Here is a 144,179-nt window from a genome sequence, read left to right as displayed (position 1 = left end):
GAGTGTTCAACGTCATATCCAGAGGTTGCCTTTGGGAAATAGACATGCTGCCAGTGCTGCCAGCATTGCTGCAGAGGTTGAAGGGGTGGGTGGTCAGCCTGTCAGTGATCAGACCATATGCAACACACTGCATTAAATTGGTCTGCATTGTCTCAGAAGGAAGCCTTCTAAAGATGATGCACAAGAAAGCCCAGAAAACAGTTTGCTGAAGACAAGCAGACTAAGGACATGGATTACTGGAACCATGCCCTGTGGTTTGATAAGAACAAGATAAACATATTTGGTTCAGATGGTGTCAAGCGTGTGTAGCAGCAACTAGGTGAGGAGTACAAAGACAAGCGTGTCTGCCTATAGTCAAGCATGGTGGTGGGAGTGTCTTGGTCTGGGGCTGCACAAGTGTTTCTGGCACTGGGGAGCAGTACTGTGTACTGTGACATACTGAAGCAGAGCATGATCTCCTCCCTTCGTAGACTGGGCCGCAGGGCAGTATTCCAACATGATAATGACCCAATTCACACCTCCAAGATGACCACTGCCTTGCTAAAGAAGCTGAGGGTAAAGGTGATAGTCTGGCCAAGCATGTGTCCAGATCTAACCCCTATTGAGCATCTGTGGGGCATCCTCAAATGGAAGGTGGAGGAGCACAAGGTCTATAATATATACCAGCTCCGTGATGTTGTCATGGAGGAGTGGAAGAGGACAGTGGCAACCTGTGAAGCTCTGGTGAACTCCAAGAGGTTTAAGGCAGTGCTGGAAAAGAATGGTGGCCACACAAAATATTGACATTTTGGGCCTAATTTGGAGATTTTCAAATAAGGGAGTACTCACTTTTGTTGCCAGCGCTTTAGACATTAATGTCTGTGCGTTGGGTTATAGTTACAGAAAAAAAAAGGACTGTGTCCTCTGGTGTTATTCTAATGCTGTTTCCCACTCTTTAGAAACAAGCCAGGTCTCTTGCACACAGGATGCTGAGACCATTATGTGTAATTGTAGTTGAATTTCCTCCATTCAGGCAGCCCAGGTGCAGTGTACAGCCTGTCATTGACATGAATGATTGTATGCTGCTGTATTCCTTTATAGAGTGGTCCCATCATAAACATTAATACAGCAGCATACAATCATACATGTCAATGACATGCTGTACGCTGCACCTGGGCTGCCTGGATGGAGGAAATTCAACTGCAATTACACAGAATGGGCTCAGCCACATGTGTGCAAGAGATACGAATCTCAATACAAGTAATGTGAAATTTCCCTCTGTACTATCTCTCCCTCCTCATGTCATGCATTTTATTCAAGAGAATCAGCCAATTTTCAACTGTGCACTCCATGTAGCACACTCCTGAACTCTGAACCCTGAACATAGCATCCTCCTGAGCCCTGCACTTTGTACGTAGTACACTCCCGAGTCCTGCACTCTGTACATAGTACACTCCTGAGTCCTACACTCTGTACATAGTACACTCCTGAACCCTGCACATAGCATACTCCTGAGCCCTGCACTCCGTACATAGCATTCTCCTGAGCCCTGCACCCTGTATGTAGCATCCTCCTGAGCCCTGCACCCTGTACGCAGTATCCTTATGAATCCTGCACTCTGTACATAGAATTCTCCTGAATCCTGCAATCTGTATGTAGCATCCTCCTGAACCATGCACCCTGCACGTAGCATCCTCCTGAACCCTGCACCCTGCATGTAGAATCCTACTGCACCCTACACGTAGCAGCAGCATACAGGGGCACACTGATCACCAGCACACAGGGGCACACTGACCAAAAGCATACAGGTGCACACTGACTACCAGTATGCAGCGCCAGTGGTTACCAGTATACAGAGGACATAACAAATCAAGTAAAACAACCATGCAACTAAAAAAATCTCAAAAGCAATAAGCAATAAGAGAGGTTCCCTCGTCGAATTCAAATCAATAAAAAATGAAGCACTGCCCTACACTTCATTCATAAAATTGTACAAATGGACTTATAAGTGCAATGGTAAAACCTATAAATGAAATCAACCAATATAGTAGTGATGGTGTCACCCCCTCTATGAACCCACAGCAGGAGGAGGGAGAGGTGAGATGGCATTCACTTGTATTTTCGGCAGGACCTTTCCCCCCTGCTTAACCCGCAGCTGGAGGAGGGAGAGGTGAGATGGCACTCACTCGCACTTTCAGCAGCCCCCGCTTCTCAACCCGCGGCTGGAGGAGGGAGAGGTGAGGAGATGGTATTCACTTGTATTTTCGGCATCACCCAACCCCCCCACCCTCGGTTCCATGCATGATATGCTTATAAAATAGTTCACCATTTGCCAATAAACAATATATATGTCCCCGGAATTTATTTAAAAAATCTGGTCATCTTAAGCTAGATGGGGGTTTGTACAGCTAACAAATAATACAGCGGTATGTCTGGAAGCTACCTTCCTGGGATACCTTCCAGACAACTTGGTCTTTAGGGGCCTTTAGAACATATCCCTGACTCCTAGGACTTACCAAAACTACCCTTGGGTGTGGGTCCAACCTAGATTGCTTAAACCTAACCTAAAACCTAACCACTGGTCTCCCGAAGGTGGCATCCTCGTACCCTCTCACATCTACAAATAATAAATACAATTTGTATTTTTTTCCCCATAAATAGAGCTTTCTTTTGGTTGTATTTGGTCACCTTTTTTGTGCTGTTAAAAAAAAAGGCCGCCGTTCTGCCGTACTTGACGGTTGGCTCCCACTGTGTGTGATAACAGCAGGAGAAACCCACCAGCGGCACGCACGCATTCCCCCTACCTAGAGGAGCCGGATCATGTGTATATATGAGATCTGCTGCAGAGGTGCCGCCCTGTAGCAGTAAAAGTGGTTAAATTTATAACATTAGTTATGCTATCAACTTTAGGTGATTGGACACCAGCAAAAGAGCAAAGACAGGAAGTCCCCTCCTAGATATAACCTCTTCCCATTAGGCCAGGCTCCATTTATATTTGCTAGTGTCCAAGGTGATAGCCATGTCGGTGCAGCTTTCTGCACAAAAATAGCTAGCTTCTCAAAGGTTTCATCTGGTTTTAGGAGACTGATGTTATCCAGATCCATGTTCTATAGCTTTTGAGGAGTGGTACCCAGATCAGTGGTAGCCAGACCAGTGGTACCCAAGCCATCTGCCATCCTCCCCATCGGTCAGTTGGTTGGTCCCCCCAACCCCCTCTGTTGCTTGCTCCTCAGTCCGCCCACCAGTCCCGCACTTACCCCATCTAGGTCGCGGGCAGCTTCCGATCCTTTCTGCGTCTCCTTCTCCTTGGTGACCAATACAGTCGCTTCTCCTCTCAGCCAATCAGGTCTCAGGACCTGCTCCCTAATTGGCCGGGAAGAAAATCAGGAAGACAATAGGGAATATTAATTCGCTATTGTCACACAAGTGGGTGGGCATATCATTTTTGAAGCCAAATTTAATCATGTGCTTAAAGATTCCGGTGTTTTGCATGTAGATTAGGGCCCGGACGCATGTATTAAGGGGCATCGCCTCGTATGGAAGGGCCGCCACTGACCCAGACCCTGCCCTGGACATGCAGGGACAGCATGTAATGTTGCTGATCGGCGACCTTGTGAAATTATATATTGCCTTGTGGACCAGAAGGGTGCTATATAGGGCAGTGGTCTCCTACAGGTCAGTCCAGTCCCTGGAGGCCCTTGTGGTGAAGACATATACTACTGAAACAAGTTTTTGAATACTGCTAATGGGTGATGCATTCTAAACTTCAAGGAATAAGCAAATGTAGGTTAGTTAATAGCATTTAAAAAGCACAAAGCAGGAGTTTAAAAGAACAACAACAAATAATTATGTTACTTATGAAAATAATTACACATGGTTGGTCTTTTTAGTCAAATATTGGAAAGCTGCATTATTAATGAGATATATTAAGTTAATAAAAGCAAAAATGACGTTGAATTATTTCTCTATGTCTATGATCTCTTTGACCCTTCAGTCTATCTATAGTTTGCTTGTGGTAATATGTTACTGTTGTAATTAAAGAAGAAAAGGCACTGCATTGAAGGCTTTGTTTGCTGAATTATTTTCTCCAACAAATTAAGTAGAGAAAAAAAAGGAAAAATCCTTTTAATGTTTGTACCTCATTCTTAACCATATATTCACGCATAAGAGCTTTTCGGTGTTTGAAATGGAGCATTGTTGGATGAACATGATAGCTTTTTGATGAGTTTAGGCAAGATATAATAAAAAAGGAAATGAATTCTTAATTCTTGCCTTGATGCAATTAGTCTAGGCATTATAATTACAGTTTTTTCACTGTTACTAATGAATCTTGTGATTATAAGAACATTTCAGTTTTCATTAATCAAGAAAAATTGAGTTTAAATTATCCAGTTATACTGCATAACCATATTATGGTTATACATCTGCTTATAGTTGAGTGCTATAAATATATATGTTATGCAATTAAGGTAGCTCTACAATTTACTTTGTTTGAAAAATGGGAAGCGACCTTCTCTGATGTGAACCTCAACAGCTTTCATTATAATAAACATATACAAGTAGATTATACACTAACCTAGTATTATATTGTACAAGACAACAATCACCATAAAAGTTGCATTCAGGGTGTAATTTTTGGAACCTTCTCATATCCAAGAAAAAAACACTACATCAGATACATGAACATAGGTGTGTATATAAAAAACACAAACAATAAAAAGATTACATATGATTATGCAAAGTTTCCAATAGTGCAGGAAAACAAAAGTTCATAATGAATAAAAAACGTGTAAATTAATACGGTCCGTACACATATGGTGGTGAATAATTAAAAAATCGAAAGAGTGCAAAAATCCAATGTGAATCGCCAATACAATATTCAAGATGTGACATCCAAAATAATCCAAACGATCTATCCACCAAAAAACACCCAAGTGATGAAGTGTTGTAGTCTGCTTACCGAAGCTATTGACCACTACAGCGGTCAGTATGGGCACAGGATATTTTTATAGTCTCCCAACGAGACTGAGGGGTATCCGGTTCCTAGATCCTAGGTGGTGCCTTCAAAATTGTCTCAGAAGGGAGAAAAAAATAGAATCCCCATAGCGTGATATTGCTTAATATAGTATTTATTTAAAAAGTAATGCACTTACATTTAAGCTGATAATGCATGCACGTGTAAAATAAGGCGTCCGCCTATACGGACGACTGATCTCGGCGTCTTCTCCTCGAATTCTCCCGCTGTCCCTGCTTACTATGTGAGACGTGATGGCGTCGGGACGCAAGCCATACCTACGCGTTTCGTCACAGGATAACATCTTCGGGTATTGGCTGCTGCGTCACCGACGTCACGTCTGCCCTTAAATGCCAACGGTCCACCATTTTGGAAGTGGGAAAAGACGGCTAAACCGAGGCTGCCCTTCTCCTCGCAAAAACGACAGATGGACAAAAGAGAGGCTATAGTACAATTAGCAGGCCTTGCCTAAAGCAGGTAAATGCTAAATAAAGGGAAAAAGAGGCGGCGGGAAACGGTGCTGCCATCATGTGGCCAAGTAGGAGAAGACGACAAATAAAGAATACATACTGAACTCACAGTTAAACTTGACAGCTTAGGGAGAACGGGAGGAAACGCCAAGATGCACAATGGCCTTTAATGTATAAAAAACATATATAACATATATTTTTTATTGTTTGTGTTTTTTTTATACACACCTATGTTCATAGCGTAGGTATCACTATCAATCACCATTAGTTTTGCGCTGTACCTACTCTTTTTCACTATTTTTTTTATTTGTATCTACAATTTTTGGTACTTGGCAGCATTTACACTTATATTGTTTCTGCGCAGTGTTTTTTTCTGTTAGAAATCCAATTTCTTTGAAAATAAGTCATTAAATAGAAAAAAAGTTTTTCTCGACGTGATTCCTCTTAAGCCTGCCTTGCATACACATGGTCGTGAAAAAAATGCTTGAGCAAAGCGTGGTGACGTACGACGGCACTATAAAGGGGAAGTTCCATTCGAATGGCGCCACCCTTTGGGCTGCTTATGCTAATTTCCCCGTTTCATAACTTGCTTCTGAGCATGCACGTTTTTCCTCCCTCGTTAAAGCATACACACGTTCATTTTTCACGACTTGAAAAACAACGAGAAAAAATAGAGCAGGTTTTAAATTTTTAACAGACATTTTTATCATAGAGAAAAATGCTCTGGAGTATACACACGACTGTTTTTCACGACCAATTTAAAAAATTTAATTTTTCTCGTCATGAAAAACGGTCGTGTGTACGCGACATTAGACTGTCCATTGTCCTTGAATATAAGTATTTTACTGATTAAATACTTAATCTTATCTTTTTCCTTCAGTAACCTAATTACTCTATTGCCTTGTCGTTTAAATGTTCCCAGGACATTTGTGGATTTTAATGTTACAGTATGTTGTGTCCTCCATACAAATAGACCATTCCAGGCAAATCTGAATAATATAAAGGACATAGTTATTTTTGTCTTGAACCCACAAATACCAGAAAATTACTGAGCTATGCATTCATGATGGTTCCAAATGGAACATTATGGAACATTTTCCTTCCAATTGGTGCATGCAAAAACACAACCTTACACATTTGTAGCCAACTCTTGTAATTTTTTCTGGAGTCCTACTCCAAAGAATCTTAATGCACATGAATAAATTGCATAGGTCTTACCTAATCCTTTTCACAGTCCTCTTTTACATGCGCGTACTACAGTATACAGGGCCATAGTTACAAAGGTCCGATGGTGCAGATGTGTGGTCACAATTCAGACCATGCACCTGCACTGCTATAAACTGAGAGCAGAGTTTGTATCTGTGCAATCGCTGCATCCCAACTGACATAAATGGGACTACCTGCACGGGAATGCATGAAATACATTAAGGCTGGGTTCACACCTCCGACGGATGCGGCTCGCAGCAGGGGGTTTGTTACCTTCCTGTTCTCCATTTCACTGAATAATCAGGGGCGAAATTTTGCCTGAATTCGGCCCTGAAATGGAGCCAAAGACGCACAACACTCCTGTGCAAGTCACTCCAAAGCCGCAATGGAGAAATGTGAAACGGCTCCATAGAGAGCCGGTCACAATCTCCTGTAATCAGGGCTGGTGCAAGGATTTTTGACACCCTAGGTCAGGGGTGTCAAACTGGCGGCCCTCCAGATGTTCCGAAACTACAAGTCCCATCATGCCTCTGCCTGTGAGTGGCATGCTTGTAACTGTTAGCCTTGCAATGCCTTATGGGACTTGTAGTTTTGCAACAGCTGGAGGGCCGCCAGTTTGACACCCCTGCCCTAGGTGAAACCTCATTTTGCCCCCCCAGCTCCACCCCTGACTCCACCCTGTTTGCCCTGCCCAACACCTTTGTAATGAAGTGCCCATCAAATGCAGCCTCACCAGAGCCCATCAAATGCAGTCTCACTAGCGCCCATCAATGCAGCCTACCAAAGCCCATTAATGCAGCATACCAGCACCCAGCAATGCAGCCAACCAGTGCTCATCAATGAATGTTTACTTGCTTCCATTTATTCAGGAGTCGGGACACAGACACAGTCCTCCTCCTGCTTGTTGATGCTGAGACTTAGTTGCTTACTGCAAAGACAAGAGAGTAGGAACACCGGTGGCCAGGTGCCCTAGGCAGCAGTGCACCCTAGGCGGCTGCCTAGTTTGCCTGGTAGTAGCACCGGCCCTGCCTGTAATGCAAATTGGATGGGGGGAAAACCTTGCATGGATGCATGCTGTACTACACCTGTGTGAATGAGGTCCTTATAAAAAAAAAAGTGAATTGACCAGTAGTACCTGCTTGTCTACAGCCCTTTATCCTCTACAGTCTTCTGAAACACACATTTTACACAGCATTTGTCAGCTGTCAAATGCAAGGGGTGGGGATCTAAAGTCTCACACTCAGTGAGGGGAGCTCTGAGCCCTAAATGGAGTGAAGGGACACACCAACTTCACAGTACACGAGCTGTGACTGTCAATCACAAATTGTCTACTGGAGCTCTCCTACACTGTCACCAATTATCTCTTGGAGTCAAAAAGAGCTATCAGAAGTGACTCATGCAGATAACTGAGGGATGTGGCAACAGAGACAAATCACATTCAGTACTTTGGATTGAGACAAGTACACAGTACAGAAGCATGTGCTTTGTTCAGATTTCATGATCAGTGGATCCAGAGAACTAAGGGGCTGTGACAGCCACTCATCAAATGTGCTCAACTATGTATGCCCTTTCTGCCTAGCTGCTCCATTTATAGAAACTGTAAGTACAGCTTGATCTATGCGTGGAGGGGCAGACCTATCAATCATTCACTCATCCTCAATTCATAGAAACTGTAACTACAGCTTCTATGAGTGAATCTCGATCTATGAGTGGAGGAGGCAGACCTATCAATCATTCACTCATCCTCCATTCACAGAAGTTTTAGTAATGGTTTCTATAAATGGAGGAGCTTGGTGAAAAGGGTGAGCTTGGTTTGTCACTCTTGATGAGTGGCTGCCACAACCCCCTAGTTCTATTAGGCCCCCTCCCCCCTCCATCTGAAGTTTACAGCAGTGGAGTAAAGGAGCATTGGGTCAGGAAGATTTTGGTAAAAGGGGGAGATGACCACACAAGGAAGAAATCTGATTAAAGGTATGTAATATATTGAAATATTATATCTATAAAATATTTTTATACACAGTAGATAAATATATATTTTATAAAGAGAGAGAGAAAGGTAAACTTATGCTTTTACAAGAAAAGTCAAGATTTCTAAATAACTTTAGTTGTCTCTTTCTCTGAATCTACTGATCATCTTATCATGCTGTTTTTACTGAAGGTAACAGTTGCTTATGATATTTTTCCATTACATTTTCTGTTTGTGACTTTTCATCCATGCATCTTCTTAGCCTCTTATTACTGTAATTCATACTAGTCATGCATAAGTAATGTCATTGTAATCTTGATACAATGCTTTCACTTGTTCATATGTTTAATGTATCCAATTATGAAATAAGGGTTGCCTTTTTCCTCTTTAGTATGCCATATGTAAATGATGGATTGTTGAAGTGTAGCATAAGTGCAAAATTCTGTTTGATTTTTATAAAACTCGCCAGAAAAATTACTGTTGTACAAACATTTCAGAGAATACCGAGTGATTTGTTTCTGGAGTGAGAGGAGCAGCAGATGTACTGATATTATTATATTACGGTTTTCTTTCCAGGGGGAGATGGGGAAGAAGGAGAGCAAGCATCCTCAGCCTTGTCTGCATTTTATAATAAATATGCACATTTTAGATAAGAGAATTAAGTTTGCCAATTCAAATGAAAATTGTCATGGTTCTGTGTCAATGTATTTTTTTTTTTTTAAGTTCATAGGATCAAACTGAGGTTTAATTTCCATGTATTAACAACATTTACCAATCTTTGTTTTCCAAATAAATAACGCAAAAGGATTCTCAGTGCACTTTAGGTTATCTAAGCAGATAGCACAGCAGAAGCTCCCTGCCTTCAGATTTGTTTTGTCTGACTGGACATCAGACTAAGCCATCCAATGAGGAGTGAGTCACTTCTATCACTTGTGTATGTAAATTTCATCTTGAGCTATTGTGGTATGCAAACAGGCTGTTAGCAACAGATCATTAGTGGTACTGAAAAGAAACACATGTAAAAAGAAGCCTCAAGCTTTACATTTTGGCCAGAAAGCAGACTTTATATTATTAATTTTGAATATTTTATATTTTCCTTATTAAAAAAGTTAATGTTTTTATTTTTTTTAATTTCTGTCCATAATTAAATATATATAATTAAAGTGGTTGTTAACCCACGTATTGTTGTTACTACATAATAAATGCTGTGCTGCACTGTGTGACTTTTCAAAAATATCCACCGAAAAATACCTTTTTTTATAGCGCCGATCAGCGGTCACATGACCGCCATCTCTCTTCCTCTTCAGATCTGACAGCAAAGCGGGCGGGGCCAAGAAACCCAGGAGGAGGTGAGAGATGGCCGGTCATGTGATTGTCCAAGCGGTGCAATAAAATAAGGTATTTATTGGTGTATTTTTTAGAAAACACACACAGTGGGGTATAGCATTTATTATAACAGAGGGGATTGTAATAGCAACAAAAAGTTGGAAGGGGGGCAGGCACTGGCACTAGCTGACAGGCAGGGAGGAGAGGTGGGAGGAGGACACAGGAACACAGAGAAGAGCAGTGCTGCGGATGACAGAGGCACATAAACTGACCACGGTGTCAGGGCTCAGCAGCCATGATAAACTGTGGTCAGTTTACAGAGGGGAGGGCAGAACCAGGCAGGATCAGCCAGATATTTCAGGTGATACAATGGGCAAAATTATACAGCACAAGCACTGTGCTGTATAACATGCTTTAACGGAACAGGATCCATTTTTTTTTAAACAAACACTTTAAAGCACAGCACCACAAAGATTTATCTGCAGTGAATGTTTGTTGAATGCCACATTCACTGCTCTATAAATATGCCCCTACTGTAAAATTAATACCCTAAGCCAGGAATTATGTTAGGATTTTTTACACCACCCTCCTCATCTGCATAACATAAGGGGCGGGTCTTCTGTAATTCACAGAAGCAATCTCTGTAAGGTTAAAAATGGCAAGACTGCTTAAAGTTGAACTTTACCCAAAAGGGGAAGTTTTTGTTTCCCTCATCCCTTACCATATTTGGAATTGGGTTTTTTTTTTGGGGGGGGGGGGCAGCTACCTGATTTTGACTATCCAAGCAGGATCCCCTTCCCCCAAAGCCTCTTGGGGTATGTCACAGGTCCCAGGAGACTGCAGGACTATTCACGGGGCACAGCATGGCTTGTGCATGCACAGTGGGCAGCCGGCTGTGAATCTGCAAGGAGTCACAATCACCTAAACCAGAAGACTGACAAAAAAACTTGGTCGGATGAGGATATCGCTGGATCCTGGGACAGGAAAGTGTGTGTTTTTTAAAGTCAGAGGCTACAGTATTTTTAGCTGCTAACTTTGAATTTTTTTGTTTACAGGGTGGAGAGCCTTTTTAGGTTAACATAGGAAGTGTGTACAGGACATCTATGACATTTCTGGCAAGATCAAGAAGTAGTTGCATGTTTGCACTTCTCAAACAAGTAAAGCAAAATACATTTAATGGTGCATTTAATTCATCAAAAATAACAAAAAAGAGGTATATTTAGGGTTTAAATACATGTTAAAGGTGCTTAGCAGTTCTTTTAAAATAACAGATTGCTGGAGGTCTGACAAAGTTATCCACTTTGTGCTTCAAAGTGGAAAGCCTCTTTAACAATTTTTAATATTTTACTGCATAAAAAGTTATATCATTACTAAAAAGGCTGAAAAAACACACAGAATAATGTCAAGCCCAAGTATCTACAATCTTCTTTTTCATTGATTGAGAAATTATAAAAAAGTGTGTTCCCAAAGGTGACTTTATTGTTGCAGTCATTAAACAGAAGAGCAAATAAGATAAAGTTTTTCTTAATAAAGCCACACAAATTTCAATTATCTATTATTTACATATAATAGGCTTCTTAAGTTGCAAATGTTGAATCATAATTGCATTTTCTTTAATTACTTAATTATAATTAAATCAAAGGACATTGGGTTAGCATTATTATCATGGCAAGCTTTTGATCCTTTAAATGTACACAATTAAGCAAAGGTATCAAATGTAACTATGGGGACCAATGCTTTGAAGTTAAACAGGATAAAGGGTGAATACAAAATTAACAGATATGTGCAATAATTTAACTGTGCATGGGGAAGCAAGTATTGTGATATTTTGAAACAGCAATAATCTTTTTTTCACAAAAAGTCAAGGCAAAGAGTAAAGCAACATGCAGGCATCATTACATGGTAAGATAGTGACCTCAAGTGGCCAAAAAGTATACAGAACATTTTATCAGAATTACTTTTTATTTGGTATTTTTATGTTGTTATTTCTTTTTTTATATATTTCCTTATCCCACAACCTTTGCTTTTCTCTTTGTATTATAGAAAACAGTCAGTTGATAAAAAAAAGCATATCATTTAATATATGTATACAACTGTTTACTCTTTTTTTTAAATCTGCTTATTTACAGGTGTCTTCCAGAATGTTCTCCTGTAAAATGTTTTATGTGACCCGCTTCCTTCTGCAGCTTGAAAAGCTGCAATAGAAGAACATCTTGATCCTTGGAGAATGGTGGTTTTAAATGGGTATCACAAATATGTATAACAATATACTACATACAATAAGTGTTGTTTCTCAAAGGAATATTAAAAAGCAAACTTCAATATTAACCCTAACATTCTTTGCCTTTTTTTTTGTTATATAATTATTGATTGATGTATACTGTACTGTAATGAAGTATTATCTGTTATCTCTGTAGTCTGCAGTTTTCCTTTGCAAAAGGGCCTTAAGGATTAAATAAGAACTGAATCTACCCTGATGCCCTGAGACCTGTTTAACCACTTGACCACTGGGCCCCTTAAACCCCCTTCCTAACCAGATCAATTTTCAGCTTTCGGTGCTCTCACAATTTGAATGACAATTACAATGTCATACAACATTGTGCCCATCTGAAATTTTTGTCCTTTTTTTCCCACAAATAGAACTTTCTTTTGGTGGTATTTGATCACCTCTGGGTTTTTTATTTTTTGCGCTATAAAAGAAAAAACACTGAAAATTCTGTAAAAAAAAAAAATCTCGTCTTTGTCATATTAGCAGGTATTGCGGGGTATTGCAGAGTAATTAGGGGTAATGCAGAGTATTGGGGGGTTATTGCAGAGTATGGGGGGTTATTGCAGAGTATGGGGGGGTTATTGCAGAGTATGGGGGGGTTATTGCAGAGTATGGGTGTTATTGCAGAGTATTGCACTGGGAGGGATGGATGGCTGGATCTGTGACTGCCACATGACGCTGGTTTGTCTACAAGTGATCGCTCCGTCATTTGACCGAGCGATCACGTGGTAAACGGCCGCTATCCGCTCACGGATTATTCGGGGAGCGCGCCAGAGGAGGATTCTGGGGCGCGCGAGAGGAGGATTCTGGGAGGACGTCCCAGGGACGTCCTCCCAGAACAACTCCACCGCGCTGTAGACGTGTTTTGTCTATAGCGCGGTGGTAAAGAGGTTAAGATATCCCAAAGTAACAGTTGGAGGAGGAGGAAACGACTGTGATGTCAGCTACTTCAACTGTGAATCAATGACTGGTTAAAGCTGAAGTGGGAACCTGATCTGTAAAACTAGCTAAACTTAAAATGTAAAACCTATGAAATGGGAGAGAACAACGCCATGGTCGTATGGGAGAAAATCTGGGTCCTACCTAATCAATAACTGTGTTGGCATTGTTATTACTGTATTTATTGGCATATAACACTCACTTTTTCACCCTGCAAATCGGTTATAAATAGTGTGTGCGTGTTATACACCGATACTGCAATTTGGGCTGCCTCAGAGAGAACGGGGACGGGACAAGTGCCATCAGATTACATACAGCGAGAATTTTATGTTTACTCAGCGGCCTCTGTAATAGGAAGTCCCATCTTCTGGGCATTGGATCAGTGTTCTGTTTATCATAGAAGCCAGTCCAGGAGGCAGGACTTTGTATTAAAGAGGACTCCGAATAAACAGAAGATTCTTGCTGTATGTAATGTGACAGCGCTCATCACGCCCCCCTCCCTGAGATGTGCATTAATCAGGATGCATTCATGGCAATGGGGAGGCTGCAGATGGGCATTAATCAAGCTGCATTGATGGGCAATTGTGAGGCTACAGATGGGCATTAATCAAGCTGCATTGATGGGCAATTGTGAAGCTACAGATGGGCATTGATCAAGCTGTATTGATGGGAAATGGTGAGGCTGTAGATGGGCATTGATCAAGCTGCATTGATGGGCAATTGTGAAGCTACAGATGGGCATTAATCAAGCTGCATTGATGTGCAATGATGAGGCTGCAGATGGGCATTAATCAAGCTGCATTGATGGGCAATTGTGAAGCTGCATATGGGCATTAATCAAACTGCATTGATGGTCAATTGTGAAGCTGCATATGGGCATTAATCAAGCTGCATTGATGGGCAATGGTGAGGCTGTAGATGGGCATTGATCAAGCTGCATTGATGGGCAATTGTGAAGCTGCAGATGGGCATTGATCAAGCTGCATTGATTGGCAATTGTGAAGCTGCAGATGAGCATTGATCAAGCTGCATTGACCCTTTTTTTGCTTCAAAGTTCTTTATTTAAAATTTACGTTTTTTTCCTGAAACTCACCTCTTAAAATGAAGGTGCGTGTTATACGCCTGTGTGTGTTATATGCCGATAAATATGGTAATTAAGTAGTTGGTTAGGACATTTTAGGCAATCACCCTCAAAAAAGTAGTCGTGGTCGTCTTGGAGGTGTGTTTGGGGTCCACAAATAATAGATTGCATTGCCAGTGAAATGAGGAAAAAGCTTTGCAAGGCAATTGTTGAAAAGACTCCAAAAATGTCTGTATACAGTATATTGATTAATCTACTACAGTTTCTTCACATTCAGTGTTATTTATATTCATGCCTCTGTTAACTGAAAAGACCCAGTCACTTTCTTTTTCGATTTGCTTGATTTGCCTAAAGCAAATGCACAGTCTATTGAAGTCACTCTTCTAGTTGTCTTTCCAAACATGGTTTCAGTAATGACTTAATTGTTAAAAACTTAATTGGGGTTTGTAGTGATGGTGCAAGTTTAATGCTTGGAAGAAAGTCAAGTGTTCTGGAACGACTTAGTGAAAAATATCCACAGCTCGAAATGGCACTGCTTGTGTCATAGGCTTGAATTGTGTATTTCAGATACAATTGATTCTATTCCTGGTCTTCATCATGTAACATCTTTTTTTGAGAAGTTGTATGCTGTGTATCATCAGTCACCAAAAAAACTGTCAGAGCTCTCTGAATGTGCAAATGTATTAGAAGTACAAATTGCCTGCTTGGAGGCTGGGTCAGAAAGCCAGGGACACAACCATAAGGCCTGCTTGGCCATGACCAAAGATAACATAGATCTAGCCAGCAGGCGAATGAGGTCAATTGATACCTCCCCCAAAAAGGCAACTGCCAATTTAAGTTCTTGCACTGCTGAACCTTGTGCTAGTTCCTCTGAAACTCCTTTCAGAGCAGAATCCACATTTTCTACCCAGGCCCCCATAGCTTTAGAGGTAACTGCAAGAGCTATGGCTGGTTTGCAGACCATTCCGGCCAAGCTATAGATCCTTTTGAGATCTTGGTCAATATTGCGTTCCAGGCCATCTTTAAAAGATACTGTATTCTCTAGCGGAAGGGTAACATGCTTCGCTAGGCGCATTACTGCTGCATTAATGAGGGGAGCATTTTCCAAATGCGTTACATCCTCGGCTTTAAAGGGATATAGTCTGGAGGTTTTGTTTAACATAGAAACCTTCTTATCTCCCTTGCTCCATTCTTTCACAAAAACGTCCTTCAGCTCAGAAGGAGAGTTCCTTCCCCAATTGTTTGAAAAGTTTCCTCTGTTTTTCGAAAACGAAAAAGAAGGTGATCAAGATAACAGTTAGCACCCACCAACTGTAAAACACATTATAACACCATCCCCCTACCCCCTCCGCACATGCCTTGTGCGGGAGGGCTGGCCACACCGCGGTGAAGATGAGTCCATGATGAGGAACAAACAGTGACAGGATCCGAGGACACTACAGACCACTTAGGGCTAAGGATAAGCAATTACAGAAATGTTTTTTTTTAAATACACACTTTTTTGTACTTTCCCTTTAAGAGAAAAAAATACAAATAGTGCAAATGATAGGGCTTACCTTGCCCAAGTAGTGCCGAGGTTCCGGGATGCTGTCGCTATTGCCCACAGGTTATCCCACCTGTAAAGCGCTCTTCAGCGGTTTAAAATTCCCCCTGGAATGACATCACAGCAGGTCTCCGTCGCTAGCCTGTGCCGAGGAGACCAGCCCTACTGCGCCTGTGCGGCCTCTGACCCCTCCTTCGTACTGCGCATGCACGGAGCCAAACCTCGGTTTCACCGCGGCTTCACGCATCCGCGGATGTACGGCAGACGGGGACCAGGAAGAGAAGTGGCATCCTGGAACGCAGAAGCGTTCCACACTTGCCGGGGAAAAAAGCAAACAAGACTGGGGATCAATGGAATATATATAACCGACGGATATACAAAAACAGTCTGCCATAATAGTAATGAGGAAATCTTCACACCTTGCCAGCCAGTCCTGCGTCCATCCTGGTACACTGGGCCACATCCCTTCCACCATAGGGGTATTAACTGCCTGAAGACCACTCGCCCGCTCTTAGCTGGGCCCTGGGTGCACAGCACAACTGGTACCAATCCAACGGACATCCTGGATTTTGTACAGAACAATGTGATGTAGGGTCCACATGAGGAGGATAGAAAAGGAACACAGTCCATGGAGGTGAGCTCAAATTTATGGGTAGGGGGTCCTATAGCAGTGGAGAGGAGGCGGGGTTAACCCCACAAGTAGTCTGCCATGGAGTCTGTCAGGAAAGGGAATTTTAAAGGTGTGTCAATCATTCCAGAGAGTACAAAAGGCCAAGTGAGGATAAATCACCCTCAATTTTATCAATGTTTGGTGGATAATTTAAGCTGCAGGCTCTGTGAAGGTTTCAGAGATTTCATTGAGAATTGTGGTGCAGAGGTTCCTGAAATTCTGTAACCAGTTGTAACAGCAGTTAACAGTCTTCCAATGACATCCGGTGATCGTGAGAGAGGCTTCAGTACAATGAATTTGGTAATGTAACCCATTATTTGTCAGTCTCATTAGCCTTCTTGTGCATTTATGGAATCCTATACCATATGTCTCAAAATGGCTGACCACACATCGCAGTGCAGATGATACTAAATCTGTAAAAGTTGATCATCTTGAACAGCAAGGGCAATGTTATTCCAGTTTGTAAACTGGCACTTTAGAATAAATGTTGCACTTTATTTGTTAAAAAAGGCGTATGTATTACATTTGTATAAATATAAATATATATATATATGAGTACACCCCTCAAATTTCTGTAAATATTTTATTATATCTTTACGTGACAACACTGAAGAAATTACACTTTGCTACAATGTAAAGTAGTGAGTGTACAGCTTGTATAACAGTGTATTTGCTGTCCCCTCAAAATAACTCAACACACAGCCATTAATGTTTAACGCTCTCACTCTCTCATACTGGTCACTGGAATTTCAACATGGCACCTCGTGGCAAAGAACTCTCTGAGGATCTGGAAAAAAAGAATTGTTGCTCTACATAAAGATAGACTAAGCTTGAAGACCCTGATACTTAGCTGTAGCACGGTGGCCAAGACCATACAGTGGTTCAACATAGCACCTCATGGCAAAGAACTATTTTTTTTGCTCTACATAATGATGGCCTAGGCTATAAGAAGATTGCCAAGACCCTGAAACTGAGCCGCAGCACGGTGGCCAAGACCATATAGCGGTTTAACAGGACAGGTTCCACTGGGAACAGGCCTCACCATGGCCGACCAAAGAAGCTGAGTGCACATGCTCAGCGTCATATCCAGAGGTTGTCTTTGGGAAATAGACATATGAATGCTGCCAGCATTGTTGCAGAGGTTGAAGGGTTAGCCTGTCAGTGCTCAGACCATACACCGCACACTGCATCAAATTGGTAAACATGGCTGTTGCCCCTGAAGGAAGCCTCTTCTATAGATGATGCACAAGAAAGCCCACAAACAGTTTTCTGAAGACAAGTAGACTAAGGGCATGGATTACTGGAACCATGTCCTGCAGTCTAATGAGACCATGATAAACTTATTTGGTTCAGATGGTGTCAAGCGTATGTGTGGTGACAACCAGGTGAGAAGTACAAAGACAAGTGTGTCTTGCCTACTGTCAAGCATGGCTCTGTGATGTCATCATGGAGGAGTAGAAGAGGACTCCAGTGGCAACCTGTGAAGTTCTGGTGAACTGCATGCCCAAGAGGGTTAAGGCAGTGCTGGAAAATAATGGTGGCCACACAGAACATTGACACTTTGGGCCCAATTTGGACATGTTCACTTAGTAGTGTACTCACTTTTGCTGCCAGTAGTTTAGACATTAATGGCTGTGCGCTGAGGTATTTTGAGAGGACAGCAAATTTACACTGGTATACAAGCTGTACACTCACGTATTTACATTGTAAACAAGTTTAATTCCTAGTGTTGTCACATGAAAAGATATAACATAATATTTACAAAAAGTGAGGAGTGTACTCACTTTTGTGAGATACTGTATATATACATACACACACACTTTTTTACTTTTGAGGTGGGGGGAAATCTTGGGTGAGTTCCCACACTTTTTTCCCAGGACCTGACCACTGCTAATACTGCTTTAAGTGGTGCCTCAAAAATTGAGCTTCTCAATATATTTTGGTGCCTCCATATCCATGTAGGTCAACTGGATTGTATCTACCTGCGACTGTTCTTCTATCTAGGCAGGCAATTAGAGGAGCTGAACACCGTGGGCACGTTGATGCTACATTTGTTTTAGAAATTCCTTGTGAGGGAACCATTATCACACACTGTGGTGTTTTTTCTTTGTTTGTTTTTTTTGTTAGTATAGCATACAGGTTAAATTATTTTGTTGTTACATCTGTTCTATATTTATTTGTTTAATGCATGTGAATTTTGGAGGTGTCCTCGGAAACTGGCACTTTACAATAAATGTTGCACCCACACTTTCTTTCCCAGGACTTGACCCCTGCTAATATTGCTTTAAGTAGTGCCCCAAAAATGGAGCTTATTAAAATATTTTGGTGCCTCCATATCCATGTGGATCAACTGGATTGAATCTAGCTGAGACTGTTCTATCTGGTAAGGCTGCTAGTGGAGCTGAACACTGTGGGCACGTTGATGCTGCATGAAGGAGAAGAAAGCAGAAAACATTACCTCCCCTCTTCCCACCTCTTCTATCAAAGCTCAAAGGGGAAACTTTATCTGCACCTGGCATACCTCCGCATAAACTGTTCTGCTTCTAGGCAACAATAGAGCAAAGTGAAAAAATGTGCACCGTACCATGGAGAAGGCAAAGAACCAAGTACCACTTAAATAGAGCCAAAGGGCTCTATTTAAGTGATATTGGTTCTATATCAGTGGCGGTCTGTCTATAGGGGGAGCTGGAGCGCCGCCCCCTCTGGCTCCGCACCACCACTGAAAGTTACATACATTCATGCATTGCATGAATGTATGTTATTGTTGCCAGCTGCCGCTGGTCTATTCAGGTGGCCGGACATTGAGCGCCGACCACCTGAATAACGGCAGCTGGTTGGCTGTGCGGAAGTGCCTATCAGAGCCAGCGGCTCTGATGGGCTTTCCGAGTACAGCCCTCGTCTCCCGGATGCTTTATCCAGGGAACGTACCGGGTGCGTTCCTTGGATAAGACTGACGGCCGTCTCAGCCAATCAGGTTCGCCGATTCTGGTTATTGGTAACCTGATTGGCTGAAGCGTCACCAAGGTGGGATAAGAAATCGAGGGCCGTGGAAGGATTAAGGTAAGTGCATTTTACAGGACACAGCGGTGACAATGGGCATCAATGGGCACAGTGGCATCAAGGGCACAGTGGTGACAATGGGCATCAATGGGCACAGTGGCATCAAGGGCACAGCAGTGACAATGGGCATCAATGCGCACAGTGGCATCAAGGGCACAGTGGTGACAATGGGCACAGTGGCAGCAATTAAAGGGCACAGTGACATGCACAGTGGCAACAATGGGCACAGTGGCAACAGTTAAAGGGCACAGTGGTGACAATTGGCACAGTGGCGACAATTGAGGGGCACAGTGGCTGCGTTTGATGGCATGGCACAGTGGTGACAATTGATGGCACAGTGGCTGCGTTTGATGGCATGGCACAGTGGCTGCGTTTGATGGCATGGCACAGTGACTGCGTTTAATGGCATGGCACAGTGGTGACAATTGATGGCACAGCGACTGTGTTTGATGGCATGGCACAGTAGTGACAATTGATGGCACAGTGACTGTGTTTGATGGCATAGCACAGTGACTGCGTTTGATGGCATGGCACAGCAGCTGCGTTTGATGGCATGGCACAGCGACTGCGTTTGATGGCATGGCACAGTGGTGATAATTGATGCCACAGTGGCTGCATTTGATGGGCACAGTGAGGCTGCAATTTATTTTTTTTATTTTTTTTCGTTTTGCCCCCCCCCCCTAAAAAATTTCAGCACCAGTCGCCACTGTTCTGTATCTTCTCTTTGGTACAGTGCACATTTTTTCATATTTTTTATGGCCACTAAGACCCACTATTGAGTGAATAAATATCCGGTGGTGCAGTTGTGTACTTTCCTTTTGTTGTGTTCCCTCCCCTTTTTGTTTGTTATAACACTAAAATACCTGGTTTGAGTACAGATTTGGGTGAGAATTTGTATTTATTTATTTTTAAAGAGAATTTTCATTTTAATTGTTCGGAAATATAGGTAAAATTTGAATTGTCTCTGAAACCTTGCTTCTGAACTGAACTGAACGTTTGGAGTGATAATTATTCTGTTAATTTTATGTGTCTTAACAAAGTCTGTTTGCAGTTCCTGCTTTTACCAATGCTATAGCTACTACTGTTACTTGAATCTTATGTTAGTTCATTACTTACAGAAGTTTCACCTACTACTGTAAATCTATCCCTCTATCTAATATTTCACCTGATTTGGTTACTCCTTCTAGCTTCTCTCAGTTGTCCAATACCCCTTTAGGGTTATCTCAGTTTAGTTTACCTTCAACTAATTTGACTATTAAATAAAATAAAAATTCAAAGGGGAATTGGAACTTTATATGAGGCAGGTGGCGAATAGAAAAAAATGTGACTATTATGCCCCCAATAGCCATACCGTTAAATTTCTAAATCTAAAACTTTGGATATTCTGAGGATGTTTCGGGAAGGTTTATTGGTTATGGAAGGGGATTGTAACATTACCTTGGACTCTAGTCTAGACACCTCTTCAGGGAAAACATGTGTGTCTCATAAGGCATCAAGATATTATTAAACAGCACCTTCGCTTTCTGCATTTGGTGGACAGTTGGAGGGTACTGCATAAGCGAGACAGGGATTTTAGTTATTACTCCAAAGTACACAATGTATATTCAAGGATCGTTATGTTGTTGGTCGATCAATATTATCTGAATTATGTAAATTCATCAACTATTGAGTCAATCACCAAATCAGACCATGCTCCAATGAGTTTAACAATAAGTCCGGCATCGATTGGGAGCCATGGCGATTGAATGAATCTATTTTGGATGATAAACAGAATGTGGAATTTTTGTCCTGCACATTAGCATTATAATAAAATATAAAGTGTAGCGCTGTGAATGTGGATGAATGGAACAAACCATCAATAAAACATTTGTGACATAGGTGAAACCTTAGGAAATATGGCTATTCCCAATATGCACAAAAAAATACTAGGCCCTATTCATATATGAGCAATACGTATACTCAAAAAAGAGGGTATAATAAAGTGTGACACAATGTATGTCAGGAAATATGTGAAGAAAAATCAACACAAATGCAGTAGAAATATGTTCAAAACGCAAACAGCACCAAAATGAGTGTGTCTAAACATGTGTAAATAACATAAAGCAACTATGAAAGGTGATTTAAAGCAATCTTCATAGAATAAGTTGCCAGAGTCCAAAGCTATAAGCACTAGACAGTTCAACAATAGATATCCAAGTGGGGGGAGACTTGTCCAAAGTCGCACTGTACTCAGTACTTCAAGCGATCTATATACTTGGTGTGCTATATAGAGTGTCACCCAGGAGTGCCTTCACCTTTGGGCAGGGGGAGAGAAATAAATACTCTTACCCTCCAGGGGTGGACCCAGCTTAACGTACGGTGAGCTGTTCACACCAAGGACTTGTAGGAACTGGATCTACAGAACACCTCCTTCTCTCCACTGGAAACAGACCTCTGTATCGGATTAGCTGTTATGCCGTCAGGATCTGGAATGCCGCAACCAAGTGTGCCAAGCTAGGACTCCGCCAAAGTGTCGATCCTAAAGGCTGTGCCGTTGCCTCTTCGAATATGAGCCTGAAGTTTGAGACCAATATATCAGAGGAGGTGTCTGACCAAGTGGTATGGGAAGCCCATAAGGCGGTCATCAGAGGGGAATTGATTTCAATGGGTTTGCATATTAAAAAAGAGAGACAGAAGGAAATGGTTGTGCTCTTGGAGGAAATACATAAACTTGAAATTAAACATAAGGCCCATTTAAAACCTGGAGACACGCAGAGACTGTGTCATGACCTTGTAGTAATACTTTCATGACCCGTCTGTCTCTTACCTTGTCTGTGTATCAGCCTTAGGGCTTGCTTTCTCACACCTGCATGGTTAAGTAATCTTCCTTCAGTGTGGCTTCACCCTAGCCTCAACAAGAACCACTATTTAACACTGTGTTCTCCAAGCCTGCCTTGTCGTGCAATATTGTGTGTTTGGTTTCCTGTTTTCTGCTTGCCATGTGCTCTACCTTTGTCTCTGTTACCGATCTTGGCGTGTTCCTGACCATCCCTGCTTGCTTGTGACCCTTGACCTTTGGCTTGTTCACCGTTTATCCTTGTCGGCTTGTCGCCTCGACCTTTAGCTTATCCTCCTATAGCCTACCGTGAGCGTGAGCTGGGAGACCCTAGGGGCCGCGACCTGGAGTCAGCTGCAGCGAAGTCTATCCTCACCACTCGAGGCTCTGGTGAACACCTGCTGGCTCTTAGACTTCACGCCCTGGGCAATCTCACATTCTAGCTCCCTGTGGGATCCATCTTGGTGCCCCAGTGCACCTGCCTTCCTGCACCATCCAGGGTTCCAACTGCAGCAGTCAGCTTTAGGGTCCACTATAATAGCGATGCACTCCTGACCCAACGGTGTGCATCTGTCACCTGGCCTCAGGTGACCTGACAGACTGGAGAAACTGTGGGCAGATTTAAAACAGCTTCTTGCTCGAAAAATTAAAAATAAACATAGATATTTTTCCCACCGTTTCGGATTCACTTCCTGGTTCCCTACTGCGCATGCGCTGCACATCCTCACTGGTGTATAAACAAAAAGAGAAAATGCGCCAAACTAAGTGCAGTAAGTGGGTATTTAATTCAAGTAATTTTTACACAATAAGAATGGCTACTCACAAAACCAGGGATAACACAGGCATGTTAAGGAAGAAGCGGCTGGTCTGGTGTCACAACATGCCATCAACAGTTACAACAGGCTGGTCTCATATCCTGGTCCCCTGGGCAATGGAAATGAAGGTCCAAGATGTTCAGGAGCCTTTGGGGAACCCCAGAGAGTACAGGAGCCGTGGATGCTGTTTCAAAAGCGGCGTGCGTTCCAGCGTGGAACGCAACGTATCGCCGTACGACCGGAAGTGACGTTGGGACTTCGGGCAGCCAATGGGATGACGCGTTTCTCAGCCTCCGCTGGTTCATCAGATCCATGGCGTCCAATAAGAGCGGATGTAGATAAATAAGCAGGAAAGTGCCGTGATTGGTCAGCGGCGCCAATGGGCAAATGCGCACAATGAAAAAAATATATATAGGAAATGACTGGGAAAGATACAAAATATAAGTGGAATGGGGAATTAAAGCAAAAAATTAATTAAAAGGACCATTTTAAAAGAGGACCATTTTAAAAACAGACTACTTTAAAAACACACATTTTTAAAAAACATTTTAAAAAACGAACAGCAACATATCATATCAATTGAACAAGCATGTCTAAACAAGTATTTTGGATAGAAAGAGAACACAAATGAGGGACTGAGAGGAATACAATCAGAAATTTTACATCAGGAATTTTACATAAGCATGTGAACATCCCTAGATGGGTAACATAGCACACATATATGCTAAGAAAAATTTAAAATAACAAAAATAGAAATGGAGATAAAAATAAAAATAAAAATAAATATAAATATCAGAAAATTAATATTATTATCTGATCCATAAAGGATCGTAGATTCACCATACATGTACATGTATGTAAGATAGAAACTATGTACAAATAGGAAATGGAACCGACACATCCAGGACTAATCATAAATGGATGTATGTATATTTCATGAAACTGATGGCAATTCAGAATGTCAAAATAAACTAGTGCATATAATGCACAGTGTATCTATAGATGGTGACACAATATACATAGATAACAAGAAAAACTAATACACAAGGCAATCCTGTAATACCCTGTGTATATGTCAAATACGTATCAGAAAAAGGTTTATATGTATATATGTGTAAATATGAAAAAGTACCAAAAAACTATCATCAACCAAAGGACAGAGTATATTTAAAAGGTGAAAAAACCTGCATACATTAAATAATATTATTCGTCTCTATTTCCTCATTGAGGCCATGAGGCGACATCGTGTTTAAAGAATAAATCCAGAAAGTTTCCTGTCTACATAATCGCTGAAATCTCTCAACTGCAGTGGGGGTTTCGGGAATGGCCTCAATGACCCACACCTGCAGGAGAGAGATATCCTTATGATGGTAAATGGCAAAATGACGTGCAATACTAGACTTGGGGTCCCCAGCATGAACAGCACGTCGATGTTCCCCAAATCTGGTACGAAGGGCTCTAATGGTTCTACCCACATAAAAAAGTCCACAAGGACAAGAGATACAATAAATGACATAAGACGTCGAGCAGTTATAAAAATAATTCAAATTATAAGTTTTGTCATGGATGACAAAACTTTTTTGTCCATGCTTAACATGGTAACAAGTCAAACATTTGGCCTTTTTACATTGAAACATTCCGACAAGAGGAATGAGCGTGAGTTGTTTGAGCCTATTAAGTTTAGTATTACCAGAGGATTTTATTTTGCTGGGAGCAATCTTACAATTGATGCTGGGAGCCCTACGATAGGCACATTTTGGCTGAACTGTAATGGATGAAGAAAGATGGGGATCCTGAATAAGAATGGGCCAATGTTTTTTAATGATATTTTCCATTTTTTTTGTATTTTGCGTGATACTGGGTAATAAAACGGGTGGTAGGGGCCTGGTCTATTTTCCTGGATGAAGGTAGGGAATCAGAATCATAATTATTACAAGCGGTTTCCACAAGGTTAGGAGGATAGCCTTTAACAATGAATTTGTCTTTAAGATTGACACTCAAAGATTTATAGTCCTCCAATCTGGTACAATTGCGTCTAAGCAAGGCACAGCCATGGGTGCAAATTTTGCACCAAGCTATGCCAATCTGACCATGGGTCGATGGGAGGCTAGCTATATAGATAAAAATAACCCCTTTTCGGCACATGTCGTGTTCTATGGTCGCTATATAGACGACATCATAATGATCTGGGATGGGTCTACTGACTCTATTACCAACTTTTTGGCATACTGTAACAACAACTCCTTTGGCCCGACCTTTACTTCGGCTAGTGACCCCGAATCGTTATGTTATCTGGATCTTGAACTTTTTCACGACCATGATACTATTGGTGCTAGGAATTTCACTAAACCGACCGCTGTGAACTCTTATCTCCACTATTCTAGCTGCCACCACCCCAAATGGATCAATAATGTTCCCAAAAGCCAATTTAATCTTAGACGCAATTGTACCAGATTGGAGGACTATAAATCTTTGAGTGTCAATCTTAAAGACAAATTCATTGTTAAAGGCTATCCTCCTAACCTTGTGGAAACCGCTTGTAATAATTATGATTCTGATTCCCTACCTTCATCCAGGAAAACAGACCAGGCCCCTACCACCCATTTTATTACCCAGTATCACGCAAAATACAAAAAAATGGAAAATATCATTAAAAAACATTGGCCCATTCTTATTCAGGATCCCCATCTTTCTTCATCCATTACAGTTCAGCCAAAATTTGCCTATCGTAGGGCTCCCAGCATCAAGAGTAAGATTGCTCCCAGCAAAATAAAATCCTCTGGTAATACTAAACTTAATAGGCTCAAACAACTCACGCTCATTCCTCTTGTCGGAATGTTTCAATGTAAAAAGGCCAAATGTTTGACTTGTTCCCATGTTAAGCATGGACAAAAAAGTTTTGTCATCCATGACAAAACTTATAATTTGAATTATTTTTATAACTGCTCGACGACTTATGTCATTTATTGTATCTCTTGTCCTTGTGGACTTTTTTATGTGGGTAGAACCATTAGAGCCCTTCGTACCAGATTTGGGGAACATCGACGTGCTGTTCATGCTGGGGACCCCAAGTCTAGTATTGCACGTCATTTTGCCATTTACCATCATAAGGATATCTCTCTCCTGCAGGTGTGGGTCATTGAGGCCATTCCCGAAACCCCCACTGCAGTCGAGAGATTTCAGCGATTATGTAGACAGGAAACTTTCTGGATTTATTCTTTAAACACGATGTCGCCTCATGGCCTCAATGAGAAAATAGAGACGAATAATATTATTTAATGTATGCAGGTTTTTTCACCTTTTAAATATACTCTGTCCTTTGGTTGATGATAGTTTTTTGGTACTTTTTCATATTTACACATATATACATACAAACCTTTTTCTGATACGTATTTGACATATACACAGGGTATTACAGGATTGCCTTGTGTATTAGTCTTTCTTGTTATCTATGTATATTGTGTCACCATCTATAGATACACTGTGCATTATATGCACTAGTTTATTTTGACATTCTGAATTGCCATCAGTTTCATGAAATATACATACATCCATTTATGATTAGTCCTGGATGTGTCGGTTCCATTTCCTATTTATACATAGTTTCTATCTTACATACATGTACATGTATGGTGAATCTACGATCCTTTATGGATCAGATAATAATATTAATTTTCTGATATTTATATTTATTTTTATTTTTATCTCCATTTCTATTTTTATTATTTTTAATTTTTCTTAGCATATATGTGTGCTATGTTACCCATCTAGGGATGTTCACATGCTTATGTAAAATTCCTGATGTAAAATTTCTGATTGTATTCCTCTCAGTCCCTCATTTGTGTTCTCTTTCTATCCAAAATACTTGTTTAGACATGCTTGTTCTATTGATATGATATGTTGCTGTTCGTTTTTTAAAATGTTTTTTAAAAATGTTTGTTTTTAAAGTAGTCTGTTTTTAAAATGGTCCTCTTTTAAAATGGTCATTTTAATTAATTTTTTGCTTTAATTCCCCATTCCACTTATATTTTGTATCTTTCCCAGTCATTTCCTATATATATTTTTTTCATTGTGTGCATTTGCCCATTGGCGCCGCTGACCAATCACGGCACTTTCCTGCTTATTTATTACGTCCGCTCTTATTGGACGCCATGGATCTGATGAACCAGCGGAGGCTGAGAAACGCGTCATCCCATTGGCTGCCCGAAGTCCCAACGTCACTTCCGGTCGTACGGCGATACGTTGCGTTCCACGCTGGAACGCACGCCGCTTTTGAAACAGCATCTACAGCTCCTGTACTCTCTGGGGTTCCCCAAAGGCTCCTGAACATCTTGGACCTTCATTTTCATCGCCCAGGGGACCAGGATATAAGACCAGCCTGTTGTAACTGTTGATGGCATGTTGTGACAACGGACCAGCCGCTTCTTCCTTAACATGCCTGTGTTATCACTGGTTTTGTGAGTAGCCATTCTTATTGTGTAAAAATTACTTGAATTAAATACCCACTTACTGCACTTAGTTTGGCGCATTTTCTCTTTTTGTTTATACATATCTTTCAGAGTTTGCTTCTGCTTCAGGATTTTGCTGCCACTAAAGTGCTATTGGACTTATATTGGACTATTGATTTATTCATTTTTAAGTTATTGACATGGACCTTATGATACGTGTACTTTTCAATTATTGACTGTGCTCTCCTGGTTATGCGCCATCTACCTATATGTATTATACATCCTCACTGGTCACTGCTGTCTTCTGGGACCTGTGTGTCTTCCAAGAAGACAGCGGGGGAGGACAGAGTAGGCGCCAGAGGTGGCGTAGGTCACCGCTGTGATCTATCCTAGAAAGTGGAAGCAAATACCTGTATTACACAGGTATCTGCTCCCTCCTCCCCCTGAAAGGTGCCAAATGTGACACAGGAGGGGGGAGGATTCCAAAAAGTTGATATTCCATTTTTGGGTGGAACTCCACTTTAACTCTGACACTAAGCTCCTGGCAAAAATTCTGGCCCTAAGGGTACAATAACATGTAGTTAAATTGACTCACCCAGATCAAACAGGGTTTATGAAGGGTCGAGAGGCATTGGATGCATAATGGACCGAACCAGACCCGAGGACAATCAATGGATGATGAAAAAGCATTCGCTAGGGTGGGGTGGGGTGGGAGTTTATGGTCGGAGTTTTGAGGGAGATGGTCTGAGAGATCGGATGATGGGGGTAGGTGATGGCACTGTATGCAGACCTTAGACCAAGGGTTAAAGTTAATGACAAACTATCAGATTATTTTGAGATACGGAATGGCACTAGGCAGGGATGTCCCCAATTGTTATTTGCTATGGTGCTGGAGCCCTTTATGCGCACGATTAGGGGAAATAGGAGGATTAGGCGGATTTATATTGGATCAACGGAACATAAGATCTCAGCTTAAACAGATGATCTACTGTTGTACCTCTCTTCTCCTCAAGATTCCTTGACCAAATAGATGTTGAAAATAGACAGGTTTGGCCTTATATCTCATTTTAAAATAAATATTGAGAAATCAGTATTGTTGCCGAGCCATGTGCCTTTGAGGATGAGGACCACTGGAGATAGTGGGAGCAGTCGAAAACAAAAATATTATTCGCAAGGATGAAGAGCAAAAGGTCTGTTACAAATTTGTTATAGGCCTTTGATTGGAGTCCTCGCTCAGATAGGAAGCCATCGACAACTCGAAACCCCCAACTTGTGGGGGATCAAGTTGTAGAGGGCCTCCACATCTATTGCGACCAACCACGCTCCTTCTGGAATGGATAATCCATCCAAAAGATCTGCAGTATCTTGAATGTAGGAAGTTTATGACTTTACAATACAGGTAGGTATTCATCAACTAACTGGCTAGATGGTTCAGTTAAGCAGCCGTTACCAGATACTATAGGACCTCCTGGAGGAAACTGGGCGTTCTTATGTATCTTCGGCAAGGCATATAAGGCTGGCAACCTCTGAGTTTTGACAAATAAAATTCACAAGTTTTTTTAATCAATTAAAGGGGTTGTAAAGGTAAAAAAAAATCCCCTTAATAGCTTCCTTTACCTTAGTGCAGTCCTCCTTCACTTACCTCATTCTTCGATTTTGCTTTTAAATGTCCTTATTTCTTCTGAGAAATCCTCACTTTCTGTTCTTCTGTCTGTAAAGCCCCAAAAATCCATACCAGACCTGATTTTAAGGGGAACCCCGCACCAAAATAAAAAAAATGGCGTAGGGTTCCCTCCAAAGATCCATACCAGACCCTTATCCAAGCACACAACCTGGCAGGCCACAGGAAAAAAGGGGGGGACAAGAGAGTGCCTCCCCTCCTGAACCATACCAGGCCACATGCCCTCAATATGGGGAGGATGTCCCCATGTTGATGGGGACAAGGGCCTCATCCTCACGACCCTTGCCCGGTGATTGTGGGGGTCTGCGGGCAGGGGGCTTATCGGAAATCTGGAAGCCCCCTTTAACAAAGAAGACCCGCAGATTTCACCCCCCCCCCCATGTGAATTGGTAACAGGGTACATTGTAACCCTACCATTTCGCAAAGAAAAAGTGTGAACATTTTAAAAATCACAGGAGATGGTTGAAGACAAGTCCTTTATTAAAAATAAAAAAATATAAAATAAAAAAAACATTCCAGCGATGTAATCCAGTCTGTCCAGCGTTGCCGGGGGTTACCCAATGACATGGACAGGTGACCCCGCCCCCTCTTACGCGTCATGGGGGTTTCATGTGGAGTGGACACTGGAGCATCGCTGGAGAATGGATCACCGCGGGATATCCAGAATGGATTACAACGCTGGACAGACTGGATTACATTGCTGGAATTTTTTTTTTAATAAAGAACTTGTCTTAAACTGTCTCTTGTGATTTTTAACATTTTCACACTTTTTCTTTTTAAAATGGTATTATTCGCAAGGATGAAGAGCAAAAGGTCTGTTACAAATTTGTTATAGGCTTTTGATTGGAGTCCTCGCTCAGATAGGAAGCTGTCGACAACTCGAAACCCCCAACTTGTGGGGGATCAAGTTGTAGAGGGCCTCCACATCTATTGCGACCAACCACGCTCCTTCTGGAATGGATAATCCATCCAAAAGATCTGCAGTATCTTAAATGTAGGAAGTTAATGACTTTACAATACAGGTAGGTATTCATCAACTAACTGGCTAGCTGGTTCAGTTAAGCAGCCATTACCAGATACTATAGGACATCCTGGAGGAAACTGGGCGTTCTTATGTATCTTCGGCGAGGCATATAAGGTCGGCAACCTCTGAGTTTTGACAGATAAAATTCACACTTTTTTTAATCAATTAAAGGGGTTGTAAAGGTAAAAATTCCCCTAAATAGCTTCCTTTACCTTAGTGCAGTCCTCCTTCACTTACCTCATCTTTCGATTTTGCTTTTAAATGTCCTTATTTCTTCTGAGAAATCCTCACTTCCTGTTCTTCTGTCTGTAAAGCCCCAAAAATCCATACCAGACCTGATTTTAAGGGGAACCCTGCACCAAAAAAAAATGGCGTAGGGTTCCCCCCAAAGATCCATACCAGACCCTTATCCAAGCACGCAACCTGGCAGGCCGCAGGAAAAGAGGGGGGAACAAGAGAGCGCCTCCCCTCCTAAACCATACCAGGCCACATGCCCTCAATATGGGGAGGATGTACCCATGTTGATGGGGACAAGGGCCTCATCCTCACAACCCTTGCCCGGTGGTTGTGGGGGTCTGCGGGCAGGGGGCTTATCGGAAATCTGGAAGCCCCCTTTAACAAAGGAGACACCCAGATCTCGCCCCCCATGTGAATTGGTAACAGGGTACATTGTACCCCTACCATTTCGCAAAGAAAAGGGTGAAAATGTTAAAAATCACAGGAGATGGTTGAAGACAAGTCCTTTATTAAAAATAAAAAATATAAAATAAAAAAAACATTCCAGCGATGTAATCCAGTCTGTCCAGCGTTGCCGTGGGTTACCCAATGACATGGACAGGTGACCCCGCCCCCTCTTAAGGGTCATGGGGGTTTCATGTGAAGTGGACACTGGAGCATCGCTGGAGAATGGATCACTGCGGGATATCCAGAATGTATTACAACGCTGGACAGACTGGATTACATTGCTGGAATTTTTTTATTTTATTTTTAATAAAGAACTTGTCTTAAACTGTCTCTTGTGATTTTTAACATTTTCACACTTTTTCTTTGTGAAATGGTAGGGGTACAAAGTACCCTGTTACCAATCCACATAGGGGGGTCGGGATCTGGGGGTCCCCTTTATTAAAGGGGGCTTCCAGATTCCGATAAGCCCCCTGCTCGCAGACCCCCACAACCCTTGTCCCCATGTTGAGGGCATGTGGCCTGGTATGGTTCAGGAGGGGGGCTCTCTCTCATCCCCCCTCTTTTCCTGCGGCCTGCCAGGTTGTGTGCTCGGATAAGGGTCTGGTATGGATTTTTGGGGTGAACCCCATGCCATTTTTTTTAACTTTGGTGCAGGGTTCCCCTTAAAATCCATACCAGACCTGAAGGGTCTGGTATGGATTTTTGGGGGGAACCCAACGGCAATTAAAAAAAATGGCGCGGGGTTCCCCTTAATCTCCATACCAGACCTGAAGGGCCTGAAGTGGAATTTGGGGGGACCGCCAAGCTTTTTTTTTGGTTCGGGGGTTCCCCTTAATATTCATACCAGACCCAATGGACTGGGGGGAACACCTGCCGTGTGTTTTAATGGCTTTGATCTGTATTGCTGGGACCCGACAATTCATGAATAGCCGCGAGTAGTTTTAAATGACTTTTTTTCTTTTAGAAATTACATTTTGCAGGGACAGTTCTAAACACGGGAAACATGCGCTACTTTACAGGCATACTATAGACCGCCCCCAGGTACGAAATTTAAAGGAATATTTCACTTTTATTGTTTCACTTTAAGCATTATTAAAATCACTGCTCCCGAAAAAACTAACGTTTTTAAAACTTTTTTTTTTGCATTGATACATGTCCCCTGGGGCAGGACCCAGGTCCCAAACACATTTTATGACAATAACTTGCATATTAACCTTTAAAATGAACATTTTCATGTTCTTGTCCCATAGACTTTAATGGTGTTCGCGTGTTTGAACAAACTTTTTGCCTGTTCGCATGTTCTAGAGTGAACCGAACCGGGGGGGGGGGGTGTTCGGCTCATCCCTACTGGAGGGGATGTAACTAAAGGGGTTCATTTCTGCATTTAAGGGGGCATTGCGTAAGATTAAAGCAGATAGCAGATAGCTACTTGGTTTAAGAAAATTACACTTTGACCTATAGAATTCACCCCATTACATTTTCATTTTTCATGGAATGCCATCATCTGCTAGGTTTTATAAGAGAAGCGTTACTCCTCATTTGCTAAATGCAGCTAAAATACTGATACCTAAATTTTGGAAACAGTCTGGATGTCCCACTATAATGGATTGGAAAAGGGAGGTAGAAAAAATAATGGAAGCTGAGAGATGGATACATCTGGTCAAAGACCAACAGAATAAATTTAAAAGATACATGGGCAGAATGGCTGTATTCAGAGCTGTTTTTCTCAGAAAATAGGTGCAGGAACTCAACCACGACCCGTTCAGATTTCACAAACAGTAGAAAGGTCTTAAAGGGGCATTAAATACCAGAATTGCATTACACATAGTGTGCAGAGTTCAGTGGGTTACAAAGCTGTCACTTGTAAACACAAAAAACAGACTTCTGTGTTTACAAGTGATTGTGGTGAGCAGGCACCAAAGGGTCTGAGCCAGAGGTGGTGGAACTCAGTTCCCCCAAGTTCCCCCTGAAAAAAAGCCCTGGCTGTATTGCTCCTCAGAAATAGGGGTGGATTAAACCTTTTTGGGGGTAATGCTGCATTATGGATCGGATAGTCTGTGGGATGTATCTGGTGAGGGGAAATTGGGAGGAGGAGTTTTTTTTTTCTCTCTCTCTTTTCCTTTCCTGGGAAGCACAGTGGGGAGATGTCATTAAAGGAAGAGGATAATTTATAATAGTAAATTAGGCATGGGATCGGTAACACGTAATGGAATCGCATAAAGAGGGGTAGATTTAAATGAAAGGTGGAGAGGTATACGGTAAAAATGAAATAGTAGGGGGAGGTTATATTGGATTAAAACACTAAATATAATAGGACACAACATAGTAATTTGAAATTATACACCTTTTTTTTCTTTTTGTACTATTGGTTTCCTTGAGACACGTAATAGGGCACTGCAAAGTGCCCTTCCAAATTATATTTTAAATAATTTATTGCACAAATTTGAGTTTTGGTTATGGGTAGCCATGTGGATGTGGATGGGCCCTTTTTTTGTCTTCTGAAGAGGACATGATCAAGGACCCGGTGTGTCTTCTCGGGTGGGGGGGTTTATGTTGTGTATGTCAATGACAGGATTTACAGTAAAACCTTGGTTTGAGAGCGTTTTGCAGGATAAGCTAATTTTTTTAATAAAAAAAGCGATGTCTTGATATACAAGTAGCGTCATGTCAAAACTTTGTATAAAAGATAAGAAAGGCGCCTCTAAGTGTAGCAATATGGTTACATTTAATGAAGGTACAACATTTAGCAAATCACATTGTTAATGTTTAAAACAGGCACATCTAAATAGGCAGGCATCTGGGGTAAAGCTGTCCACAAAGGCCATCCTCTGCACCGCCATCAACATCATCCCTTCCACACTGCGCTCCATGAGCACTTCAAGCCAAACTTTACTTAAATGTGCCTGTTTTAATCATCAACCATGTAAATTGCTAAATGCTGTACCTTCATTAAATGTAACCATATTGCTACACTTGGGGCTCTTTCACTGATCCGCCCCGTGAACCTCCGCTTGCTCAGCTGGGATTGCTACACTGATCCCCGCTGAGCCGGCGGATGACAGGGCGGTACCCGCGCACTGTGCAGGGACCGCCCTATCTTTTCTCCTCTCTCCTCTATGGGGGGGTCAGATGAACATGGACCGTCTTGGGTCAAAGCACCCTTTTGGGTCAAATAAATGATTTGGGCTACCAGAGTGGAATAACCAGGAACGAACTAGTGATAGAAATTGGTGAACCCCAAAAAGCGCTAGTTGTAGATATCCTGAAGTTTAGCTGGATCCATAAGCAGCCCTTTATCCATGACTAGGCATTTATCCAACTTTGTCTACATGCAGTGGTCCTGAAGATGCTTGAGAGCATACATACATGCTGACGATGAATGTTCAGATCTGGAGAGAAAACAAGTATGTCGTTCAGATATACAACGACACAAATGTATGAAAAAAATAACTGAAAATCTCATTAACAAGGTTCTGAAAGATGACTGGGGCAATACATAAGCCAAACAGTATCACATGGTACCAGGGCCGGCGCTACCACTAGGCGGATTAGGCAGCCGCCTAGAGCGCACTGCCACCTAGAGCGCAAATGTGGCTGTTCTGTTTACACAGCTCTCTGTTGTGGAGATGACACAGCCTCGAGCCGGGTGTCAGCATAACAGGACAGATGAGCGTGAGGAGGAGGGGAGGAGTGCGGTGACGGCGCTGTTCAGTGACTTAGGAAAAGAGAAGAATTTTGGTGGAGCCGCTCTGCAGTACAAGTGTATGGAGCGATCTGCGCTCCCCTCCTATTAACAGTGTACAGAGCAGAGCAGCCTGAAAGTGTCTTCCACCAGCTCCTCATCCTCGGCACACACACACTAAAGTCCTAGCTGGGGGAGGGGGGGGCGCCCACAGATCCAGTGTATAGGTAAACACACAAGTGGAGGAAAATGCAGAGACTGGTGTTTACAAATGCCGTCCTATTACACTCCACCGAGCCCCCCCCCCCCCTGAACCTTTACATTGCATTTGCAGCACATGCACATCCACCCCACAGACTGCTCTGCACACACTCAGCCCGCCAATTACATGGCACAGTAAATAGTTCCTTCGATTACTGCAACTTTTTAGGACAGGATGATTTGATTGATATCAGCCCAGCGTTTAGTTCAGTTCTTCAAGATAAACAACCGAGCTCCCTGGAATGTCCCCCTCCCCTGGTCACAGCGCGGCAGGTTGAAAGCAGAGGATGTGGGTGAGTGTCCAGCTAAGCAATGTTATTACTGATATCAGTGCTGTACAGGGCGGTCAGTGTGTCTGTTCTCTTTATGTTTCCTTTTTCTGCTGTTGATCAGGCTGCTGCTCACTACTAGTTCATATGGATTCTTCTGGTTACTGCTGATACTAGTGCAGTATTTGCTACTGTAGAACTGGGCTGTATTTTCCTCCACTTGCAGCATCTGAAAACAGTATTTTTCTCCTCTCCCTTCTACCAGCAGTCCGCAGCTGCAGAAAGAAAATATAACCAATCAGTTCTAGTAAATCCTGCCCCCCTCCAGAGGTCTGTACACCCGCTGTGCCCATTATGAGGGGTTCCCACCATCCCTGTGCTGAGTTCCCGGGTCTGTACACCCGCTGTGCCCATTATGAGGGGTTCCCACCATCCCTGTGCTGAGTTCCTGGCTCTGTACACCCGCTGTGCCCATTATGAGGGGTCCCACCATCCCTGTGCTGAGTTCCCGGGTCTGTACACCCGCTGTGCCCATTATGAGGGGTTCCCACCATCCCTGTGCTGAGTTCCCGGGTCTGTACACCCGCTGTGCCCATTATAAGGGGTCCCACCATCCCTATGCTGAGTTCCCGGGTCTGTACACCCGCTGTGCCCATTATGAGGGGTCCCACCATCCCTGTGCTGAGTTCCCAGGTCTGTACACCTGATGTGCCCATTATGAGGGGTTCCCACCATCCCTGTGCTGAGTTCCCTGGTCTGTACACCCGCTGTGCCCATTATGAGGAGTTCCCACCATCCCTGTGCTGAGTTCCCTGGTCTGTACACCTGCTGTGCCCATTATGAGGGGTTCCCACCATCCCTGTACTGAGTTCCTGGGTCTGTACACCCGCTGTGCCCATTATGAGGGGTTCCCACCATCCCTGTACTGAGTTCCTGGGTCTGTACACCTCCTGTTACCATTATGAGGGGTTCCCACTGATAGGCTGCACTGATGAAGGTGGCACTCCATATAGGTGTCACTCAGTGCCCATGGGCACTTATAGGTGGCACTGTTGGGCCTGCACTGATCATCAGTGCCTTAAATTAACTGTGTATATATCCCCTGTACAGGGCCAGCGGTACCTATAGACAAGGTAGGCGCTGGCCTAGAACACATATCAATCCGGGGGGGGGGGGGGGGGCGGGCGGCAAAATGAGGTTTCGCCTAGGGTGTCAAAAATTCTTGCACCAGCCCTGCATGGTACTCATAATGCCGATCTCTGGTGTTGAAAGCGGTCTTCCACTCATCACCCTCTTGGATCCTAATCAAATTGTATGCTCCAAGGAGGTCTATCAAAAAGTTTGGAAATTAAAACTAGCGGTTTCCGATTCTTAAGGCCTCATGTACACTGCTGCTGCTAAACGGATGTTTAGAAGCAGTTGGGCATTTTTTTCAACTGCTTCTGAACTCTCCTCTATGTCATCTTATCAGTACATGTACACAGGGTAGTTTACAGTAGTTTCTAGGCAGTTGAGTTTAGAGGCTTTTTGTGGAACACAAAAAAATGGGTTCAGAAGCTGAGTTTAGAGGAATTTCATGCGCCAAACCCTTCTAAACGCGGTAACTTGAGTTTAACTGCATTTCATTTACAGTCCTTTTTCATTTTTGCCTATTTAAAAAAAAAACACACAGAGGAGAGAGAAGGAGGCTGCACAGCACCAGGGCTCCGCACACCAGGCATGGTTGGATTACTAAGGGGTCTCTGTCAACTACCAAAGAGGTTCAGGTTTAGCCGCTTGTTATGCTCTTGGGCTTTATATGAAGATTGTCCTTTTGCATGATGCCGGCTTGAGCATTCACTGACCACTCTTATTAAGGGGTCACAGGGACTCTGGTAAGCCTTGCATGAGAGAGAATAGTGTCACCTTGGCTATCTTAGAAGTCCTTCTACTTCCATCACAGCTTGTGGGACTGAAATTTTTGACTGTTTACGTCAGTCATCTTATTTAATTTTGTTTGGATAAGTTAAAGGGTCACTAAAGGAATTTTTTTTTTTAGCTAAATAGCTTCCTTTACCTTGCTGCAGTCCTGGTTTCATGTGCTCATTGTTCGTTTTTGCTTTCATGTTGCTGTAAATCCTCTCTGTTCTGGACACTTCCTGGTTGCCTTTTTCCTGATAACCACAGTACTGGGAGATTTCTCACGGTGGTCACTAATCAAGGAGCTGTGTGTAAAACGAAACTGGATTGGTGCTGAGGAGTTTTAGACAAAGTATCACTGCTCTCTATTGGCTGACTGCCCTCTAGTGGCTCTCTGTACATCAGAGAACCAGCAAACAACAGCAAAAACGAAACTACACTGCAGGCACATTATATGATTGTTTTTTTATCTATTTTTAATCATTTTTAAAAGGAATCAGTTAACTATTATGTCTCTATGCCCTGTAAACAGTCATTTCAGCTAAAAAAAAAATTTCCTTTAGTGACCGGACATGTTTATATTTATAGTTACCATTTCACTGTATGAAGTTTTATTGGTCACCATTGATCATTATGTGTTATTTATGACACTAGAGTAATAACGTTTTTTTTAATCTGTACCAGTTTTATTATTCTAGCGGGTGCCACTCAGCCTGCCCGTGGCCTCGCACCTCCCTGGCGGAACACAGGAACTGACAGGCTCTATGGAGGGACACAGACAGAGCGGCAGCTGCGGGGGAATTCTCCCCCTTCCCTTTTCACTTCACTCTACTGGATGCTAACAGCGCTCGCAGAAGCAGCCGCCCGATCTGTTCCCTCCCCTGCTTCCTCATTGGCAAGGGGAGGGAGCCAATCACCAAAGCCAGAGCTGCAGGAGCAGCAAAGGATCATGGCACATGTAGTCCCCAGCGCCAGTGGCCCCATTGTGATCCCTGAGGCCGCGTACACCCGGTCGGACAAAACCGATGAGAATGGATCGAGGTTCAGTTTCATCGGTCCAAACCGACCGTGTGTATAGCCCATCGGTCTGTTTTCCTTCGGTCCAAAATTTTAAAACATGCTTCAAAATCGAACCGATGGACCGCTGCCCGATCGGTCCAAACCGATGGTAAGTACAGAAAAGCATCGGTTCAATACCCGCGCATGCTCAGAATCAAGTCGACGCATGCTTGGAAGCATTGAACTTTGTTTTATTCAGCACGTCGTGTGTTTGATGTTACCGCGTTCTGACCCGATCGGTTTTTGGAACGATGGTGTGTACGCACATCAGACCATCAGGCCACTTCAGTGGTGAACCGATGGAAATGGCCCGTCGGACCATTCTCATCGGTTTGGAACGACCGTGTGTACGCGGCCTGAGGGGTAGAAATAAACACACCAGAATGCCCTGGAGAGAGAAAAGGACTGAGACACCATGGGGCTGCCTAGGAGAGGGAAGAGACCAGGAGGCGAGGTAGAAGACTGGACCCAGGGGAGAGGTGTTGCCTTCCTGGGTCAGTGTGCCATTTCCTCCCACAGATCCACGGCCGGTCAGGGACATCTTGCCTGAAGCATGAAGCGTTCCGGTTGTGAGGTAGCCAGTGGGGCTACCTGAAGAGCCTGCCTGCCAGGACATCTCCCTTGGGTCTTGGTCGCAGGATTGGTGAGTGGGCACTTGCCCATCTTACAGAGACACTGCACTTGCCTATTTTTCCCTACACCAGTAAACCACTGTGCTGCACTAATCCTTTGCCAGGCAGTAAAAGTGTTCTTTCTGCTTCAGGAGTTCCACAATACACTGTACACCACAGGACACCTAAGTGCACCAATTAAAGTAGCTAGCTGAAGAATCAAGGCCTTCTTATTCCAAGGGACTACAATCCATTTCCCATCAAGGGATTGAAGTCACTAGTGCCATACAGGCAAGCACATACACCCAGGGCTCATGATATGTAGTGAATGAATGGGGTACGGTGTTTGCCGCTCTTTGGGACTGTGGTGTCAGGGGACAGAAGGGAGAGGTCTGACATAAGAAAGGGTAATTCCTCTGCCCTCTTCCTGCCTGGACCCATAGAGCTCAATTTAAGAAAAGTGGTGGTCAATCTGTTAAAGTGTTTGTCATTTTGTGATCTGTCATTTGTGTGTGGTTACTTCTACTTTTGGGGTTATTCACCTTGAGAAAATCGCCTGAAAGCAGCCACATAACATTGTTGCGCTTTATTGCTCTTAACCTTCAGTCATTATCATACAGTTGATTTACTTGAGGCTCCATTCACATCTAGGCGGACGAAATCGCGGCGTTTTGTCCCGCGAATAGCGGCGGCAAATAGCGGTGTTTTGTACCGCGATTTGCGGCGACAAAACGCCGCGATTGTCCGCCTAGATGTGCCCCTCTATGGAGATGGTTCCCGAACGCCGAAAGCCGCCTGAAAAAAAGGTCCGGGACCTTTTTTCAGGCGGCAGGCAGCAGGCGTACGGCGTTCGGCGTGGAGATGTGAACCATCTCCATAGAGGACAATGTGTTTCCAGCCCTCTGGCGGCAGCGGCGTCACACTACAGGCGACAAAACGCCTAGGTGTGAATGGGGACTAAGATATATTTGTCTATTAATCAGTTATACTGCTACGGTCTGTTCTATTTGTAAGAAATTTCACAGTAAAGATAATTTTTGTTTACTACAATTTGCATCCTTTTACTGTTGTGCTCACACTTACATTATTGCCAGGTGTGCCAGAGGGGCTAACACTGTTCTTGGGGTTCAGAGGCAGAGTACAGAACCAAATATACTCAAGCGGCTCCTTCGTGTTAGAAGGAGAAAAACACGATAGAATTTATCCGCGAATACGGTCCACGGGACCGTTTCCGCGGATAAATCCTCTCGTGGATTTCGGCGGATTTTCATGCGATGGTGTGTACACACCATCGCATTGAAATCCGCGCCGAAATCCTCTGGCGATGACGTGTCGCGCCGTCGCCGCGATTATGACGCGGCGACGTGCGCGACGCTGTCATATAAGGAATTCCACGCATGCGTCAAATCATTACGACGCATGCGGGGGATCCCTTCGGACGGATGGATTCGGTGAGTCTGTACAGACCAGCGGATCCATCCGTTGGGATGGACTCCAGCAGATGGATATGTTGTGCATGTCAGCAAATATCCAATCTGCTGGAATCCATCCCAGGGGAGATATATCCGCGGAAAAAGATCCGCTGGCGTGTACACACCATAGGATCTATCCGCTGAAACCCATTTGCTGGGATTTATCTGCGGATGGATTCTATGGTGTGTACGGGGCCGTAGTCTTACATTATATTGAGTTTTTTATGGCTACATACACACCAGCTATTAGGGGCAGTGCGAATAGTAGCTGCAGGAATCAGAAATTCCTGCTGCGGCTTTCAGCAGTCAGCGCAGCTATTTACAGCTCTCTGCACAGCCCAGCCAGCGATTACCTGAAGTGATCCACACAAAGCAGCAAATTGTTGGCTGTGCGGATAGCAGTAAATAGATGCGGCGGCTGGTGACCTGTCATTGTAGAGGCCGCACCATGAATCTGATCCCTGCCGTAACTATTCTCACAGGCCCTAATTGCCAGTGTGAATCGAACAAAACAAACAAGTTTGGGGAACAGACAAGATTTGTTTTTTTAAACACTACATTTTTATAAAATGTTGTAATCAAACCAAAAATACAAATGATATAAATCAATCCATTGCCAGTAACCAACAGATTTAGAGAGATAAGCATATGAAGTAAAAATATATACCCATTACCCCACTTGGGCTCAGACTGTAACAGGTACCTTTTCTATTGAGAAAAGGTATAGAAATACAAAGAGTAATATTTCAAATACAAAGAATATCCAGTAGAAGAGCTACACTTAAGGAGTATGTCCTAATAGAAGATTACTTCACTTTTAATAACAAACAGTAGTGAATGCTCTTTAAATTGTTTTGATGCCTTATGCCGCGTACACACGATCACTTTTTGTGATGAAAAAAAATGAATTTTTTTATCATGAAAAAAAATGAAATTTTTCCAACTTCATCATTAAAAATGATTTTGCCCACACACCATCGTTTTTTAAAAATGATGAACAAAGTGACGGCACTCTAAAGGGGAAGTTCTATTGGCCTTGAGGCTGCTTTTAGCTGGTTACTTGTTAGTAAAAGACGATTCGTACTTTTTGTCTGTTACAGCGTGATGAATGTGCTTACTCCATTATGAATGGTAGTTTTACCTCCCGTCTTATAACTTGCTTCTGGGCATGTGCGGGTTTAAAACGTCGTTTTTGCCCACACACGATATTTTTTTACGACACAAAAAAATGACATATTTAAAAAATGACATAAAATTTGAAGCATGTTCGAATTTTTTTTTGGTCGTTTTTCAGAAGACAAAAAATGATGTTTAGCCCACACACGATCATTTTAAATTAAGTTTTTAAAAATGTCAATTTTTTTCATCAGAAAAAGTGATCGTGTGTACGGGGCATTAGGGTTAGAAAGCCATGTTTTTTTTTTTTTAAAGGTACATTTTTTTTTTTTACGTACAAAACAAACAGTACAACAAACACATATACTGAGCGAACATCACCCGTTACATTATTTTACAAAACTCTGGTAGCTGGTACACATTGAGCACATTCATAGAACATACAGAGAATAGAATAGGGGGAGGGAACCAATAAATCATCAATTTACTCACTCAGGTCTACTCAACGGGTATAGGTATCAGTCAAAGTTCAAGGAGCAGGTGGTATGGTGCTCTCGGAATCAACCCAAGAGCCCCAAACCTTCAAGAATTTTTTTGGGCACCCTCTGGCCTCATATGTCAACTTATACAGTGGTATAGCATGATTGATTGTGGTGAGCCAGAAGGCAATGGTAGGTAAGGATGCAGACTTCCAATGGAAGGTTGTAGACTTCTTAGCATAGAACAATACTATCTGCAGGAAGGTTTGCATGCTCTTGGATATACTTTCATCATCAATATATCCCAGTAAACACCTCAGGGGATTACATATATTGGGTATCTGCGTCAGCGAGCTAATGAAGGCCGTGACCTCCGACCAGAACTTTCTAATCGGAGCAGAACTCCTACATTAAATGAAAAAACGTGCCATCAGCTGCGCCGCATCGGGAGCATAGCGCTGATGGAATTCTGTTCAGTTTAAACAATAAGCATGGTGTGAAATAGGATCTGTACAACAGAGCTGGCCAATCACTGTTGTTTCCCAGGCAAAGGCTGTGTCAGGTGAGTTGTGCTGGGTCCTAAAGTGATCCTAGTACTGACAGACACATAGAGCTGTGGCTTGGCATCGCCTCCACTCTCTACTCATTGGCTCACTGCCTGTGATTGACAGCAGTGGGAGCCAATGGCTGCTGTCTTAGCCAATGAGGAGAGGAAGTCCCGGGACAACCAAGGCTTTTGTGCACTTCGTTCCATCAAGAGGGGGCTCAGGTGAGTTTTGTCCGGGTGTGGGGAGCAGCACACAGAAGGTTTTCTACCTTCATGTTTAGAATGCATTAAGGCAAAAACATTCAGCCTTTACAACCACTTTAACAGCCTATAGATCTAGGTGGAGCCCTTGTCATCCATGGTTTGTTTGCCATTAAGGGGAGATTCTTCCGGGTGTATGTTTTTCAAGAGTGTCACTGTTATTATTTGGTAGAATCCCCCATGATTTTAAAAGTTGCAATCCTTCTTCCAGGGACTAGATAGTATGGGAAACGTTGGGGTTGATTTACTAAAGGCAAATACAATTTTCACTAAAAGTGAACTGCAAGTACAGTCACTGTAGATCTGAGGGGAAGATATGAAATGAGGGAAAGCTCTGCTGATTTCAATCATCTAATCATGTACAAACATAAATGCTGTTTTTTTTCCTTGCATGCCCCCCCCCCCCCTCAGATCTATTGCATTTGTAGTGCAAAGTGGATTTTCCTTTAGTAATTAAACCCCCCAGTCTTGATCAACAAAGTGTTTTGTGGAAAAACCCCATTTATTAATGATATTGTGGTTTGCGGAGGATTTTTGTTAAGGTGTTTAAATTTTTGCAAGCCAGCATTGTAGCTTGGGAGAGGTCAGAGAACAGAATTAATCCAGCATAAGGATCTGGTAATGGTGATTGTTTACTGCACGTATAGCATTAATTGGTCTTTCACATGGATTTTTTTTTATTTTAGCCAGAACATGGTAATCTTTCTGGAATATTCTGAGGTTTTGGCAACCTGTGTGCTTTGACAATGACAATTCCTTGAGGAGCAATTGAGGGAAACAATTCTGCTATCATGCAATTTAAGCTCAGTGGGTTTAACTGACTGCAATTCCTCATAATTGCATGTTATTTCTACATGATATGTCTTCCAGATCAACTACTTTAACCACTTGACCACCGCCCCATGTCAAAAAGACGTCCTGTTTTTAAAGTTGAATATCTCGATAACGGCAGCAGCTGCTGCCACAACCGAGATATTCATCTTTTCAGGGGGCGGTGGTGTACACGATAACGGCGGTCTCCGCGGCGGATTCGCCGCGAGATCGCCGTTATTGGTGGCGGGAGAGGGGCCCCCCCCCCCTCCCGCCGCTCTCCCGCGCTCTCCGCCGCTTACCGGAGCCGTCGGTAGTGGCGGAGGGGATCGGATGTGCCCGGCAGCTGAGCGGGGACGGGACTGAAGGAGAAATCTCCTTCACCCGTCCTCACAGCTCTGCTGGGCGGAAGTGACGTCAAAACGTCAGTCCCGCCCAGCCTCTTAAAGAAACATTTTTTTTTTGTCATTTGAAAAAATGACATTTTTTTTTTTTTTTGCATTTAAGTCTAAATATGAGATCTGAGGTCTTTTTGACCCCAGATCTCATATTTAAGAGGACCTGTCATGCTTTTTTCTATTACAAGGGATGTTTACATTCCTTGTAATAGGAATAAAAGTGATCAATTTTTTTTTTTTATTTCAGTGTAAAAAATTATAAAACTAAATAAAACTAAATAAGAAAACCAAAAAATTTTTTTTTAAAGCGCCCCATCCCGACGAGCTTGCGCGCAGAAGCAAACGCATACGCGAGTAGCGCCCACATATGAAAACGGTATTCAAACCACACAAGTGAGGTATCGCCGCGATCGTTAGAGTGAGAGCAATAATTCTAGCCCTAGACCTACTCTGCAACTCAAAAAATGCAACCTGTAGAATTTTTTAAACGTCGCCTATCGAGATTTTTAAGGGTAAAAGTTTGACGCCATGCCACGAGCGGGCGCAATTTTTAAGCGTGACATGTTGGGTATCATTTTACTCGGCGTAACATTATCTTTCACAATATATAAAAAAAATGGGCAAAATGTATTGTTGTCTTATTTTTTAATTCAAAAAAGTGATTTTTATCCAAAAAAAGTGCGCTTGTAAGACCGCTGCGCAAATACGGTGTGACAAAAAGTATTGCAATGACTGCCATTTTATTCCCTAGGATGTCTGCTAAAAAAAAATATATAATGTTTGGGGGTTCTGATTAATTTTCTAGCAAAAAAATTGTGATTTTCACATGAAGGAGAGAAGTGCCAGAATAGGCCTGGTGGTCAAGTGGTTAAGTTTTAGGTGAGCTCATCCTCCAGATCCACATGAGCATCTGCTAGATTCTTCAATCTAATGCTCAATATAGTCCACTCCTTATCCCATGATTTATGTTTCTTGTTTTGTATGATGCTTGAAAGCTATCATATTATGTTGCAGTGCTCCTCTGAGTGAAACTAACATCCCATTTAACCACTTTAAGACCAGGTCTTTTTCTGAAACTTGTTGCTTACAATTTAAAATCAGCATTTTTTGTTAGAAAATTAAATTGCAATTATTGATTTAAAGGACATTTGAGGAGCTGTATTTTATGTTTATAATTTACATTAATTTTTCATGTTGTATCACCACAAAATTGTATACAGTTTACAGGACATCACGGTATATATAATATCATTGTTTTGAGGATTATTAGGAATTTTCTGTCACTGTATTATTTATGCATGGTATGGCATTATGAATAGCACACAACAATGAGGGTATAGGGGCAACAACACATATATAACTTTGATAAATACCTTGGCCTGTCTGCTTTCCAAAAAGCGGTAATTTGGGGGATATTTGTACTCTCCTGACATTTTTGGGCCTGAAGAAATGAGATAGCCCGCCAGTATATCAGGATTGATCCATTTTCAGATATATACCATTGTTTGTGGACTCTATAAATTTCCTACAGATTAAATAATATACACTCATTTGGGGTTTTTTCACCAAAGAAATGTAAGGCCCCTTTCACACTGGGGCGGGAGCAGTGTCGGCGGTAAGAGATTTTTCTCACCGCTCCAGGTGAGCCCCGTGAGCAATCAAGGGCGGTTGAACTACCAAGGTGCTGGCGGTGCTTGGAATGATAGCAAAAATGGGGAACAAAAACTGGATAGCCGCACTCCACAATGACTTAAAAAAGTTGTCTTTAATTTTCAACTGTACACACACAGTCACTGCAACCAACAGAAAACAGGATAGCCGACGCGTTTCGCACTTACACTTCATGCCATGATTAAGCACTAATTGTAAGTGCGAAACGTGTCGGCTATCCTGTTTTCTGTTGGTTGCAGTGACTGTGTGTGTACAGTTGAAAATTAAAGACAACTTTTTTAAGTCATTGTGGAGTGCGGCTATCCAGTTTTTGTTCCCCATTTTTGCTAAGTGTCGGCGGTAAAGCGCCGCTATTTTTAGAGGCGCTTTACCGTAAATTTCACGGCGCTATTTGGCTGCTAGCGGCCGAGAAAAGGTTAAAAACTGCCGCAAAGCGTCTTGCCAGAGGCACATTACCGGCGGTATAGCCGCGGTGTCCCATTGATTTCAATGGGGAGGAGTGGTATACACACCGCTCCAAAGATGTGGCTATCAGGACTTTTTTACTGTCCTGCTAGCGCCCTCAGGCTTTTACACTGGAGACACAGCAGCAGCTGTTTAGGGTCGGTTTGCAGACGTTATTTTTAGCACAATAGTGCCTGAAAACCGCTCCAGTGTGAAAGGGGTCTAACAAAATACATGTTGTCTTAAATTCATGAAGAAAAAAATATTTTATATACAATATTTATAACAGAAACAAAGAAAACATGTTTTTTTGGTCTTTTTTCATTTATTTAGCAAAAAATTAAAAAAAACAGTGGTGTTTAAATACCACCAAAATAAAGCTCTATTTGTGTAAACACAATGATAAAAATATAGTTTAAGTACAGTGTTGCATGACCGTGTAATTGTCATTCAAATGTGACAGCGCTGAAAGCTGAAAATTGGCCTGGGCAGGAAAGGGGTAAAAGTGCCAGGTATTGAAGTGGTTAATGTAGTATCCATAACAGGCTGCCCTGAAGTGGGGAAAACATAAAATTTTCTCCATATTCATTATACACTAATAATGTTTTACATACAACTGTAAAATCACTTACATGTCCATCTGTCTCTAGAATCCTTCTCCTTTGCTTTGGTGGACTTTGGTTGATTTACTAAAACTGCAGAGTTCACAATCTGGTGCGACTCTGCATAGAAAACCAATCAGCTTCTTTTTTTTTTTTGCCTGACAGCTCCGGTCGAAGCCCCATGTACTAACAATTCAATGTTAGTAAAGCGATCTCCCCTGCTCGCTGGCCACCCTGCCAGAACACGCCAGTCAGTGCTCTCAGCCATTGGCTGAGAGCGCTGATCGGAAGCCAGTTGGCTGCTGCTGGACTGGCTGACATACACATGGGCCGAATGTTGGCTGTTTGTAATTATTGAACTGGCCGACCTCTCCCAACATTTGGCCAGTGTGTACTAGGCATTACAGCCCACTCTGTGAGAACCAGCACAGTGCTTCTCTCCCCTGCTCCTTGCTGCAGCTGTGCCTGTGTGAGGAGAAGCCGGCGCTATATTGTTTCTTTGGGGTCCCGGCCAGCTTGATGAATTCCCCCAATTTGCGGGGGTCCCTCCTTCGACTTTCGCTTCTCCATTGCTGGCACTACTAAAGTGCTGCGGTAGCAACCTTACTGGGCACTCAGGAACTCTTTGTGGTGCTTTATGTCACCTCAGGGAGTCTCGCTACACTTGAGCCATCTCCTCCAGCTGCTACATACTCCGTTTTTTAACCCAGAACTTTGTCTCTTCTGCATTAAAAATGACTTACCTACCGGTCTGCCCCTGTACATGGAGCTGCTCATTGTACAATTTTGTCAATACCATGATAAGTGAACTCCTATACATGCATGGTAGGGATGTTATCTCAGCCTGGTCAATGAAAGTAGCTGACGATGGGTAATTGGAAGCTGGCTTCTCTAAGAGGTCAGCAGTTAGCTGGGAGCTCCAGGATGATGCATTGCCGGAGTATAGCTCCACTTTAATGTACATTGTACAGAGCGCTGTGAACAGGCAGGTTGGTTTATTTTAATGCAGAAGAGACAGAACGGTTGATTTAACAAAGGAAAATAGACTGTGCATTTTGAAAGTGCAGCTGCAATCATAGTTCCCAGGAATTGATAAATGTGGTAAAGATATGCTGATTTCTATCATACAATCATGTGCAAGCAAAATGCTGTTTTTTTTCCTCGCACCCGATTGGGGATTCTTTACAAAGTCAAGCCTCACCACATTCACTAAGCTCTGGGGAAAATTAGAAAAACTGCACTAGCAAAATTCACAGTCTATTTGACTTTAGTAAATCAACCCTATAGCACAGGCATCACTAAATGGTGGACCACAGTTCGGATCTGGATGGAGTCACTGTTCCATCCGGACCGTGGTAGTCGCTGGCTCTTTCCCATAGTCTTGTCATTTTCACAGCAGAGCAGAGGGTGAGAGGCACAGCAGCACTGAATGAAAAAGGCAGGAGTCAGAGCTACCCAAGTTACCTTTTCAAGTTACCCAATAGACGATTGGTTGTTAGACAAACAATCACCAGCTTGTTAATATAAAAAGTTAACCCCAGCAGCTTCCGCTCCCGCCCTCCGCCAAGTGATGTTGTGCCTTTTGACTCCTGCTCTGCTTCGTGCCCCTGTGAGGTAGGAGAGCTAAGACACTACTATCAAGAGGAGGGTGTGCAAAGGAAGACACTACTATGGGGGGGTGGAGGGCAGAGAAGGATACTGATGTGTGGGGGGGCAGAGGAGAACACGGATAGGGGGGTCAGGGGAGGACACCATTGTGAAGGGGGCAGAGGACACCATTGTGTAGGGTGAGGGGGGGCAGAGGACGACACTGATGTGGAGGGTGAAGGGGGCAGAGGAGCACACCAAAGTGGAGGGGGCAGAGGAGCACACCAATATGGTGGGTGAAAAAGGGGGGCAGAGGAGCACAGCACTGTGGAGGGTGAAGAAGGGGGGCAAAGGAGCACACTGTAGTGAAGGGTGAAGGAGGGGGGCAGAGGAGCACACCAATGTGAAGAACGGGGAGCAGAGGAGCACACTGATGTGTAGAGTGAAGAGGGGGGCAGAGGAGCACAATACTGTGGAGGGTGAAGGGGCAAAAGAGGACAATACTGTGGCGGGTGAAGGGGCAGAAGAGGACAATACTGTGGAGGGTAAAGGGGGGGGCAGAGGAGAGCAATACTGTGGAGGGTGAAGGGGGGAAGAGGACAATGTTGTGGAGGATGAAGGGGGGCAGAGAAGGACAATACTGTGAAGGGTGAAAGGGGGGGCAGAGGAGGACAAATCTCTGAAGGGGCGGGGCAGAGGACAATCCCGTGGAGGGTGAAAGGGGGGGCAGAGAAGGACAATACTGTGAAGCGTGAAGGAGGGGCAGAGGACGACAATACTGTGAAGGGACGGGGCAGAGGAGGACAATACTACTGTGGAAGGTGAAAGGGGGGACAGAGGAGGACAATAATGTGGAGGGTGAAAGGGGGGACAGAGGAAGACAATACTGTGGAGGGTGAAAGGGGGGCAGAGGAGTACAATACTTTGGAGGGTGAAAGGGGGGCAGAGGAGTACAATACTGTGGAGGTGAAAGGAGGGCAGAGGAGTACAATACTGTGGAGGGTGAAAGGGGGCAGAGGAGGACAATACTGTGGAGGGTGAAAGGGGGCAGAGGAGGACAATACTGTGGAGGGTGAAAGGGGGGACAGAGGAGGGCAATACTGTGGAGGGTGAAAGGGGGGGGCAGAGGAGGACAATACTGTGGAGGGTGAAAGGAGGGCAGAGGAGGACAATACTGTGGAGGGTGAAGGGGGTAGAGGAGGACAATACTGTGGAGGGTGAAAGGGGGGGCAGAGGAGGACAATACTGTGGAGGGTGAAAGGGGGCAGAGGCGGACAATACTGTGGAGGGTGAATGGGGGGCAGAGGAGGACAATACTATGGGGGGGTGGAGGGCAGAGAAGGATACTGATGTGTGTTGGGCAGAGGAGAACACGGATGGAGGGGCAGGGGAGGACACCATTGTGGAGGGGGGCAGAGGACGACAAAGTTGTGGAGGGTGAGGGGGGCAGAGTACAACACTGATGTGGAGGGTGAAGGGGGGCAGAGGAGCACACCAATATGGAGGGTAAAAAATGGGGGGCAGAGGAGCACAGCACTGTGCAGGGTGAAGAAGGGGGGCAGAGGAGCACATCAATGTGAATGGTGAAGAAGCGGGCAGAGGAGCACACTAAGTGAATGGTGAAGAAGGGGGAGCAGAGGAGCACACTGATGTGAAGGGTGAAGAAGGGGGGCACAGCAGCACATTAATGTGAAGGGGGGCAGAGGAGCACACTAATGTGTAGAGTGAAGAGGAGGGCAGAGGAGGACAATACTGTGGAGGGTGAAAGGGGGGCAGAGGCAGAAAACACTGTGGAGGGTGAAGGGGGCAGAGGAGGACAATGTTGTGGAGGGTGAAAGGTGGGGCAGAAAAGGGCAATCCCGTGGAAGGTGAAGGGGCAGAAGAGGACAATACTGCGGAGGGTAAAGGGGGGCAGAGAAGGGCAATACTGTGAAGGGTAAAGGGGGGCAGAGGAGGAAAATAATGTGGAGGGTGAAGGGGGGAAGAGGACAATGCTGTGGAGGGTGAAGGGGGCAGAGCAGGACAACTGCTGTGGAGGGTGAAGGGGGGCAGAGAAGGACAAAACTGTGGATGGTGAAGGGGGGCAGAGGAGGACAATACTGTGGATGGTGAAGGGGGCAGAGGAGGACAATACTGTGGAGGGTAATGTAAAGGGGGCAGAGGACACTACTGTTGGTAGGAAAGCCATCGATGTGAAGGGCAGTTGAGGATACTGTTGTGGGGGGGGGGGGGTGATGTGAAGAGGCATTCTGAAGACTACTGTAAAGAGGGAACTGCAATATGAAGTGTGGGGCTGTGATGTAGGGGGCTAAAAACACAGACCTAAGAATAAGATTGATATATAAGGAGGGGTTTGTAATGTGAAAGATCTGAGTGATCACACAAACATGCAATTTGGACCACTTGCTTGCAGAAAATGTTTCTGACCAGACCTCTGTGATTTTTAATTTGATAGCCCTGCCACAGCATGTATCCCTGGTTATAAATATCCTGCTTGCTGCTAAGCTGTTTCATTTTGACCTTAGCTTCACACTTACACACTAGGGATGAGCTTTGAGTTCGAGTCAAACTCATGTTCGTCTCGAACCTTGCCTGTTCGGCAAACAGCGAACAATTTGGGGTGTCAATGCAAAAAAAAAAGTTTTAAAAACGTCTGTTTGTTCGGGAGCAGTGATTTTATTAATGCTTAAAGTGAAACAATAAAAGTGAAATATTCCTTTAAATTTCGTACCTAGGGGGGGTGTATAGTATTCCTGTGAAACAGTGCATGTTTCCCGTGCTTAGAACTGTCTCTGCACAAAGGCACCATGTCCCCATGTTGATGGGGACAAGGGCCTCATCCCCACAACCCTTGCCCGGTGGTTGTGGGGGTCTGCGGGTGGGGGGCTTATCAGAATCTGGAAGACCCCTTTAACAAAGGAGATGCCTAGATCCCGCCCCCCCCCCCCCATGTGAATTGGTAATGGGGTACATTGTACCCCTACCATTTCACTAAGAAAGTGTAAAGAATTGTAAAAATAAAAACGCACACACTGTGGAAAAAAAGTCCTTTATTAAGAAGAGAAAAAAAAATGCAGCGGTAGTATCCATTCTCGGCCCCCGCTCCAACGTTGTCGGTATCCTGCGATGGGTGATCTCCTCTGTGTCGGGGTCCAGCGGTGAGAAGATCTCTTCATCCAGGTCCGGAATCCAGAGCGCACGCATCGCCGGCCGCCTGTCTCCACCGGAGACAGCCCGGGCGAATGACGCGGCTTGAGCCAGTGACAGCTCTTATATAGGTGAGGCGGGGCCACCCGTCGAGGGACCCCAGAAGACAGGGTTAGGGGACACTCTGTGCAAAACAAGCTGCACAGTGGAGGTAAGTATAACATGTTTGTTATTTAAAAAAAAAAAAACGTTGCCTTTAGTGTTCCTTTAAAATCACTGCTCCCGAAAAAACTTCAGTTATTAAACCTTTTTTTGTATTGATACATGTCCGCTGGGGCAAGACCCAGGTCCCCAAACACTTTTTAGGACAATAACTTGCATATAAGCCTTTAAAATTAGCACTTTAAATTTCAAACGTTCCACAAAGAATTACAGGAAGAGCAGGTTCTAAGGGTACTAACTAAAAAGAGAGAAGAGCTTTGTGACCTCTTGGAACAGGAAACAAAATGGATATTTAACAACATGAATAACACATTCTATGCCCTGGGTAATAAACCGGGGAGACTGCTAGCAAGGACCATAAAACCAAGAAACACACAGAACTCTATCCTGAAAATAAAAGATATAAATGGGGATGTGAGACACTCCACTAGTGAAATAACCAAAATATTCTATGAATATTACCAAAATTTATATAATGTTAACAAAGGGCAAGGGGCCACAGAAGCTCAGAATAAAAGGGAAAAAATTAAATAATACTTAGAAAAGGTTAAGATCCCAGACTTAGCAGAGGAAGTAATAAGTAATCTAGAGAAAGAAATAACAAAAGAGGAAATAAGCCAAACGATCAGGAGCATCAAAATGGGAAAGAGTCCTGGCCCAGATGGGTATACGTCACTATATTATAAAAGATTTGGGGAGATATTAGTTCCATTCTTTCAGAAATACATGAATTCTATAGGGGAGGGCATGGCAATACGTAAGGAGGCTCTAAATGTGCACATAACTTTGATAGGGAAGGAGGATAAGGATCCCTCCCTATGTGCCAGTTATAGGCCCATATCTCTGATAAATGTGGACATAAAAATCTATTCAAAAATCCTTGCCGAGAGAATAAGACCGCTCCTGGCAGGTTTGATAGACAATGACCAGGCAGGGTTCATACCCGGGAAAGAAACGAGAGAAAATATCCTAAGAGTAATATTTCTGATACAGAAAGTTAAAAAGAATAAAGAACCAGTAGTATTCCTGTCCTTAGATGCCGAAAAGGCGTTTGACAGGCTGGACTGGCAATTCATGTTAGCGAATCTATCCCATATAGGATTTGGCCCAAGCATGCTGAGGTGGATAGGGGCCCTGTATTCACAACCCTCGGCCCAGGTGAGGGTGAATGGCACCCTGTCAGACAGCTTCCCACTTTTTAATGGGACCCGGCAAGGATGTCCGCTATTGCCTCTCTCATTCGTCCTATCATTGGAGCCATTATTGGAAACAATACGGATGAATCAGGAAATAGAAGGGATAAAACTGGAGAGAAGGGAGCATAAGATATCTGCATTTGCGGACGACATGATGCTATTTGTATCTAATCCTAGGAAGACACTGCCCAGGATAATGTCGGAATATGAACAATATGGTGAGATCTCGAACCTTAAAATTAATAAAGAAAAAACTGAGATATTGAGCATATCACTAAGCCCACAAGATCGCAGGGAACTTGAGGTCCTCTATCCATTTAAATGGAAGCAGAGGAGGTGTCATGAATATGCATCATGTCTGTCTGCCTACCTGATCTCCATGTGTTCATTAGAGGCAGATCCTGTTCTGGTTTCCCTTCTTATCACTTCCTCTTCCTGTATGGCTCCACCCTAGTCCATCCCAGGAAGCCTATATTAACCTTTGCTCAACAGGTCTGCAGTGCTGTTCAACAGTGTTCCAATGCTCAGTTCCTGTCTGCAGTGTATTGCTAGTTCCTGGTTGCAGAGTGCTACGATCATCTTCCGTGTACCGTTTTGGCTTGTCCCCGACTTCCCTGTCTGCCTGTGCCCCTGACTATTTGCATGTTCCACGGTTATCCTTGTCTGCCTGTTGCCCTGACCTCGGCCTGTCCATCACCTCTGTTTGTTCTGCTGGCTGCTTCCCCCTTCTCCCTGCGGAGTGTGACCTGAGGAATCCCGGGAACGCGACCTGGACCCAGTTGCGGCCAAGACCATCCCTACCACCAAGGGCTCTGGTGAATACAAAACTGGGTCTTAGACTCCGCGCCCTGGGTGATCTTGGGTCACGCTTCCTCCCTGCCAGCAGTAGTCGGCTATAGGGTTCACTTCCCTGCGGTGCATCCCTGACCCCTACAGGGTGCACTTGTCACCTGGCTACAGGTGACCTGACAGTTTGAACAGCCATGAACCCGGTCGACGTGCCGCTTCCTGCAGATGACCCATTACAGGGCGTTGTTCACAGACTCGAGACGCATGAAGCTAATCAGGCTCAGGTGATGCGTTTCCTTCAGGATCTGGCTTCTCGCTTTGATCAGCTTCAGACCTCGTTGGGAGCCCCGAATCTACAACCCCAAGTACAACCAGCGGTAGCGGCTGTGCCCGTCGCACCAGTCGCAGAGTCGCATTCACTGAAGCTACCACCTCCAGTCCGTTTTTCTGGAGACTCCAAGGCCTGCAGGGGGTTTCTTAGCCAGTGCACCATCCATTTTGAACTACAGCCTCAAAACTTCTTGTCTGATCGGGCAAAGGTAGCCTATATTATTTCCCTCCTTTCCGGTGAAGCTTTAGCCTGGGCTGCCCCTATGTGGGAGAGGAATGATCCGGTAGTTTCCAGCCTGTTCAACTTCCTAAAGCTCTTTCGGAACATCTTTGAAGAGCCGGCTCGGGCCTCTTCAGCAGCCAGTGCTCTGCTACGTCTCCGCCAAGAATCTCGTTCAGTGGGTCAATATGCTCTTCAGTTCCGTATACTCTCAGCTGAATTGAGCTGGAACAATGAGGCCCTGGTCGCTACCTTTTTACATGGCCTCTCTGACCGAGTGAAGGACGAGTTAGCGGGAAGAACCATCCCCGTCGGTCTGGACGATGTCATCTCCCTGTGCAATCAGATCGATATTCGTTTTCAGGAGAGGTCCATTGAGAAAAGACACCAGCACTCCCTAGGTCGTAGTCAGTCTGTGCTTCCCTCACTTCGTCCCGTAGACCACCCCCTGCCTGCTGAGGAACCTATGCAGTTGGGCCGGACCAGACTAACACCCGAAGAACGTGCTAGACGCAGAACTCTGGGCTTGTGCCTCTATTGTGGAGGCAAGGGCCATCTTCGTGCCTCCTGCCCGCTTCGCCCGGGAAACGCTCAGGTCTAATACATTTAGAAGGTGGAGTATTGGACCCAGAAACATCACCTTCCCGTCTGCTCCTTCCGGTGTCCCTTCATGTAGGCACTTCTCCCCTATCGATCTCTGCATATCTGGATTCCGGGGCTGCCGGCAACTTTATGGACTGGAGAACTGCTTCTTCTATGAAGCTTACCCTTTCACCCCTCACTACGCCGCTGGTAGTCTCGGCAATTGATGGCACTATTCTCCCAGGGGGTCCTATTCGCTTCCAGACACTACCCATTAGGATGTCGATAGGATATCCACTCCTGGTGGAGAATCCCTTTCTCATCCTACCTAAAGCCTCCACTCCCATTGTATTGGGCCTTCCTTGGCTACAGCTCCACTCTCCCCATGTGGACTGGGCTTCTGGGCAGATTCTGGCTTGGGGTCCTTCATGTTTCTCGTCATGTCTTTCCAAGGTGACTCCTAAGGGGGAACTTCCGGTTGCTACCACATCAGTATCTTCGGATCTTCCCACTGCTTACAGCGATTACCGGGATGTGTTCTGTAAGAAATCAGCCGAGGTGCTTCCTCCCCACAGATCTTTTGACTGTGCCATTGACCTTGTTCCTGGAGCAATTCTGCCCAGGGGTCGCACATACCCTTTGTCCATCCCAGAGACCCAGGCCATGTCTGAGTATGTCGCAGAAAACCTTGACAGAGGTTTCATTCGGAAATCGTCATCGCCTGCAGGAGCAGGGTTCTTTTTTGTTGCCAAGAAGGATGGTACCTTGAGACCCTGTATTGATTATCGAGGATTAAACGCTGTTACTATTAAGAATCGTTACCCCTTACCCTTGATATCTGAATTGTTCGATAGGTTGAGGGGTGCCTCCATTTTCACTAAGTTGGATCTCAGGGGGGCGTACAACCTCATTCGAATACGAGAAGGCGATGAGTGGAAGACTGCGTTTAACACTCGAGACGGCCATTATGAGTATCTGGTCATGCCTTTCGGGTTATGTAATGCCCCAGCCGTGTTTCAAAACTTTGTCAACGAAATCTTCAGGGACCTGCTGTACCAGTTTGTTGTCATCTATCTGGATGACATTCTAATCTTTTCGGAAAATCTGCATGTCCACAGGAACCATGTTCGCACTGTACTCCAGCGCCTCAGAGAGAATAATCTCTATGCCAAACTGGAGAAATGCTCCTTTGAATGTTCTGAGGTCCTGTTTCTAGGATGCTTTGTTTCAAGCTTGGGCCTTCGTATGGATCCTGGGAAGGTCTTAGCCATTACCAATTGGCCTCTTCCTGCTAGCCTCAAGGCCACACAGCGCTTTCTTGGTTTCACAAATTATTATAGGCAGTTCATCAGGAATTATTCTTCCATTGCCGCGCCTATTATCGCTTTGACCAAGAAGGGTGCTAATGCCAAAGACTGGCCTCCCGAAGCTGTCTCTGCGTTTCACGATCTGAAACAGGCCTTCGTCTCTGGACCTCTTTTGAGGAGACCAAACCCTGAGGAGGCATTCTTTATTGAAGTGGACGCTTCTTCTGTGGGAGTGGGAGCGGTGCTTCTTCAACTTTTTGAGAAGAGACGTCAACCATGTGCGTTCTTTTCCAAAAAATTTTCTCAGGCAGAGAGAAATTATGCCATCGGTGACCGGGAACTTCTCGCAATTAAATTGGCGCTAGAAGAGTGGCGTCATCTTTTGGAGGGTTCTCCTCACTCCATAACGATCTTCACCGATCACAAGAATCTACAGTACTTACAGAATGCTAAACGTCTGAATCCCAGAGAGGCCAGGTGGAGTCTCTTCTTTTCCCGTTTCAGTTTCACGATTACATACAAACCTGGTTCCTGCAACGGTCGGGCTGATGCGCTTTCTAGATCCTTTGACACCTTGGACGAAGATCTCACTCTTGAACCTGAGCCGATCATTCCAACTTCATGCATTGTTGCCCATTCTACCACCCTGGACTCAAAAATTCCTCCTGGGAAGACCTTTGTCCCCACTGAGCTAAGAGCCAAGATCCTTCGTTGGGGACATGATTCCAAGGTGGCGGGCCATGCTGGTTTCCTCCGGTCCTTCCTACTCATTAGTCGTCACTATTGGTGGCCAAATCTCCGCTCAGAGGTTAAAGACTATGTCAAGGCTTGTCATGTCTGTGCTCAGTTCAAATCCTCCACACAAGCTCCTGCTGGTCTCCTCATGCCCTTGCCCATTCCCAAGGAGCCCTGGGCTCACATTGCCATGGATTTTATCACCGATCTTCCACTGTCTGACGGTAATACGGTCATTTGGGTGGTAGTCGATCGGTTCTCCAAAATGGCACATTTTGTTCCCCTTCCTGGTCTGCCTTCTGCTCCTGCTTTGGTCCCCATTTTTGTTCGAGAGATTTTCCGTCTTCATGGGGTTCCTTCTCATATTGTTTCGGACAGGGGTGTTCAATTCACGTCTCGTTTTTGGAGAGCCTTTTGCAAATCCCTCAATATTGCTTTGGATTTTTCCTCTTCTTACCATCCTCAATCCAATGGGCAGACGGAGAGGGTTAATCAGGAGTTAGAGGTTTTTCTTCGTACCTTAGTCTCCGCTCATCATGACGATTGGTCCTCTCTACTTCCATGGGCGGAATTTTCCCATAACAATCATGTGAATACCAGTTCGCAGAGAACACCCTTTTTCTCAGTTTATGGAAGACATCCTCAACTTCCACTTCCCATGACCTGTTCTCTGGATATCCCAGCTTTGGCTTCAGCTCAAGAGTCATTCAATTCCATCTGGAGCGACGTCCATGATTCCCTCCGGGCAGCTGCCGACAAATTCAAAGGCTTTGCTGACCGCCGCAGGCGTAAACCGCCTTCTCTTCAACCAGGGGACAAAGTCTGGCTCTCCACCAGAAACATCAAGCTCCGAGTTCCTTCTCTGAAGTTTGCTCCAAGATTCATTGGTCCATACACCATAATGGCTAAGCTGAATCCAGTTTGTTTCAAGCTTCAGATTCCCAAAAACCTCAAAATCTCTAACTCCTTCCATGTTTCCCTTCTGAAGCCTTTAGTCCTTAATAGGTTCTCTCGTCCTCTCCCCACCACGGCACCAGTCTCTGAGGAGAATCAGGAATATGAGGTCAGTCAAGTACTGCATTCCCGACTCTGTAGAGGCGCTCTTCAGTACCTTGTTCATTGGAAAGGCTTTGGTCCTGAGGAGAGGTCTTGGGTTCCTGCATCAGAGGTCTTTGCACCTCGTCTATTGAAGAATTTTCATCTGAAGTTTCCCTCTAAACCCGGACCCAGGCAGGGAAGGGGGAGGCCTCGTAAGAGGGAGGGTACTGTCATGAATATGCATCATGTCTGTCTGCCTACCTGATCTCCATGTGTTCATTAGAGGCAGATCCTGTTCTGGTTTCCCTTCTTATCACTTCCTCTTCCTGTATGGCTCCACCCTAGTCCATCCCAGGAAGCCTATATTAACCTTTGCTCAACAGGTCTGCAGTGCTGTTCAACAGTGTTCCAATGCTCAGTTCCTGTCTGCAGTGTATTGCTAGTTCCTGGTTGCAGAGTGCTACGATCATCTTCCGTGTACCGTTTTGGCTTGTCCCCGACTTCCCTGTCTGCCTGTGCCCCTGACTATTTGCATGTTCCACGGTTATCCTTGTCTGCCTGTTGCCCTGACCTCGGCCTGTCCATCACCTCTGTTTGTTCTGCTGGCTGCTTCCCCCTTCTCCCTGCGGAGTGTGACCTGAGGAATCCCGGGAACGCGACCTGGACCCAGTTGCGGCCAAGACCATCCCTACCACCAAGGGCTCTGGTGAATACAAAACTGGGTCTTAGACTCCGCGCCCTGGGTGATCTTGGGTCACGCTTCCTCCCTGCCAGCAGTAGTCGGCTATAGGGTTCACTTCCCTGCGGTGCATCCCTGACCCCTACAGGGTGCACTTGTCACCTGGCTACAGGTGACCTGACAGGAGGATGAAATATCTAGGTATTTTCTTGTCCAGCACAGAAAGATACTTCTATAAAGACAACTATATATTATTATTGAATAAAGTAAAATCAGAATTAAAAGGATATAGTATAGATAGAGTATCATGGTGGGGAAGGATTAATACTATAAAGATGATGATTTTGCCTAAAGTTCTATATATTTTTCAAACACTTCCGATAAAAATACCAGAAATGTACTTTAAAGTCCTAGAAAGGATAATAAGGGGTTTTATATGGAGGGGGAAAAAGCCCCGTATAGCAGCAGAGACCATGATTAGACCTAAAGAGGAAGGAGGAGTACAGTTGCCGGATTTTAAAAGGTATTATGAGGCGGCGGTATTAAGGAGGATTATAGACTGGGCTCAGGGTGAGGGTGGAAGTAAAAAAAAGTGGGTGGAAGTTGAAGAAAGTTTAAGTAAAAAAGAGCTTGGAGATACAATATGGGTACCGAGGCAATTCAGAGGATTGCCTCAGGATATTCCTGTAATAACAAAAGAAACTTTTAGAATTTGGGATAAGGTCTGTAGGACAAAAAAATGGCTTTATAATAGTCCGTTGTTGTCGCTTACGGGTACAGACTTCTTCCCACCGGGCAAGGGAGGGGGGATGTACCTGAGGTGGGCAACCTCGGACACTTTAAAACTGAAGGATGTATTGAAGGGTAATGTACTGTGCTCGGTGGCAGAACTCCAAGAGAAATACGGTCTGTCCCCAGGTGACAGGTGGAGGCACAGACAAGTCCAACATTTTGTAAGCACTCTGCCGAAACCCCTGCGAGCTATGAATGAATTAAATCAATAGGAAAAAGATATGATCCAAGGAGAACTGGGAAGACAGGGAATATCAAGTATTTACAAAATGCTGACAACCAAGATAGAATCAGGGAGACTGAAAATAATAGAAAGCTGGGAAATAGAACTTAATCAAACTATATCTAATGAAAAGAGGAGACAGGTATTAGATTATGTCCAGGCTACATCGATTGATGCAAAAGTAAAAGAAACCAACTATAAGTTACTTACTAAATGGTATTACGTCCCAATGAAATTACACAGAATGAATAGTGAGGTCTCCCCCTTATGATGGAGGGAGTGTGGGATGGAGGGAACCCATGCCCACATATGGTGGCAGTGCCCCCTCATACAGGTATATTGGAGGGAGATACTGGCGTTGGTTAAAAAAAATAAGTGGATATGAGATAAGATATGATCCATGGGAATGTTTGTTTCATACTACGAGTCTGTCCAGGAAAAAGTATAGAGGTTCCTTGGTCCCGTTCTTATTGAATGGAGCCAAGGCACTAATTCCTAGGAACTGGAGGAAAAAAGAAGTACCCTCGATTGGAGAGTGGTTTCAAGAAATTGATAAAATGAAATTGATGGAGGAATTGTGGTCCTTTCATGTGGATTCAAGACCAAGATGTGAAGTGGTTTGGAGGAGATGGAGGGAATACAGGGCCGGGGTGGGTGATGGGGAGGGCGGGAGTGGAGGGGAATAGAGGAGGTGGGTAGGAGAGAGGTAGATTGGCTTCCTTCTCGGGTCCCCCTCCCCTTTTTTTTTTTTCTCTTTTTCTCTTCCCTCTCTTTTCTCCCTTCTTTTCTCCTTTACTAGAATATACACAATAAGGGGAATATCTCCCATATAATAATTTTTTCTCTTTACCTCTCACAATATAGGGGAATCGTTCGTTTTTTTTATTCCCCTTCTTATTATATAGTGTTTTTTTTTTTTTTTTTGTCCCTATATGTGTGTTTGCATTTTAATAATATCGATGATATTCACAATAAGGAATATTATATCATTTACAATGGATTGGTCCCTTCCCCCACTCCCCCCCCCCCCTTTACACAATAGGTGGAAATTTTCCCCCCTATGAATAATTTTTTTTTCTCTCACTTCTCACAACGCAGGGGAAAATGGCTTCCCCTATAAAAAAAAAGAATTTTGTCTTTTTTTTTTTTCTTTTTACTTTTCCCTCTTAGTAGAATATACACAATTAAGGGGAACTATCCCCCATATGTTAATTTTGTCTTGCACAATATAGGGGAATTGCCTCTTTTTGTACTCCCCTTCTTATTAGATATACTTTTTTTTTTTTGTTTCTCTTTCACATTTAAGTATATGCACAATAAGGGGAATTATTACCCTAGAATAATCTTTTTGTGTCTTCACTTTTCATGACGTAGGGGAGGGGGGAATGGAAGGGGAAGAAATTAAAATATATATATTTTTTTCTTTCATGTCTCTTCACCTCTTGCCCCCATCCATCCCCCCCCCCCTCCACTAGGGGCATTAGAGCCCTCTCCCCCGGTGTTCCCCATAGAGAATACAATGGGAAAATTAGACCTGGAGGCAAAATGGGAAAGAATATTCTAGAAGTACTGTCTGAAGATGTCTCCTCTTTTATCTCTCTTAGTTTAAGGGGTACTTATTGAGACCATGTTTGTTGTTAGTTTATATGTTGATTTTATGTTGTATTTATTGTACTGTCTGGAAAAAAAAAAGAATTTTTGGAAAAAAGATTTCAAACGTTCGAGTCCCATAGACTTTAACGGGGTTCTAAAGTTCACACAAACTTTTGGTGTGTTCGCAGGTTCTGGTGCGAACCGAACAGGGGGGGGGGGGGGGAATGTTCGGCTCATCCCTATTACACACCAGTCTTGTAACACTCTGGCTTCATTTATACAGCCATGTAAAAAAAAAAGGAGTATGGAAAGTGATGGTGAAGCGCTGTGAACTAATAATAGAAGGGGGATCTCAATACCTAACAAGTAGGTAACCCTAAAGTGAAATACATACATAAATAAATACTAGGTGACTATCCCCTGAAGAAGTCATGTGATGTGACGAATACGCGTCGGGAATAGGAGTTACAGAGCCGACACAGACCGACGGCGATGAGACGAGCTCGCCGCTCGTAGGTGTTTTGCTTCTGCCCCAATTTTAAATGTGAGTTTTTACTTTGCTGCTACTTGTACTCTAATAAATTTCATAAGATACTGCACCATGGGCCTTCCTCTCTTTTCTTCCATCTTGTACCCCCTGAGCACTGGCTGATACAATGGACAGGAGGTGGAAGATACAGAGAAGGTGGAAGTGAGAGTTGTTTTGTCTGTCAGTGATCCTCCAGCATACCAGTTCCGGATACGAACGCGGTGTTTGTGGAGATAGGTCCACTATCCACAGCCTCAATGTGAGTGCATGTATATGCGATATATCATTTCCAAGGTTTCCCACAGGATTATGCTATTATCCATTTATTTTTGCTTCCATGTTTGTATGAATATTTGATGAGCAGCCACCTTCATCTCAACCTCAATCCGTGTGACTGCACCCCTAGGGAGACATTGTTTGGTACTTTGAGCCATCCGTGCTATGACTCTGAGGTGAGCATCTAGTACAGGGGTCTCAAACTCAAATTACCTGAGGGCCACAAGACAAGTTTTCATATGCCATGGGGGGCCGCATGCAAACTTTCAAACTTCAAAAACAACAGTACTGGTGTCAGCGAACACATTATTAACCCCCAGCACTGGTGTCAGCGAGCGCATTATTACCACCAGCACTGGTGTAAGTCAGGGTTTGACAAATTTGCTTGGCATCTAGGAGCCAGCTAAAAAAGTTAGGAGTCAGAAAACGCACCCCGTCCCGACGAGCTTGCGTGCAGAAGCAAACACATACGCGAGCAGCGCCCGCATATGTAAACGGTGTTCAAACCACACATGTGAGGTATCGCCGCGATTGGTAGAGCGAGAGCAATAATTCTAGCACTAGACCTCCTCTGTAACTTAAAACATGCAACCTGTAGATTTTTTTAAACATCGCCTATGAAGATTTTAAAGGGTAAAAAAGCTTGTCGGCATTCCATAAGCGGACGCAATTTTGAAGCGTGACATGTTGGGTATGAATTTACTTGGCGTAACATTATCTTTCATAATATTAAAAAAAATGGGGATAACTTTACTGTTGTCTTTTTTTTTTTATTAAAAAAAGTGTAATTTTTTCCCAAAAAAGTGCGCTTGTAAGATCGCTGCGCAAATACGGCGTAACAGAAAGTATTGCAACGATCGCCATTTTATTCTCTAGGGTGTTAGGATAAAAAATATATATATAATGTTTGGGGGTTCTAATTAGAGGGAAGAAGATGGCAGTGAAAATAGTGTAAAATTACATTAGAATTGCTGTTTAACTTGTAATACCAACGGCCACCACCAGATGGCGTCAACTCACATCTGGTGGTAATAACTTGTAATACCAACGGCTCACCACCAGATAGCAGATAGCCTGTGCGCAGGCGCCGTGAAGAGCCGAGACCTACTCCGGCTGTCTTCGGGGAGCGTGACGTGCCAGAGCCGGCCGTCAATCATCCTCCCTCTCCATAGGCACGCCCATTCCCCGCGGGAGTCGGAAACTTCAATGATCGATAGCACAGTGAGTACGGGGATTAAAAATTTAAGACCGGCATACCGTAGCTCGCGCTACGATGCCGAATGTAATGGTATAATGATGTGAAGGAGGGTGAACCACCGCTTTAAATAGACTTTTTTCACGCATTTTTGTTTTGTTATTGCGATTTTATTTTTAGTACCAAAAATATGTAGAAGAATACGTATCGGCCTAAACTGAGATAAAAAAAAAATGGGATATTTATTATAGCAAAAAGTAAAAAATATTGTGTTTTTTTTTTTCAACATTTCCGTTTTTTTTTTGTTTATAGCCCAACAAATAAAAACCGCACAGGCGATCAAATACCACCAAAAGAAAGCTATATTTGTGGGGAAAAAAGGACGTCAATTTTGTTTGGGAACAACGTTGCACGACCGCGCAAATGTCAGTTAAAGCGACGCAGTGCCGGAAGCTCAAATTTCGTCTGGGCAGGAAGGGTGTATATGTGCACAGTAGGCAAGTGGTTATTTAGGATCTGCTGCACAAAGCTGCATTATTTTCAATGCGACCCTTCACACAGATACGTAAACATACATTGCATTCAGATCTATAATACAGAATACAACATTCTGCATCTTACGTGTAGAAACACACATACATTTGTAAGTGCATAAATTAAATGTAAACGAAGGGGAATAAAGTAGAAGTATGCATGTTTACACATATAAACACATGCAGGTATTTTGCTGAGCATTACACAGGGACTTTTCTCGTAGAAAACAGACGTGTGGTAACATTGTGAGGAGAGTCCTGGGTGAGAAGTGTATGGTGTGTACTACAATATGTCCTGCCCCCAGTGTATGTCCTTACTACGTTGTTACACAGCGTGTACACACCCTCAGGACAGACACATCCCCACACAAAGGCGTGACCCCCTCCACGCGCTCTCAGCCGGTGCATTGCCATGAAATGTGATTTGCCATGAAATGTGATGGTCCGCCTCCATCACATCCCATTGGCTCACTCCTGTCACGTGACATATTTAAACGTCATCAGTCTCAGCTAGGCTATCATAGGGAGAGGATCTCCTCTCCCTATTATAGTTGAAGCTGCACGGAGCTGGTATATACTGTTAGGAAGGAGAAGCCAGTGTGATATGCACAGCTCTCCCCTCCTCCTGCTCTCGGGCTGTGTGGCCAGCAGCACACACACACACCATGGGCAGCCTGTATAATGGAGCAGCCTCCCATCTGCCTTCCCCCTCTCCTCTCTCTTAGCCCTTTGAAGAGATGTACGGGGGTTGACCTCCCTGGGTGCGCGAGTAAGCAAAATTTACTACTACAGCTCCGTGCAGCTATTACAGGGGGAGGAGATCCTCTCCCTATGATAGCCAATAGCCTAGCTGAGACTGATGACGTGTCTATATGTCACATGACAGGAGTGAGCCAATGGGATGTGATGGAGGCGGACCATCACATTTCATGGCAAATCGCATTTCATGGCAATGCACCGGCGTCTCTCCTGGAAAGGCCGCGTTCTATGTGTGATGTCGCTTTATTTTTTAAAGACAACCAGCAGCCAATGAACGAACGCCTTGCTTTCCTCGGCAGCCAATCGTCGCGCGTGTTATTGTTTGGCGTCCCGCTCCTCCGTCGAAATACAGCACGGCCGTTATTACAACGCAGCCTGTTTCCTTTTCCACTCTCAGAAGAATTGGCGCCTTCCTGCCTAGCTCTATTCGCCTCGCAGTGAGCATCCCCCGGGCGCCCCGTGTCTGTATCTCCGCGCCATGCCCGAGTTTCTGCAAGACCCGTCCGTCCTCACCAAAGAAAAGCTGAAAAGTGAGCTGGTGGCCAACAGCGTGTCTCTGCCGACCGGGGAGCAGCGCAAAGAGGTCTACGTGAAGCTCTATCTGCAGCACCTGACCGCCCGCAACCGCGGCACCCCCGACTTCTCCAGCGACGAGGAGAGGGAGGCCACCCCGGTGCGGGGCAGAGGGCGCCCGCCTGGACGGGTGAGTAACATGGAGGAAAGCTTTATACTGACTTCTATAGGTCCTCCGAGACAGCTGTAACCCATAGTAACCAGGCTGGGGCACTGTCACCAATCATTCTGGAGACTGAGCTAAACGCGGGCCGCTATTGGTTGCCGCTGGCTGTCTGTGCTGACGGGCCATTGCTTTGTTTACTAACTCTGTGTGTACTAAGCTCCTTACTGATCGCAGGCCTGGGTGAGGGGAATGAATGAAGAAATGAATGGGATTGTGGTGTTCGCTCCTGATTACTCCTATAGACACTCTCTTCTACCAATCCAGGCCTCCAGTGCTTTCCCTCTATCAGCCCATGTCAGTGAAGAGTCCTCATTGTTTCATCACTCTTCCATTGTCCTCCTGTATTGTTCATGTACTCAAGTTCGCTTTACCAAGTTGGATCAGAAATGCTGTGTTGGGATCTACTCCATAACATCCACCAATAATCACTGATCAATATCTAAACAAGCCCCACTCTCGCTTGTGTTGTACTATATGAAATTCCATAAACAAACCCTAAACTGTCTGAGGCCGTTGTTGGAAGATCCAAAAGTACTCTCTTTTAGAGCATTAGCGTTCAGGATGTATACTGCAGGGACAATCACATGGAGGGGAGGTGCAGTCAGCTGTGTGAGTCAGGTTAAGGTCAGTAAAGGGATAGGTATGTTACTTGTCTGCTGCTATTGTGAACCCCAGCTGTATGCCCCGAGGGCGGCGTTCTGTATCTGGTACTGTACGTCTGCTAGTGTAATAGATCTCCATCTGTAGGAATTGGCCAGAAAGTTCCCGCCTTTCTTCTTTGGATGCTGTAATCTGATAATTTGAGCATGTCTGCTAATTATGCCAGTGTTTTAGGAGACCAAACACTTCCAGGCTTTGTTTTTTCCTGACTCGATTAAGCTTTATACTTTGCAGTACTAAAGCCATGCAAATTATATATTCTCTCTATCAGATGGCAATGAACATATAACAAGTCATTTGCAAGCATAGGAGTTTACTGGAAGTTGTTTACACAGTTTAATATTGTAAAAAATTTGTTTTTATTGCACATGTACTTCTCGATTGTAAGCTCTAATGAGCAGGGACCCCTGATTCCTCCTCCCGGAAACCACAGTGTGTGTTGCAGGACTGGGAACCGCCTATCACTTTGTGGTTTTCCTACAGCTGTGATTTTGGAAAAAAGTGCAGGGACCCTTTTCCTGCATTTTAGGCCCAGTGCACACTGACAGCTCTCGGAGCCACTGTGCACCAGCCAACATTAGTACAGCGGTCTCTCTTCTGAGCTGTTGTGTTCTGACACGGGGACGCATGCCCCTTCCCCAGAACGCTCTGATCAGATCAGGAGTCGGTCAGCTACTGGTGTTCTTGCATGCTTGACCAACAGAAGTTGGCTGTACTGACTTGCGCACAGGCTGAATGTCCAAACTTTTTTTTTTTTTTTAACTGACCAATGTCTCTACATTCGGCCCATGTGTACACAGCTTTACGTAGGCCCAATGAATGGGCTGCTGTGTCAACATTATAATCTTAAAGCAGTGAACAAATGGGCGCAACAAAACATAAACCCAACAGGATGTTGGTGTGAAACTACTACTAATAATACACCAACACCATAATCTAAATTTCAAAAAACAGTCCAGCATGAATGTGCATAGACAATAAAAAATTGATGATGAGGTTCTTCAATCATCTCCAACACCGTGCCTCATATAGTGCATTATGCTTATATCAAAGTGCTTCACCCAAAGTGAAATATTTATGTGTTCACCAGATGTCGCTGGCCACAGAGTGACCACCAGGCATATAAAATAGGGATTCCTTCCTCATTAGGCTCAATCCTTCCAAATCGCATGTGATTCCAATCAGCAATCTCCCAAATCAATCGGATTCCCGCTTGATCGTAAATTAAACTTTTCCAAGTATTTCACTCAAGTGCATATCCACAGTTCATTTCAAGTAATCCGTAAAGTCAGGCTCCTCAAAAACAAGCCACAGAAAGGCAATATAGTGTAGTATTGTCTTTATTAAAAGCACTTGCATGCATATAAAAGACACCATATAGATAGCAGCACAGCTGTGTAATGAGGCAGGTGCCGGTCTGACACTCCATGGGTGATACAGGAAGCGCAGCGTGCATCTTCTCCCTAAATTTTTATTTTTTTTCCTAGCATGTCATTCAGCATAGTAGCGTGAGCTACAGTATGCCTTTATATTATTTTTTTGGCGCCGTACTCACTGTTTAATTGCGTAGTAAAGTTTCAGGGGAATGGGCGTTCCTATGCAGAGGGCTTGTGATTGACGGCCGGCTATGGCGCGTCACGCTTGACGGAAATAGCCAAAATAGGAGTTTGCTCTTCACGGCGCCTGCGCAGTCAGCTCCGATGTCTGTGCGCAGGCGCCGTGAAGAGCCAAGACCTACTCCGGCTATTTTCGTGACGCGCCATAGCCGGCCGTCAATCACGAGCCCTCTGCATAGGAACGCCCATTCCCCGCGGGGAGTCTGAAACTTTACTACGCGATTAAACAGTGAGTACGGCGCCAACAAAAAAATATAAAGGCATACTGTAGCTCGCGCTACTATGCTGAATGACATGCTAGAAAGTTGTTTTTTAGGGTGAAACACCGCTTTAACAAAGAGGAAAGCTTCAAGTTCTATGCATTTCATGCTCTAGCACACGTCTTCAGAAAAATTGATCTAGAAAAATGGGTATATCCAAGATGGTGGATAAAAAGGCAGGTAAGTGCGTCCAGGAGATGTCCCAGTCTGTGATGGTAAAGCTTCCAGGGAAGTCCACGAGATAACAGCCGACTTGTGCTGTGAATGTTCAGAGGACACAGTAATGCTGGAGCCTGGGGATGACGTCAGAGGAAGCGAGACAGAAACTAGCATGGTCCACAAACAGGAAGTGTGTCATAGAGCCGCCTTGTTTGTCTTTCTGCTTCAGGAAAATTGAGGCTGCCACCATGATACTGGAGCCTAAATACTAGATACAGCGCTGTCAGTGGCAATCATGTGTCAAACCCAGGGAAAAAAACAAATGGAAGTAGCTTCTCCCGGGCTACAGAGAAGCACAAAAAAATAATTTCAATTCTCTCCCTCTCGCTCCATCAAACCCTTTAAGGAGGGAATGGAAGGATCTGGAGAGGAAGGTTCTTAAAGCGAGAGTTCACCCGAAAACATTTTTTTAACATTTAGATTGATGCTCATTTTGTCAAGGGGGATCGGGTACTTTTTTTAAAAACGAAGCAGTACTTACCGTTTTAGAGAGCGATCTTGTCTGCCGCTTCCGGGTATGGTCTTCGGGACTGGGCGTTCCTATTTGATTGACAGGCTTCCGACGGTCGCATACATCGCGTCACGAGTAGCCAAAAGAAGCCGAACGTCGGTGCGGCTCTATACGGCGCCTGCGCTCCGACGTTCGGCTACTTTCGGAAAATCGTGACGCAATAGATGCGACCGTCGGAAGCCTGTCAATCAAATGGGGACGCCCAGTACCGCAGCCCATACCCGGAAGCGGCGGAGAAGATCGCTCTCTAAAACGGTAAGTACTGCTTCGTTTTTAATAAAACTACCCGATTCCCCTTGACAAAATGAGCATGAATCTAATGTTAAAAATTAACATTTCCGGGTGAACCTCCACTTTAAGCTAAAAACCTGGAAGAGAAGGTTTTATTTGGGGTGGAAGAAGAGAAGTTTTTCCAGACCCCCGAATTAGATGCAAACCTTTCTCGGGTCTCTAAAAAAAAAAAAAAAGATTTGTCCTTTTGAAGACTCAGGTAGCATTAAAGACCAAATGGATAGAAGGGCTGAAACGCTTCTGCACAGAGCATGGGATGCCAATGCGGCAGCCATGGCTCCTGCTTTGGCATTTGTCTGCTTAGCCAGGCTCTCTGGCCATGTTTCTAGAGGGAATAATTCGGAGGAAGTTATAGGCTCTCTAGAAATAATAACCAAGGCGATAGCATATTTAGCAGATGCATCAGTGGAGTCCTGGAGCAGCTTTTGGGCGCTGAAAAAAACGCTCCAAAAACGCCCCTCCATTGAAATGAATTAAAAGCGCCGTACCCTTTCACACTGAGGCACTGCAAAAACACCCTAAAACGTTAGGGTCTTAGCAATGCTTTACCAGCACATTGGGATTGTAGATGTGGCTTCGCTCGAATAACGCCCCAGTGTGAAAGGGGCTTTATAGTGATTGAGACCCTCCTGGGTAGTCGGAAACCAGTCACTAGGAGGATTTATTCAAAGATTTGGAATACTTTTTTCTCACTGGTGTCGGGGTAGAGAAGTGTCTAGACCTTTGGTACCAGTGATACTCGAATTTCTTCAGGCAGGGGTGGACAAAGAAATTGCCAAGAACACCCTGAAGGTACAGATAGCTGCCCTATCTATTTTGCACCAGAGGCTCATGTTGGAGCCCCTGATTAGGAGATTTCTAGTAGCTAGGGAGAGGTTAATTCCCATAAAGGTTAAGAGATTACCTCCATGGAATCTAAGGCTCGATTCACACTAATGCTTTTTTGTTGCATTTTGCAGAAAAGCAGGGAATTTTTTTTTATGGAACATGTTCACATCAATGCTTTTTTGTGCCTCTGCGTTTTTGGAAAGGGTCGGGGACTTTTTTTCCTGCAAAAAGCAGCGTTTTGCATGTAATAGAATTCAATGGACCCGCATCCAAAACGCAAGTACCTCGTTTTTACCATGTTTTTACTGCGATTTTTTTTTTTTTTTTTTTTTTTTTTTTTTTTTTTTTTTTTTGTTAACCTGTTTATAGCTGGTTGTTAAATGAAATGTAAAAAAATGTAAAATTGATGTAAAAAAATAAATAAACCGGAAATCGCGGTAAAAACGCAAGTCAAAAAAACGCAGCAAGCACCGCAAAAACGCTCAAAAGCAACATGCATAGGTGTGAATCGAGCCTTACGCTGGTCCTGGAGGCGTTGACAAAAGGTGCCTTTCGAACCAACTCAGGAGTTCTCCATAACATTTTTGACACTTAAGTTTAGCCTTTTTTACTGGCCATCACAACAGCCAGAAAGGTAAGTGACCTGCAGGCCTTGTCAAGTAAAGAGCCTTTTCTGTTGATACGGAAAGATAGAGTGGTGCTGAGGCAAGACCCACTTTTTTTTTCTTCCCAAGGTCACATCAGTTTCATAGGTCTCAGGAGATAATTTTGTGTTTATGAAAACCCAAAGAACAAGGGAGAGGAAAAAATTAAGTTATTAGATGTCCGGAGGTGTTTGCTCATATACTTGGATAGAGTGAAGGACTTCAGGAAGTCGACTCGCCTTTTGGTTCTATTTAGCAGCCCTAGGAAGGAAGGCAGGCTTCTATATCTACAGTGGCTAGGTTGATTAGGCAGACCATAGGTATGACTTATGAGCAGTCAGGTTCCCAGTACCAGTTAACATTAAAGCTCATTCAACAAGATCTTTAGTGGCCTTTGGGCAGAAAAAGCATTGGCCTCAATAGAACAGATCTGCCGAGCAGCCACATGCATGGAAGAAGCAGGACACCACCTTAAAGCACTATAGAGTGGAACTGCTATCGCCTCAGGATCTGACGTTTGGAAGGAAGGTCTTGCAAGTGGTGGTCCCACACTAATGGCCCGTACACACGATCCGAATATCGTACGACGGATCGTACGATATTTTCCGCTTAATAGTCACAAGTAAAATGAAATGGGTTATTAACCATTTCCCGCCCTATGGCCGATTTACGTCCGGGAAGTGGTTCTGAAATCCTGACAGGACGTCCATGGACGTCCTGCAGGATTTCATGCCGCGCGCGCCCGTGGGGGCGCGCAGCGCGGTGATGCGGGGTGTCAGCCTGACACCCTGCATCTCCGATCTCGGTAAAGAGCCTCCGGCGGAGACTCTTTACCACGTGATCAGCCGTGTCCAATCACGGCTGATCACGATGTAAACAGGAAGAGCCGTTGATGGCTCTTCCTCACTCGCGTCTGACAGACGCGAGTATAGGAGAGCCGATCGGCGGCTCTGACAGGAGGGGTTCACGCTGATTGTTTATCAGCGTAGCCCCCCCTCGGATCGCCACACTGGACCACCAGGGTGGGCCAAACAAAACAAAAAAAGCATTGGGAAAAAAAAAGCTTTTTTTAAAAAAAAAAAGCTTTTTTTTTAAAAAAAAAAAAAGATGCCAATCAGTGCCCACAAATGGGCACTGACTGGCAACATGGGTAGATCAGTGCCACCCCACAGTGCCCATCCATGCCCAGTGCCCACCTATCAGTGCCCATCTGTGCCACCCATAAGTATCCATCAGTGCCGCCCATGAGTGCCCATCTGTGCCGCCCATGAGTGCCCATCTGTGCCGCATACCAACGCCGCCAATCAGTGCCACCTCATCTGTGCCCGTCAGTACTACCTCATCAATGTCCATGAGTGCCATCTCATCAGTGCCCGTAATTGAAAGAGAAAACGTACTTATTTACAAAAAAATTAACAGAAAAAAATAAAAACGTAATTTTTTTAAAAAAAATTTCAGTTTTTAGTTGTTGCGCAAAAAAAATAAATCGCAGAGGTGATCAAATACCACCAAAAGAAAGCTCTATTTGTGGGGAAAAAAGGACGCCAATTTTGTTAGGGAGCCACGTCGCACGACCGCGCAATTGCCATTCAAAGTGCGACAGTGCTGAAAGCTGAAAATTGGCTTGGGTGGGAAGGTGCGTAAGTGCCTGGTATGGAAGTGGTTAAAGTCACAAATTCTCGTACGACCGAAAAAAATAATCGTAAGTGATGTCATGTGTTGTAATGTATTGTATTTTCCGACGACAACTGTACTGACTAAACGAAAATCGTACGATCTGACATCGTACGAGGAAAATTTTTGTGCATGTCCGATCTAATAATATCGGATGAACGGTCGTGATCGGCTCTCGAAAGTAGTGTACACACGATCCGAAAATCATACGATTCTTCATCGGACGATCGTTTTCGTCCGATATTCGGATCGTGTGTACGGGCCATAAGGCAGGCCTTGAACTTCTTGTCCATCCTCTCAGGTGTGCCGTTCTGGAAGATGACTAGAGAAAAATGACAGTTACTTACCGGTAATTGCTTTTCTAGGATATCTTTCAGGACGGCAGGTCTACCCCTGGTTTGATGTAAGTACTACGGGAATAGTTTCTCTCTGGCACCCGGATAGCCTATTACTTTGGTAGAATTGAGGTGCAGGGGGAAGGTAGGGGTCTTTTAACCTCATGTGTTGATTGTGTTTCCTGTCAGGTGTGCCATCCTGGAAGATATCCTAGAAAAGCAGTTAAAGCGAAGGTTCACCCTAAAACAATTTATATATCATTCCATCCAGCATACTGCCGACATGTACAGTAAGCTTTTTTTTTTTTTCCCCCCGTTGTACATACCGTTTTATCGTTGTTTTTTTTTTTTTCTGCCTCCCGCGGGGAATAGGTGTTCCTATGAAGAGGCGTAGATGATTGACTTGCGGCTAAGGGGCGTCGCACGTTACGAAAATAGCTGAGCTGGGACTCGGCTATATACGGCGCCTGCGCAGTCAGCTCCTAGTCTGTGCGCAGGCGCCGTATAAACCCGAGTCCCAGTCCGGCTATTTTCGGAACGCGTGACGCGCCTTAGCCGCACGTCAATCATCTACGCCTCTTCATAGGAACGCCTATTCCCCGCGGGAGGCAGAAAAGAAAAACAACGATAAAACAGTATGTCCAATGGGAAAAAAAAAACGCATACTGTACACGTCGGCAGTATGCTGGATGGAATGATATATAATTGTTTTAGGGTGAACCTTCACTTTAAGTAACTGTCAATTTTAGAGGGTTCCGGCTCCCACTTCCTCCCCGGGCTCCGGTGCCAGAAGGAAGTGCATCTCTCCTCCTCCACCGGAAGGTAGATCACTTACCTTGAAACTTCCCTCTTAAAGTTGAGGTGCGTGTTTTTCTCCTGTGTGTGTTATACACCGATTAAATATGGTAAATAAAAAACGCAAATATGATCAAGTACCACCAAAAGAAAGCTCTATTTGTCGGGGGGGTGGGGGGAGGAATAATAAAAATGTAATTTGGGTACATTGTTGCATGACCGCGCAATTGTAATTCAAAGTATGACATCGCTGAAAGCTGAAAAATGCCTTGGGCAGGAAGAGGGTTTAAGTGATTTTGAATTTGGCAATATGAGGTACAAATGCTGGCAAACCTTTTAGAATTTTTATCATTTGCATGAAAATAAACCATCTCCATAGAGGTGCATGTTAAATCATCCCTCCAGGATCTAGGCTGCATTCACAATCGCGGCGTTTTGTCGCCGCAAATCGCGGTACAAAACGCCACGATTTTGTATGCCAAGGTGTGAATGCAGCCTAACAGGATTCTAATTCCTCTCTGCTCTACCCAAAACTAAAAAAAAAAAAAAACGTTTTGCCTTTAGTTTCTTTAAGATAGCCGTTTCCTTGGTTGTAAATACGTAGTTCGCTTTTTCGAGCAAACATGTAAATGTCAAATGTGTTATCAGCCGTGCAAATGTTTACATGTGTAGTGTGAAATACAGCCTTGGACATACTGCTTCTTTCAATAATTTTGACCAAACTGTATTCATTTGAGCGGAAAAAAGTAAATGGTCAAAACAATGTGGTGTCATTTTAAAAAATGTGTTTGGGTTCATCAAATGCTTGTTTTACTGTGTTCCCTGTACATGAGGCATGTCCAATTTCCGGGCCGCGGGCCAATTGCGGCCTCCGTTCCGGTTTAATGTGGCCCTCCTGGTAATTTGGATATATATATACTGTATTTATCAGCGCTGCCTCAGAGGGGACAGGGAGGGGGGGAATGAGTGCAGTCAAATTACATACAGGAAAATCTCCTGTGTACTCAGCGGCATCTGTAATAGGAAGTCCCGTCTCTTGGGCTGCCATTGGACGACTCCTCTGTCTATCATATGAGGCGGGACATTGTATTAAAGAGGGTGCTGTGTAAACAGGAGATTCTCCTGTATGTAATCTGTTGGTGCTTGTCCTGCCACCCCTGTCTCCGAGGCTGCAGAAGGGCATCGATCAGGCTGCATTCACGGCAATGGAGAGGCTGCATTCACGGCAATGGAGAGGCTGCATTCACGGCAATGGAGAGGCTGCATTCACGGCAATGGAGAGGCTGCAGATGGGCCCTGACCCTTATTTTGCTTCAGTTTTTTTATTAAAATTTTTGTTTTTCCCCTGAAACTTCCCTCCTAATGTGAAGGTGCACACAAATACGGTATATCCAAATAACACGCCCAAGCTCATCCTTAGTCCTGAGCGGAGCTCAGGGATTCTTTGGGGCCACAAAAGATATATATATTTTCAAATAACACGCCTGACCTCATCTCTTCACCACACACAGCCACAAAGGCAAGAAAATTCTTGTTGGGCAGTGTAGTAGTGCTCAGACGAACACACTTAGACCGACTTTAAATGGTTCAAAGAATGTCAAGCAAAATAGTCGGCCCTCCCGCATGTTCACTTCATCAAATCTGGCCCTCTTTAAAAAAAAGTTTGGACACCCCTGCTGTACATGGACTAAAATATCCTATAGTGCAAGATATTCAATATGAATGGTTCACATACACCTAAAGCAGCTAGGTCCACCTGCTCTTGAAGTCAAGTAGATTGTCTTGAGATGGGGGACTTGTCTACGAAATGTAGAAGAAATTTAGTGTGTGTGTGTGTTTGTTTGTGTGTTTGTTTGTGTGTTTGTTTGTGTGTTTGTTTGTGTGTTTGTTTGTGTGTTTGTTTGTGTGTTTGTTTGTGTGTTTGTTTGTGTGTTTGTTTGTGTGTTTGTTTGTGTGTTTGTGTGTTTGTTTGTGTGTTTGTGTGTTTGTTTGTGTGTTTGTTTGTTTTTTTCCTGTACTGTAACTAACATTTATATTTTCTTTTAAAGAAGGCAACAAAGAAAACAGACAAGCCTAGTGTAGAAGAGAAACCTGACAAGCCTAGCATAGAAGAGCTACCTGAACAAGATGTAACAGAACTCACTAATGAAGCTCTAAAAGAGGAACTGTTGAAATATGGAATAACACACGGTCCTATTCTGGGTATGGTTCACCAGTTTCATTTGACATTTTTTTTTGTATTAGCTTTCCTTTGTTTAAAATATTTAATGTAATGTTTTAAGTTGTTTACGGAGTGCTGCCATTGAGTTACTAAAATTGTTCCCCTTTTTTTTTTTTTTTTTTTTTTTATGTATTTTTATTAAAGCTAAAGTTTAGCCATTTGAAAAAAACACATTTTTTTATAGCTTTAGTGAGATAATTTACTGTAATGAAGTATTTCCCATGTCATGCAGACAGCTGCATCCTATGGAAATCACTGCAGGGATTCCTCACCCTCATCTTGCTTCTGAACTTGCAGCACTGCAGTGGTTAATAGTGTTATTTTGATGTCATATTTCAACTTGGTTTTGTCATCTTTTTGACTAAAATGCCATTTTAGTCTTGATTGTTTTAGTCTCATTTTAGCCGACTAAAATATAATGGGTTTATGTAAATTGTGATGCATTTTTTCTAGAATTTCCAAACTCCTTGTGTACCCCTTGAGTAAAAATAAAACCTTTATGGTATTAAAGTATAACTAAAGGCAAAACTTTTCTCAGTTTTGGATAGAGTGCAGAGGAATTGGAACACTCGTCAGGTTTTGTTGCTGTCTGATAAGGCGACCCGTCAATTTGTGACGTTCCGTCGCTGCCATCTTGCTACACCCCCACTCCTCCACCGTAAGGATACACTGAGAAGGGGGCAAGCGGACATTTTGTTACACCCACCAGAGTTTTGCATTTCACATTTATTAACAGTAAACAGAGCTTATAAGGTGAAGTGCAGGATTTAGAAATCCGAAGGATTGTTTAGATGTTGAATTTTAAAAGCGGTGGCAAACCTGGAGATGTCAAAGGTTTGCTAATCTGACAACACCGCTGCTTTTGTCATTCAACATATAAACAGTCTGACCGATTTGTAAATGGTGTATTTCAGCATATAAGCTCTGTTTACTGTTCTAAATAAGTGTGAAATGCAAAACTCCGGTAGGGTGTAACAAGATGCCCGTTTGCCCCTTCTCAGTGTATACTTACTATGGACGAGTGTGGGGTGTAGCAAGATGGCAGTGAGCATTGCTTCCGTTACATATTCTGATGAGTCGCCAAATCTGATGAAACGCCCCCCTTAAAGCGGATGTCCGCTGAAAAAAAAAATATCAAAAGCCAGCAGCTACAAATACAGCCGAATGTTCCCAGAACCCAAGGGGGGGGACGGGAGGTGACGTCATGCCCGCAGTCTGCCAGAGACTGTTGTGTCCGGAAGTGGGTTCAAATACCTGTCTTTAGACAGGTATCTGCACCCACTCCCCCCTGAAAGGTGTCAAATGTGATCAGCGGGAGTTCCACTTTAGGGTGGAGCTCCGCTTTAAGGAGATTTACCTTTATAAATTTATCCTGTTTATCATTGAAAGTAAAAAGTGACCTCTGGTATAAATTTTGCTTCAGTGTGCACCAAGCTGGCTGCTGGCCATGTTGATTAACCAAGCCTTAACCTTAAAAGGGACAAAAGAGCAGGTTGTGCATTTTGTCATAGCAACCAGTTGTTTGTTAGCTTTGAGCAACTTGCAGCTTGACAGGTACCTATCAATGTTAATTTTGGCCGCAAATTTCGATTTAGTTTTAGTCTTTGACTAAAATGCTGTTTTAGTCATCGTATTTTAGTCAACTAAAATCTCCAGTACATTTTAGTCTAATCATAATGGTCAACTAAAATTAAATGTGCACAGTACACAGCACAGCCCCCCACCCTCTGCACAATACAAAGCCCCCCCCCACAGTACACAGCGCAGCCCCCACCCTCTGCACAATATAAATACAAAGCCCCCCACAATGCACAGCCCGTATTCCCAGGTGACCCCCAGTCTCCTGGGACAGCACTGCCAGCGTACTCTGAAGTTGGGAATAAATCGCTGCCAGCCCTTTCTCATACACAGCTTTTCCTGTCGCTATCATTGTAAATCAAAGTCTCTAAATTTTACCTCCGTTTCATTCTTGCATGGACCCGGTCACATGGCTGCTCTTCTCTGAAGATTCATGGATGGTCATGTGACCGCTCTCCTCCAATCTAAAGCAACACTTGGAGGAGCAGAGCAGCCAACAAGAACAAAATGTGTCACACAGGAGGAGGAGCCGTATAGGAGAAGGGGGCTGGCAGCGTTTTTTTTTTTTTCCCCCTAATGATGGACTTTGCTGGCAGCGCTGTCCAAGGGCCAGGAGAGGCGGGCGGCTTGCTTGACCACCCCTCAATGTGTGGCACCCTCATAACTGAGATTTCCCAGTCCCCTTTATTTTGTTGCCCTTCTCTGGACTCTCTCAGCACATCCCTTCTGAGGACTGGTGTCCAGAACTGGACAGCATACTCCAAAGACTTGTAGAATTACTGGTTTTATCTCCGAATGCATGCCAACATTGTGTTGGCTTTGTTTGCTGTAGCTTGGCATTGCATGCCATTGCTGAGCCTGTTCTCTATTAGGACCCCCGGTATTTAAAAATTTTCAACATTAAACCTCATTTGCCATGTAAAGTTATTGCCTTGCTTAGTATCGTCCACAAATTCTGACATTGAGCTGTTTATCCCGTCCTCCAGATCATTTATGAATAAATTAAATAGGATTGGCCCCAGGACATAACCTACCTTACTTGGCAAAAGTGTGTAGTCCCTACTGTTCAAATGCAAAACAAGGTGTTATCCACTGATATTTTTTGTTTAGAAGTAAGGACATCTTTTTTTCATAGTAACTGGGTATACATTGTCTTATTCAGCTTTCTCTTTTCATTCTAGCCAATACTAGGAAGCTTTATGAAAAAAAGGTGATAAAGGCAAAGGAGCAAGTCACATCCATAACATCTGTAGTAGATACCTCAAACACGGACAGTAACAAGCAAAATGGAAACTCTGATCCAGAACATTACAGTGACAATGAAGGTATGCTTTAGGTTCCTCATTTTAAACAGAATGTGCTAAATATCCTTATTCGGGGCGGATCAGTAATGCTCAGCGGGGATCGCTCCGTTGATCCTGCTGAGCCGGCGGATGACAGGGTGGTCCCCGCACACTGTGCAGGGACCGCCCTGTCTTTTCTTCGCTCTCCCCTATGGGGGGATCGGATGAACATGGACCGTCTGTCCGTGTTCACCCGATCCGCCAGACGGATGGAAAAGTAGGTTCTTCCTCCGTCACGCTTTGGCGGGTTGGATGTCAGCAGGCATGTCACCGCTGACATTCGCGGCTCCATAGAGGAGCACGGAGCGCCCGTTCAGGTCCGCCTAAACTGGCAGGCGGACCTGAACGGGCCGCCCGTGTGAAAGAGCCCTTACTAAAACCACAGGAGTAAAATCGGTCTGTATAATTCAGTAAACTGTTATACTCTGTGGAACCTAAGGGGTTAATCCTCTGCAGTGTGTAAAGAGGCTGTTTGATTCTGTATGCACAAATCCTCCCCATCCACTGACTGGAGTCAGGGTGCACAATGCTCAGTTTGGTGTGTATTGCTAAAAAAAAATAATAATAAAAAAAAAAATTCTTGGGAGAGTGCATGTGATCAGCACTGTCTAGACAGAGGGTCAGGGGGCCTGGATCCTAATAGGGCTGCCAGTGCAGTGTGACTTCTCTTTCTACAAGCTTTAACCAGGCATGTTCTGTGTACTGTGGGAGACCAGATATAGTGAATGCAGGGTCCTGGGGTTTAGTAATGTTGAGTGGATGAGTATGGATTATTTTTTGGAAGTTAATGATATTTAGTGTCAGTTAAAAACTTAAAATCCAAATATAGCTGAAACATGTAACTTTGAGGCTTTTTCAGGAACTAGATTTTGTAGACTGATTTCACACTAAAATGATTTGGCTTGTTTTCGTTGTAAGGTGAGAATGCAGCATCTATGCACAGAAATTTGACGTATAGTTCTATTCTAACTACAAATATTGTTATGTTTTTATTGAAGAATCTAAGATCGACCTTACTTTTGAGACAAGAGAACCAATAAGGGCCAAGTCAAAGGCTCAGATCACTTCCCGGTCCAGAAGGTTGGAGCAAAATGAGGTATGTTAACAATCCACTTGTGTGCTAGATAACGGTCTTGTTAGAAATTGGCAACATAAAAATGTAATCTAAATGATACATTTTGCTGCAGCCTTGTTAAAGGAGTTATCCCATCTCCTATATAAAAAAAAAAAAAGATTCACCTGTAGATTGGCACCTCACAAGATCCTTTACAGCACACTGTCTTTGATTTGGGCTCTAGTAAACTCTACACTCTGGTCATTTTTGGCAAGTTGGTGGGACATAACATTCCTTCTAGTCAGTGGTGCTCTTTAAAGAGGAGGTCTGTCCACCCCTGCAAAAAATGAAAACCCAGCAGCTACATATACTGGAGCTGCTGACTTTTAATAATGGGACATTTGGGTACAGTGTCGCACGACTGAAATTGTCAGTTAAAATAACGCAGTGCTGTATCGCAAAAAATGGCCTGGTCATGAAGGGGGGGGGGTGTAAACCTTCCGTGGGTGAAGTGGTTAAACTGATTGGTACAATTTACCTTTTCAGAATATGGCCTATGCTGTGAAGGTGCCCAAAGTTTATGTTGTAAATCTGTGCAGCTTTTTAAAAGGATCAATAATTTTTTTTTTTTAGCTGTTTGGGTCCCCTCAGGGGCATAACTAAAAAAAAATGCCTGGTTGGCAACCCCCAATGTCCTGACTTTTTGCGAGAACATTGAAACGTTGGATGCTCACTCAGCATTGCGGGATTGAAAACTTTTTTCTATCCTATCAACATGTATACATGCTGCAACCTTTATAATGACCATATTGAGGGTCAGATGGATGGAAAAGGATTAGGAATCGGGGATGAGGAAAGCTCTGCTGCTCTGTCCCAGCTGACTAAAGTTGCTCAAACGCCACATGCAAAATGTCTCAAATGGGGAATCTGGATGGGCCATGGCACAGTTTTTCCTATAATTTTTCAGTTTAATACAGTGGGTCGAAACAAGTGGCCTTTGTACTTGTGGTGTAGCAAAAATGTAAATTTAAGTGCCACACCTGAAAGGTCCATGTAGGGCCGAAACAACTAATCGATTATGAAATTAATCGATTACAATTTTCATAATCGATTAATCGGCCAGAAACATAATGGGGTTAAAAAAACTAAAATTAGCCCTTTGTAGTACAAAAAAGAAAATTGCTACTGTAAATATTTCTTTCACTGTCCCACAGTAAAAAAAAATGAACCCCTTACAGTAGCGATTATTTGCTCTTTTTGTACTTATTTTTGTTTTTTTTAACCCCATTATGTTACTAAGCATCTCATGCCTGGGTCACACCTCTGTTTTTTGGTGCTTTTTGCAGAAACACAATACAGTTCAATTACATGTTTTCCTATGGGACACGTTCACATCCATGATTTTTTTTTCAGCTGCTGCGTATTTGGAAAGGGCAAGGACTTTTTAATGCAAAACGGTGTTATTTCGTTTTTTTTGGTTCAATATACTTCAATGGAGAAGCTGCAGAAAAGCATGTAATGTGTTTTTGCCGCAATTTGTGTTTTGTAATCTGCCCAACAACAAATTGGGCCCAATTTATTTTTTAAAATGCAAATTTTTTTTTTTTTAAGGCTATTATCCGATTAATCGGCCAACTAATCGATTTATGCAGCCCTAGGTCCATGTATGACTTTATTCCATTAATGCCAGAGGGACAGTCCAGAAAGTATTTCACGTGTTTTTGGAGGTCCAAAAATGACCTGCTTGTTTTAAAAAAAACATATGAATGGACTAGAAGTGACCTGAACCCTTTTTATTTCTTGTAGTAAAATCAGTTTGTGTTGGCAGCTATCAGCCTAGCCTTTTTTTTCTTTTTTTTGTGTGTGTGAGAAATTGCACTACACGCTTAGGAAACCGTTGAGATCCTCTGGGGGTAAAAAATGTGTCTGTCTGAGAACCAGATTACTTGTATCAACATTAGTACTTATTAACATACTAACAGTTTTTGTGTTAGACGATGCATGCTGTCTGTGCTGCCAGGTTCTGTGTGCTCTGGGTCAAAGTGAATTCTCTTTTATATAAATTGTTTGAACTTTCCACACTTAAAAGGGTTGTAAAGGTAAAAAATGTTTTTCCCTAAATGGCTTCCTTTACCTTAGTGCAGTCCTCCTTCTTCACTTGCCTCATCCTTCGATTTTTGCTTTTAAATGTCCTTATTTCTTCTGAGAAATCCTCACTTCCTGTTCTTCTGTCTGTAACTACACACCATAATGTGAGGTTCTCTCCCTGGTGTTGAGAAAGCCTCTTGAGGGGGCGAGCAGGCATGTCAAGACACTCTCTCTCTACTTTGCAGAGAGAAAGGAGCTGTGTGTTAGTGGGCGTCCTGACACTCCTGCTCGCCTCCCTCAAGAGGCTTTCTCCACACCAGGGAGAAAGCCTGGCATTACTGTGTGGAGTTAGACAGAAGAACAGGAAGTGAGGATTTCTCAGAAGAAATAAGGACATTTAAAAGCAAAATGGAAGGATGATGTAAGTGAAGGAGGACTGCACTAAGGTAAAGGAAGCTATTTAGGGAAACTTCTTTATTTTCTTTCTTTTTTTACCTTTACAACCCTTTTAAGCAGTTAAGTTAAATATAACTCTATTGGTGAAGCACACTGACATAGTGATCAAAATAAAGCTAACTTAACCACTTGCCGACCGTCTCGCGTAGATATACGTTGGCCGAATGGCACAGGCAGGCGAAGCAACGTGTGTATATATACACGTTGCTTTGAACCTGCCCCCTAGCGGGCGCGTGCCTGCAGGATGGGTCACGGAATGGCAGAACGGGGGGATGCCTTTTGTAAACAAGGCATCTCCCTGTTCTGCCTGGTGACACAACACTGATCGCCTGCTTCCTCTCATTGGAAGCAGTGATGTGTCACAGTAAGCTATGCCCCCTTACAGTTAGAATCACTCCCTAGGATGCACTTGACCCCATCTCCGCCCCCTACGGGTAACCCCTTCACTGCCAGTCATATTTATACAGTAATCAGAAAAGTTGGGGATATTTATTATAGAAAAAAAAGTACAAAATAGTTTTTTTTTTTTTTTTTTTTCAAAATTTTTCCTCTATTTTTGTTTTTGCAAAAAATAAAAACCGCAGAGGTAATCAAATGCCACCAAAATAAAGCTCTATTTGTGGTGAGGGTGGACATCAATTTTTGTTCAGGAGCCACGATTGAGCAATTGTCAGTTAAAGTGACGGTGCCAAATCACAGAAAAAGTGACCCGCTCATTTGACAGCCAAATGGTCCGGGGCTGAAGTGGTTAAAGGAGAAGTCCAGCCTGATCTTTTATGGCTAAGAAAGGGGGGTGAATAACAAATGTATGCTTGTGCCACATCCAGTATATATGAGAAAATAAAAAAGGGGTTCCCCTGGGTGGACTTTTAAGGCACTGATAGTATTAATTCAAAATATACGGGATATTGAGGTAAAAAAAAGTTTTTATTCACAATTGTACATATTTATTAAAAAAAAATGAAATATTGAATTAAAATCTACAGTTCCAAAGTTTCACCATATAGGTAAATACATGAAAACCTTCTTTACACACGACGCGTTTCGGGGCAACCTTCTTCAGGGTTGTGTAGAGAAGGACATGTTCATGAATTATAAATGTAGTATAAGGATGATGAATATTTCATTGGATACGATTTTTTAAAAGCATTGAAAATATAAACGGCACGCTGGGTTCTGTCAATGAGGTTGCCTTGCTAAAGCAAGAAATGGGTATCAGAATATACAATTAATGCAGGTTTGAAACGGACATTTATAAAGAACCGGTGTTCATCCCCTTGGGGAGAAATTATTCCAAAGATCGAGAAGCCGGTGGATGAACCAGAAGAGATGCAAGTCTGAGGTCTGCTCTCCACTGACATCACTGCCATTAGTCAAGGCATTGCGTCATCCAGACTTCCCAGTCTGGATCCACCAGCTGCCTTGATTGGCAGTCTCGACTCCGTGCCCCTCCACAGCTCAGGTGCTCCAGTGAGCGTGGAGAAGCAGACAGGAGAGATGCTGACTCAGGCAGCAGCTCTCTCACGGATCTGTGAAAACCGAGCCATTGGCGGTGTTTGGTGGCTCTGTTCTAAGTGCGGAGATGGCGGGGGTCATATGCGGCATCAGTCTGATGCTGCATCCACCTAGGTAGGTAAGTATGAATAAAAAAAAAACTAATATTTTTATTTTATTTTTTTTTAAACCAGAATGTAGTGGAAGGTGCAGCCACTTCATAGGGGTGATTAAAAAAAAAAAAACTTTTTACATGCACAATATGGCTTGCAAGCTACTATTATATATATTTTTTTTCTTGTAGCATATTTTCTTCTGGTATTCTATTTTGTAATATAGATACGCCTACCCTTTCCCCATTTTTATCACTTCAGGGTGTTTGTGTGTTGTTTTAATAGCCATCTATAGGAAGCGTTGTATTATATATATTTTTATCAGTGAATACAAAGCTTCCTTTGAGGTGGAGATCATGTAATTCACTTGCCAATCGATGGAAGCCTTGTATTCATTGATAAAAATACAAGGCTTCCTCTGGCTGAGGCGCACACGGCCCGACTCTGCATGCTGTATGTTGCTGATGATGATACGTGTGATACAGCGCTCACAGCCACTAAATACCTTGGTAAAGAAAATGGTTTGTTTTGAGCCACCTTGGCCCCACACTATATAAAGTGCCATAAAACCTGAATTTGGGCTTTAAAGCGGGAGTTCACCCATTTGTAAAAAAAAAAAAATTTCTCCCCTTAGCTTCCTGCTCGTTCGGTCTAGGGGAATCAGCTATTTGTATTAAAATATGAGCAGTACTTACCCGTTTTCGAGCTGCATCTTCTTCCGTCGCTTCCGGGTATGGGTCTTCGGGAGCGGGCGTTCCTTCTTGATTGACAGGCTTCCGACGGTCGCATCCATCGCGTCACTCGTAGCCGAAAGAAGCCGAACGTCGGTGCGGCTCTATACTGCGCCTGCGCACCGACGTTCGGCTTCTTTCGGAAAATCGTGACGCGATGGAAGCGACCGTCGGAAGCCTCTCGGAAGCCTGTCAATCAAGAAGGAACGCCCATTCCCGAAGCCCATACCCGGAAGCGACGGAGAGGATGCATCTCGTAAACGGGTAAGTACTGCACATATTTTAAAATAAATAGCCGATTCCCCTAGTAAAAACGAGCAGGAATCTAAGGGGGAAAAGTGCCCTCTAAGGGTGAACCCCCGCTTTAATTGATGTCTAGTTTTAAAAATGCCAAACTACCCATATCTATTGGCATGTGTGTTTTTTGTCCTTGCTTTTTTTCTGGGATAGTGTAGCAAGAAAGCCATTTACTTGGCAAGTAAAACTGCTGAATACCTCCCAAGGGCACAACCTGTGTAGTCACATTCAGTGCTGGCAAGTTTGTGCCTATTGGCAGCTAGTCACGTTGAATAATTGAATGGATTGTAGTTATGTACAAATAACTGTTTTCCCCAATTTATTTGTCAGCTTTGTTGTTTTGCATTCAGACAGAGGAAGATACTGAAGAAGTGGTATTAAATGTTAAAAGAGAAACCAGGCTCCCTCCAGAGGATTTTGTTACTGAGATTGAGGAATTCTCCACCATTTTATGTGTAAAAAAAAAAAAAAAAATATTTAAAATCTTTTAAGCGTCACGCAGGAAATGGTGTTTGGCTTTCATTATAACCAAGGGGTTGCTATGTTTTCACATCTTGCTTGCTTTTAAAGCTGTCCTAGTTTCACTGACTTGCTGTTTCTGATTTATATTCTACACATACTGATGTGTCCTGTTCTCAGTCACTCTTTTGTATATGCAACAAGTGTGTGGTTATGGGTAATTTGCACAGGAAAGCATCTAATTTCACATATATTTGACACTTAAATAGAGCATTTCTGGAGATGGAAATCCTGAACCGGAGAAGACGGTGGAGCCTGAAAAGGTTGGACGTGTACAGGCTATTTCTAGGGAGGAGTCAAGAGTAGTACGAAGAACACCAAGGAAAAGGGTGATGGCAGAGCTATTTTACTTCCAGGCCTTGGGGAAGGGTAATGGTTTTTCCCAGTAATGTTTTTATTTATTTCTACCTTTTTCTACCCAAATAATAGGTGGTAGCTGCAGAACCATTGCCAGATGATGATGCAGATGTCTCAGAGAGCCCTCCAATAACAGAAACTATATTGCCTTCAAGCAACCAGGCTCCAGTAAATATATATACATTTGTTTTGTCTTTTAAATAGATTTAAAATACCCTGTGGGGTTTTCATGCTAGTTAAAATGGACACCTAATCCTATGTTGCCTATTTTTATAGGCTAATGCAGTATATTCTTATTTTGAATCTCATCAGGTTGATAATCAGGTGACTGAGACTTTCAAGCACACAAATGCTTTGCGATCATTCATTGAGTTATCAGAGTTGTCAAGGAGGACTCCAAAGAAACAGCCAATCAGTGAAAAAGTAAATATTCTTACGTGATGGGTAATTTGCCTATTACAAAGACTTACCAGACCAGATCTTGTGCACGTTTCTTATTTTTACAGATCTTGTGTAATATGTCCACATTTTAAGGTATTTCCTAACCTTCACAGCAGTTTTAGAAGATCAAAAAATGTGAGCTTATCTTTTTTTTCTTGGCAACAATGCTACATACAGTATTTCATTCAGAGCACTGGTTGCTATTATGAAATGGAAGTGTGTGTGTGTTGTGTTTTTTTTTTTTTTTTATATATAATACATTAACATTTAGTTTTATTGTGCTATTTGCAGTATTTGAATGTGCTACAGCAAACGGATGCAGAATCCCTTGTTAATAAGTTCAATGGCATTAATAATATTGGTCGTGCAGATTCCTGTGATCTTCTAAACACAGCCCTGATAGAGGTGATGTTAATACTTTTTAGCGTTTTTGTTTTCACCTCGGAACCTTGCCATACAAATAAACATTTATTATTCATTTTGAAGGAAGCTGGCGACTTTGGTCAACAACATGAGACTCCAAAAAAGACAAAACAGTTGAAAATAACAAAGTTTGTAACGCCCAAAAGACAGGGAAGATATTTCATTTAGAGCACTGGGTGATCAGTTGTAATGCTTTTCTTCAGTCACGTTCTTATTTGGGTTTATTGGTGATTCTAGACTTTTCTCTTTTTTGTGTGTTTTCTTTGTGTAAAATGCTTGTTTTTTTTTTTTCTTCCTCTAGATTGTAGAAAAGACATTTACTGAAGAAAAAAGAGAAGACAGGAATGTTCTGAAGGAGATGTTCCCATATGAAACTTTAACTCCCACAGGAATAAGGTTTTTATGTTTATCTTTTTAACTCTGTTGCAATTAGATATCTGAGTAGTATTGCACCCTGATAAATCTTAGTGCTGTGTAAAGCCCTGACCAAAAGTTTTGAGTGACAAATTTTTCACAAAGTCTGCTGCCTCTGTTTTTATGATGACAATTTGCATATACTCCAGAATGTTATAAAGTAAGATCAGATTAATTGCAAAGTCCCTCTTTGCCATCAAAATTAACTTAATCCCAAAAAATATTTCCACTGCATTTCAGCCCTGCCACAAAAGGACCGGCTCGCACGTTAACACAGGTGTCAGTGTTGACAGGGCTGGCAATCGCTCCCTAATACTGATTGAGTTAGAATAACAGACTGGAAACTTTAAAAGGAGGGTGGTGCTTGAAATCATTGTTCTTCCTCTGTTACCTGTAATTAAACTAGTGCAGTCATCATTGCTTTTCACAAAAAGGGATTCCCAGGCAAGGATATATTCCTGCTTCTAAATCAACCATTTAACGGATCGCCAAGAACTTCAAGGAGAGGGTTTCAATTGTGAAGGCTTCAGGGCACCCAAGATGGTCCAACCAGGACAGTCTCCTACAGTTGAATCCAGCTGTGGGATCAGGGCACCACAAGTGCAGAGCTTGCTCAGGAATAGCAGCAGGCAGGTGTGAGTGCATCTGCACTCACAGTGGAGGATGTCCTGGTGTTGGGAAGGGCAGCAAAAGAAGCCACTTCTCTCCAGGAAAAATCGGACAGACTGATATTCTGCAAAAGATACAGGGATTTGACTGCTGAGGACTGGGGGTTAAGTCATTTTCTCTGATGAATCCCCTTTTTCCATGGTTTGGGGCATCCAGAAAAAACCTTGTCCGGAGAACACATCAGGCCCAACAGTAAAGCATCCTGAGACCATTCATGTGTGGGGTTGCTTCTCAACCATGGGAGTGGGCTCACTCACAATTTTACAATGAATAAAGAATGGTACAAAAACATCCTCTGAGAGCAACTTCTCCCAACCATCCAAGAACAGTTTGGCAAACAATGCCTTTTCTAGCATAATGGCGCACCTTGCCAAAGGTGATAACTAAGTGACTTGAAACAAAACGCCAAAATATTGGGTCCAGACTTTAATCCCATTGAGAACTTGTGGTCTATCCTAAAAATGAAAAGCAGGCAAATTCTGACAATCTCCAAGCATTGATTATGCAAGAATTTATACTGCCATCAGTCAGGATGTGGCCCAGAAGTTGACTGCATGCCAGGGTGAATTGTAGAGGCCTTGAAAAAGGGTCAACACGGTAAATATTAAAGGGTCACTAAAGGAAAAACATTTTTTTTAAGCTAAATAGCTTCCTTTACCTTACTGCAGTACTGGTTTCATGTCCTCATTGTTCGTTTTTGCTTTGAAGTAGCTGTAATTCTACTGTGATCTCCACACTTCCTGGTTGCCTGTTAACTTATAACCATGGTACTGGGAGATTTTCACGGTGGTCTAAGCTGTCATTACTGTGTGTCTAAAACTCCTCAGAACCAATCAGATTAATTTTAAAAACAAAACACTGCCCTGGATTTGTTTTTGTTCTGTGAGTCTTCCCGACTCACCTCTCACCCGGAACTTCATGTATGTACCTTTAAAACCGAAAGTGAAACTAGAGGCACATTATATGATAGATTAAATTCAATTTTTAATAATTTTAAAAAGGAATCAGTTAACTTTTATGTCTCTATACCCAATAAACAGTCATTTCAGCAAAAAAAAAAAAAATTTCCTTTAGTGACCCTTAACTCTTTGCATAAACTTAATGTATAATTGTCAATCAAAGCTTTTGCTACTTATAAATGCTTGTAATTATACTTCAGTATACCATCTGACTAAAAGATCTAAAAACACTGAGGCAGTAGAGTTTGTGAAATTCTCAACTTTTGGCCAGGGCTGTACAGCGAATGTGAGGCTGGGTTGAAAAGACAGTTTAACCTCCTACCGCTGACATGGTGCACATCTGACTTTTCAGTGGGTGGGCTTTAATACGATTTGGCCTTATGTAAACCATTTTCTGAGAGCTCACGCCCTGCGTTATCCCAGCACAGTGGCCAGCGGGGACTGAAAGGCTCCCGGTGGATGCATACTTGCGATCAGCCGCTTTCAGAACTTGACTGCTGTGATAGGCTGCCACATGACCTGAATGCCCATCTCCCCAGCATTTAGAAGCTTCTAAAGGTCTGGGTGGCGGGAAAGGGTTAAATACTCTTTGCAGTTACATTCGAGATAAATAATTCTACCACAACTTCTATGTTTCTGCATAGTGCTGCACTTTTATTTCAAGAACCCTGCCATTAACAGTAAATTCAGTTTTAGATTTACCTTCTAGAAATCCAGTCACAATTGGACTTATCTGAGAATCTGAATTTTTCGTACAGAACACGGGCTTCTTTAACCACTTCATACCCCGCCCATTGTCGAATGACGTCCTGGGCTTCCTGGCTGTCTAGGGGGTGCACGCCTGCTGCATTACTTGGGGGGGGGGGGGGGGGTCCGATGCACATGCTCGGCGGCTGCGATTGCCTAATAACAGAGCAGGACCTGTGTGTGAGAAGGAGAGCGCTTCTCAGAGTTGGTCACCCAATGTGGGTAGGAGCCACCAGTGCTGCTGGGATTCAGCTTATTCATTTAAAGGGGTTGTAAACCCTTGTTGTTTAATTTCATGCTTGCCTCTACTGTGCGGTTCATTTTTGCATTGAGTGGCCCCGATCGTCCTCTTCTGGGGTTACCCAGAAGAGCCCCATCCCTCTAACTCTTCTGTCATTTGTACATGCAGGTCCTCTGAGTCTTGCTTTCACTTCAGAAGCCAGAGATCTGCTCATACCCCTGGCAAACCTTTTGGCATGAAGGTGTGTTTCAGGGGAGAATTTGGCATCTTTTGGCTGCTTATAATAACCCCCTTTTCTCTTTCGTTCATGGACGGACACAGCAGCATTGACCTTAGGGTTATATACCTTTCCTTCTAGGAGAGACTAGGCAGAAAAAAACGGCACTTTAAGTGTTAAAAACACTTCTCAGTACAGCACCTCCCAGGGGACGGGTACATCCCACTCTCTGGAAGCATCCAGCCTCCGTTTTTAATCTGCCTAGCGTCAGGAGAGCTTGGCCTTTTCTGGAGTCCATGTGCTCTGGAGATTACTTTGCGAATTATTTATTTATTTATTTATTTTTTTTGTTCCTGCTTTTTGGATCCTGGGATCTCTATCAACTGCCGACTGGGTGACAGGCTGGATCTTGATCCTTGTAGTCCCCCCCCATGTTCGACCATCAAGCGTGTGCCGGTCTTTAACTAGGCCGTCCACGACATGCCCCGTTGCTCCAGGGGCGGCCGGTGAACTACATGTTCCAGGGCACATATATGATCGGTCTCTATGGCTGTGTCAGTGTGCCGGGCCAACAGCCATGCCCGCAAGCGGACGTTGGTTCTGTCTGGAATGCCTCCAGCCGGTGGTCGCAGGATGGGCAAGTAGTATCCCCTTGCCTCGGCAGGGTGATTTCGGCTGGTGCATTCCTGGGGAGGTCGACTGAGGATCCGCCCTGCTTTCCTCTCTCCCTCCCCGTTTCTGGGTGGCGGCTGTGAGGTGGGGCTCTGCTACTGCCGGGGTGGCTGTGCTGCTGTGGGGTACTGTATTTTTTGCTGTACTGGGCTGTAATTTTTTTTTTATTGTAAGGTGCTGTGTCTGCTGTATTTCACTGTGTGTATGGCCGCGATTTTGCCGGAGCCGTGGCTCTATATGTCGGCTGCCATTTTCTTGTAGCCCGCATGCTGTTTTTCTGCATGTCGGCGGCCATTTTAGAAATGCTTTGGCCTCTAGTGCCTGGAATAACAGTGCGAACACCGCAGTTTTTTCTTCTGAGGAAACCATACAGCACAGACGGCACTCTCGGCTCTGCACAGCGGTACAGCCTGGTTCTGGGTGGTGAGTCCCCAGGGGTTTACTGCTTTCTGTATCAGCCAGGAGGGTGACCGGTGGGTCCCGTTTTTTGGGTCTGCAGACTAAGGTGGCATTTTTGTAGGTGGACAGCATGGAGTCTGAACCACCAGGGCCCTCGTGAGGCTTCTTCCCCAACCATGCTAGAGTTAACCCTTCGTGCCCCTGCTCCTGTGGCCTCGCTGGATGCTGTGATGGCAGTCCTGGAGGAGTTTGTTGCCAGGATTGAAGCGGCAAGTGGCCAAAAGGGGGGTAAAAAGCGCCCCCTCCCTGAGACTGCTTCTGGGGATGTCTCTGGCGCAGAATCAGGTACTGCTTCTGACCATGGTTCTGTCATGTCAGAGGATGCAGACTTAACCCATGCGGACAGTGAGGACGATTCTGCTTCAGGGTCAAAGCAGGATAAGGAATTTGTTGGAGCTCTTATCACTGCGGTGCGGGATACTCTAAAACTTGAGTATTTGGCGGAGACATCAGACATGCCGGTCCCTTTTGGGTTCCGCAAGCCACCCCGCACCGCAAAAGTGTTTACTTGTGTTCCGTATCTGGATGACTTGTTATACAAGGAATGGGATCGGCCGCAGAAAGCTTTTGCTGTACCAAAGTACTTTGCGGTCCGTTACCCGTTTGGGGAGGATTTCCAAAAGAAGTGGGTATTTCCTCCGTCAGTGGACCCCCCTGTGTCCAGGCTGAACAAGGCTACCACGTTGCCTGTGGAAGGGGCTCCCGCTTTTAAGGGCCTCGCAGATAGGAGAGCTGAGGCCCGCTCCTTATTCACAGTGGTGGGGTTGGCGGTGAGACCGGTTTTGGCCTGGGGCTCTGGTGTCGCAGACACTTACCGAACGGGCTTACCGAAAGTCCCTGGTGCAGGAGCTGGAGGCACAGAATGCTTCTGAGACCTGCGTTGACCTGGCCGACCAGTTAGTGCAAGGTCTAAAGTTTGTCTGTGAGTCAGCCCTGGATACGCTTCCCTTGCTTTCCAGGGCCTCCGCCTACGCGGTGGTACTACGCCGCCTTATGTGGCTGAAGTGTTGGTCTGCGGACCAGTCCTCTAAGAAGTCCCTGGTGGACTTACCCTTTAAGGGTGAATGGTTTTTTGGGGCGTCCCTGGATGACATCATAAAGGATGCCACTGGCGGTAAGAGCACTCTGCTCCCGCAGTCTGGGAAGGGTAAGGAGCCTCACCGTAGGCAAGGGCCCTCATTTACTACCCCCAAGCGTTTTTTTTTTTCGCCCGACAAAGTGTGGCAGGAAAACGTTTTCAGGGTGCTAAGGCGTCCACTGAAGGACAAAAGCGCGCCTGGTACCGCAAGCCTGCCTCCGCATGAAGGTTTGCCCCCGCCCACAACTCGGGTGGGGGGTCGGCTTCGCGAATTTGCGGCTCGTTGGAGGTCTCTTCTTTCCGACCGTTGGGTTTGCGAAGTAGTTTCCTCGGGGTACAAGATAGTTTCTCTCTTGTCCACCAAACAGATTTTTTTTTTTTTTTTTTTTTTTTTTTTTTTTTTTCCCTCCGGGTCGCCTGAAGGATCGGTCAGGGGCTGTGCAGGATCTTCTGGTCAGGGGAGTGATTGTGCCGGTTCCCTCACCGGAACGGTTTCAGGGATTTTACTCCAATCTGTTTGTAATCCCCAAGAAGGACGGGGTCCGTCCAGTCCTGGACCTCAAGGCCCTCAATTGCTTTGTCAAAGTACAAAAGTTCAGGATGGAGTTGATACGCTCAGTAATAGCAGCACTCCATCAGGGGGGATTCCCTAGCATCCTTGGATATCAAGGACGCGTACCTGCATATCCCCATATGTGCAAAACACCAGAGATTTCTGCATTTTGCGATCGGAGACGACCACTTTCAATTTGTGGCCCTCCCGTTCGGCCTGGCCTCGTCACCACTGGTTTTTACCAAGGTGCTCGCCCCGATTCTGGCCCTGTTGTGGGATCGCTATCGTGGGATACCTGGACGACCTTTTTCTGAGAGCTTCCTCAAGCTCAGAGTTAGAGGACATGTCTATCACCTGTCAGACCCTCCGAGAATTTGGTTGGCTGCTGAATATCCAGAAGTCAGTACTGGTACTGTTTCAGCGGCTGGAGTATCTGGGGTTGGTCCTGGATTACTCGGAGGTGAGAGTTTTCCTCCCAGCGGAAAAACTGCAGACTCTGCAATCTGCAGTGCAACGGTTGGTGACCCAGAAATGGGCGTCGCTTCGCTTTTGCATGAGAGTGCTGGGTCTGATGGTGGCCTCTTTGGAGGCAGTCCCGTATGCACAATTCCACACTCGAGTGTTACAGAAGGAGATTCTGTCACATTGGAACAAGCTTCCTTCGTCTCTGGATTACCAGATTCGGGTGAGTCGATTGACCAAGTCCTCCCTAGTGTGGTGGCTGACCTCTCCGGACCGGGAAATTGTTTCTGCCGTGTCATTGGACAGTGATCATGACCTCTCCGGCTGGGGGGGGGGGGGGTGTCCAGTCAGCCCAGGGGCGTTGGACTCAGGAGGAGTCCCGTCTTCCAATCAATGTACTCCGAGCGATCAAGTTGTGTCTCTCCAAGTGGTCTCTGGGTCTGCAAGGCTACACTACACCCAGAGGTGTTTCAGACTCTGTGCCAAAAATCGGGCACTCCGGACGCGGACCTTCTAGCGTCCCGTCTCAATCGGAAGGTGTCACGATTTGTGACCAGATTGAGGGACCCGTGGGCGGACGCGCTGGTGGCGCCTTGGGGGTCACTATCGCCTAATATATGCCTTCCCTCCCCTGCAGCTTCTTCCTCGCCTACTACGCAGGGTGGAAGCCGAGGGGATACCAACAATCCTGATCGCCCCGGATTGGCCACGCCGTCCCTGGTACGTCTGGTGGCAGACGTTCCCTGGCGTCTACCCCTGAGAGAAGACCTTCTGTCGCAAGGTCCTATCTTTCACCCTGCTTTACAGTCGCTGGCTTTGACGGCGTGGCTGTTCAGAGCCAGGTGTCGAAGGACTGAGGCCTGTCGGGCTCAGTGATCTCTACCATGCTACGAGCACGGAAGGCCACTTCACGAAAGATTTATCATCGTACGTGGAAGGCCTACATCTCTATGTGTGAAGAGATGAAGTGGAACCCCTGTACATACGTGGTGTCCCAAATTCTGCTGTTTTTACAGCGTGGAGTGGATCAGGCTCTCGCCTTATGCACGGTTAAGAGTCCGATTTCGGCTCTAGCTGTCTACTTTCAGCAACCCTTGGCGTCACACTCCTTGGTGCGTACGTTTGTGCAGGGGGTCCGGCATGTGGCCCCCACTACCTCCATAGGACTTGAATTTAATTCTTTCGGCGCTTCAAGAAGCTCCGTTTGAGGACATTCGGAAGATCCCCTTGTTGACTCCTCAGAAGGGGGTTTTTCTGGTGGCAATTACTTTGGTCAGACGAGTATCTGAACTGGCGGCCTTGTCTTGCAAGGCTCCCTACTTAGTCATCCATAACGATAAGGTGGTGCTGCGGCCGCAGCCATCATTCCTTCCAAAGGTTGTTTCGGCTTTTCACATTGAGGACATTGTTCTTCCATCATTATGTCCTGGGCCGAAAAACCCGAAAGAGGACACTTTGCATTCCTTGGATGTGGTTCGAGCCCTACGGGTGTACTTGTCTGCAACGGCTCCGTTTCGGAGGTCGGACTCACTGTTCGTGTCGGTGACTGGTCCTAAAAAAGGTCTGGCGGTCTCGTCGGCCACCATTTCTAGGTGGATCAGACAGGTCGTGCTCCAGGCCTATGCCATAAAGGGGCGGGCGCCTCCCTTTCAGGTCACGGCGCATTCGACCAGGGCGATTGGTGCCTCTTGGGCTTTCCGTCATCAAGCGTCTCTTACAGGTATGTAAGGCGGCGACCTGGTCGTCAATCCACACCTTCTCAAAATTTTACGTGGATGTGAGTGCATCTTCGGATGCCTCCTTTGGCCGCAAGGTTTTAGGTTGAAGTTCCTCCGTTGGACTCTGGTTTGTTTGGGGTGAAGCCTGGTTTGCTGTGGTTTTTTTTTTCCGCACCCCTCGAAATTTTTGACACTGCTTGGGGACGTCCCTAAGGTCAATGCTGCTGTGTCCGTCCATGAACGAAAGAGAAAATAGGATTTTTGTACTCGCTGTAAAATCCATTTCTCTGAGTTCATGGAAGGACACAGCACCCACCCCTCCTTTGTTTGTACTGCTTGTCTACGAACTGAGGCTGGATGCTTCCAGGGAGTGGGATGTACCCGGGGGACATGCCCCCTGGGAGGTGCTGTACTGAGAAGTGTTTAACACTTAAAGTGCTGTTTTTTCTGCCTAGTCTCTCCTAGAAGGAAAGGTATATAACCCTAAGGTCAATGCTGCTCTGTCCGTCCATGAACTCGGAGAAATGGATTTTACGGTGAGTCCAAAAATCCTATTTTCTTTATCGTACATCACGGGACACAGAGCGGCATATTCATTACTATATGGGTTATATGGAGTACCTTCAGGTGTTGACACTGGCAATCTCAAACAGGAAATGCCCCTCCCTATATAACCCCCTCCCATAGGAGGAGTACCTCAGTTTTTACGCCAGTGTCTTAGGTGTTAGTCATGGTTTAGCTTGCCTCCGCATCCTTGGGATTAGGTGAGCTACCGGTTCTGTCCAAAAAAGCCTCAGCGCTAAAGTGGTCAGTAACTGGACCCCAAACCCTTGGGGTATAGCCCATAATGCTTTTCTTTTTAGAGAGCTGGACCCTGGGCCCAGAACTTAGAAAACCTTTGGGTGCCTAATGTTTTCTGTTGCCAGGGTGCTATATGGGCCCAGGACAGTGGATCCTTCATAGGAACCCAGGGCCTGAAGGTCTAGACATCCCCACCGAGATGGGGGAAGATTGGGCCTCTTGCTTGGCAAAGTCCTGCGGCATGGAGCAGGTAAGTGAGGGGAAAACTTGCGGAACTTGGTTCTTAGCAGGTTTTTTCTGGGGGGTCACAGGGGACATGCCTAAAGTTATGCACTGCATCTGGCAAACTAGTCACATATCATAAAGATAGGATGGCTCTATATGTATTATTCCCCATAAGATGTGACCTCCCTTGTAGTGTTGGAAAAGCATTGAGTGGGGCCTGTGTGATATAAAAGTATATGTGTGTGTCAGAGAGCTGTGCTTACCTGCAAGCCTCCAGGCGATGCTCCATTCAGTCTTCCTCCTCAGAGCCTGGGGAGGAAAGACCAGAGCGGCAGCACGGGGCGCCGAGGACACACAGTGGCCAGAAAGGATATTGCAGTCTTCAGAAGACTGTTTTCAAGCCTAGAAATAGGCTGTTTCTTTTCCATCTCATAGTTTTTCTTTGCAATACTACTCAGGGGGACAGAATGTTTTTTCTTTCCTGGATTTGAAACAAAAACGAAAAAAAAAAAAAAGTCATCTAGGGGAGAGGAAGCATTTTTTTTATCCCCCAAACAGGTGTTTGGCCAATTAACTTTTATAGTTCCAAATACCAATAGGTAGCAGGTGTACCTCGGTATTGTACCATGACATCCGGGTCAGAGGGTACAAGAGGTGGGGATTCCCCCAGAGAGTCTGAGGTCTCGGACAAAGCTATGCCGCTGCTTTCCCCACAGGGAGCCTTGGGGCCATCGGGATCTGGGGCTGGAGCTGGCGCGGGTCAGTCCAACCCTAAGATGGTCACGGACGAGGTATTACTCACCTCTTTAAGAGAGATGGAGAAAAGAATGGGAAAAATGATAGCCACAGCTATGCGGGGCAGTAAACGGATTAGATCTCCGTCGCCCGAGCGCGGACCCTCAGAAGAGGAGGTCCTTTCCTCAGGGGAATTGGACGACCTCTTGGACAAGGACCAAGTAGGTTCAGGGATCGAAGATCCGGATACAGAGAAGTCTGGAGCAGTCTCCCAAGGGGAGAGCTGGTGGATTCAAGCCTTAAAGGAGTTCTCTGACCTAAAAGTTTTAACCCCCGCTGTGCCCGGGCTGTAAAAAAATAGAAAATAAACTGTCACTTACCTGCCTACGATCCCCCGTTGTTCCGATATCGCCGTCCCGTTCTCCGGTCCCGGGCCCCTTCCGCTTCCTGTGTGTCGGTGACTCATAGTGCGCTCAGCCTATCAGCGGCCGCAGCAATGTCCCGTCGCGGCCACTGATAGGCTGAGCGCACTATGAGTCACCGACACACAGGAAGCGGAAGAGACCGGGACCGGAGAACGGGACGGCGATATCGGAACAACGGGGGATCGTAGGCAGGTAAGTGACAGTTTATTTTCTATTTTTTTACAGCCCGGGCACAGCGGGGGTTAAAACTTTTAGGTCAGAGAACTCCTTTAACGGACTTGGTCCATAATGCATTCAACTTGCCAGTACCAGATCTCCAGGTATCTACGGTTTCAGCTTTGGGCTCACTGAGGGCGCCCCAAAGCAATGCAGTATTTCCGATCCACCCTCTACTAGAGGGAGTTTTGTTCCAAGATTGGAACAAGCCAGATAAAATCTTCTTACCACCTAAAAGATTCTCTGCCCTATATCCTATGGAAGATAAATTTTCCAAGAAATGGGCTACTCCTGCAGTGGACGCAGCCATCTCATGTATTAACAAATCATTAACATGCCCTGTAGAAAACATACAGGTATTCAAGGATCCAGTTGATAAACGCTTGGAAGCACTACTTAAGAACTCCTTCACTACTGCAGGGGCAGTAGTACAGCCAGCTGTGGCTGCGATTGGGGTTGCTCAAGCATTATCGGATCAAGTTAAGCAGATGCTTAAACTTATTCCTGCCCAGCAGGCAGAAGAATTTTCGGATGTCCCTAGGGCCATATGTTTTACAGTAGACGCAATTAAGGATTCTATCCAGCAAGCGTCACGTTTATCGTTATCCCTTATCCATATGAGAAGACTCTTATGGTTAAAAAGCTGGGAGGCCGAGCCCCCATGCAAGAAGCTCCTGGTAGGGTTCCCCTTCCATGGAGGACGACTCCTTCGGAGAAGACCTAGATAAATACATTCAAACCATTTCAAATGGCAAAAGTACTCTCTTGCCAACTAAGAGGAAGTTTCAGGGGCCTGCGTTTAAACGACAGTACTCCCCTGGGCAGGGGCCCTCTAATGCCAAACAGTATCGACGGCCTCCTGCGAAAGCAAACTTCGGCTTCAACAGCAAATCACAAGGACAGGCTGCTAGAGGCAGAAAGCAGTGGGTTCGCAAACCAGCAAAACCAGCCCCCAAGCCGACCTTATGAAGGGGCGCCCCCACCCACGAAGGTGGGGGGAAGGCTGCGACTCTTTTCAGAGGTTTGGGAAGCCAGCATTCCCGACGAGTGGGTACGGTCTTCCGTGGCCACGGGCTACAAATTAGATTTCCTAAGGTTTCCTCCTCTTCATTTCCAGGAGTCGAGGATTCCAAACGATCCGGAGAAAGGAGCCGCATTAATGTCGGCATTAAATCATCTACTTTCCCAGGAAGTAATAGTAGAGGTACCAGTCCTGGAACAGGGGCTAGGTTTCTACTCCAACCTATTCATCATCCCGAAGTCCAATGGAGATGTCAGGCCAATTTTGGACCTAAAGATGGTAAATACATACCTAAAGATCCGCTCATTTCGGATGGAATCCGTGCGGTCAGCAGCTACCACACTCCAAAAGGACGACTTCATGGCGTCCATAGACATAAAGGATGCCTACCTTCATCTTCCAATTTATCAGCCACATCAAAAATATCTACGCTTCATGGTGGCTTCGCGTCACTTCCAATTCGTGGCGCTTCCCTTCGGGTTGGCTACGGCCCCCCGGGTGTTCACGAAGGTCCTAGCTCCAATCCTAGCCAAACTAAGGATCCAAGGGGTCACGATCCTAGCATACCTGGACGACCTCCTAGTCATAGATCACTCGTCTCCCGGCTTGGAGCGAGCAGTGGCCCTCACGGTCCAATACCTCGAAGTTCGGCTGGGTCCTAAATCGAGAAAAGTCAGCTTTCCTGCCCACAAGGCAGTTGGAATATCTCGGCATGAGATTGGACACAGAACAACAAAGAGTGTTTCTACCTCTGAGGAAGGTCAAAGCCATCAAGGAATTAATCCTACTGGTTCTAAGCAAGAAGGAACCGACTATTCGCCTATGTATGAGGTTACTAGGCAAGATGGTGGCCACATTCGAGGCGGTACCATACGCCCAGAGCCACACTCGCATCCTGCAGGCAGCCATCCTGTCAGCATGGAGCAGAAGGCCACAGGCCTTGGATATCCCGTTGCCGCTCTCATCAAGAGTCCGACAAAGTCTGTGTTGGTGGTTAGACCCTCAGAATCTACTGAAGGGGAAGTCTTTCAGCCCAGTGGCTTGGAAGATAGTGACCACAGACGCCAGCCTGACGGGCTGGGGAGCAATTTTGGATGGTTGCACTCGCCAAGGTACTTGGGCAACGCCAGAGAAGCAGTTGCCCATCAACATCTTGGAGCTCAGAGCTGCTCGACTAGCCCTCAGGGCTTGGACGTCAAAATTGCAGGGGTTCCCGGTGAGAATTCAATCAGACAATGCCACGGCCGTGGCATACATAAATCACCAAGGGGGAACCAGGAGTCAAGCCGCTCAGAGAGAGGTGAGCTTGATTCTCCTATGGGCAGAGGCTCATGTGCCCTGCATATCGGCAATATTCATTCCAGGAGTGGACAACTTTCAGGCGGACTTCTTAAGCCGCCAGACTCTTTTGCCGGGGGAATGGTCTCTGCATCCACAAATCTTTCAAGCACTCTGCCAAAGATGGGGAGTGCCGGACGTGGATATCATGGCATCGAGACTCAACAAGAAGCTAGACAGGTTCATGTCCCGCTCAAGGGATCCGATGGCCTGCGGAACCGATGCGTTGGTTTGCCCTTGGCACATCAGTTCAAACTTCTTTATGCGTTTCCCCCGCTCCAGTTACTACCCCGCCTGCTGCGCAGGATCCGGGTGGAGCACATACCAGTCATCCTGGTAGCTCCAGCATGGCCCAGAAGGGCATGGTACTCACTAATCTTAAGGATGGTAGTGGGAGACCCTTGGACTCTTCCTCTACGGCCAGACCTGCTATCGCAAGGTCCGATCCTCCACCCTGCCTTACGGCATCTAAATTTGACGGCCTGGAAGCTGAATCCCTGATTCTCAGGGGTAGAGGTCTGTCTCAGAAAGTAATCTCTACCCTAATCAGAGCCAGGAAACCGGTCTCTAGGGTGATTTATTACAGGGTCTGGAAGGCCTATGTAGGCTGGTGTGAGTCCAAGCGATGGCTTTCTCGCAAATTTACCATCGATAGAGTATTAAGTTTTCTCCAGCTAGGAGTGGATAAAGGATTGGCATTAAGCACAATCAAAGGGCAGATTTCTGCTCTGTCAGTGTGGTTTCAGCGGCCGCTGGCCACCCACTCGCTGGTTAAGACCTTCCTTCAAGGGGTCTTACGTATTAAACCTCCAGTTAAATCCCCGCTTTGCCCGTGGGATTTAAACCTTGTTCTGTCAAGTTTACAGAAACAACCGTTTGAGCCGTTGGCTGAAATTCCTTTGGTTTTACTGACAAGAAAGTTAGTATTTTTGGTCGCCATAGTTTCCGCAAGAAGAGTATCGGAACTGGCGGCCTTATCCTGTAAGGAACCATATCTTATTTTTCATAAGGACAGGGTCGTTCTCCGCCCTCATCCTTCCTTCCTACCGAAGGTTGTATCCAGTTTTCATTTGAACCAGGATTTGGTATTACCATCCTTCTTCCCTAAACCTACTTCCAGAAAGGAAGGGTTGCTGCATACCTTGGATATCGTCAGGGCCATGAAGGCCTATCTTAAAGCTACAAAGAAGATCCGGAAAACAGATGTGCTGTTCATATTACCGGATGGGCCCAAGAAGGGGCAGGCAGCTGCAAAGTCCACCATTTCTAGGTGGATTAAGCCATTAATCACTCAGGCCTACGGCTTGAAAGGGTTGCCTCCTCCAGTATCATTAAAGGCTCATTCTACTAGGGCCATGGGCGCCTCCTGGGCAGCACACCACCAGATCTCTATGGCTCAAGTTTGCAAGGCGGCAACCTGGTCTTCTGTCCACACGTTTACAAAATTCTGCCAGTTGGACGTAAGAAGGCAGTCTGATACAGCCTTTGGGCAGGCAGTGCTGCAGGCTGCAGTTTGAGACCCTCGGATTCCGGGGGCTCCTCTTTTTTGAGTTAAATTTTAAATTTAAGATTATTTTTCTCAACTAAGTTGGATTTATTATGATTTGAGTATTTCTCTAAATTAAATCCTTTTGTCTTGGAGATGTTCTCCCTCCCCTCATTGTGAGCATTGCTTTGGGACATCCCATATAGTAATGAATATGCCGCTCTGTGTCCCGTGATGTACGATAAAGAAAAAGGGATTTTTAATACAGCTTACCTGTAAAATCCTTTTCTTGGAGTACATCACGGGACACAGAGCTCCCACCCCTCTTTTTGGGGACCATTTTGGGAGGCATACTGCTTGCTACAAAACTGAGGTACTCCTCCTATGGGAGGGGGTTATATAGGGAGGGGCATTTCCTGTTTGAGATTGCCAGTGTCAACACCTGAAGGTACTCCATATAACCCATATAGTAATGAATATGCCGCTCTGTGTCCCGTGATGTACTCCAAGAAAAGGATTTTACAGGTAAGCTGTATTAAAAATCCCTTTTTTAGCTCACAAGCCAATTATTATTTGGATACGTTTCAGGGAGGTCCAAGTTTTTCCTTTTTGTTGCACCTCCCCGCAGTCCCATGATACCAGAGCCTAAGAAATGTAATGTACTACGGAGCAAAGTGTTTGAGATTTATTTAGAGTTTTAGGATCTGAAGCTGTTGCATGCTGTCAGACTATAAGATAGATGCAAGGGTCATCCACAAAACAAAGTTAAGAAGGGATAAATATTAACAGTCTATATTTAATTTGCAGAATTTGAATATTGGATAAAGTTCAGATTGCTGAATAAGATAAATTGACCGGTTCTGTCAGCTATAAATAACTGATCCAATAGTTTTTTTTTACATAAGAATATTCTCCTAATGAAGTGTTGATTGAATGAAATTGTTGGTTGAAAATGACTGTCTGTTCCAGACCTGACTTTGTTGCATGCTTTTGAGATCACTTGATGAAGCTGTTGCTTCATGCTTGGTACATATACTACACAGAGCTCATGTAACAGGACTGTGCAAAATGTACTGACTCGTATCAGCTAGTCTTTGAGTATTTGGATGCAAAAAGTGAAGCCTAGCTGCCATGGGTTACTGCATTCTGCATATACTGCATTTTTTCCAGCAACATGTAACTCTGCCAGTTAGACTTTGTCTGATCCTACGCCACTTTATTTTTAATTTTTTTTATCAAACCCATGCCAGGGCAAAGCTACAAAGAAATTCTCTGTATGCACTTTGTTTTCCACTGCAATAGTTGTATACTTACTGGTTTCTTATTTTACTCACAGCGCCACCTGCCGCAGGCCAATAAAGGGAGCTGCTGGGCGACCTTTCAGCATGAAAGATTATAAAATTGAAGAAGGTTACACTTCCAAGTATGTCTCAAAGTACCAACCACTACTTGAACAGAAAGTCACAAAACCGAAAACTGGACGATCGATCCCCATGTGGATAAAGATCCTTATCTTTATTGTTTTGGCTGTGTTCTTGTTCTTGGTATATCAAGTTATGGAAACAAATGAAGGGAATCCCTTTTCTCTTTTCCAACAGGTCAGTCAGAGTTCGAATACAGTTGACAACTGATTTTTTTCAGGGTTTTTTTTTTTTTTTTTTTTTTTTAAATAGCAGTCCTAGGATTACAGAAACTGCTGTTTTTTCAAACAACCTTCAAATCATGACTACAGTTCAAACTCTTCTGTACATTAATAAAGATGGTACATATGGACATAAGAAATTCATTATTTACTGTGGACACCAACTGGAAAGAGGACTGTGCCATAACAAATAACATTATTTTATTAGATCTCTGGAGCATTTTGTAGCAGTTATTTTTAACAGTAATGCTTTAGTTTAGTTTTGATGGAATACATTTTTGAATCTGGATGCAGAAATTGTAATTTAATGTGAAATATTTCCATACATGTACTGGGTGACTGAATGTACAATGCGATCATGTTATTTGGACAGTTTTTTGTGACATGGTAGACATTTGTCTAATGTATTATAAACTTATAAAGGGGAATATTTTTGCTAACTTGTGTAGCATAGCTTGTTTAAAGGTGCTTCTAGACTACCTGTAGTTGTATCTGTATCTTGGTACGCAGCATCCATCTCCATCATTTGTAAATTATCCCTGCAAAAAGGGGTGATGTGTTACGTAAAATGCTTTGTTACAGATGTTCAACCATATTTTGTAGCCAACATATGAAAAGGTAACCTACAGCTTGCAAATGTGGATTACTGTTTGTCTCTGCATCAACCATTGGCTTCGAAAATATGTCTAATCTCGCTTGCATGTAATGCTATAAAGGGTCCTGTTTTGATGAAGCTGAAAATTTTTCCCAGATCTCTGAATGACCGTACTGATGAGCAATGCATTACCTGGCTAACACATCAGCGGAACCCTTTATAGGGGTGGACATACTTTCCCTGTAAGACATTTTATATTATAGAAAAATTTATCAGGAGATGGGCCGCAGACCACTTTCAGTGCAGTGGTACGGTAGATCTAAAAAAAAAAAAAATAATTGGAAAGTGGGTCACTCTGTTATGAGGCAGCTGTACACTAAAACAAAATATTTTCAAAAACCTTTTACTTTTAATGTACTTTTAGAATTCATACAAGTTATTAAATCATGATGTGAGCAATATAGCTGACTTTTTTTTTTTTTTTACATAAAAGTTGCATAGCACTAACTGCCTTAAATTTGACATTATTGTCATGTGAATGCTTGCTTCTCAACTCAAAGCATATTCCCTGATGGTAATAAACACAAGGGACAAAACGCTGTAGTACTGCTTCTATGAATGGGTGGGTATAGTTGGGCTCATGATGGGAGCGCCTTAGTCGTATTAACCCCCACCTGACCAGAAGATTTTCCGTGGAGAAGGAATCGTCACAAGGGCCTCATCCTACTCGCTGTAAGTTGTCCTATGTGCGAACTGCCTTTAAAGTCTGAATGTTTGTTCTATTGCAGATGTAGCCAGCACAAGCCTGTTTCACTCCCCCCCCAAATCTATGTTCTAAAACATTAGCCACTTGGGCCTCATGCACAATTCTGACTTATTTCTGTGCCTGGTAAGATGAGGCTGTACTTGTAGGGGTATACACCAGTACTGATGTAAACCTGCCTGTATGTGGCCATATTCCTCAAACAGTTATTCTTAAAGCGGGAGTTCACCCATTAATATATTTTTTTTAAACAATCCCCTTAGCTTCATGCTCGTTTTGTCTAGGGGAATCGGCTATTTGTTTTAAAATATGAGCTGTACTTACCGTTTTCGAGATGCATCTTCTCCGTCGCTTCCGGGTACGGGTCTTTGGGAGCGGGCGTTCCTTCTTGATTGACAGTCTTCCGAGAGGCTTCCGATGGTCGCATCCATCGCGTCACTAGTAGCCGAAAGAAGCCGAACGACGGTGCGGCTCTATACTGCGCACCGACGTTCGGCTTCTTTCGGAAAATCGTGACACGATGGATGCGACCGTCGGAAGACTGTCAATCAAAATAGGAACGCCCATACCCGGAAGCGACGGAGAGGATGCATCTCGTAAACCGTAAGTACAGCTCATATTTTAAAACAAATAGCCGATTCCCCTAGACAAAACGAGCATGAAGCTAAGGGGAAAAGGTATATTGTACCGGTGAACCTCCGCTTTAAGCGGGTGTGCATAAGTACTGGTGTGTAGCCATGCACAGCTATCTGTGTATATACAGTGAGGAAAATAAGTATTTGAACACCCTGCTATTTTGCAAGTTCTCCCACTTGGAAATCATGGAGGGGTCTGAAATTGTTATCGTAGGTGCATGTCCACTGTGAGAGACATAATCAAAAAAAAAAAATCCAGAAATCACAATGTATGATTTTTTTAAACTATTTATTTGTGTGATACAGCTGCAAATAAGTATTTGAACACCTGAGAAAAACAATGTTAATATTTGGTACATTAGCCTTTGTTTGCAATTACAGAGGTCAATCGTTTCTTGTAGTTTTTCCACCAGGTTTGCAAACACTGGAGGAGGGATTTTGGCCCACTCCTCCACACAGATCTTCTCTAGATCAGTCAGGTTTCTGGGCTGTCGCAGAGAAACACAGAGTTTGAGCTCCCTCCAAAGATTCTCTATTGGGTTTAGGTCTGGAGACTGGCTAGGCCACGCCAGAACCTTGATATGCTTCTTACAGAGCCACTCCTTGGTTATCCTGGCTGTGTGCTTCGGGTCATTGTCATGTTGGAAGACCCAGCCTCGACCCATCTTCAAAGCTCTAACTGAGGGAAGGAGGTTGTTGCCCAAAATCTCGCAATACATGGCCCCGGTCATCCTCTCCTTAATACAGTGCAGTCGCCCTGTCTCATGTGCAGAAAAACACCCCCAAAGCATGATGCTACCACCCCCATGCTTCACAGTAGGGGTGGTGTTCTTGGGATGGTACTCATCATTCTTCTTCCTCCAAACACGGTTAGTGGAATTATGACCAAAAAGTTCTATTTTGGTCTCATCTGACCACATGACTTTCTCCCATGACTCCTCTGGATCATCCAAATGGTCATTGGCAAACTTAAGACGGGCCTTGACATGTGCTGGTTTAAGCAGGGGAACCTTCCGTGCCATGCATGATTTCAAACCATGACGTCTTGGTGTATTACCAACAGTAACCTTGGAAACGGTGGTCCCAGCTCTTTTCAGGTCATTGACCAGCTCCTCCCGTGTAGTCCTGGGCTGATTTCTCACCTTTCTTAGGATCATTGAGACCCCACGAGGTGAGATTTTGCATGGAGCCCCCAGTCCGAGGGAGATTGACAGTCATGTTTAGCTTCTTCCATTTTCTAATGATTGCTCCAACAGTGGACCTTTTTTCACCAAGCTGCTTGGCAATTTCCCCGTAGCCCTTTCCAGCCTTGTGGAGGTGTACACATTTGTCTCTAGTGTCTTTGGACAGCTCTTTGGTCTTGGCCATGTTAGTAGTTGGATTCTTACTGATTGTATGGGGTGGACAGGTGTCTTTATGCAGCTAATGACCTCAAACAGGTGCATCTAATTTAGGATAATAAATGGAGTGGAGTTGGACATTTTAAAGGCAGACTAACAGGTCTTTGAGGGTCAGAATTCTAGCTGATAGACAGGTGTTCAAATACTTATTTGCAGCTGTATCATACAAATAAATAGTTAAAAAAATCATAAATTGTGATTTCTGGGAAAAAAAATTTTGATTATGTCTCTCACAGTGGACATGCACCTACGATGACAATTTCAGACCCCTCCATGATTTCCAAGTGGGAGAACTTGCAAAATAGCAGGGTGTTCAAATACTTATTTTCCTCACTGTAAGAAAGCCAGAAATTGACTGTGTGCATGAGGCCTCAAAGTGGTATTAAACACAAATCCCAAAAGTTTTCATATATTGCAGTTTACAATTCGATATGGTGGTTATAGTAGTTTTATTTAGGCACTCCCCTCTGTTTTTCACCTGGTGATCAAGTGACTAGATTCTAGTCAGTAACACACCACCTGTGTAAGAATGCCTCCACTCTGAATGAATGAGAACAGGAGCCATATTTGGACAGCAGCGTTGTCGGTTGGGAGGGAAGGACGTGTTGGATGTATTGGCAGATTTAGATACACTAACAAATCAAAGCTAAACACAGCTGATACTTGATAAGCAGTTACACCACTTCCCCCCCCCCCCCTTCTTTTTGGATAGGTTTTACATAAAAGCTGATTGGTGTAAGCACTTCTGTCAGTGGTAAATGGTTTGTCTAATCCCTGTAACAACTGCAATCTGCCAGAGAGCTTGTTCTTATGAAAACAGACTTACTGGCTGGATCACCAGTTTAAAATAGAAGAAAGACTAAATAGGAAAACTAATGAAGATATACCATCTAAGATTTTCTAAGCTGCAATATGTTTGCTTTTGGGTTTAATATTGTTTTAAATTATAACTAAACCAAAGAACATAAATATAATTGCAGCTTTACTGTGTGCTGAACAGTCCTCTGTAATGAGGATGAACAAAGACAGGTATGCTTGAATGGCAATGATGACTGCCTCCATGAATCCAATTGAGGAGAATGCATAGCCACCTAGGAACAGGAAGTGTTGGTTTGCAAGATTACTAGGTAAAAAAAAAAGAGAGGAAAATGACATGACCTGAGGGAGAAAAAATATAAATATGCAGCCACTACATTGGGAGGACTGGTTAAAGCGGAGGTGACAGCTGCCTGTGCGTAAGAGTCGGCCATGCCGGCACAGCCAGAGTGTGCTGGAAATGCAAGCTAAGTTGCATGTGTGCTCCTCAATGTGCGTTCAGTTGAAAACTGCACACAGGCAGGTGTAGCTGCTGAAGTTTGCATGTCTCTTCGGCAATAAAGAGCTGCCCACTCCCAGGCTTTATGTATCCGTTGGCCTACAAAGTGCTCAATCAGGAGGGAGATTGTATCAATATTTGACGGTTGATTTAAAACATCAGTTCTTCCCAAGTATCTTGTGCACAAGTACCCTGACGGTAGGTTCTGTGGCTGTTTTGGTTGCTTCTTGCTCCCTGGGGTTAACGTTGCCCTGGACAGCTGTCCACTTCAGTGAATCACACAGTTCTCTTTTTGGGATTGCATGAAGGAAACTTAAAGTGTAAGTAAACCCACCTATCGTTTTCAGCCAAGGAAGCTGCCATTTTTGCCTCATGTGATCAGTTATGACACCAGCCATTGGATGGTATGACAGTTTGGTTGAGAGCACAACCAATAGGAGTGTTACATTTCCGGCACGTGCCAGAAATGAAACAGTTTAATGGATGGGTTTACTTCCACTTTAAAAGATAGTGTTGAGATCTGGACTCTGTGGGGCCATGTCTTTTAGGACTTTTTTTTATTTATTTTTTTGGTTTCGCTGAAGATAGTTCTTAATGAGTTTTGTCTATTTGTTTGGGTTCAGTGTCCTGCAGAAGAAACTTGTGACTGATCAGGCACTTTGTTGAGAGTACTGTATATTGGAGGAAGGTATTTGCTTATTCTGGAAACCTTAAAGTGGTTGTAAACCGCGGACTTGAATAGAGGAACAAAGCCTATCACTTTTGTCTGCGGCTTTGTGCCTCCATCAGCATAAATCAAAAAAAAAAATCACTGTTGACACCAAGAGAAAAATGGTGACGGAGGGAGCATCAGCTCATTGACAGCCTCAATTATGTTCCTGTGTGAAGGGAGGTATACCCTTTCCCTCCAATCTGCTCTCCTCACTGAACTTTGCAGAGTGCAACTTCAGCGCTCTACCCCCCCTCCCCAAACATATTGCGCAAGCTTTATAAACTGCACTTTAGCTGTATAGACCACCGCAGATAAACGGGTACAACTTGTGTAGGGGGATTTTTCACCTCCTGTGTATTACCTGAGGCCAGTCGCTTCACTGGGTATGTAAGGGTTTACAATCAATTTAAATCTGACCAAAGCCCTAAACCTCCATGGGAAATCCACTTTGCTTCACTGTTGCCTGCAAATGCTCATCTCCAAGCTTTTTGACGGAAAAAACAAACAAACTTTCTGTTAGTCAAATATTTGAATCCATTAGTCCAGACCATATGCACACTCATTCTTGCGTAGGCAAGTTGCTTGACTTTGTATGACAGGGGTGTCCAAACTTTGAGGGCCAGATTTGTTGAAGTGAACATGCATGAGGGCCGACCATTTTGCCTTTGTGGCCATGTGTGGTGAAGACTAGAGATGAGCTTGGGCGTGTTATTTGTATCTATCGTGGCCCCAACGAATCCCTGAGCGCCACTCAGGACTAAGGATGAGCTCGGGAGTGTTAATTTTGTATACTGTATTTATCGGCGTATAACACACACCTTCAAGAGGGAAGTTTCAGGAAAATGTTTTAATTTTAAATGAACTGTGAAGCAAAATAAGGGTCAGTGCCCATCAATGCAGCTCCCCATTGCCATCATCTGCAGCCTCGGAGGGGGCAGGATGAGCGCCAACAGATTACATACAGGAGAATCTCCTGTTTACGCGGCGGCCTCTTTAATACAAAGTCCCGCCTCCTATGATAGACCGAACAGTCATCCAATGGCAGCCCAGGAGACAGGACTTCCTAGTACAGATGCTGCTGAGTAAACAGAAGATTCCACTGTATGTAATCTGATGGCGCTTGCTCTGCCTCCTCCTGGGGTAGCGCTGATAAATGCAGTATTTATCTTTAATGGGGGGGGGCAAAAGATGTATATATCCAAATTACCAGGGGGGCACATTAACCCCTTCAATACCAGGCTTTTATACCCACCTCCATACCGGGCCTATTCTGGCACTTCTCTCCTACATGTACAAATCATCATTCTTTTGCTAGAAAATTACTCGGAACTCCCAAACGTATGTATGTATGTATGTATGTGTGTGTGTGTGTGTGTGTATATATATATATATATATACACAAATATGATTTTTGAGCAGACACCCTAGGGAATAAAATGGCGGTCATTGCAATAATTTTTCAAACGCCCTTTTTTTGGGAAAAAAAATAGTTTCATGAATTAATAAAATAACAAAACAGTAAAGTTAGCCCAATTTTTCTGTAAAATATGAAAGATGTGTTACACCGAGTAAATAGATGCCTAACATGTCACGTTTTAAAATTGCGCACACTCATGGAATGGCGCCAAACTTCGTTACTTAATCTCCATAGGCGACGATTTGAAACATTTTACAGGTTACCAGTTTAGAGTTACAGAGGAGGTCCAGTGCTAGAATTGTTGCACACGCTCTAACGCACGCGGCGATACCTCACATATGTGGTTTGAATGGCGTTAACATATGGGGTGTAAACATCCCTTGTAATAGGAATAGTGTGTGACAGGTCCTCTTTTATGGAGAACTGCGGGGTCAATAAGACCCCACATCTCTCCTCCAGGCTGGAAAGCATGAGATTGTGAAAAAAAAATCACTGATCTCATGCTTACTAGCCGCAATCGCGGCTTTACTTCCGGGTACCCGGGCGTGACGTCATCTCATGTCCCGGGCCTCCGGTCATAGAGATGACTGGTGACCAGTCATCTATGCTTCCCATCCGCGGCTGAACGATTCTTTCTCCGGGCCTTCGATGGCAAGGGAGAGCCTGGAGAATCACCGGATAGGGGGGGGTTGTCCCCTCCAGCCGCCTATAAGAATGATCAAGCGGCGGAACCGCCGCTATGATCGTTCTTATGGTGCACAGAATCACCGCCGGAATTTTTTTTTTATGTCTGAATGATGCCTCTAGCTGTGCAGGCATTATTCAGATATCACCGCACAAAACTCAGGACGTCATATGACGTCTACCTGGGATGGGAGATCCCCTCTGTGGACGTCATAGGACTGTGCGGTACGGAAGTGGTTAAACCGGAACAAGGGCCGCAATCGGGCTGGACTTTGGACATGCCTGTTGTATGGCTTTTAGTGGCATGCCTTCCATGAACTGAACTGACTTCTGGTTGCTGTCAGTTCTGAGCTGATTTTGCCCCTGGACATCTTGCAACTTGTGAAGGGTAGTCGGTATGTGCACTTTATCTGCTGCACTAGGCATACTTGGCTGACCACTGCATTTGTGGCCCTCAGTGGTGCCTTGTGCTGTCCAAGTTCTTCCGTAAAAACACCTGTTCAGCTGGAAATGTCTGCCAGTGGGGAGGTCTTGCAGATTAGGTAAGACCAGCCTGTGTTGTACTGATGTGCTCAGTCTTTAGGGACCTCAAATTAATAGCGCATTACTTTTTTGCTCACAATTTTAATTCTATACAGCTGACTGATTTATTGATTTTAGTTTAACTGCTTGCCTGCCATAGCAATGTTAAAAGCAACCAAACATACAGTGCCTTGCGAAAGTATTCGGCCCCCTTGAACTTTGCGACCTTTTGCCACATTTCAGGCTTCAAACATAAAGATATAAAACTATTTTTTTTTTTGAAGAAGAAGAAGAATCAACAACAAGTGGGACACAATCATGAAGTGGAACGAAATTTATTGGATATTTCAAACTTTTTTAACAAATAAAAAACTGAAAAATTGGGCGTGCAAAATTATTCAGCCCCTTTACTTTCAGTGCAGCAAACTCTCTCCAGAAGTTCAGTGAGGATCTCTGAATGATCCAATGTTGACCTAAATGACTAATGATGATAAATAGAATCCACCTGTGTGTAATCAAGTCTCCGTATAAATGCACAGAGAGCATCATGAAGAACAAGGAACACACCAGGCAGGTCCGAGATACTGTTGTGGAGAAGTTTAAAGCCGGATTTGGATACAAAAAGATTTCCCAAGCTTTAAACATCCCAAGGAGCACTGTGCAAGCAATAATATTGAAATGGAAGGAGTATCAGACCTGGCCGTCCCTCTAAACTTTCAGCTCATACAAGGAGAAGACTGATCAGAGATGCAGCCAAGAGGCCCATGATCACTCTGGATGAACTGCAGAGATCTACAGCTGAGGTGGGAGACTCTGTCTATAGGACAACAATCAGTCGTATACTGCACAAATCTGGCCTTTATGGAAGAGTGACAAGAAGAAAGCCATTTCTTAAAGATGTCCATAAAAAGTGTTATTTAAAGTTTGCCACAAGCCACCTGGGAGACACACCAAACATGTGGAAGAAGGTGCTCTGGTCAGATGAAACCAAAATCAAACTTTTTGGCAACAAAGCAAAACGTTATGTTTGGCGTAAAAGCAACACAGCTCATCACCCTGAACACACCATCCCCACTGTCAAACATGGTGGTGGCAGCATCATGGTTTTGGGCCTGCTTTTCTTCAGCTGGGACAGGGAAGATGGTTAAAATTGATGGGAAGATGGATGGAGCCAAATACAGGACCATTCTGGAAGAAAACCTGATGGAGTCTGCAAAAGACCTGAGACTGGGATGGAGATTTGTCTTCCAACAAGACAATGATCCAAAACATAAAGCAAAATCTACAATGGAATGGTTCACAAATAAAACATATCCAGGTGTTAGAATGGCCAAGTCAAAGTCCAGACCTGAATCCAATCGAGAATCTGTGGAAAGAACTGAAAACTGCTGTTCACAAACAATCCAACCTCACTGAGCTAGAGCGGTTTTGCAAGGAGGAATGGGCAAACATTTCAGTCTCTCAATGTGCAAAACTGATAGACATACCCCAAGCGACTTACAGCTGTAATCGCAGCAAAAGGTGGCGCTACAAAGTATTAACTTAAGGGGGCTGAATAATTTTGCATGCCCAATTTTTCAGTTTTTTATTTTTTAAAAAAGTTTAAAATATCCAATAAATTGTGTTCCACTTCATGATTGTGTCCCACTTGTTGTTGATTCTTCAAAAAAAATTACAGTTTTATATCTTTATGTTTGAAGCCTAAAATGTGGCAAAAGGTCACAAAGTTCAAGGGGGGGCGAATACTTTCGCAAGGCACTGTATATTTTATTGGAGGAGGCTCTGGAGACTTAAATGGTGACTGTTGCAATTTTTTTTTTTCACACAATATTTGCACAGGTGTTTATCAAATGCTAATTTCAGGGGCAAATACACACATTTTAGTGCATACAAACACAATACTCCCTGAGTATGATATTGCTTCAAGTAATATCAAGCTTTTCAAATTGTGGATGCCTGTGAAGGGGCGACTGCAGTACCTAAAGTTGTCCCTAGGCAACGCTTTAAAAACCTTTACAGGTTATCAGCTTATAGTTTACACATGAGTTATGATGCTAGAATTATTACTCTCACTTTGATGTTCACAGCGTTACCTCACATGGTGTGTTATCAGTTTAAACATGAATGCCAAACCTATGTGCATTTGCACAGGGATGCTTTTTTATTTTTTGCACTTTTTATTGACACATCATGGGTCTATTAGACCGTCTCCCCTTCCCTTCAAAGCATTTAATCAAACACATATCGTGTTGATAAGTATTCCCTGGCTGTACCAACCAGGAAAAGACCTGCTAATACTACCACGCTAAGCAAACAAGGGAAAGTTATATAGTCCCACTGGTACTCAGGAGTGGGGAGCTGGCTGAACATATCATCGAGTAGTTTACTGTATAGCATACTTTGCAAGATCGCCGCTTGTGCATCACTCCACAAACCATCCCCTCTGACATATCTTGCCCTACCCCCTTGCTCTTGTTCATAGAGGACCATTATGACTAAGCCCTGGTGGGTGGGGCAAAACACGTCTGAGATTATTGCGTGTGGGTTGGTGCAAGGCTGAGGCCATCTTGCACACGTTTAGCATATAGGCTGGATTGGGTTGAGTGGCGATTTTTCTAAGTAAACCAGGGAACGACAACACTAACTAGAAGTGATTAAAATCCCTCATTGCTTCCAGCTTAATTTGTCACAGGCGATTGGGGAACAAATGTTCCTCTGTGCACAGCTGACCAGATTGCTTACAGCAGTCCTAGGCTTCCAAGTGGAACGGGAGAGACTGGGAAAGAAGGGGCCCTTTCTACCCCCTGCAAAAATGATTGGGCAGTTGTAAAGCCACAGTGGGTTGCACAAGTGCATCTGAATACAGGCAGTCAAGAAAAGTTAATGCAGATCCAATTTTTTCTTTTTTGGATCAAGTACCACACTACCCTTCTCCAAAGATTGACAATGCTGCTGTCCAAAGGGGGCTCAGGGTGACTCCACTGTATGGAGGAGAAACAAAGAAAAAAAGTGTTAATTAGCTGGGTTACCAGCGGGAAAAAAAGACAACGTTAATGCAGCCACTACATTTGAAGTGGTTCTGAAGGTAAAACATGCTTTATCTTATCACCCTCAATTTACAGCAATGTTTCACAAGTGCTTTAAACATTTGTACATACTGTATTTTTCATTATTTGTAACTTCATTAATATTTCATAATGCCCTGTGTCACTAACAGATGGTGACTCAACAGCACAGTAATTGTGTAGACCTGAATCACTATGCAGATCTATTTTTATTCCATTTTCTTTAGCGTATGTACATAGGTAAAAAAGCAACTCTACCCTTAAAAATTCTTTCTAAAAAATACAAAAACATTTGCAGGCAATGGGGTTGATTTTCTAAGAGTAAATAGTCTGTGCACTTCAAGTACAGTTGCTCTAGGTCTGAGGGGAACATGCAAGGGTAATAAACTGCATTTTTGCTTGCACATGATTTTGATGGAAATCAGCAGAGCTTCCCCTCAATTCTAGAGCAACTGCACTTCCAAGTGCACTGTATATTTGCCTTTAGTAAATTGACCCCAATGTTGTTGGCTTAACTTTTTTGCTTTTGTATTGGTGAATGTCACATGTGAAATGCCACAAAAACATTGTAGAAAATGTTATTTTAAAGTACATTTTCAAATTTTGGAAAATCACACTATTTGTGTTTCTATTCACATGGCAAGAAAAAAAAATGTAAGTTGGCCATGCTTTTTTTTTTTTTTGCACATATGATATAGATGGGGGAATCCTCCTTGTATTATCCTGGCAGAATACAATGATCATAGCTGGTGACACTGATTGGGGAAAAATACAACAGGCTTGTTGTACACAAGTCGATTGATAGATCAACTTGTGTACAACCAGCTAGCCCATACATGGATTGAAATTTGTCTGGTTCCTGTTGAACCACCTGAATTTCAATCCATGTATGGGCAGTTTTCTGCCAAAATCTCAAAACCCCTTTCGGTGATGCTCCAACAGCTGTAATTGGAGATTTTGATAAATTGTCTGTTTTCACAGAATGGCAGCGTATACACTATAGGGGTTATTTACAAAAGGCAAATCCACTTGGCACTACAAGTGCAGTCGCTGTAGATCTTAAGGGGAAATGCAAGGAATGTAAAAAACATAATTTTTGCTTGCACATGATTGGATGATAAAATCAGCAGAGCTTCCCCTCAGATCTACAGCGACTGCAATTACAAGTGCACATGTAGTGCAAAGTGGATTTTCCTTTCGTAAATAATCCCCTATGTGTTTTAACAGAACACTAGCTAGGAAGAAAAAAAAAGCTGTCGCCGCCTTGGAGGCGGTCATGTCGGTTATTAGCTGGTGGACTCGCAATGCTTACACATTTATATCATGTACCGTAGTGTATATGGTGCTGGTGTTCTGTGAAATCCCTGTTGCTGGAGAGTCACTGGAAGTGATGTGGTTGGAGTTTTTGGCAAGTTGGCTGTTTTGGTAGAACACCAGCTTAATTTCTTACTGTAGATGTCTGAGCAAATGGTGTCATTGCAGAGTGCAAGTATGTTTGGACCATCTGTGTGTCTCTCTATCTATCTATCTATCTATCTATCTATCTATCTATCTATATATCAGGGTTTGACAAATTTGCTTGGAATCTAGGAGCCAGCTAAAAAAAAGTTTGGAGCCAGAAAACGCACCCCGTCCCGACGAGCTTGCGCGCAGAAGCAAACACATACGTGAGCAGCGCCCGCATATGTAAACGGTGTTCAAACCACACATGTGAGGTATCGCCAAGATTGGTAGAGCGAGAGCAATAATTCTAGCCCTAGACCTCCTCTAACTCAAAACATGCAACCTGTAGATTTTTTTTAAACGTCGCCTATGAAGATTTTAAAGGGTAAAAGTTTGTCGGCATTCCACGAGCGGACGCAATTTTGAAGCGTGACATGTTGGGTATGAATTTACTCGGCGTAACATTATCTTTCATAATATTAAAAAAAATGGGGATAACTTTAGTGTTGTCTTATTTTTTTATTAAAAAAAAAGTGTAATTTTTTCCCAAAAAAGTGCGCTTGTAAGACCGCTGCGCAAATACGGCGTGACAGAAAGTATTGCAACGATCGCCATTTTATTCTCTAGGGTGTTAGGATAAAAAATATATATAATGTTTGGGGGTTCTAATTGGAGGGAAGAAGATGGCAGTGAAAATAGTGAAAAATTACATTAGAATTGCTGTTTAACTTGTAATGCTTAACTTGTAATACCAACGGCCACCACCAGATGGCGCCAGCTCACACATCTGGTGGTAACAACTTGTAATACCAACGGCTCACTACCAGATGGCGCCCACCTTCCAAGCCAAGTTGCCAGGATGCTATTTCTAGTCACCATGGCGACCAGGATTTGTCGAGCCCTATATATATATATATATATATATATACATACATACATACACACACACTGGGGGATTCGCGGAGCTGTACCTCATTAACATAAAATGTAGGAGGACAATTTCTAAATGTTTTAATCCTTTAAGACAGACCCTGTAAAAAAAAGAAATTCACACCATTCCCCCATCTACACGAACAGTGCTGACAGCGGCCTCTCTCCTGCCACTCAATTTTTTGCTCTGGCTAGCCACTAGCAATAATCGCAAATTAATCCGGCAGGCTCATTGTACCCGATCAACTTGGTACATTCAGCCTGCCCACACATGCTTCAAATCTCGGCCGCTTCCTGCTGAACAGGTTGAAATTGTAAACATCTATGGGCAGCCTTAGTTTACAATTAAAAACTGCATGCACAGTAAAGACATTCATTAATCCACCGCTCTCCCCCCTAAACGGAGAGTGTTTGTTAGGATGTTAAACAAGTAAAAAAAGCACTTGAAAGGTTATCAGCATTTTTTTTTTTTTACGTTTTTTTTTTTTTGTGTTCTGTCAACAGGAAAATGTAACCTTAAAGTAGGTGTTATTCCAAAAGTGGAACTACTCTTTAAAATTACACCAATTCCTTGTACTGATGTCATAACGGTTATAACACTGATAAATGGGAAAGGTGGAGGGCTGTCTCTCAGGAATAGAAAAAAAAGTTTGCGTCTTTGTTGATGCAAACTTGATAATAATAAAATAGGATTAGTAGATTGTTTAGGACTGCATTTGATTTATTGGCATATAACACACACCTTTCCCTCTGGAAATCATGTGCGCGTTATACACTGATTCCTGATGTCTGAGTGGAAGGAGGGGGAGGACGCTTCCATCGGATTACACACAGTGGCGATCTCCTATGTACCCAGCACTAGGTCACACGCAGTCCTGCCTTCTGGCCCAGGATTGGACCAATGTTTTGTCTATCACAGGAGCCGGGACTGAGTGTGACTGATTGCTGGGTACACAGGAGATTGCGGCACTGTAATCCGACACTGGCGAGGCTGCCAGATGGGCAGGCTGCATTATTTGCAATAGAGAGGCTGCATTAATTGTCAATGGTGAGGCTGCTGATGGGCAATGTGCAGGCTTCATTTATTGGCAATGGCGAGGCTGCTGATGGGCAATGTGCAGGCTGCATTACTTGGCAATGGTGAGACTGCAGATGGGCACTCATCAGGCTGCATTGATGGACTGTAACTCTTATTTTTCTTCAAAGTTCTTTTATTAAATATTTTTGTTTTTTTCCTGAAACTTCCCTCTTAAAATGAAGGTGAGTGTTATATGCAGATAAATACAGTAGTTTCTTTTTTTTTAATCCCTACATGTTAGGATATGATACTAGTTTTCTGATTTGGTGTTTGGCCTTTCATCCCCAAATGCTCGTATTCTAAGTACCCCTCCAAGGGATTGAGCTGAGATTTTCAAATATAGATCTTTCTCTCAAGCAAGCTCATAAATATTGACTTTTCATTTAAACAAGATCTTTTTAAAGCCAATTGTTTACAATAAGAGGTGGTATACATGGATCAAAATTTAGCAGGGGCTGGCCTAATTTTGATCCATGCATGGGCAGGCTGGTGTACACAAGTAAATCGATCAATCAAAGTGTGTACAACCACCGAACCACAACTAGCGCTGATCATTGGATCCTAAGGGTGGGGAAGGTTGCCTACTATCATGATCCATACTACAGTGGGAGGGATTTTCCCATTCACATGAATGTGTGGATATAGGAATCAAGGGATTTTTCTTTTGTTCAACCTGCTCGTTGAATGAAAAAAAAAATGTATAATGCATAGGCTGCCTAAGGGGGCCTTTTTCCCCCATTTAGTCTAAATATCTTGTTTAGATTAAAAGCCCCGTACACACGGGCAGAATGTCGGGAGACGTTTGCCAGTACAAAGAATACTGACTGACAGTCTACCTTCATGTTGGAAAACCAGCAGCTAACCGATTCCTGATCATTACTCTCAGCCAATGGCATCCTCCTGTCGGAACACAACTGCTTAGCATGGGAGGTCGCAGGACTAACCTCGGATGGAATGAAATGTACAACTTTTCAGCACACAAATTTACACATGAGGCTGAACAGTAAAAATATTTCACTCGATGCTGCTGGGATGGAGAAGCTACCAGTCTAGACCAAGCAGAGCCAGTCTTACAAAAAAGTAGTGCACTGCCCCTTTTAAATATCAAATATTATTAAATTCATAAGCAAAATATATGAAAAATAGTTTGAAGTCCTACCGTGTGGCTTATGTAATGGCAGTGCTTGACTCTTGCATCTCTCTCCCTCTGGCTTCCGGTCAAAAGCCATGCCCTGTCAGTGTGCTTTCAGCTCACAACCTCAGAGCAGTATACAGTTGTGCTCAAATGTTTACATATCCTGGCAGAATTTATGATTTCTTGGCCATTTCTTTTGAGAATATGACTGATAAAACAAAAACTTTTCTTTCACTCATGGTTAGTGTTTTGCTGAAGCCATTTATTATGAATCGGCTGTGTTTACTCTTTTAAAATCATAATCATAACAGAAGCTACCCAAATGACTTATCAAAAGTTTACATACCCCAGTTCTTAATACCGTGTATTGCCCCCTTTTAACATCAATGACAGCTTGAATTTTTTTTGTGGTATTTGTGGATGAGGCTCTTTATCTTCTCAGATGGTAAAGCTGCCCATTTCTCTTGGCAAAAAGCCTCCAGTTCCTGTAAATTCTTGGGCTGTCTTGCATGAACTGCATGTTTGAGATCTCCCCAGAGTGGCTCAATAATATTGAGGTCAGGAGACTGAGATGGCCACTCCAGAACCTTCACTTTTTTATGCTGTAGCCAATGACAAATGGACTTGTCCTTGTGTTTTGGATCATTGTCATGTTGGAATATCCAAGTACGTCCCATGCGCAGCTTCCTGGCTGATAAATGCAAATGTTCGTCCAGTATATTTTGATAACATACTGCATTCATCTTGCTATCAATTTTGACCAAATTTCCTGTGCTTTTTGTAGCTTGCACATCCCAAAAACATCAGTGATTCACCTCCAGGTTTCACAGTAGGAATGGTGTACCTTTCATCATAGGCCTTGTTGACTCCTCTCCAAATGTAGTGTTTATGGTTGTGGCCAAAAAGCTACATTTTGGTCTCATCACTCCAAATGACTTTGTGCCAGAAGGTTTGAGGCTCATCTCTGGCGTATTGTAAGCGGGGATACTTTGTTGCATTTGCGTAGTAATGGCTTTCTTCTGGCGACTCGACCATGCAGCCCATCTTTCTTCAAGTGCCTCCTTATTGTGCATCTTAAAGGGGAGTTCCAGCCATTTGTATGTTTATTAAAAGTCAGCAGCAACAAAAAGTGTAGCTGCTGGCTTTTAATAAACAGACACTTACCTACTCCAGCGACGCGCCGGCCGGGGCTCCGCTCCTCTCCCCCCCTCCCCGACCGGCGTCTTCATTCTCAGTGTGGGCACCCGGCCGTGACAGCTTTCGGCTTCACGGCCGGGCACCCACTGCGCATGCGCGAGCGGCGCGGCCCGGCGCCGCGCCGTGTAATTGGCCAGGAGATCTCCTAGGACCTGTGACGTGTCCTAGGCGATCACCTACAGCAGCCCCTTCCTGAAGGCGATTAAGCTTAGTCGCCTACAGGAAGGAGGATTTGGGACAGGAAGTCCCACTCTTGCTTAAGCCCCCACTCCCCCCCCAAAAAAATTACATGCCAAATGTGGCATGTAAGGGGGAGAGGAGTGGGTTAAGAGGAAGTTCCAAATTTGGGTGGAACTCCTCTTTAAAGTGGTTGTAAACTCTTAGGCCTCATACACACGATAGAACCGTTTTCATCAGTCCAAACCGATCGTGTGTAGGCCCCATAGGTTATTTAACCTTAGGTTAAAAAAATTAGAACTTGCTTTAAAATTTAACCTATGGACTGATAACCGATAGGTCAAAACCGATCGTTAGTATGCAAAAGCATTGGTTAAAAACCAGCGCATGCTCAGAATCAAGTCGACGCATGCTTGGAAGCATTGAACTTCGTTTTTTTAGCACGTCGTTGTGTTTTACGTCACCGCATTCTGACACGATCGTTTTTTTAACTGATGGTGTGTATGCACGACAGACCATCAGTCAGCTTCATAGGTTAACCTAGGACAATGGTCCTTCAGACCGTTGTTCTCTGGCTATCCTATTGTGTGTACGAGGCCTTACAGACCACTTTAACCTACAGGTAAGCCTAGATTAAGGCTTACCTGTAGGTCCAAGAAATATCTCCTTAACTGCTTGCCGACCAGCTGCCGCAGTTCGGCTCTGCTGGGCGAGATCACGTAGATCTACGCAGGGGAGGGCTGATAGCCTTAGACCTGGGGGGCAAGTCCAGTCAAGTGGCCCATAGAGCGTGGAAAAGTGATGGATCGAGGAAAACAGTCTGAGATTTTTCATGATCACAAGAGTCCGCACAGAGCCTCCCCTTACATCAAAGTCCGCACAGAGGCCCCCCTTACATCAGAGTCCGCACAGAGGCCCCCCTTACATCAGAGTCCGCACAGTGGCCCCCCTTACATCAGAGTCCGCACAGTGGCCCCCCTTACATCAGAGTCCGCACAGTGGCCCCCTTACATCAGAGTCTGCACAGTGGCCCCCCTTACATCAGAGTCCGCACAGTGGCCCCCCTTACATCAGAGTCCGCACAATGGCCCCCCTTACATCAGAGTCCGCACAGTGGCCCCCCTTACATCAGAGTCCGCACAGTGGCCCCCTTACATCAGAGTCCGCACAGAGGCCCCCCTTACATCAGAGTCTGCACAGTGGCCCCCCTTACATCAGAGTCCGCACAGTGGCCCCCCTTACATCAGAGTCCACATAGAGGCCCCCTTTACATCAGAGTCTGCACAGAGGCCCCCCTTACATCAGAGTCCGCACAGAGGCCCCCCTTACATCAGAGTCTGCACAGAGGCCCCCCTTACATCAGAGTCTGCACAGTGGCCCCCCTTACATCAGAGTCTGCACAGTGGCCCCCCTTACATCAGAGTCCGCACAGAGGCCCCCCTTACATCAGAGTCCACCAGTGGGAGGTGAGCAGCGGCCGTGAACTGTGTTAACAGAGCGCCAGCAGGCGTATTCCTGCTCTGCAAAAACAGCATTTGGTAGTGGCGGCCGGTGGCTGTGCATAATGTCACAAGCCCGAGGGGAGATTTCCACCCTGCCCCCCCTGCCAGCCCTCCCCTGGATCTACGTCATCTCTCCCAGCAGTCATACAATGTATGAACAGCGATCAGTCATTTCCCCTATTGAGTCCACCCCCCCTACCGTTAGAACACACCCAGGGGACATACTTAACCCCTTCCCCGTCCCCTAGTGTTAACCCCTTCCCTGCCAGTGGCACTGATCGCTATAAAAATGGCAATGGTCCCAAAAATTTGTCCAAAGTGTCCGCCATGGTGCAGTACCGGAAAAAAAAAAAAAAACGCTGATCGCCGACATTACTAGTAAAAAAAAAATATTAATAAAAATGCCATAAACTACCCCCTATTTTGTAAACGCTATAACTTTTGCACAAACCAATAAACGCTTATTGCGTTGTTTTTTTTTACGAAAAATATGTAGAAGAATACGTATCTGCCTAAACGGAGGAAAAAAATAGTTTTTTAATATATTTTTGGAGAATATTTATTATGGTAAAAAGTAAAAAATATATATTTATTTTTTTCAAAATTGTCGCTCTATTTTTGTTTATAGCGCAAAAAATAAAAACCGCAGAGGTGATCAAATACCACCAAAAGAAAGCTCTATTTGTGGGAAAAAAAAGGACGCCAATTTTGTTTGGGAGCCACGTCGCACGACCGCGCAATTGTCAGTTAAAGCGACGCAATGCCGAATCGCAAAAAGGGGCCTGGTCCTTTACCTGCATTTTGGTCCGGGGCTTAAGTGGTTAAAAAGTGTAATTTTGGCTGGAACTCCACTTTAAGGGTGATTGATGGGACACATACAAGGTTTTTAGAAATGCCAGCTGCTGTGGCAGAGTTTTTGGACACCAGATAATTGCAGTTTGAAATTCCCTGTTTGCTGTTTTTTTATATATATATATATATATATATAGATATATTTATATATATATTTATAATATTATAGATAGGAGTAGATCCTGATAATAACAAAAATACTGATATAGATTAGCATATAATAAGAGCACCCTATATTGATAGTGTATATGAATAATGTATAATGGGGATTACTATTTAATTTTATGGGGTTTCTTTTTGCGGACACACATGATTATGATCTATAGATTCTGATAATGACAATAATGTTATGAGGGTTTCCCCCATTTTTTTCCCTTCTTTTTTTTCCTTCCTTTTTATTTTTTTTGACACATTCATGATTGTAGATCTACAGATCCTGATAATAAGAACACTATATAATGATAAAAAATTATACTGGGTTTTTTCCCTTTTTTTTTTTTTTTTTATTTCTCCTTTTGCACACATATAATTATAGATCGATGTATCCTGATAATTACAAAAACACTATACAATTACATCATTTTATGGGGGTTTTTCCTCGCCAACTCCCCTTTTTTTTTCTTGTTTTTTTTTTACACATTCATGATTGTAGATCTACAGATCCTGATAATAAGAACACTGTCTCTCACCTTTGGTTAAATTGTTCTGTCACTCCGTTTTTCCACCTAAGGAGGATTGAGCTAAAGCTGTTATGTCCTACTCCACCGATTTTTGAAACTGGTTTATCTCAGGGTTGCTGGAATTGACTGGATAGAAGTCTGATCTAATTTTATATTTAACCGATTTAACCTCTGATTCCTTCTGCATTGAATTGAATTGTAACTATGCTGTCTGCCCTCATAAAGCACTGCACAAACTGTTGTTGCCATATAAATACTGTAAAATAATAATTATAAAAATATAAAATAAAAATTGTGTTTACGCTGCTGAAATACCAACCCAACCCAAGTGTCATAGATAATTATGACATGAATATACACTCATGATTAAATAATAATTCATCACAGTGATTCTATATAAATTAAATTCATCCAAGTAATGTGTTAAAAACAATTTAAAAATAATTTATAAATCTAAAAGCATAAGTAAAAATACAACAGTACATCTGGTGTAAAATCATGAAAACTTCCAACCAACAGTAATAAACAATTATTATTTATACTCTCGTATTGGTGGATTGTTCTGTATTTTGGCCACAAGGCCAAAATACAGAACAATCCACCAATAAGAGAGTATAAAGTTCCTGAAAGTCTAAATAATAGTGCTTAGAAAAGTGTCTCCACTTGTAATATTTCTTCAACCTCATAAACTTTGTGTTCCTCCACCAGTCTACTTACTCGCTCACCTTGCTTATGGACAATTGTGGAATACAGGTGAACAACACTTGAAAAGTAACAATACAGTATATAATGCAATGATCCTCCAGATTCAGTCATCAGCCCATATCCACTCAATGCTTAAGACCTCATTCACACCTGAGCGTTTTGTAGCTTGAAGCCTGAAGCTACAAAATGCTGGAGGGGAAAAAAATCTATTATTCTCTGTGGAGATGGTTCAATTCTCCACTCCAAAATGCCTGAAGCCAGAAGCTCCAAAACGCCTGAAGCTCAAACAAGTTCTGGACTTTTTTTTTTTAGGCAGATTTGGGCGTTTTTCTGCTTTTAACATTGGTGAACCCTTGACCTGTCCAAAATCGCGGCAAAACGCGGTAAAAAAATATCGCCAAAATCGTGGTAAATTTGCGTGACTTTCTGCCTGAAAACGCTATGCTCAGGTGTGAATGGGGCCTAAGGCTGCATTCACACCTGAGTGTAGCGTTTGAGCGTTTTTTCCAGCGTTTTGACGCTCGTATTCACACATATTTGCGCGTTTGCATACAGCGTTGTCCGACGTTTTTGAACTTCGTTGTTTTTTATTTTAGCCAATAGGAAAAATGATCATCTCTTTCATCATTTGTTGCTATGTTTGTAAAATGTTTTTTTCTTCTTCCTGGGTAATTATTCATGTTAAGACCTGCAGTGGTTATGGTACTGCGGCCTTCTTTCCGTCCCTCAATCGCCGAGCACAAGTGATTATCGCTACCATAGGAGGTATAGGGATAGTGGAGATGAATGCAGTTTCCAGGATGATTCTTCCCAATGGTTAGAATATTCCCCCAAACATAAGCCAAGACTTCATGAAGGGTGTACCAGGCATAGAACATCTTTATTGAGAAGGCCGGCTCTTATATACACCAAAAAGAATACTTGCAGTAATCAGATGGACAATGACACACTCCACACACAACAGCATACAATGGGTACTAACGAGCCTCCAATACAAATTTATCATCAATAGAAATTCACACAATACAGTGTCTTGAGAGCCAGACTAAGGTTCATTTACATGACAGTAGCAGACGACATTACCACAGCAAGCTTTTAGAGTACACCCACCCTTCTCTCCAGGCAGAGAGCTTGCAATTTTCCCAAAAGTTTGAACACCCCTTTCCACACAAGGTATCCCTACAATTACATCCCTGATAGCCCCAATCTGGGGGACTAACATATCCAAATTTCACCCAGATCGGTCCATGGGTTCTTAAAAGAAAACCGAACCTATGAGAAAATACTGAATAAAGTCTATTTTCTTCACAATTCTATTTCACAGAACAGATTAAAGCGACAAAACGCCCGTAGAAAGGCTTGTTGTCGCACTAGACGATTAAATCAAGCGTTTCCATTAGCTTCTATGGGAATACAAACGTTCAAAAATGCCCAAATCCGCCCAATTCGAGCGACAAAAAAGGGTCCAGAACTTGTTTGAGCTTGAGGGCCCATTCACACCTGAGCATTTTGTAGCCTGAAGCTATAAAACGCTAGATGGGAAAAAATCCATTATTCTCAATGGAGATGGTTCTCATCTCCACTCCAAAACGCCTGGACTCGCGCGAATTGGGCTGATTTGGGCGTTTTTGACCGTTTGTATTCCCATAGAAACTAATGGAAACGCTTGATTCAAGCATCTAGCGCGACAACGAGCGTTTCTACAAACATTTTGTCCCTTTAATCTGTTCTGTGAAATAGAATATTCACCAGGAAGATGATAAAAAAAATCTACAAACATGGCAACAAATGATGAGAGATGATCATTTTTCCTATTGGCTAAAATAAAAAAACAACGAAGTTCAAAAACGTCGGACAACGCTGTATGCAAACTTGCAAATACGTGCGAATACGCGCGACAAAAGACGCTCAAAAACGCTACGCTCAGGTGTGAATGCGGCCTCAGGCATTCGGCTTCAGGCATTTTGGAGTGGAGATGTGAACCATCTCCATTGAGAATAATGGATTTTTTCCCCTCTAGCATTTTGGAGCTTCATGCTTCAGGCTACAAAAGGCTCAGATGTGAATGCACCCTTAGGGTAGCTAGAGACAGCAGCATCTCCTGATGGCATATAGAAGAGACATCTGCAAATAGTGTAGTATTTTGTGTTTATTAAGAAACTATAAGAATCGCTAAAAAGCTACTCACATACAGAATAAATTAAAAAGCATTGGATAGTGTCTCAATCGGCAAACACACAAGTCCCGGCTGCTCACAGCATCGACACCCGCTACACATCTGATGTCACTTGGCTCCACCTCCACGTGTTATGCCACCACCCACATGGCTTTGTCAGAAAATAATAATAATCTGTAATATTATTATTATACATGATTTATAAAGCGCGAACAGTTTGCGCAGCGCTTTACAACATCGTGGAAGACAGTACAATTACAATACTATCCAATACAGGAGGCGTTAGAGCTTACAATCAAGAAGAATAGAGGAAAATGGACACCAGAGGGTGCTAGTGTAGCAAGTTTGGGTTTATTATTAAAAACAATGAAAAATGTCTTCACATTTAGTAAGATGAAAGAAGACATTTCTTAGAACCAAGGGAAGTCATCTCAGGGGCCCAGGCTAAGCCGCATCAATCCAGGAAGGTGTAGAGAGAAGCCAACTGCAGCATATAGAGCTATAACAACACCAAAGCCAGTATCAGAATATTTCGGGATGCTTTTTTTCATCATACTTATATTCAGTGCATTACTCACAGTTTTTAGTAATAAACACTTTGGCCCAGATTCACAGAGTGTGGGCGCACATTACAACGCCGTAGCGCAAACACCGTACGCCACGCCAACGTAGCGCGGAGAGGCAAGCATTGCATTCAGCAAGCTATTGCTCCCAATGCTGCGTCAGCGTGGCATAGGTTTCGAGGGCGCACGGCAGCGTAGGTGGAAGTGGGCGTGACCCCATGCAAATGATGGGGCGAGGGCCAGACAGGTACGAACTGCGCATGCGCCGTGACGTAGACGCATGCACAGCACCCCTCTGCGCCTGCTCACAACCACACCGGCATAACCGCCTAAGATACACCGGCCCACCGCGTGCGAAAAGAACATTAGTAAACCCAGCCAGACGCACGTGCAGCGCAAAAGTACGCCAGCTTGTGTTCCCTGGTGCAGACGTGCTTTTGTAATCTGAGCCAACATGTCAGAGAGGGACATAGAAAAAGAGAAGAGGAAGAAGAACTTCTCTGTGGATGAGAGGGCGATCCTGACCTCGGCCTTTGCAAAATATGACACCTACCTCCATGGCGCACAGAGCGGGAGGACCAGCAAGGCCAGGAAGTTGGAGATCCTTCAGAAGGTGACTCTGGAGCTAAACACCCTGGGCCATGAAACCAGGACCTGGAAGGAGGTCCAGAAAAAAATAAACGACATGCGTCGGCATGTCAGAGAGAAGCTGGTCAAGATGAAAAAGAACCTCAGGGCCACAGGAGGCGGATCAGCTATGACTGTAAAGCTGACAGCTGAAATGGAGGTTATAGCCAGCTGCCTGGAGCAGGAGCAGGTGGAGGGCCTGGAGGGATTTGACTCCAGCGAACAGGACTTGAGGAGAGGTAAGTGTGTTTCATCCCCCATCCGGTGAGGAGCATGTGAGGGGGTGCAAGGGAACATGTGACAAGTGTGTGGGTCCACCAACATGTGAATGCTGTGTGTCATTCACAGATGTGCTGGAGGGAGCTGGGCCATCTTCTGCCTCTGGACGACCCACGCCATCCAAGGAACATCTTCCTTAGTCTGACCCCCTGGGAAGCCACGAAGCAACGGTGGAGGGGAGTGCCCACACATGTGCTCTTGAGGTCGTTGTGGAGGAGCAGGTGGACATACAACAGGAGGAATGCCTGTACCTCGATGAGGATACCATCTGTGCCGGACCCTCCGACATGATGGACCTCCTAACGACCTCGACACCCATCAGGGGAACCCCCCGAGGGCTACCCCGGGCAGAGGAACGCCTTTAAGGGCTACCCCGGCCAGAGGAATGCATTCAAGGGCTACCCTCGCCAGAGGAACCCCCCCGAGGGCCACCCCTGTCCAGACGGACACAACCGTCTACATCTCCCAGGAAGTCTCTGAGCAAGACCAGGGGTGTAGCCGGATCCATCCAAGAAGGACTGGAGAGGGAACAGACATGCCAGACACGCCACATGGCAGACATTGCCAGCGACCTCCACCGTGTGGCTGACAGCCTGGCCTCCTTTGTCGGGTCCTCTACGAAGACACAGGCTGAGTGCACAGTGATTTTGCAGGGCACCGCAGCCACAATGCAGCAGTGCCTCAACCAGCAGGCTGAACATACCATGGCCATCTCTGACTGCATGTATGAGGTGAATGCCAATTGTGCAGCCATGGCCACATGCCTCTGTGACCAGTCACAGACCCTGGATGCCATGCATCAACACATGGTAGCAGGGGGTCCTTCAACATCTGGGGACCAGGGATCGGACGTGCAGGCGACCCAGGAATGTCACACCACGGCTATTGGGAAGCTGCAGGCAACAGCAGAAAATATCGTGGTGGAGGTTAGGAGCCTGGGCGTGATAGTGCAGGCCAACACTGCCGCCATCCAGTACGAGGGTCGCCAGAACAAGCGCCTAAAGCGCCAGCACAATGCCAGGCAGAGGCAGTTGCAGGCTGAGACAAATGGCGTGCTGACCCGCATTGCCATTGCCTTGGAGGGAATGCAGGCAACATCTGCAACCAGCTCCAGGAGCGTCAGCCCAGGTGATGATCCGCCACGTGATGCCCCACCACCCCCACCTGAGTCGTCGCCACGACAACTGCGGAGCAGAACCCTGGGCACGAGGCCTGGACCGCGAGTCATTGCGTCCGTGTGACTGGTGTGTGTATGTGTGTGTGGCCAATGTGTCCAGACAGGTACAAGGACATTTCTGCCAGCAAGGCGTGTCAACTAGCAGGGGTCACCTTGGATCGTCAGGGAGAGGTTATCCCCACGACCGTGTGAATGTGGTATGAATGTACAGCAACATCATTGGGGCCTTGGCGTGGCGTTGCTGCATCCAAGTCCCGCGCGGTGAAACCAATGTGAGGTGGATGTGGTGTGTGAGCTAGGAACCACAGTGGTGTGCATGCGTGCATTGTCTGTGTGCCATGATGAATGTGTGTGTTTAACGTGCAAAGATGCGTTCCACGAGGCAACTCCTGACTGCTGTTCCTTCAGCAGACGGGGTAGCCTCGGGCAGGGGAGGACTGTCTGGTTCGGGGGTCAGGTCATCACATATGTCAACATGCAGCGATGATCTGGCACGCAAAGTTTGGGGAATACAACAGGGCCCCCCCGGACTTATCCAGGCATCGGAAACGGGACTTCAGGATGCCAAATGTGAGCTCCACCACTGCACGGTGCATATGTGTGCAGCATTGTATCCTCTCTCGCCTCTGGTTTGGGGATTCCGGTATGGAATCAGGAGATGGGGCCCAAGTGCATATGCTGAGTCACCTGGAAGGGAAAAGACAGGAGGATGTTAGTCGTGCATGTGCCCCTCGTGATGTCTGCATCATGGGGTCGGACAGTCATGCCTGACTCCCATGTCACTCACCAACCAGCCTGCTGTCTCTATACACGTTCTGTTCAAATTCCATTGGGATGGTGCTTTGACGGTATATGTAGATGTCGTGGCTGGCCCCTGGGTGTTTGGCACAGACGTGCCATATGAGGCATCGGCTATCACCTGTACATTGATGGAATGCCACTGCTTACAATTGCGGTATATGTGCTCTGTGGCACGGGGGGCCGTAATGCCACATGTGTTCAATCAATGGCCGCGACGGTGCGTGGCAATCCGGCTATTCTGTAGAAATCCTGCATTGCCTTCTGCCGCAGGTGCTCATGGGTCGGTTTGATGATATGGTGGGACATGCATGTGAGGATTGCGGGGACAACCTGGTGCACGCATCTGCTCATGGTGGATTGTGACATCCCAGACACGACTCCACTTGTACGTTGGAAAGATCCACTGGCGAGGAAATGGAGTGTTGCCAGTACCTTGACCAGTGGCTGCACTGCATGTGAGCGTCCCATCTGGCTGGTGATTTCATCATGCAGGGCTATGGCTAATTCCAGGATGGCATCAGGGCTGAATCTGAAGATGCGATACACCTCCGATTCCCCCATGCCAAAGATGTTCATGCACGTTCGGTATATCCTCTCCTGTGCCCTCCTCCGTGCCTGTTGACGCAGTAGTGCTATGACCATGGCTGCCCCTGGCATGTTGGCATACGTATGTGTTGTCCTGCAAGTGTGGTTGCTCAGCTCGTCCGTAACGGTGCTGCTGCAGCTGCTCTCCAGCTGACCTGTGCATGTCTGTTGCCGGGTTGCACCTCATTTATGGGGAATAACTTTACGCCGGACGTACAACTTACGCGCACCTCGCATAGCATGCGCCGGGCGCACGCATCTTCGTGAATCGCCGTATTTCCCTCATTTGCATGTTTGAATGGCTAATCAATGGGAGCAGCACCGTGCGTCCAGCCCAAATGTGCGCCCACGCTACGCTGGCGTGTGCAAGCTACGTCGGCGGGGTGTAGCCTGTTTTTAGGCGCATATTGGTTTGTGGGTCTGGCGCACACATACGCCGGCGCACATTTGCACTTACGTCGGCGTAACGTGATTTACATCGGCGTAACTGCTTTGTGAATCTGGGCCTAACTTGCTACACTTATAAGCACCCTCCTGTGTCCATTTTAGTTCATTCTGTTGGCCTGTATTCCTCATGCTCTTCTAATTTAAGCTGTACAGGCAAAATATTTGTAATCTAGCCCTACTTATCCAAACTCACTCCTCGAATTCAAACTTTGGGCAACAGTGTGTTCTCTACTGAAATATGAAGGTTTCTATCATTTTGAATCAAATTTGAAACAAATATAATTTGCTAGAGCTTAATAAGTTTAAGGGGGCGTGGTATGGTGCCGGACCTGAATGGCTGCCTGACTCCCGAGCTCCCGTCCACAGGAGATCTTACAATTGGCACAGCTGAGCCATGCGCCGCCGAAAAATGGGGAAAGCTTCCAGGGATACCTCCCCAACCAGGTCCCGCTCCCCAGAGGATCCGGAACACAAATCGGCCGCAATATACTGGACATTTTTCGGACCCAGGCACGCAAAACCCCAGGTTCAAATCAGGCCTACTCGAGTGCCGCACGATCCTCCAGCCTCAGCCCCTCAGGTAGGAGACACACACACGCAGATTCTGTAACATGTGCCCCGCAACCCCTGTGCATGCAGGACCTCCGATCTGTGGCAGAAGACATTAAAGCCACACTCTCCTCAGCCATCACAGATCTCAGGAGAGACGTCCAGGCAATGGCAGTACGGTTAGAGGACTTGGAAGAAACAACAACCCTCCATGACACTGCCATCCAGCAACTACAGGCCTCTTCCCACTCCCAAAATACACAACTCAGAGATATCCAAAGACACATGGAAGATTTAGACAACCGGGCCGTCGCCACAATATTCGGGTAAGAGGCATTCCTGAATCCATAGAGAACTCGCAAATTACAAAAGCCACTACCAAAAATTCTGCAGAAACATGTGACCCAGATACTAATTTTAGGAAATTTGGTCATCTCATGGAGAAAAAAGTCAGTGTGTGGTGGGATCTGACTACTCATGAACAATATGTCAAAGAAGGAATAGTACCTAGAAGGCTTAGATGGGATGTTCCCATCAATGATGGGCTATTGGATAAAGACTCCATTGAAGAATGGTTTAAATTTTTCAATGAGAAAGGTCTGGAAGTTTTGCAGTTTCTAATTAAAAGAAAACAACGTAAAATTACACATATTACAAAATTAATAGCAGAATGCAAAACTTCCCTAGAAGGATACAAAGATACTCCTTCATTTACTACACTAACCAATCAACTTAATAAAGTCTTGGAACAGAAGGATGCTGAAATTAAACAACGCAAAAAGAGGAAATATATGAGGGACACGAATGATTACCGATCCCATCAGATATTTAAGTGGCAGCTTAATCTCAAAGATGGGAAAATGGGGTCAGTGTCTTCCTCTCCTGATAGAGAGGTACGGGTCATATCCCCTCCAAGGGAATTTAGATATAGAACACCTGAACGACCGAGACATGGGGGTGATGAATATGCAAGATCACAACGAGAATTTGCTAACGATCCACCCAGACCTTTTAGGGAGGAACCAAATGGCCCTAGAACACCGAAACCCTGGTGGAGGAATAACAATAAAAATAATCAAAAACCTCGTACCAAGTCCCCTAAGAAACCTGGCTGGAAAAATAAAACCAATCAGAAACCATCAAACCCACCACAAAATCAGCCTATTAATCAGGGGAATTATACATATGGATACCATCAGGACCCTAATTATTATAATCAGGATCGAAGGGATCCAAGAGATCATTACCCTCCGCAGTACTATCAATATCAAGGAGGACAGTATCAAGCCTATCCATCGGGCGGTCCTTCTCATCGGGATTATTACCAACAAGATTCCAGAAGAAGTCCGATACCTACTCACAATTACTATGAGCCGTTGGCAAATTATAGAGAGGAACAGGATAGTCGCTTTTTTTTAGATCAACGCAGGAACGAGAGGACACCTCCTCGGTACGAACAAGGAGCCCATTCCAGAAGCCCAAACGAAAGAGGGGATGTAGAGGGGGACACAAGGCCAAAACGAAGGAAGGTTCAATAGGTCAAGGAATATACAACATTAGCGGGGTTGAACTAACGCAAACAGAGATCATGACTCTTGATAAAGGTCTCAAGTTCGCCCCCAAAAGAAACCTCAGTAAATTTGATGCTTATGTGGACATTAAAAAATTCACAAGGAGGTTAAATATTAAAAAATACATGCTAAATCAACCTATAAAAACTGAACCTGATGGAAGTAATTTGTTGGGAAGAGTGACACACAGTAAATTAAGAAATAAATCTCTATTTAATCCCCAAGTAAAGAATAACCAGCATATAGAGGTTTTTAACAAAATGGTCCTGAGAGATTTGGATAAATTGAAAATCAAAAAAATGCCGGATCCGAAAGCTATCCATAAGGGGATTAAAGAGCTTGAAGAGAATAAACAAATTATTATTAGGCCGGCAGATAAGGGGGGGGGGCCATTGTGGTATTATCAAGGAAATACTATTATGAAGAACTGGAGAATCAGCTCAGTGACGTTAACACATATATCAAGCTTAGGGGAAACCCTACAAGGGAATATAAGGAAGAACTTTGGGAACTTATCTACCGAGGAAGAGAAAGGGGTATTCTCAATAAAAAAGAAGAAAAATTCCTTATTCCAGAAATCTGTAGGGTCCCGATCATATACACGATACCAAAGATCCACAAGGATCCTATTAGACCACCGGGTAGACCCATCATAAATGGGATACAATCTATAAATTCCCGACTGGGAGAGTATGTGGATAAGTTTATCCAGCCTTTAGTTCCTTTAACCACTTGCTTACTGGGCACATATACCCCCCTCCTGCCCAGGTGAAATTTCAGCTTTCGGCACTGCATCGCTTTAACTAACAATTGCGCGGTCGTGCGACGTGGCTCCCAAACAAAATTGACGTCCTTTTTTCCCCACAAGTAGAGCTTTCTTTTGGTGGTATTTGATCGCCTGTGCGGTTTTTATTTTTTGCGCTATAAACAAAAAAGTGAGACAATTTTGAAAAAAATACAATATTTTTTACTTCTTGCTATAATAAATATCCCAATTTAAAAAAAAAAAAACATTTTTTTTTCTCAGTTTAGGCCGATACGTATTCTTCTACATATTTTTGGTAAAAAAAAAAAAAAAATCGCAATAAGCGACTGGTTTGCGCAAAAGTTATAGCGCTTACAAAATAGGGGACAGAATTATTTTTTTTTAATTTTTTTTTTTACTAGAAATGGCGGCGATCTGCGATTTTTAATGGGACTGCGACGTTATGGCGGACACATCGGACACTTTTGACACATTTTTGGCGCCATTCACATTTATACTGCGATCAGTGCTATAAATATGCACTAATTACAGTATAAATGTGACTGGCATTGAAGGGGTTAACACTAGGGGGTGAGGAAGGGGTTAAATGTATCCCTGCTTAGTGTTCTAACTGTAGGTGGAGGGGGGGGGTGACTGGGGGGGTGACCAATCTGTGTCTCTATGTACAAGAGACACAGATCCGTCTCCTCTCCAGAGACAGCACCGCTGTCTCTGTGTAAAACGGCAATGAGAGATGATCTCATATGTTTACATATGAGATCCTCTCTCATTGGCCGCACAGATCGCCTCGCGAACGGCCACTCTGATTGGCCGTTCGCGGCGATCTGTAATTGGCTGTGTCCGAGGGACACGGCCAACACAGATTTTCCCCGCAGCGCGCGGGGACCGCCCTAAGGGGCGGACGTCAATTGACGGCAGTTTGGAGATTGGGATCTGCACTGTAGCCGTCAATTGACGGCAGGCGGATCCCAAGTGGTTAACAAGGGCTTATTTAAGAGACACGAAGCACCTTATTCAAATTCTTGATAATATAGTGATAAATATACTAGAGAAGTATTTGTTGGCCACAGCTGACGTGGCATCTCTTTACACTATAATTAATCATGAAGAAGCAATTGGGGCGACCAAATGGGCATTAAATAAGTATGGTTCTTTAATTTCGAAACAGAAACGGTTTGTTTTGAGGTGTTTGGCCTACGGCCTTCAGCATAACTATTTCTGGTATAAGTCTGATTTTTACCGACAATTAAACGGAATAGGGATGGGCGCAAAATACGCGCCAAGTGTCGCAAATGTATATATGTCGGAATGGGAGGAAACGGCTATCTATGCAAATATGCCGCATCACCTAGTTTTGTACAGAAGGTACATTGATGATTGTATCATCATTTGGAAAGGCGATGAGTCCTCCCTTACACAATTCCTGGATAAATTGAACGAGAACCAGAAGAATATCAAACTTTCGTATGTAATCAGTGACAAATCGATCCAATTTCTGGATTTGGAAATTAATTTGGAACTTCAAAAAATAACTACTAAAACATGCTTCAAACCGGTAGAAAGAAACAGCTATATACCCACAGATAGCTGTCACCATGATCCCTGGTTGATCAACATCCCCAAAGGGCAAATGATAAGAATCCGGAGAAATTGCTCTGATGCGAATGTCTTTATAGAACAAGCCAATATGCTGGGTAAGAGATTTGTGAACAAGGGGTATGATGAAGATTTTATACAAACCCAAATCACAAAAGTATATGACACCCCTAGGGAATCCTTGATACAAGACAAGATCAAAAATAATGGAGTTGGAATGGAGCTACCTATTATCTTAAATTTATAGTGTCCAGCACAAAAAGTTGGAAAAGATATTTAAAACGCATTGGCCGATACTACAAGCCGATAGGCAGTTACAAGGGATTCTGCCAAGTATCCCAAAGATAGTATACAGGAGAGCCCCGACTTTAAGGGACCTAATAGCAAAAAATGTTCCTGACCCCCCAACAAAACAAAATCAATTAACCTTCTATCAGGCAAAGGGATTTTTTCCGTGTAAACGGTGTTACGCTTGCAAAAATACGAACCTTAATGGCCAAAAGTGTTCTAAGTTTGTGTCTAATGTAACCCAAAAAGAATACGAGATCAAGGATCTCATTACATGTCGCACAGAGGGCGTGGTTTATGTGTTGCAGTGTTCTTGTCTACTGCAATACATAGGACGCACTAAAAGACCAATGTGGAAACGCATAAGAGAACACGTTCAAAACATTGAAAAGGGGTATCCCGACCACAATGTTTCGCGTCATTTCGCATTGTGTCATAATCAAGACCCCAAGGATTTAAAGTTTTGGGCTATTGAGAAGTATAACCCTCACTGGAGAGGTAGCCACAAAGTCCGTGAACTTAGTAAAAGTGAATCGAGGTGGATATATGAAATGGGTTCCTTAGTGCCCAACGGGCTTAACGTAGAATTTGATTTGAATTGTTTTATTTCGGACTTTTAATTTGAGGGGAGTTTTCAAATCATATTCTAAAGATCAATTGATGGGTCTAGCCTTTTTATTCTTGATTGTATATTTTCCTTATTACATCTTGAATGGGATATATATGATTTATATATTTTTTGTTTTTTTAGGTACATATATTCATGCCTATATCGTGAGCACGCAGAATATGTATATATATATACAATCATATGAATTGTTTTTTTATACAATATTGATATATTATGTATACCAATATATTTTAAATTATTTGCCCAAGCAGTGGTGTGTATTTAATTTATACACTACACAATGTTTTTTATTGTTATTATATAGCAATTTTTTTTGACTCACCCCTTCAAGATGTATTAATCTGTGAAAGATGCATGTTATGTGAATGAAGTACCTCTAAATCACATGAAGAGGGCGATGTTAAATATAAAGTAGTAATTACAATGCTAATAGTTTTTTCTCGGGTTTTAAAAGAAATGTTTTGTTAAATATGGTTTTTAAAAATATGCTTTTTAATATGTTTGCCCATGTGATAAAATCAAAACCGGGTATACAGCTAATATGGTGTAATTGTAATATATACCTTTTTAAACCTCTTATATTAAATTACGTTTTTGTACATGATTGTATATGTAACGGGCATGTTAAAGGTGTTTTTTGCACAGTGCCTGAGTTGTTTGCCAGCAATGATGTTGATGTCAGCTCCCTTCTTGGTTTCACTTCCTGTGAAATTGACACGCAGCGGCTCTGTCAAATAGCGCAGCCGTTCTCACAGTCACATGGAGACCCATGACTAAGCCACGTGACGAGTGGCGTAACGCATGGGGGAGGAGCCTATGTGACGGGAATACATCCTTGTGAGGAGACCATCGCACTGAGCGGCAGCTGTTAACTCTGAGCCTGTGTATATCGGCGGATGTGTGAGTTGTTACACCGTCGGTGTAGTATCTTGTCCACCCCTCTGGCCCTAACAGTATTGTGCTATGAGGCTTGTCCTCTCTTTTCTTTTTCTTTTACATATTCCGATCGGAGTGCTTCTGACTGAATCCCTTGAGAAGGTCGTTGTCTAATGAAAAGCAGTGTGAAGGAGATATCAGCTGAGTGGCTTAAGTGCTGCATATGGGATTAGTTTGTTAACCCATTATGAACTCACTGTGTTTTATCATTAGACTGAGTATTCATTCATGAGTGTTGTTGTTTTCTATTATTTATTTTTTATCTTCATATTATTCACTGGATTTGAATGTTATCACTCACTATATTGTATTAATCAGCACTAGTTGATATTAGCGCTATCTCTACTTATTATACAAAAGCCACTATCGCCATCTTTAATGATCTTCTTGGCAGACCCCCTGAAACGCCCATTGACTTTGAGCACTTGCATAGAGCCTTAAAACCCAGAAGCAGAGATACTGATCCCCCCAGGGATGTGATTTGTTGTCTTGTAAACTTTAAACTAAAAGAGGAAATTCTCCACAGGGCTAGAGACCGTCGCTCCCTACTCTATCAAGGAGCAGACATAAAATTGTTCCAAGACCTCTCACCTATTACCCTTCAAAATAGAAGAGACCTACGCCCTCTTCTTGACCTCCTGCGCACCAAAGGAATTCAATATCGGTGGAAATTTCCCTTCTGCCTCTCTGCTTACTTTCAGGGCCGCACAGCAAACTTACACCTGCCGGAAGACCTACCCACTTTCTGTGAAACACTGAATCTCCCCCGCATTGATGTCCCAGATTGGTATAACACCTTTCGCCCGCCACGCATGAGAAGATCAACTTCCACTGATGCTATTCCAGTCTGTGATGACTTCCACTTAGGACACCGCAGACACACCCCACCAAGGGAATCCAACATTTCAGACCCCCGGAATGTCGTGCTCAACGGCCTCCCCGGCTCACAGAAAAGCCCGCCATGAAAGATGCGACTAAGCAATTTCATCCATACCCTCCTACACATCTTGATGCTGACCGTACTACATCAAGACAGGAGCCTTTCTACGGCGCCCATCTATAACACTCAAGATGTCAAGCCACATCGAAGATAACTTTTCTTTTCTTTCCCCAGTTACTGCCAGTCCTAGATGTTCCTGGCTATTCTTATCACTCCCTAGAAATCTGATCCATAACAAGTGGACGTAACCCCCATCAAATTTGTAAGTCTTTTGTTCCCCTTGGGAAACATCCCGTTTTTTGATTGACCCTCCCAAAAGAACTAGCGGTTTTATAGGTAAAAGGCTTTTTTTTTTAAGGGTAACCACATGCCCTCCATTAAAACCGCCTAAGACTGAACCCACAGATAGAGTGTCTTTTATAGATAAGTATATCTCCTCAAAGGTCATGCTCTATTTCCAAATACCTTCCTGCATCCCTCCCTAATCTCTTCCTCCACCCCCCTCCTTATCCCCCTCCCCAATCCCCCAACCCTTCCCCATCCCATCCTACCCTCCCTCCAATTCGATTTATTCCTGAAGGCATTCCACACATGGACCTCCTTGAATATTGTTCACAGAACTACCCTGAACTGAGGTCCAATAAATGTAATTACTCTTATCTCAAGTGCTTCTCATAACACTGCCTCTAGGGAGTGATGTTGCACAGACGACAAATCTCTTCATACAGAGGAATAAGGGTCTAAATTACCTATTTCGCCTCCACACTATCCAAATGCAGGAGAATCTGTCGCTATAGATAAGCGCTCCTTAATTAACCAAAAGTTTCAGACTTTTTCATATAGCTCCCTTGGCATGGCGCCTGTGCGGCCTCGCCCCACTTCCAAATGCTTTATTTAAAAAATATTGTTTAAAAGTTAGACTGTATCAGAGGGCAGGATCTCTCTAATCGATTGGAAGGCCCCCAAATCAATCACATTCAACCAATCGGTTGTTTATATGTACCTAACCAATTCCATTACAAGGAGCTACAGGACTGTCCCTCCTTGTAACTTTTGGAACAATAACCGCATTAGGGTTTGTGACGATCCCATTCCAACCTAAGTTGGACTGGAATAGGCAGCATGACTGACCACACACTAGACGCTGCTAGACCACACACACGCAAGAAGAGCTGCTTTCTGATACAGACTCAATTAAAATCATATAAGTATTCACGTTGAAAATTATAAACATTGTTGAATTGCCTCAAAGTTGGAGGCCTCCCCCTATCTTCATTCAATTGGAGACATAATGTAAGATAAAGGGGACCCCGTGTTACTGTTCTGGTTTCTATAATAATATTATGTGTTATGTTTTATACTCTTGAACTGTTAATGCCTGTTTAATACACTTGCTAAATGACCTTAGAAAATTGCCTCATGCCTGACTCCCTGGAGTTTAAACCTACAACTATTCTATCTAGTACTAACAAATACTGGCTACCCCACACAATCTGTAGCACGAATCTCTTGTGGACGAGAGATACAGAATCTCGGCCGTTCCATACCGGCACCCTTCACCTCCCCACAAGATGGAAACGCACTTGTTCTTGTCAAACCTTCCCGGATACATTTTTATCTTAGGGAAAGTTACATATAACCTCCATGTGACGGTATTAGAATGATATCCCCGTCAAAGTCTTCCCTTCTCCCCATAAAGAAAATCACTCCAATATTCCACGAGGAGGGATATTCCTGGAGTCACCCAATAAGCCACACATGGGTCACGCTTACTGCTGGAACAAGACAGCTTTAATGGTATAACACAGAGCTTATATGTAATTTACAAACTGTTACAATGACAAATCTCCGCCCCACCTCACACAGTGGGGGGTCTTCAATACAGATCCTTGGAAACAATGATATCTCCTTGAACTAATCAGTCTCTAGACCCTCTGGCACCGAACCTGCCAGACACATTTCTTTAGATACTGACGATACAATACACATCTTAAGGGTAAACACAATAGATCAATTAACTAAGAAGGGACATTAGAATTTTAGCAGTTAAAGAGTCATTCTACAATTAACCCTTTGTATGCCTCACTGTAGGATTATCATGGATGTTCAAGCAGAATACCAAAAGTCACCTTTTACACCTAACCCACACACAATATTACTTAGCAGGGAGAATTTAAACTGAAGCATCCTTCACAATGGCCCCCCTTTTTCTCCCTGCTCCGGCAACCCGGTTGGACCTTCCCTGGTCCAGTAGGGTTGACGGGTTCAGAGCTTTTAGTCCGAGGTTAACTCCGTTTGGCGTGACTGACCTCCCTTGGCAACTGCTTCAGACTCAGGTATGCCACCGGGTCGTCAGATCACACGCCGGTCAGTCCCCAAGTCTTTGTGCGATCTGCAGAGTCACCAGAAGTCAGTGTGAAGACGGCGAATGGGTCTGTGCGCCGCCGTCTAGGTGTCCCGCTATGGGAGGGGGAAGGTTATGGCTCTGAAGTGGCAATCACAGGAGATTCATAAAAAGAAAAAGTTATATTTGTTGAAATGCTGTAGCACTGGTGCTCAGAGTTCGGGGGGGGGATCAGTGCCCCATAGGGTCAGCCACCCCCTGCTCCCTCCGCAGCCGCCGGTTCTCCTCTTTGAGCTTCTCCAGCTCCATCTCCAGTTCATGGAGCCCGGGGGGGTCAGCCTGCTGTGACCTCAGGTGGTTGTTCTCCTCCTCCATGTGGCTTATGCACTCCTCCAGCTCCATGTACTCACAGATCAGCTCCTGCTTGCTCATGTCCTGCAGGCTTTCCACGTGGTCCTTCATCATCAGGAACTGGGTGGTGGTGTAAGGGGCCACCGGTGGGCCCTTGGCGAACATCTCGGCCCGCATCTGGGACGCCCGCTGCGACTCCCTCTCCTCCAGTCACTTCTTCTCCTCCCAGGTCAGCTTGTTATACGGCTTCCAGGACCTCTTCTTCTTGGAGGGTGGCCGGCGGTGCCTCTTTCTGCCCAGCTCCCTCCAGGGCCCCTCCGGCTCATGGCTGTCGCCCATGACCAGCTGACAATGGTGTTCCCTGTTGTCCGTAATAACAGATTGTACCATGAGGGCTTCGTAAGGGGTGCCCAATGGTTCTTCCGGACCCAGCTCCTGGGCATCCCAAGCCGAGTCTACACAATGGGCTGCTGCTGGTGGGCGGTACCCAGGTTGAGACCAATTTGACCTGGTGTTGTCATTCATGGGGCAATTCTGCTTGAAGTGACCCAGCTGTTTGCACCGGAAGCAGCGTTGTTCGTTGTCCTCCTGGCGTGGATAGCGAGGGCTAGATGTCACCGGTCTGTTAGGAGGTTGGTATCTAGCGGCTGGTGGGTGTGAGGGCACTGTTGGTCGTGGAGGTTGTACCTGTGGTGTGACCTGGTTCGTCTTGCGAGTATCCGCATATTCATCCGCCAACTTAGCGGCCTCTGGTAGAGTCATGGGCCTGCGATCTCTCACCCAGTCTTTGATGTCCGTCTGGATGTGATTGTAAAATTGCTCCAGGAGCATTAGTTGCAAAATGTCTTCTGCGGTGGTGGCCTGGCTGCTGTTAACCCAGTTAGAGGCCGACAGGGATAACTGGCATGCCCATTCCGCGTAAGAGTCTTTTGTGGTTTTGCGCGAGTCCCTGAACTTCTGTCGGTAGGACTCTGGGGTTACTGCATAACGAGCCAGGAGCACTTCTTTAACCCTGGCGTAGCTATGGATATCCTGATCTGGCACGGTCCGGAAAGCATCAGAAGCTTTGCCTGACAGTTTGCCTGACAATATTGAAACCCACTCTCCTCTAGCTATTCGGTGCAGGTTACATTATCGCTCAAAATCTGCCAGGTAGTTATCAATTTCACAGTCCTTTTCATCAAAAGCTTTAAAAGCGCTAAACGGAATCTTCCTTGTGTCTGCTGTGCTGTACTCACTGTTTGGAGAATGTGCGGCTGCTTGTCGGACTGCTGCCAGTTTTAACTGTAGTTCTGTGTCTCTTATTTGTTTAGCCTCCTGTAGTTCTGCGTCTCTTATTTGTTTAGCCTCCTCCGCTAACAGGTCCATCACTTTCAGCACCACATCCGCCGTTGGGTTCGGACCGAACCATGCTAGCTTCTCTCTCATTAGCTTGTTGGCTGGTGATTCCTCTTCCTGAATCACTGGTGTCTCCATCTCTTGTACTGCTGGCGTTGCTGCAACCAAGTTCTCCTGGTCTAGCTCCATTAATTCTGCTATGATGACCCGCTTGGTTTTGTTGCTAGCAATCCTTCCACGACTTCCAGTAGTTCTTCCAGTGTCTGCTTGGAATCCGGGTGTAAAGGAGAGTAGAAGGGAAAATCCCGCTGCTGCCAACCAATTGTGATGGTATTAGAATGATATCCCCGTCAAAGTCTTCCCTTCTCCCCATAAAGAAAATCACCCCAATATTCCACGAGGAGGGATATTCCTGGAGTCACCCAATAAGCCACACATGGGTCACGCTTACTGCTGGAACAAGACAGCTTTAATGGTATAACACAGAGCTTATATGTAATTTACAAACTGTTACAATGACAAATCTCCGCCCCCCCTCACACAGTGGGGGGTCTTCAATACAGATCCTTGGAAACAATGATATCTCCTTGAACTAATCAGTCTCTAGACCCTCTGGCACCGAACCTGCCAGACACATTTCTTTAGATACTGACGATACAATACACATCTTAAGGGTAAACACAATAGATCAATTAACTAAGAAGGGACATTAGAATTTTAGCAGTTAAAGAGTCATTCTACAATTAACCCTTTGTATGCCTCACTGTAGGATTATCATGGATGTTCAAGCAGAATACCAAAAGTCACCTTTTACACCTAACCCACACACAATATTACTTAGCAGGGAGAATTTAAACTGAAGCATCCTTCACACTCCCTAACTCCGGTTTATTGCCCATCCCGTTTTCTTCTGTTGTGGAAATTTCAAGATGTATTTATTATGTATTGTCATAATGGCACCCATGGTTGGTTCTCCCTCAGCCCGCTCTAGAAAGCTGACTGGGGCAGACAGACTTGTGGAGATACACTTCCTGATTTGGAGAAGGGTGTTTGTGGAGGGGGGTGTCGGCTGGCGAAAGGGCCCCTGTGTGATGCACAGATATTCGCCTTCTCGGTGCATCCGCTCTGCAAACGCTTTGTCAATTTAGCTGGTGTGCGCTTCTGTCATCTCTCAGTACCTGATCAACACTGTTTTGTGATGTGCGCCTACACCTGCAGATAAGCTCCTCATCAGGAACTGTATCCTATTGTTATTATATTGCTGTATTGTTATTGATTATTGCTGTATTGTTATTGATTATTGCTGTATTGTATTGTTGTTGTATTGTTGTTGTATTGCTGTATGGAATCCCTGTTGGAGGGGTTTCCATACATGGGCATCTGCTGGGTGAAGCTGACACCCTGTGAGCTCACTTCCTATGGAGGTGGTCACATGTTGTGACCTCACTTCCTACTGAGTCTTTTAATTAAACTGCCTGCAACCGTCTAAGCATTGTTCCAATCACATGTCTGTGATTGGTTCTTTTGAATGTATACACCATGTCTGATTGGCTGTTTTGTAAAGCCACCACCTTCTTTTGTTACTCAAATTGACATAAATAAAGAGAAAAGGAGCTTGAGGTCAGAAGAGATGATGACTGAGAGCTGAATGGAATGAGAACATGCTGGTGTGAGGTCTCTTGCTTGTATGAATGGCAGAGAATGATGGTGAGTGAATCTATTTAGCTTAATTATGGATTATTTCATTAAGATGGATTCTGTGCTTAATAGCACAGGGCAAAATGGCGGTATGCTCTGCATACAGCCCAGCTTTTTGCCACGACACTTCTAACTCCTAGTTCATTTACCCACCCTCCTTATCCCACTCTGACCCCCCTTTTTTTTTCTTTCTCTCTCTCCTTTTTCTTTCTCTCCCTTCCGCTCCCCCCTCTCCTTCCTCTCCTTTCACTCTCTCCTCTACCTCGCAGTCTCCGCCTCCAACACATCTCTGCTAGAACAAAACTACCCCAGAACCTGCTTTTCTTTAGATCCTCCAGTTCACACACATGAGAAGACAACAGCCTAACATCTTGCGATCTCCCAAAAATCCTAGGACCGAACAATAACTCACTATGTCACACACACGCTCTACAAAAAAAAACCTCCACGCTTAAAGTAGTTTTACAGAACACAAAAGGGCCTCAACATCCCGGAAAAACGTAGCCAACTTACAAGAAACGCACTTTCGCACAAACAAAATCCCCAAGCTTATCAACCATCTGTTCCCAACAGTATACCATGCCACCAACTCGCTTTCAAAATCCAAAGGGGTCCCAACTCTATTTTCCAAAAATCTTGACTGGCAACCCATAGATTCACTTATAGACACGGAGGGTAGATATATCTTTCTAACAGGCCGACTCCAGGGGCGACCCTGGCCAATATATACAGCCCCAATACTGCGCAAGTAAGCTTCTGTAGATCCATCTCAAGACTGCTCTCAGACTTTCATTCCAGACTGACCATCCTAGGAGGAGATTTCAATGTAGCCCTATTCCCAATTTTGGATACCTCCACTGGTGCAGCTTCCTTACTATACAAAGCCATCCGACAAATTAAGCTACAGATCCAAGATCTTCTTTTACATGATACATGGCGTACCCTTTACCTTTTTTTCTGCCCCACATATTAAATACTCTAGAATCGATTATCTGTTCCTATCCCAGAAAGATATCCCCTTAATTTTCACTGCCACCATTGAACCAATGCTGCTATCAGACCACCACCCAATTACAATGACCCTGACATTCCCAGACAGACACACTTCCAAAAGCATCTGAGGGCCTTGATTCGGCTCTACTTCGTAAGAGGTCATCGAACACATCCGCAAATGCATACACACATTTTTTCTAGAGAACGACACACCTCACACAGCCCCACTTACCCAATGGGAGGCCCACAAATGTGTGGTTAGGGGAAACTCATTGCCCTTAGGCATCTCGTCGAAAGGCCCAACAACAAACAATTACAGACCTACTTGACAAGATTATAATCCTTGAACTCGCCCACAAACAATCTCAAGCACAGCAAATCTATCATGAGCTTACCCAAAACAGGAAACTTTTACGTGAAGAGTCAAACCGTAAAACACAACACAAATTTGTCCTACACCAAAAGCTCTTCTATGAATTTGGCAACAAATGCGGAAAATATTTAGCTAAAGCTCTCCAGACCAAGAAAGCACAGGCTAATATTCACACCATCAAAGACCCTCTAGGAAAGTCCCATATCACTCTGACAGACATAGCAGCCAAATTTGAGACTTACTACTCCAACTTATATAATCTCCCCAAACATACA

At 44.2% G+C, this 144,179-nt stretch overlaps 1 protein-coding gene across 6 annotated transcripts; it reads left to right on the top strand.

The window, feature by feature from the left end:
• The first annotated feature begins 64,523 nt into the window (after positions 1 to 64,523).
• Positions 64,524 to 103,124, top strand: TMPO (thymopoietin). Of its 6 annotated transcripts, XM_040344222.1 has the most exons (12): positions 64,526 to 65,006; positions 74,924 to 75,077; positions 77,856 to 77,999; positions 79,016 to 79,113; positions 84,601 to 84,705; positions 84,979 to 85,098; positions 85,199 to 85,294; positions 85,439 to 85,549; positions 85,859 to 85,972; positions 86,054 to 86,140; positions 86,292 to 86,386; positions 101,763 to 103,124. In XM_040344222.1, the coding sequence occupies exons 1-12, from the start codon at positions 64,782 to 64,784 to the stop codon at positions 102,055 to 102,057; spliced, it is 1,644 nt and encodes a 547-aa protein (XP_040200156.1). In that variant the 5' UTR covers positions 64,526 to 64,781; the 3' UTR covers positions 102,058 to 103,124. The 6 variants fall into 6 exon arrangements, with proteins under 6 accessions (XP_040200155.1, XP_040200156.1, XP_040200157.1 ...); XM_040344221.1 differs by having other exon boundaries at positions 64,524 to 65,006; positions 85,859 to 86,140; XM_040344225.1 differs by lacking the exon at positions 84,601 to 84,705 and having other exon boundaries at positions 64,528 to 65,006.
• Positions 103,125 to 144,179: the final 41,055 nt, after the last annotated feature.

This window comes from Rana temporaria, chromosome 3, assembly GCF_905171775.1.
Source record: "Rana temporaria chromosome 3, aRanTem1.1, whole genome shotgun sequence".
Classification (NCBI taxonomy): Eukaryota; Metazoa; Chordata; class Amphibia; order Anura; family Ranidae; genus Rana; species Rana temporaria.
The sequence above is the reverse complement of the archived record's forward strand: the minus strand, read 5'-3'. Positions and strand labels throughout refer to the sequence as shown.

Excerpts from the sequence above, each read along its gene's own strand:
- TMPO (XM_040344221.1), top strand. The coding sequence starts at position 64,782 with ATGCCCGAGTTTCTGCAAGACCCGTCCGTCCTCACCAAAGAAAAGCTG. Across the intron at positions 85,295-85,438 it reads CTTCAAGCAACCAGGCTCCA|GTTGATAATCAGGTGACTGA; the intron begins GTAAATATATAT and ends GAATCTCATCAG. Across the intron at positions 86,141-86,291 it reads TTGTAACGCCCAAAAGACAG|ATTGTAGAAAAGACATTTAC; the intron begins GGAAGATATTTC and ends TTCTTCCTCTAG.